General features: G+C 37.9%; 4 protein-coding genes across 7 annotated transcripts; 1 reads left to right on the plus strand and 3 right to left on the minus strand.

Moving 5' to 3' along the window:
• Positions 1 to 10,834: 10,834 nt before the first annotated feature.
• LOC139114320 (organic cation transporter protein-like) lies at positions 10,835 to 26,168 on the minus strand. Its single transcript, XM_070675967.1, has 10 exons — positions 25,730 to 26,168; positions 24,335 to 24,438; positions 15,553 to 15,707; positions 14,651 to 14,819; positions 14,308 to 14,467; positions 14,045 to 14,139; positions 13,267 to 13,487; positions 12,507 to 12,621; positions 11,538 to 11,747; positions 10,835 to 11,353 (listed from the first exon to the last, which is right to left on the minus strand). The coding sequence occupies exons 1-10, from the start codon at positions 26,165 to 26,167 to the stop codon at positions 11,254 to 11,256; spliced, it is 1,767 nt and encodes a 588-aa protein (XP_070532068.1). The 5' UTR covers position 26,168; the 3' UTR covers positions 10,835 to 11,253.
• A 4,468-nt stretch (positions 26,169 to 30,636) lies between these two features.
• LOC139114321 (organic cation transporter protein-like) lies at positions 30,637 to 71,789 on the minus strand. 4 transcript variants are annotated; one of them, XR_011547844.1, is made up of 20 exons: positions 71,640 to 71,770; positions 68,282 to 68,725; positions 65,885 to 65,988; positions 64,096 to 64,250; positions 61,772 to 61,940; positions 61,434 to 61,587; positions 60,922 to 61,016; positions 60,395 to 60,615; positions 60,088 to 60,202; positions 57,341 to 57,550; positions 52,990 to 53,433; positions 37,087 to 37,190; positions 36,436 to 36,590; positions 35,404 to 35,572; positions 34,968 to 35,127; positions 34,488 to 34,582; positions 33,862 to 34,082; positions 33,555 to 33,669; positions 31,503 to 31,712; positions 30,637 to 31,101 (listed from the first exon to the last, which is right to left on the minus strand). XR_011547844.1 is itself a non-coding variant. In XM_070675968.1 (12 exons), exons 2-12 carry the CDS (start codon positions 57,431 to 57,433, stop codon positions 31,002 to 31,004), a joined length of 1,866 nt encoding a protein of 621 aa, XP_070532069.1. In that variant the 5' UTR covers positions 57,434 to 57,550; positions 60,088 to 60,202; the 3' UTR covers positions 30,637 to 31,001. The 4 variants fall into 4 exon arrangements, 3 of the variants coding, with proteins under 3 accessions (XP_070532069.1, XP_070532071.1, XP_070532070.1); XM_070675968.1 differs by lacking the exons at positions 60,395 to 60,615; positions 60,922 to 61,016; positions 61,434 to 61,587; ... (3 more) ...; positions 68,282 to 68,725; positions 71,640 to 71,770; XM_070675969.1 differs by lacking the exons at positions 30,637 to 31,101; positions 31,503 to 31,712; positions 33,555 to 33,669; ... (5 more) ...; positions 37,087 to 37,190; positions 52,990 to 53,433 and adding an exon at positions 55,551 to 56,022 and having other exon boundaries at positions 71,640 to 71,789.
• Positions 71,790 to 81,779: 9,990 nt separating this feature from the next.
• LOC139152852 (organic cation transporter protein-like) lies at positions 81,780 to 91,124 on the plus strand. The gene is made up of 7 exons (XM_070726204.1): positions 81,780 to 82,220; positions 84,501 to 84,604; positions 88,056 to 88,093; positions 88,713 to 88,761; positions 89,642 to 89,801; positions 90,372 to 90,496; positions 90,836 to 91,124. Exons 1-7 carry the CDS (start codon positions 81,780 to 81,782, stop codon positions 91,122 to 91,124), a joined length of 1,206 nt encoding a protein of 401 aa, XP_070582305.1.
• A 16,801-nt stretch (positions 91,125 to 107,925) lies between these two features.
• Positions 107,926 to 142,287, minus strand: LOC139114325 (organic cation transporter protein-like). Its single transcript, XM_070675974.1, has 11 exons — positions 142,078 to 142,287; positions 136,795 to 137,238; positions 133,727 to 133,830; positions 131,749 to 131,903; positions 130,973 to 131,140; positions 130,191 to 130,350; positions 128,366 to 128,460; positions 127,613 to 127,833; positions 127,292 to 127,406; positions 110,761 to 110,970; positions 107,926 to 110,384 (listed from the first exon to the last, which is right to left on the minus strand). The coding sequence occupies exons 5-11, from the start codon at positions 131,098 to 131,100 to the stop codon at positions 110,312 to 110,314; spliced, it is 1,002 nt and encodes a 333-aa protein (XP_070532075.1). The 5' UTR covers positions 131,101 to 131,140; positions 131,749 to 131,903; positions 133,727 to 133,830; positions 136,795 to 137,238; positions 142,078 to 142,287; the 3' UTR covers positions 107,926 to 110,311.
• Between the last annotated feature and the right edge of the window lie 1,892 nt (positions 142,288 to 144,179).

Genomic DNA, 144,179 nt, shown 5'->3' on the forward strand with positions numbered 1-144,179 from the left:
TGAAATAGCAATACAACTACATTCAGTCCATGCACAAAGGTATATACCTTGTAAATACAGCAGAACAATGAATCCTAAAGCTATTAATCTTATTATAGCTATTAAACTGAAGTTACCAAGGGCATCAATGATTATCCATCATCAAAACTTGTGGGACACCTGTAGTTGTTTAAACTGCTGAATGACCGTACCTTTACTTTGTCTCTTTAGTTCTATCTTGAAGGGTGTAGCATTCTAGCAGAGTGCGCTTACCCATTCCGGACACCTTGTACCACCACTGGACTAGTGGTTCGAGATTGCACTATTGATTTCGTCAGTGTTTTTCTTTGTATTATATTGTTTGTTTTGGCCTCGTTATTTACCTGCTTTGAATGATAAAGACTGCCGGAATTGATTTGATGTCATATTGTTTAAATTGCCGTCGCAAAAACACTTTATTAGTTTTTGTTATCTATGATCAACATGACTGATTCACCATGTTGATCATAGATAGCCTATAGATATAAAAACATAATTACCCATCTCTCAGGAAATGAGAGGATACATTGGCTTAATGGCTGTCGCCTCCATGGCAAGATAATTATCCTATTTAACGTATTTTTCCATAACCGCTATAAATGCCCGGTCCTGTTTTGGTTTCTTGTAATAAGGCGTATGACATGCGTGACAGGTTCATGACTTATTCATCATTTATCTGAAGAAATTTGTAACGTTTTACTGTAAATTCAAAATGTTTTCAGCTCAATTTACACATTTTTTGTTCTACACGCGTGTAAATGCTACTGAAGGAGAGACATAAAGAAGTACGATTCATGAGAGGTACACAGGTACAATTTTAATAGTACGAATTGGGACAGTCGTTATATTCTAGTGTTTGGATCATGGCTATTTCTACAAACTGACGAAGCGTGACAGCTATGACTTGGGTTTGCCTTTTAAATCGCTCGGTCACAAGTTTGAATTTAGAAAATTGCGACGATGAGTTTACTAACGTAATGCATCTCCTGTACGAGTCATAACGGAACAAAGACCATCAACATTGCTGCCTAGAAAAGATAAAGTTAAAGAAAGCACGCACCTAGAAATTTAACCATTCCCTTTCGAAATGAAAAAACAAGGGCAAGTTGGGACTGGAGAAACACTTTCTAATATTTCCCGACACTCGAAATTCAAAATGGCTGCCGCCCCTGTGTTATCGCTTTGAGGAAAGCTAAAATAGAATAGAAAATGACTCCTGATTCTTTTGCCTTTTTCTCCAGATAGATATTCTTTGTATATTCAATTGCAGACAGTTTTTGCTGTGAGCAGAGTCTAGATTTATCAGTCATGATCATCAGTCTGGTTTCGTTGATCTGTAGGTTAGTTCGTGTCTATAGTTTTTTAAATCTTGTCGTCATCATGAGTTAAACTCATTTCATAATATTACACGAGTTGTATAGTAATAATGACAGTACTCCTGTTAGAGCTACTTAAATCAATAGGTAAGTTGTTGTGTGTAAGCAAAAATTTTAAGTGCTGCAACTGTTGTAGTATTAAAGTTTGCTCTATTGAATGGTTAGTCGACCATGGACATATGGTGAAGCCGACTTCAAAATTATGTTCGTCAAATGTTTTCCCGTACACAGCAAAAACAATTTTACTTCTTTGCCAGGCCCTGTACAGACCCTGAGCAAAAAAATCCCATTGCTGTGACTGTAGCTGATATGCAGGTCTATCCAGGGAAGTGAGGACCGGACTGTGTACAATGTTGTGGACACACACCCGTGACAGGGTGTGAAATTTGAGCCTATCTCAGCACTATATTTACAGGACTGTACACAGCAATATGAATACAAATCTGTAAAATAATTTCTTAATGTGCACACAATTATGCATGTATTCATTTCTGTCATCAAAATTAGCCCATTCTCTGAAAATATACACCCCTGAAATCTGACAAATTTTCAGAGTCTGTTAAACAGGCCCTGTAAATTCGACACTGATACACCCTTGTTTGCACACCAGTATTTCACTTATGTGGTCACAGCACTAGCACTGGGACACTCAGAAATTACATCACTGTTTACATTCCTGATACAGACCTGTTCATACATCCCTGGTATTGACCAATTTTACAGGTCCTGTTACAGAAGTTCTTTCTTAGGGACTGTTACAGGTACTGATTGGATCCTGTTACAGGCATGTACTGAAATCAGCCGGTAGTTTACTTGCTGTGTATGTAATTTTGGAGGACGAATGACCGAAACCAGCGAGGTAGGAATTATAAAAGTGATCCTCGTGGTTGCCAAAATGCTTCTGTAAAGCATGTCACGTTGAAGAGGGAAAGAGGGGACAAGTTATTTTTGTCTCATTTTTAAAATGTCAATGATGATTCTCAGCTATCTGTTATCCAACAACTACTTTTATTTTAGGAGGAAGCAAGGAAAATACCAAAAAACCAGCTCTTAAATTGTGAGAAATACATAATGCATCGGATTAGTCGGAAACGATATTGATAAATATCAGGCCAGAGTTTAGCCAGGCATAAATCTGATGTTTTATTACTTTAAAGTAAACAGGAATAAAATACATCATCACGGGTATCTTTAGTTTGAAATTGGATGTTTATTGATTACAAAGGAGTACGATTACAGTTTAAGTCCTTGTAAAAAGACACATACCATTGAGATACCGAAATACAATCTTTAAAATCACCAAAAAATACATATTTTGCGTTAGCTATGAAACTTTCCAGAAGTTAATACGCTAGTGAACATTTTCCATGAACCTTTAGGAAGTTCTATCGCAGAACAGTCACAATTGTTTAAATCACTTGCCCACCACTGCATCCAACACATTTAGTTTTTTGTGATTTATGATCAACTTTGCCGATTCACCATGATCAACACTTATCCATATGGCGAAAGGAGGAGGAACGAATTAAATTTGACAAAAATATTCAGTTTATGACCATCTCCTCCATGAGAAGACAATTTTCCTCGTCCGCTTTACTTATTTTTCCATAACCGCTGTAAACGTCAGATCCCTTTTTCGGTTTCCTGTGAGAAGACACGAATAAATTGACAAAGTTTCATTGGCTATTTATAATCCTCCTTATGAAGATTGTAGGGATTAGTACAAATGTCTTAATGTTGGTAGTTTATTTTACACAGTTGATATTCTGTATGCATGTATATATTGTTATATTAGAGGCGAAACTAAGACGCGCGATTCATGATGATAGATGGAGGTTAATTGTATGCAGAAAAGAATATCAGAAACTAAACTGTGGTTTCATATTCGCTGTGTATCGTATGACAGAATATATGAAAAGAGTGACAGATGTTAAATGTAGACAAAACCTTAGCGGTTTCTAAAAGTACATAGTCAGAATGAGTAGATCATTTGGTCAATAAATGTCACGGTGTAGGCATTCATAGTTGTGAGTATATATCTAAGATAAACAAGCAACAAAGCCTACTTTCCGAATCTCTTGCCTTCCTTCAAAGTTTCTGGTAACTTCTTGCCTCTTGTCTCTGGTAGAGGTTTTATCAATATTGCAGAGAGTATGCATGAGACTCCGTAGACAACAGCAGGGACTTTTGCCTAGATCTTGGACATCAGCAACAGCTGTGGCGCCAAGATTCCGCCAACACGGGCACACTTGAACACATGCCAACACCAGTTGACCTAAGGTACAAGCACAGTAGAAATGGCATTTGCGTTAGCTGTGTTTTCGTTACGCAAGTATGGAGTTACCTATGATAAGTAAACGGTATGCCGGATATTGATTTTGTCCACAAAGTGAAACGCAGCTGTTTACTGGGAAGCTTGATATCCTGCGCGGTGGATCAGATCTTATAAAAAAGCTATTGCAAGTTTGCGATTGAAACGGGTGTGTGCTGCGGCATTTTGTAATACTGACGTGTTTTGTAATAACTTACGCAAAATGTAATAGGGGGTGTCAGCATTTTGTAATAACATCTGCAGTATTTTGTAATAAACCAGTCTACGCGTTTTGTAACAAGGGTATCAGCATTTTGTAATAATTCGCACTTTGTAATAACAGTTAACGCTTTTTGTAATAATTTTAAAAACTTTTCCCAGTTTTAAAGCATTAACAGACATTTCATTGACTTTGGAATGGTATTACAAAGTGTGTGTTTGCTCGTTAATTAAGTACAACAATTGATCGCTCCCTGACTTCCATTTCAAGTTAGAAAGACTTAATTTTAGATAGCTGTCAATCAATATTTTTATTAACTGATCATCTGAGGCAGGTAACTACTAGATTTCTACTGGCTTATTATCATATATTTATAAGAATCATTGGTATACACACTCAGTTGATTTATTAAATAGATGATAACGACACAGTTTCTGATGTATTGCAGACAACCAGCAATCAACATAAAATAAATTATTATACATCTGCCTTCGCAAACAATAGAATCGAGCTTCCGTAAAAACGGGCACGTAACGGGCATGCGATAACCCCTTTACTTTCATATTTGATGATAAACATTCCGTCATTGAATGGCTGACATGGAGGAAACCCCTAGCGCGACGTCTGTCACCGGCAGGCACCTCCATGTTGTGAGCGAAACTCCGTACTGTACTTTGAAAATAACTTCTGATAAAAGAAACAGAAGTAGATGTATTACGACTGTTTGAAGGTGAAAAATATTATGAGGTAATAACAAAAGCGTTCACCAAGAAGGTACTGTACAAATATGGCACGACATCGCTGCTCGGCTCGTGAATCGAATGTTGGATGAGCGCGCGGTGTAAACAAAGATGGCACTTACCCTTAACCCGCTCGCAGTTAAGAAAGCGATGCAGAATATGCCTCTAAAGTGTATGGAATAATGCATCGGAAATGACGGGTGCATATATTCTTGATAAAAAAGGAGATGTATAGTAATAATTATTACGAAAATACCGCAAAGTAAGCACTCAGACATTAGTGCAACGCATCGCCCGACGCGCTAAACGCACGCTAATGACTACATGTATGTTTCTTTATACATTCTTTGCGTTATTTTCATAATAACCTTAACTATACTGAAGTAATCTAAAGTAAACTAAACTAACCTAAACTAAAATAGTCAGAATAATCTGATGTTTTAGTGATTTTACTTGTTTAGCTACTAAAGCGGAAGAATGTCTGACCTGTTGAGTATGTATGTATGTATGTATGTATGTATGTATGTATGTAGGTAGGTAGGTAGGTAGGTAGGTAGGTAGGTAGGTAGGTAGGTAGGTAGGTAGGTAGGTAGGTAGGTAGGTAGGTGGTGGTAGTAGGTAGGTAGGTAGGTAGGTAGGTAGGTAGGTAGGTAGGTAGGTAGGTATGTATTTATGTATGTATGTAGGTAGGTAGGTAGGTAGGTAGGTAGGTAGGTAGGTAGGTAGGTAGGTAGGTAGGTAGGTAGGTATGTATGTATGTATGTATGTATGTATGTATGTATGTATGTATGTATGTATATATGTATGTAGGCCTATGTATGTAGCTATGTATGTATCTCTGCATCTATGTGGGTAGGGATGGAGGGAGGGAGGAAGGAAAGAGTGCCTGAGTATGCCTGTCTATCTATCTATGTCTGCCTGCCTGTCTGTCTGTCTATCTGTCTGTCTGTCTGTCTATCTTTCTATGGCTGTTATCATTTAATGATAATGGTAGATATTTGGCAGGTATAGCCAGCAGGATAGCGAGTCAAATTTAGCTTAATCATAGTATTGCAGGACAGCTTATCCTAGCTCGTTGGCTGGACAAATTTTACCATTGGGCGATAGCGTAGATTCAAAGGAGGAACACAACTGATCTGAGAAAACAAAACCATGGCTCAGTAGATATGAATTGTCACCTTTTAAATACAAGTAAAAGTGGCAGGTCTGTCGATAGAGCTTTATTTTGTCCTTGTCTATGGGATGATTAAAATAGATTATCATTCAGTATTTTAATTGACTGCTTCACCTCAGTGTTTATTTCAGTATATTTTGATAAATATCAGCTGTCAGCATTGGCATATTAACGTGCCCCTCCCCTCTTATTACCGTAAATTATCGACAATCAACTTTACAGAAACACATATCATACGTATAGAAATGGCTGAGGATACTGCAACCTTTCATACGTTTATTTTCCACTTTAATCGGCCGTTTTATGTCAAATTCACTTTTTCTAACAAAATGTCATGACATCGCGCTTCATGTATGTGAAAATGTTACTGTGAGAGCATGTCTTGAGTTAGCGGTAGTCCGATTATGAAGGGCATGATCAATGAGAAAGCAGTTTCCTGTCACAAAAGTGCATCTCGGCCTCAATTTTGACGTGCAATATAAATTCAAAGAATATACTCGGCTGTGCATGGTAACTTTGTCTAAAATATTCAGTTGCTCTTTATAGAAAATGTGTACGAAACGTCTTGTGATAAACTGCGCAGAGTTAGAATAGTGCTATGAGCAATCACGTATACTTAATCAGTTTTATAAAACATAAATCTGTAGAGAGTTGCCGATCATGATTGACAGCTTATATGGGAAGACAGTTTGACCTTGTTTTCCCATGTAAGCTGATGTCTTGAATGAAATAAAGAGGCTGAAAAAAGTAAATGTGACTGATGTACCTAAATCAATTTGAACGTCATACTGACATATGGATTTATGTGCCAAGAAGCGATCCATTTCTGGTTTACAAGTAAAGATACATATATATATAAATTTCAGCTACACGTATTTGAAAGTAAAAATACACTTAGGGGTGACCTTGTTATCTTGACTGGGCATTATGGGTTGAAAAAATGTTTCAGGGAAAGAACAGAGTCGTTATATTAATGTAGTTTATATGAACACTATCACTGCTTAACATATGATATTGTGTGGTTTAAGGACAAACGGGTGCATTTGAACGATGTTTCGAAATTGCGCTAAAATATCACAGTAATCTCAGGTTTTTGATACTTTTTCCGGTATATTTTTTGTGAGCTACTTGTTTGTCGGACTTTGTACTTTCAGCAGATTTAGCTCGCTGCAGATAATTCAAATGCCAGAATTAGCTTGTTCATCGATAAAAAAGAATTTCTGTGAAGCATGAATTACTTTTCAACAATATACATGCCTAATACATATATTTAAATTGAACATTAAATAGGTTCGCTAAATTGGTATAACAGCTTAGCACCGGAAATTTAGAAATTGTACATAGAAAGCAAATTTACTTGTTTTTATAAATATTTGTATATTTTTGGGAATATTTTTCATGATTTTAATTCACTGGGTCGCTATGAGAAATAATTGCTCTATGAATTCGCTAATCAAGCAAAGTTTCTATTGGGTAGGCGATTACTCATAATGCATATCCATTCCCCGCCCGCAAGGACAGCCAATATAGAATCTGACACGCTTATTAGGGTGTAGTAACACGTTTCGCGTGTTGTGATATTGAGGGTACTCCTGTTAAAAGCTTGCTTATAAATAGGTATGATATTACGTTGTAGCAACACTTTAAGATGTCGAAACTGTTATTAATTCGAAGTTTCGTTGTTTGACGAGTACGTTGATATTGAATATTCGGTAAAGCAAGCTTCAAAAATAGTTTGTCAAATGTTCCCCATTCATTCCAGATTTAATTGTGGAAGAATAATTTTTGAAAGTACATAGATTGGTAGGAAATGTAAAGGCGATCTCCCTTAGTTGCAAAAATGCTAAAGAATCTCTACAACATTAGTCAAGTGGGAATATGATTGGTGGCTTGTTCATAGCGAAGTCATGTTTAGCATTGAAATCAAAACCAAGCGATGATAATCATAGTTGTTAACGTAAAAGGGTCGAGCCATTGTGGGATCGTGAATTCGATTATTTGAGCTAGGAGAAGAAGATTTATTATGTAAATTTCGTCTTCCAAATAATAGTGATGACCCGACATATTAGAAAGTAGTAAGAAATTAAATCATCTGTCATCGTGCAGCTTAGTTAAAATTTTATCAAAGGGACCAAAGACAAAGTTGATGAAATCAAGAAAGGACTCCATTAGTTTTGGACAGTCATTAAAACATTAAGTGGTGCTGTCTCTGTAGAGAGTCAGACCGGTATATCAGCTTCTACTTGGTTTAAGTATTTCAAAAACCAGCTGCATAAAGAGTGTAATATTCAGAAAGACCTTTTATGATTGCACTAACAGAGACTTAGAATCGCATTATCGTGAATGGTTATTGTGCCAGGAAGATGATCCTCGGGATGTGAATAGCGCAATCTCTCTAAATGAAGTTCAGCAACCAATCAAAAGCTTTTCCAACAACATAGTGTCTGGTCTGGATTACTTTGTTGCCGAGTCTTTAAAAAATGCTGTTGATTTCGTGGCCTCACACTTTGCGTCTTGTTTCATGCGATCTTCAGTAGTGGTGTATACCCTGTAGAATGAAGGCAGGGAATCATATACCCTCTACATAAGAAAATTCAACAATCGATTAGAAGAAATGTAACAGGATCTAATTATTGTCTGTGTGTAATATATCTTTGAGAAACTTTCTTTGGTAAAATGGGCATCCGAGAATAGTATCATTACAGAGACACAAGCTGGTTTTCGTTAAGGTTACGTCACTGTTGACCAAATATGTTTTGCAATCGTTCGTTCAGAGATACCTGTTAGTAAAAGGTGGACGCTTGTATGTCATTTTTTTAGAATTTTCAAAGGTGTTCGGCCGGGCTCATCACGATATGTCATGGCATAAATTATTAAATATGGTATTCACTGCAATATTATACAAGTATTACGGTATGTACTCCCAAAGTCAATCATGTATCCTTGTAAGAAAGGTATTGCTAATTTTTTTGCAATTGTGATATTGGCACTCAACACGGAAGTATGCCCAGCTTCCCTTGGTAAACACTTCATTTATGAGCTTACACATCACATGGATAATGATCTGTCTGGTTGTATTTGCATTAACGAGGAATTCCCTTCTGTTGAAATTCTTTTGCATCCTTATGATGTTGCGGCAGCTGACTTGCTAGTTGAAGTGCAAGTTGAATCAACTTGAAAGATTCTGTTATTAGACAGGGGGCAATGGAGGTCAACCTATCAAAATCAAAAACCAATGTATTTCGAAATAGAGGTACTTAAGAAATTGTGAAAAATGGTTCTCTGCAGGGGAAAAATCGAAAGTGTAAAACATTATAATTATGTCGGTATTTTAGTGTCATCTAGAGCTTTCTAGTGTCCAGCCAATAATAAATCCGGCAGCAAAGAGTTCCGAAGGGTTTTTCAATTCAAACAGCTGACAGGAATTTGAGTGGCATTTCTGTTGTAGATGCTCTTAAAATATTGACTCTGTTATTCTATAGGGTTATTCACAAAATACGGCCCGGTATGGACGAGGGCTCAGTGAGTGACGTATTGGACGAGCCGAAGGTGTATAACCCTATTATTATACACCTCCCTCCTTAATCGTCCGTATAAACTAATTCTATGGTAAATAATGAGGGATGCGGCATGCGCGATATCAGTGGAACGCGCGCGATTTACTGCTCCGTATAGTACAAGTCCCTTGCGTTTGCACGAAGCCAATTAATTTTTAGTGCAGTACAAGCAAACTTCGCTGAATGTTTTTAATTTAATTAGTTTTTTTTAAATAAAAATCAATTGCATTTATACTCAGTTTTGTGTTTAGCGTGTTTTAAACCTCATACTACGAATACATTTTGGTGGAAGTTGTTATTATGCCTATAACTCGCCATAAAATAGTTTGTTTACATCCGATAATCGCTAGGTCAAAGGTCAAACAGGCGCGTCGCCCGTCTCCCGTATTCGGGACTCCGCGTACTATACAAAATACGGAAAGTTATTGGACGGTCAAACTCCAATAGGTTACGGCAGTAGGTGTATAATAATGCAAGTTATTTATTACTGTAGCGAAATTCTAGCCTTTCTTCACTCAGAGAGTATAGAAAGAGTTAAATTGAAATTTTGAAGATTTAGAACAGGCATCAATACTTGTGTAAACCATGAAGCTGTACTTTGTAAGTGGGGCAGAATGCCTTTGCGTTGCGTTTACTTTAAACAGTGTACACTTTTTTGGTTGAAGTTACTGCGTATAGAAAAAAGTAGACACTCGAGCGCATGTTATAACATGTTAAAAAGTTTAGATGATGCCGGTAGAGAAACATGGGCAACTGAAATTAAAACATTACTTTATAGATATTGTTATGACATTGCCTCGACTTGACAACAAGTTGAAAATCCAGATATATACAGAGGGTGTACGGATTGTTCCCTCCAAGAATGGCAAAGCATGAAAATTAACACCATATTGTAAATTTAAGTCTCTTCTTCAACCTGAAAGATACTTGAATATTCTGAACCAGAGGTATAAGTTTGTGCCGTATATACTGTATTTTACAGTACCACTGTAATACTCTCTTGTTAAACGGAATAATCTCTATTCTCCATGTGTCGATGTACTTTTTCTCTGCTTGTATTCAGCCTACAAGTTCCCCGACCATCGCTCTCATTTACATTCTCTGAAAATACTGTGTACGGTGAGCTAAGGAGCTGTAATGAGGTAAAATCTATACAATTTATGTTATACCTTTCTTCTAGAATTGCGCTAGGAATCTTTAAGAGATTTGCCTAGGTTAAGTCGTTCAGATGACAAGTTCAATTTTCCTCTTCAACGAACAAACCAAAGGCGACAGTGAACTATCTCTTGCTTCACAACTACTCTTACTTTAGGAGGAAGCAGAAGAACTGCTATGCATTTTCACTTTTGAGAAGCATGTAGTGCAAAGAGTATGTCGAAAATGATAATACCTGTTATTCTACAATTTAACCACAGCGAACAATACAAAGACAAACAAATCGCCGGGTATGATTGAATATTTAATCATTGATTTAAAATGAATACGAATAAAACCCATCTTCCTGGTTATATGAAGTTTAAAATCGGATATGGATAATTAAATGGGATTACGGCAACAGTTTAAATCTATGCACACGGGTATATTATCTAGGAAACACCGCAACATGAATGCTTCAAAGCTGTTAATCTTACTTTAACTGTTATACTGAAGTTGCCATGGCATAAATGATTCCATAAACATGTAGTAAATTAAATCGCAGAACACATTGCACTGCACCCAGTGCACAGAAGTTTTGTCATCTATGATAAATACAGCTGATTCCCTACGTTGAAAACTGTAGCCTATGCTATCAAAACTGATATGTTGAAAAAACAATAAAATATTCCTTCTTCCAGGAAAACGACATTGATGATACATTCAGTTGATGACCGTTGTCTCCATGGCAAGAGGATTATCCTCTTCAACTTTAGTTATTTTTCCATAACCGCTAGAAACGTGTTGCCCCTTTCTTGGCTTCCTGTGAGAAGACATATAAAATGTATTACAAGTTAATTTCCTATTCATCATTTATATGATGAAAATTGTAAAGTTATATTGTAAATTCGCCATGCTTACAGATCTTTTCTTCAGCAAATGTCAGGCGTATAGACATTCGGAATTTAAGGCTATAAAGGAAAGACAGAACATGCAACTTGACCTACTTTCCGAATCGCTCGCCTTCCTCCAAAGTTTCTGGTAACTTCTTGCCCCTTGTCTCGGGCAGAGGTAGAATCAATATTCCAGCGAGTATGCATGCCACTCCAAAGACAACAGCAGGGAGTTTTGCCCAGATCTTGGACATCAGCAACAGCTGGGGAGCCAAGATTCCACCAATACGGGCACACATTGAACACATGCCAATTCCAGTTGTCCTAAAAAAGAGGCACGATAGAAATGGCATGTGCGTCAGCTTTGCTTATTTACAAATTTTGAGTTTTAAATACTGGCTTAATAGTATGCCAGGTGTTGACTTTGCAGGCAGAGAACTCAATTAAAAGTGTTGACTGGACAACTTGATAGCGTATATGGCGGATTAATATTTTAAAGCACGTTAAGGCACGTTTACGAATGTTTACGTGTCAAACCTCAGTTGCAGGTTAGCAATTGAAGGGAGTAAACACTTTTCTTCGTATTCTTTCGCAGTGTATACTACGATGGCAATTTCTCATGCAATTGTTTTTTTCCACGCTGTGGAGTGCATTTTGATAGCAAATTTAAGAATGGCTCAGGTCTCCTGTATTCTCTGCAGTTAATCTTGAGGTATAACATTTTCCTATTGAATGTTTTTATGTGATCTGTCGCATAAGTTTACTGAGACTTTGCTTAATAGCCGACATTTGCGTTGGCGTGTCATGGAAGGTTAATCCCTCATGGAAACATTTAGCAATAACCGACGAGAATGTCCTCGTACATCCTGACAGACAACCGCATGGCAAAATTATTTGCAGGGCAATTGAAACCTTGTAGACCTCGACTAATATGAATAACATTGTCTAGTGACGAAAATCCCTTGTCAGCTAGCTTCTTGTATGTGCACAGCGATGACACGGGAAAATCAAATTCTTCATGCATTGCATTCCCAAAAATATAATCGGTACTATACGACCGCCGATCACTCTGTATACACTCACCTGAGAGGAGTAGGGAAGAGCTCAGCAGAGAACAAGTAAACCATACAAAAAGAACAGGTAACTGAAAATTTGCTTATTGTGGCCAGGGTGATTCCTATCCATAGGGTAGCACCACCTTTCAAAAAGTAAAATAACAAAATTTATTGGTTAAGGCATTGCTATACATTAATGTAGGACGTTTCCAGGGCCGTTGAAAATAGTTTGAATATTTGCTTTTTCGTTTGTTCTTTGTGTGTCCGGTGTTGCAGCCAGGACGCGCTCTTTCGACAATGTCCCCAAAACGGTACACGTTGTCCCGCAGGAGCATTCATGAGTCAACTGTGTTGGTTGTAGTCTGAAAGTTAAATGTGTTACTGAAGATTACCTTTGTTCAGCATGGTTATTTTGAGCCATATATTGATATCATAATTTGCTTGTAGTAGTGTGACTGAGCTCTGTTTGGCGGCAGATGTTGTGTATTGTCATGAAATTCAAGCATAGCGTCGCAATCTACTTTTTGCGTGAAACTAATTTGTTACAAAAGATTTATTGATAACTGCCGCATGTTGTCCCCAAAATGTGCAAAATGTCCCAAAAGATAAATGTTAGTTGGACACGATGTTCTCTGATTTAAAATTCCTGGCTGCAACAGTGTTTGTCTTTTTGTTTGTTTGTCTGTCTGTATTTATCTGTGTATTAGCGTTTCCGAGTAGATGTTATAGGGAGTACACAGTACACAGTGCAGATGATTCTGTACGAATATTGTATGTGATTATCTTACATGATGGTACAAAAGCTGCAGCAACGCATGTAATTCCACCGATGACCATGGTGTAAAACATCGACCAACGGCGGCCCATTCGTTCGATGTTCATGATAAAAAAACTTAAAATGGAGGCTGGAATCTCGACAGCCGCTGCCAGGAAACAGTTGACGTAATCATTACCACCTAGGTTGGACGTGTTGAATGCCAGACCGTAGTAGACGAGAGTAATCACCAGCCTGAAATAAATAGAAATACTTTGAATCAACGGTTGATATTTTACGTTGATTTTATATCGAAGTTAATTTTGTCGATGTTTTTGTGAACTACGTCAGAAAAGATTATATAAACCAGGTATTACAGATGAATACCATCTTGGTATCACAATACAAACTTTCTTTTCCTGCCGCTATCATTGATGTGTGTAACATCATAATAATCATGATCAGCCGGTACTGTTAAATTTTTGTTTTTGTTTTGGTAGATTTTAACTGTATCATTCAAGTAAGTGTGAACAGATACGTTGCTTTCAGCTGGTCGTTGTAAATGTCAACATGTACTTATCCAAAGTAAAACACGTTAATACAACGTATTTGTCATAACGCAAGAGCAGAAAGCGTTTTAACCAGTCATTATTTCTAATTATGATTTGATTTAAATGTCACCACAGAGCGTATACTACAATAACCACTCAGTGGTACAAAAACATACACAGGTGAAATATGTAAACGTTACTAAACTCAGCTGAGAATTTAATCAAATTAATGCTATTTTGTTGTTCCTTTATTATATTTACCAGATGTAGAACAATATGAGTGTCTTCTTTCTCATGTTTGGGAGTCGAAATAAGTCTAGCATAGCTCCTTTCTCCTGAACATCTCTGTTTGCGTCCTATAAGAATACAAGTGATAAATGTTTGTATTAAGAGAACGTGAAACAGCTTGGAAATATATTGAAACGGCTTCAGTTTATTGTTATTAATGTAGTGCATTTGGATATGAACATGACGTCATTTTATGACACGGAAAACACATTGAAAAGATAAAACTAAAAGCATACTATTTTCCTATTTTCGATATTTTCCATAGAATTCCAAGATTCACTGAAGATATCGTCTGGAACAGGCATATTGTTGACACGTCCACACTTCCGTATAATTTTCTCGGCTTCTTCCTTCCTCCCCACGGAAAGTAGCCATCTTGGAGACTCTGGTAACAGCCTGTAAGAACACAGAAACATGTTTAAGTAGGGTAAGCAGTTGCAACGAAAAAGTCTCTGAAACAGAACGCCTGATTGCTGATTGAGCATTCAACTATCATTGAGTAAAGCAAATGTATCACCTAAGGGGAAGTTTAAACAAAATTAATAAGGAAAAGAATGATTCACCGGAATATCAACTCACCACCAGTAGGACAGAAAGAAAACCGTCGGGACTGAGATCACCAACTGTAAAGTTTTCCAATCTCGAATTAAATAGCCATACAGCGCCAACATCATGTATCCAACTCCAAAGAACACCATAAACATAGTCCCGGCAACGGTGCGTTTTGATGGACCAGTAATTTCTGTCGCTGAAAGTACACGACTCGGAAAAAGTGAAAGAGGACTAACTGTTGGGGCTTTTTTGTGTGAAGCTGGAATGAATCAACAAACTGATAATGCAAACGTTTGTAATGTGTAAAAATACTAATTACACATGTATCACAGTTTTTGGGGGAGAAGAGAGAGAGAGGGAGAGAGAGCGACAGACGCATAGAGAGACAGGAAAGGATTGAGAGAGGGAGAGAGAGTGCGACAGACAGACAGACAGACAGACAGACAGACAGACACATAGAGAGACAGGAAAGGATTGAGAGAGGGAGAGAGAGAAACAGAGAGTTGTCATAGCAGGGAATCATAAGTGCTGGAGTACCTTACACATGAATGTCGATTTGTTTGCTTAGTGACATGGTACAATTTGACTTCGCGTCAATTTATTTCTAGTTTTTAATGTTTTTCATTGCCAGAGACATACCAAGGTCGTGCCTGAAATATTTTATTCAACTCAGACATAAATCTTACTTAAAAGTTGACTTCAGATAATCAACTATTTTCCCTTAACTGGGCGACAGTTATGTGCTACTTATTTTTGCCGTATTTTGTTTTCTTTTAACTCTAAAACCCTGAGCATGTATGCATATAAGAACACCATCCCCTATACTTTCAATGCTTTAAAATGACGTTTAGAAGTCACAGAGTTACTTCTCGTGATACTTAAACCTAAAGAATATATCACTAAATTGTTGTTGGATTGCGTTACCTTACCATATACAAATGCTCCTAAAAAAGCCCCATACGAAGTGATTCCCAAGAAGAGCCGACAAACTGCGAACATCCAGAAGCTTGAAGAGAAGGCGGTGACTACTCCAAATATGGTCATACCAGCGACAGCTATCAGGAAACCCTTTTTACGACCTAATCTGTGGTAGATATCATAATGAACGTCATTCGTTGTGAAGATACTTTAACTTATTAAATAAATTTATAGCAGTCGGCGACATATGACAACATATCACTGCCTTGTACATTATCCTTTTTCTCTTTTTAGATATGCACATGTATAAAGGTTTTCCTTCACAGTGGCGACCATCAAATCCTACGAAAAAGATGATCACAATGATGGCATGCATTTCTTATCTCTCACTAATATGTGACTTTCAGAGGCCACAGTGAGTGAATTGTTATGTTTTTTAAGAATTATTAACACGCTTCATCATTTAAATTGATATCTGTTCAAGGCTGCTGCATGTTAAGTGCCAAGCTTGTACACATTTTATTTCATTGGCCCTCTGCTCCAATGACCAAAAAGCGATATTGAATGCTTAAACCTCCGCCATTTTGATTTATTGTTATTTTTTACTTGCGAATAGCCAAATGGTAGTCGAATACAGTCCCTGCCCATCATAAATAATTAATGGTTGTCGTTTTGCATGTGAATGGTAAATAAAGTTACAGGCGTATCTTATCGCATACTTTCAAGCTTTGAAAGCTGTTTTTATAGGCGTACGTTGAGACAATTTTACCATCGATCATCCACTAAGAAGAGAGGATGAGTACGTCTTTCAAGTAAAAAATGTAAGTTTGTTTTCTCTGATTTTCATACTTCTTTATACTTTGAACCACGGTCAGTGACCGTATCTGGAACGAGCTGAAAAATGTGCATCTTCTTGCAGTATTTTGTTTGCTTGTGCCTAGTGTTATGAAACCAGTTGAAGCATATTTATGCAAAGGCTTAGTATTATACTATTTTATAATGAAATGGATGCCTGCGGCCATACTACTTGTGATATAACCGAGGTCACGTTTGTATTGTCGGTTATGTGGTAGCGTGACAGGGCTGGCAAGGCTGGTATTTCAATGATAAAGGGATGTAAAGACGACTGGAAACAGCGAGTACTATATAATCTAAGATGCTACTTTATTACACTAAGCTCTAAGCTACGTACATAGAGTGATGCTAAGCTGGAGACTGGCTTGAGTACACGTGGGCTAAGAGAGATATACATACCCTCATGAATAGTAATGACAGCTCATGAATAACAATCACATGACACTACTTCACATTCCTTCCTCCTTATTTTGATGGAGACAGGGAGTCTACATCACTAGTACGGCAAAATAATTCAGAAAATCAGCAAAAATCAAAATGAAATAATACAATGCTAATACTACTGAATCTAAGGAAAGCACATGACAAATAAAAACTACTGACTAAGTCGGGTACAGCAACCTGGGCAAACACCATTACTACAAAGGTTGAAAATTCAACATGCATTTTCCAAAACAGTGTATATCAGGTCACTACAGCCCTTTCACTACATCATTCATGCACCTTCACACACTACCGTACATCCGAGCTCCACATTCGCGACAATGCATCTGCATTTGTATTTTCGCTGCCCTTCTTGTACTCAATCTTAAATTGATGCTCTTGCAGTATTAAACTCCATTGCAACAACCTACGATTTTTACTACACATTTTGTCTAACCAAACCAACGGATTGTGATCTGTTTGAACTGTAAACTCTCTCCCGTACAAGTAAGGATTCAAAGCTTCCACAGCCCAAACAATGGCTAAACACTCTCTTTCTATAGTTGGGTAATTTTTCTCCCTGGGGGGGGGGGGAGTTTTCGGCTAATATACTAAACCGGATGTTCCTCTCCCTTGTCATCATATTGACACAAAACCACACCAATACCATGGTCAGACGCGTCTGTCTGCACCACAAACGGCTTATTATAATTTGGAACCGCCAGAACTGGTGATGATGCTAAAGCATCTTTCAGCTTCTGGAAAGCATCCACACAGCTCTGAGTCCATTGAACATTGGCGTGGCTATTTTTACATGTCAGCTCAGTCAATGGGGTTGCAATGTCAGAGAAATTTGGGATAAACTTCCTGTAGTATCCTGCTAATTCTAAAAATGATCTGACATCACGCTTTCTCACTGGTGTTGGATAATTGACAACAGCATTAACCTTATCTGCCATAGGTTTTATTTTTCCACTTCCAGCACCGTAACCAATGAAAGAAACCTCACTGCCACCAAGATAGCATTTAGTTGGTCTAGCAGTTAGTTTACAACTACGCAACCTCTCAAATATGCTACACAGGTGTTTAACATGATCTTCCCATGAATGATCATGTGGACCCAAGTCATCCATATATGCTTTTTCTCTGGGCTGATTAAATGTCTTATCCATTAGCCTCTGAAAAGTGGCTGGCGCATTTTTCATCCCAAATGGCATAACAGTAAACTCATACAGTCCAAAAGGAGTGATAAAGGCGGACTCTTCTCCCGAGCACGTTTGCTCAAGGGAATTTGCCAATATCCCTTTGTGAGATCGATCGTCGATATATAATTCGATCCGCCGATTTCCTCAATCAAATCATCTGGTCTAGGCATAGGATATGTGTCAGATACCGTAACCTGATTCAGTCTTCTATAGTCTATGCAGAATCGAGTTCCGCCCTGTTTTTTTCTTAACTTAAACGAGAGGCGAGGCATAGGGACTCTTTGATTCAGTAATAATTCCAGTTTTCAGCATTTTCTGCAGTTAATCTTTAACTGTCTGTTTAGTTGCCTGCGGTAGACAATATGGCTCATGACAAATTGGTGTTTTATCAGTAGTTATCACATCGTGTTCTACCTGATCAGTACAACCGGGTACATCAGTTAAAACATCACTGTACTCTTGCAGTAAGCGTAACAGTTCCGCACGCTGATCTGCAGTTACCGAATCTGCAATTACTACATCTCTCCAAGTCTCTGTGCTCTGATCCTCCAGTGTGTAGTACATAGAGTTTTCTATGTCCTTGTTGCACACAACATCAACAGTGTCAACAAAATACACTGGTTTATTTCTCTCTTTCCATGCTCTTAGCATGTTGATATGATAAACCCGCTTCGGTTTTCTACGGCCACCTCGCTCAATTTCGTAATCAATGTTTGAGACTTTCCTCACCACAGTGAATGGTCCTTGCCACTGAGCACTCAACTTATGCGTGGAGGAAGGTAAGAGTACAAGTACTTTATCACCGTTCTTAAAAGAACGTTTCCTTGCTCCCCTATCGTACCACCGTTTTTGTCGTGCTTGTGCTTTTTCCATGCTCTTTTTGACAATTTTTCTCATGTCGGCATGTTCTCGCATCGTTATTAAGTATTGCGCCAAGTTTTCCTCCTGTGAACTTTTCTCAGTCCACTGATCCTTGATCACAGCGAGTGGTCCTCTTATACTTTGACCATACATTAGCTCGAAAGGTGAGAAACCGGTACTCGCTTGCGGTACTTCTCTGTACGCAAAAAGAAGGTACGGCAAATATCAGTCCCACTCCTTCGGGTCTTCCGCTACGAAACGTTGTAACATGGCCCTGAGCGTTTCATTAAAACATTCAGTTAATCTGTTGCCTTGTGCATGATATGGTGACGTTCGAATTTTTGAGATCTCCAACTTCGCATACATATCAGTCATAAGGCGTGACATGAATTTGTACCCTGGTCTGTCAAAATTTCCCCAGGTAGTCCCATCCAACTAAAAACTTCGATCAATGCTTTCACAACAGTCTCGGCTTCCTGATCCGGCATAGCCAAAGCCTCTGGATACCGAGTTGCATAATCCACAATGACTAAAATAAATTTATTTCCGCATCGAGTTTTTATCAAGGGACCCACAATATCCATTGCGATCAAATCAAACGGTATATTTATAATAGGCATCGAAACAAGAGGTGCTTTCACAGATGCTCTCCGTCTTGCAGATTTTTGACATTGACTGCAAGTCCTGCAGTATTCTGCAACGTCCTTGAAAATACCGGGCCAATAATAGTACTGCAGTAACCTTTGTTTAGTCTTTTCAATGCCAAGCTGTCCTGACAGAGGTATGTCATGTGACACTCTTAGTAATGCATTGCAACATTCCGCCGGTACTACTATTTGTCTCACTTCATGCACCTTATGTCAGGAAATCCACTTATGATACAATAATTTCTCATGCCAGAAAAATCCAGTTTGATTTTCCGACGATTGATTTGCATCTGCATGCTCTCGCACCTTTGCAAGAGTAGGATCGGCCGATTGAAGTTCTCTTAACTTATCCCGATCTAATCTTAATATTTCAGCATATTCCTGCTGACATTTTAATCCAGTGGAAATATTCTTGGACACTTTAGAAGTGACATCATCACTTTCCTCGTCATCACTGATGTCACTCAGATCTGATGAAGTCTCATCAAACGGCTTGTCAAGGGCTGATGCATCATGGGAGGTATCATTACACTTACTCCCACTGTTTACATCATCCGCTTTCCAATCATTTAAATTGTCCTCATCAAACAATCTAGAGATACCCAGTGAATCATCGTGTTCGTCACATGACCCATTTACCTCTTGGATTTCATTGACCTTGTCAATGTGTTCTGAAGCACTGTTACTTTCATCAGATGATTCTACTTCCTCATCGAAGTCATCATCACTTTCTTCCGCTTCACTGAGAGTCGGCAATTCCTCAACAGGTATTGCTCTCACGCCAGACGCCATTTCATTTCGCTTAACTATAGCCTGGCGCTCGTCCTGCGCTTTCTTTTGACGTCTTGTGACCACTAACGCACGGCGATCCTGCAAGGCAAGCGCGTCCTCACCTAGCAGAACGTCCTTGGGTATACCTTTCCATACCCCCATACACAAAGGTCCAGTGAAAATTTCACTTTCGATGTGGGCTTTGACAACAGGCGCCTCGTGCACTGTTTCGTCTGCAAAACTAATATTGCAAGTCTCTCCAGGCAAATAGTTAGACTGTTGTACGACCTCTGGCTTTACCAAGGTTTGACAAAATGTATACTCACTGGTTTACCGTCTAAACACCCAACGTAAGTATTCTCCCAAGTAGATAATCATTAACAAATTCAGCCCAAATATCATAGCCTTTGTCATCCTGACTTCTGACATGGCCAACAACCTTTGTCTTTGCTGAACCTGCATTTTTATCAGACTTTTGTTCGGGACAATTTCTTGCCAAATGACCAGTTTTCCCACAAGTATAACATGCAGCTGAGGGCTTTGACTTCTCACCGCTCTGGGATGAGTTATCAGACTTCTTTCCCTCACCCTTTTGCTGCTTATTTTTATTGTTAAAACTTTTGAAACCCTGCTTCCGCTCAGTCTGATCGCTAGCAGCGCCAGAATGTGCAGATTTATATGTCTCACCAAGTTTTACCAACTCCTTATAGTTTTCAGGATCCCTTTCCTTCAACCATGTTTGCATTTGTTTGGGCACGCCTTCAACTAATTGCTCCATTATGAATAGTTCACGTACCCATTCATATTTTCTTCACCACTTAAGGACGGAACCCCTCTTGTTTCCATTCAGCGGACAAAAGTATCGGCAACAATATCACGCCACATACAGAATGTCTCCTCATCTGTATGTTTGCAAGCTCTGAATTTAACTCTGTATGACTCTCTGGTGAGCTCATACTTTCTAAGTATAGCAACTTTGACCTTATCATAATCCAGGGCATCGTCTTCTTTCAACCTAGAATACGCCTCCTGGGCCTTACCAACAAGAGTTGGAGCTAATTTCTTTGGCCAAATCCGCTTAGGCCAACTGTACGTTCGAGCTAGCCTCTCGAATGTACGCAAATGTGTGTCAACATTGTCACCTTCTTTGAACTGAGGGAGTTTAGCAGTCCAATCATTGAACTCACGATCCGTATCATGCGAATTTGCTTTTGCTTTTACCTCTAGTTCTTTCATTTTAAAATCGTGTTCGCGCTGTTCTCTTTCTGCCTTTAGTTCAAGTTTACGGAATTCTTTTTCTTGCTCATGTTTTTGTTTTTCTGCATTTATACGCATGCGTTCTCTCTCTATATGCTGCGCGTGATTTGCCTGCTCTTGTTTATACAGATTTAATTTGAGCTGAAGAATTTCTTTTTGACGCAACAGGTTTTCAGCTAATTCTTTTCCACTTAAACCACTTGTTGCGCCATAATCATCAATAGGCTCTTTTTTAATTGTTGGGCCTTGGCTTTCTGTCATACTGGGAAAGCTTACTTCACCCTCCGTATCGGACATACTCATTCACTCACTAGCACACGGCTGTAGTAAGAGATATGCACTTACCTGGTCACCCCTAGAATGCAATGGTATCAACCACCTGGTGTGTTGACCCCATCCAGTCAGTGTAAATTTCTTAATTGAATGCAACTGAATGATAGTATTTCCCACGGCTTCTTATCTTTGTTTTTCACCGCTAATGAAAAGATACACAAGTGCACAATCACAGAAATGCAAATTTCCTGTCGTACGATTTGCACAGGTACTTAGTTAAGGGGCGTTCACCCCAGAAAAACAACCTATCTTTAGATCGTTAAGACTTTGTTTCAATAAGTGTTTATATTAGTACTTACAGTCTTTTGCGTCAACAGGGTGTGTCTTCCCGCGTATACTGAAAGATTAATTAAACACTGAAACAAAAAGATTGTGAAAATTCTCTGCACACAGAAATTTTCAAGAAATTTAAAAGTCTTAAAAATAAGCAAGTCCGGTTGCTTCTAAGACAGTGTCCAAGGCAGAGTTCAATTAAGTTCACTTCACACAAAAGTTCTTTTGTCTTCTTAGACCAAGAAAATTCAAATAGCCTGCACGACTTCCAGTGAATGTAAACGCATCACAAAACGCTGGAAATATAACTCCTACGCAGTCAATCTTTCTGCAAGATTAATGCACTTCAATTATTTCGTCAAATCACATTACCGTACTAACAGATAATAATAAGCTACCTAGATATTGTTGTAAGAGTATAGTTTATATTAGAAATGTTTAAGTATGCAACTATTTGAATAAACGGGTTTTAGAGTAACATTGCAACCAAAAAATGTAGTCATGGAATCCTCAGGGTTCTCCAATTGTCATCCGTCCTCTGTGAACTTGCTTCTACTGGCTTATGGTTGATTTCTCCGCAAGGTTGACAGTGCTCACAAAATCCAACTTCCCGTCTCTGGTTTATCAGCTACGTCCACACGGCAACGTCTGAACCAGTATTAAGTTGATCAGCAAATTCAGTCCTGCTGGGCTATCTCAGGTACCGGAGATTCTGCTATGCATTACCATGCTAATGCATACATAAAATGACGACAGTCTCCCCCTGCAGATAACTTTCCAAAGTTCCGGCAGATATTTAACTTGCTGCTTGTAGCAAAGTCAGGTTACAACAACCATAGAAGCGTTCGTTCTGAGTCTCTCAGCTTTTAGTAGCACACAGTTATTTGTCAAAGTTCCGAGTGTGTCTTACACACGGCTTATAAGTACTCACAGGTTAAGCTTTGTTACCACCAGGTTTCCTCCAAGTCCGTCTTGAGAATGTGAGTTAGAATCCCACAAGCTGGCTCCAATGTGATATAACCAAGGTTGTCGGTTATGTGGTAGCATGTCGGGGCCGGCAAGGCTGGTATTCCATGATGAAGGGATGTAAAGACGACTGGAAACAGCGAGTACTATATAATCTAAGATGCTACTTTATTACACTAAGCTCTAAGCTACGTACATAGAGTGATGCTAAGCTGGAGACTGGCTTGAGTACACGTGGGCTAAGAGAGATATACATACCCTCATGAATAGTAATGACAGCTCATGAATGACAATCACATGACACTACTTCACACTACTACAAAACTGACTGACGTACACCTGTACATTGGTACATATTCTTTCTTTGCAAAATTGTAATGAAATATGTTTGGCATGACGATAGATTGTGTCTTAATGGGAAAAAAACAGGGAAAATCGGGAAGTTGACAGACATTAGCTAGTATAATGTGTGCAAGAGCACAGTGACCTTATAATAACAATCGATTTAATTTTTGCATTATTAAGGGAACAAATCAGCGCACAAATAGTTGGAGTTTTAGCTTAGCCAAGTTTGAACTCAATTAAACCATGCATGTTTGTATAGGCTACAAGTACGAAGTAAATTAAATTGTCAACAATCTTGTTTTGTTTGTACTTCCTGACCGAAGGAGCATTGATAATGCTTTGACACATACTGGCCATTGCGTGGTCACATTGATTCGTATTTTGAAACAAACTAATTTTCACATGTACAGGAAAGTACATGTCATCATGCCTACATTAAATAAAATCGAACCAAGAGTACCTGACAAATGAGTGAACATGTATGTATGCTGAGATGTGCGCATTGGCGCACTGTCGTAATGGGCATAGGCCAAACCTGCAAGCCTCAATCTCCCACCACATCCCCCATCCCCGATGGACTGATACACGACGTGTGAAGCAGACGATTTAAGCGACGTCACATAAAGGCTAATGATACTAAATCGACTGACCATGCTCTTAGACGATGTATGCAAGTTCACACAAAGTTGAAGAGACACACTGGACATGCAGTTATTAAAACAGCAAAATTAGTTCCACATCTTGGTGTTATATCACCTTTGGTAATTAGCCCTACAATGTTCAGAGTACGAAAGGATTTTACCATATAGTTTCATGAATTGAATCGTGTAATACAAAATAAATAAGCTTTGTCTTACTTGTCCAATATGCATCCAAAGGTGATCGAGCCGATCAACATTCCGACCATGAAGAAGGATGTCGCCAATGCATTTAGATACTCACGGTCACAAACGAGATCAAACTGTCAACATCGAAGAAAATATTGATCTACTGTACTGTTGAAATTAGGAACGCAGCGTTAAAAGTTTGTATGTTTGCTAATGAATAAGGTCATGCAAAAAATAGTTCTCTTATACTGAATTCTGTTACATCCATAAACTTCTATGAGTCAATTATTCTACCACAACTACTTCATATTGCAATTCAAAAGTACTGGGTTACATGGTATGTGATCTACTTACCGTGTATATAATTTTACCTGGTTTCAGAATCAGGTTATTGTACGAAATTTATAATAACAGCACCTCAAATAATGCATGCTACAGATTTCGATTGAGTGTAACATTGCGAGCAGATAAGAACAACGTCGTTGGGTGTAACTTTAATCTCGATAATAAAAAACTTAGATTGCAGAACCACTAAAGTAATTATTAATAAAGTGATTGTTTATGTTCCTGATCAGTGCCTATTAGCCAGCTATCATCAAATTTCAAGTAACCGGAAACAAGTCAGTTTTGCTAACAAAATTGCACTGCGTTCCGGAACGCAAGTGTTGAGATGAGTCATTATTTTACGTACACTATGTATCGCAAACAAACACGTGTGAACCAAAGTTAGCAAGAGTGGATCTCGGAGTTCTCTTTTATTTCATTGATGTCATTAAGTCAGCTGTTCGCCTTGCCACTTAATTGATAATAAATGTGTCAAAGCTCAACAATTGAACCGAGTAATCATCAACATACCTAACGTATACTGGAAATACGATCAAATTCAATGCAGGTATTTGATATATTGTGTTATAATGGATTTAGTTGAATAAATAATTACATTATTCATTAACAAAAGGCTATGAAAACATATTTTTTTTGGTACAAATTAATGTAGCTATAAAGTATGCACATATAAGTCTGATTTCTTGCAGTAACACGTGAGATGATATCCGTCAGCCTAAATCAGGAATTCTTCAAAGTCGCCTTGACTGTGCATGGCGTTACTTCGGTGTAATGATTTATCAGAGGTAGACCCTTAAGTATGCTTGCGTTGTGCCGTGATACATCAAGTTTGGCTGAAATTGATTTTCGTTATTATGAATAAGGAAGCTCAATCATGGACAAGAAGACGCATTCATTCGAACTCACAAACAAAAAAACCCGACAAACTATATTTGGATACATTGCTTCTGCACGTAAATAAATGGACGAAAGGATTGCCGATAGTTTACAGCGATCGTTCCTTTACTTTACCTAATCCTAGGGATCGTCACAATGACTTAATATACAGTACTAATGCAATGGTTCTATGTTCTAGCTTACCTGTTGGGGCACCGTGGATTTGTACTGCGATGTGTCGTACTCCCATCCATGGTCACATTTGATCTTTGTGTAATTTGTGTATGACGTTGTACGCTTTTCAATGGAGTAGAGAATTTCTTGATATGTCACATTATACCGATAGCAGTGGTTAAAAGTTAACTCAGTACCACATCCAACATCTGTATACTCGCTTGGAATGGTAAGGTTTTTCACCATCTCGGCACAGTTGCCTGTGAAGTTGGTGAGACAGATTTGTGCGCTGACTTCGGCTGCATCGGGTACTTTGCACCAGGAGTTGGTGCTGGCGACAAGGAACACAGCACCAATAGAATGGCATGCGAAAGGAATGGATATCAGACCCACCAGAGTGTACATGAGCTTTTGGTATTTGCCAAATTCTCCGAGGATTTGCTTCAAAACGTCGTCGAATTGCAGCATTTTAACTAAGGAAACATAAAAATACACTGTATAATACACTTCGAAACGACATGTGATTGCATAGGAAACTGCACTAGAGTTTCGAAAAGAAATTCAGAGCTAAGATAAAAAAGCCGGCACTTTCTTTTTTTTCAATGTAGTAGTAAAATACATTGACCGATTCAATGATCTCTGTAGAACCAAATACCAGAGAATTTTCAGACCGATTGTTGCTACGATACGAGAAAAAATATGTCTACCTGCTTTCCAAGATAACGCATACAAAAACTCTGTGCACAAACAACCGTATGAACCGTTTATCCTACATAGGCTATTTTCATGATCCAACAATACATTTTTAATGTAGTAAGCAATATGTTAACATCAGATTTTGGGTTCTCACAACGCCAACACAAGTGGCGGCCAAATGATAGCATCATAGAAACATTTAGGTTATATTCTTATCCTTATTTCAAAAAACAATTGAATAAACTGATTTATCTGTACTCGGACTTTGACTATACCATGCGCACTCGTTTACGAAGCTCTATATTGTAATTCAAGCAAATGGATATAAGTTTGGAGCTCGGATAATACTAAAAATAAACCTTTTAAGATTTCCCTTATGCTCATATGTCTTATGGCCAATATATGACAACACCCTTAATAGTCACGCCAGCAGCTTACTGACCACCCATGCGCAGATTCATAATGTACTATGCGAGTAACCGGAAGTGTGCCCGATTTAATTCATGGGCGCCGCCATGTTATTTTGAGTGCTCGTAAATAAACAAATACGAAACGTGCAAAGTATTACTTTATAATTCGCAATTAATAAAATATATCTCTTATATAAGCCAGTAAGTAATATGATCAACCCTGTTACCGAGCAAAATATCGTTTCTATCAAGCCTAAAAATAGATAAAGAGAGAAAACTGTTGTGCATATGAACGAGGACATACGCAAAGAATGCTGGGATTTAATTTTAGAAAAGCGCACTCTGTGTCAATAACCAAATGCAAAAATTGCCAGTTTTTAGACGAGACGCTAGTTCTCAGCTTGCAAGTGGAAGTTGGGCAGTGCAGTTACTATTGCAAGGATAATGATGGCAAAATAAGCCCTTGTTAAACACAATAGGTAGTTATCGTGGAAAAAATTGCCAATTTTTGTCCAACATTTTTACACATTACAGAAAATCTATTCCTGCAGGGTCTAACATCGTGTGTGTCAACTGTTGTCATCAGAGGATAAACTGGGGAAAGTTGTCGTGCAAACGTATATAGCAAGTAACAATTAATTCTATTTAATCCTTTACTATTGCTAATCATGAATCAATACAAATAATCTTTCTAATCTTAACCTCTAACGCGACACAAAGGGCTGAGCCCTATATAATTTTTTGGGGGGATTGTGTGGCTTTAATGACATAAACTTAGCGCTGAAACATTGCATTAATCTAAAGTTTTAATATTATTCTGATACATTCGTTGTGAGTTATTCATTTGTTGGTCTTTGTACGTTTCAATAGATTTAGCTCCCTGCAGATGATTTCAAATGCCGGAATTGGCTTTGTCATCGATACAAAAAGAATTCCTGCGAAAACGTGAATCGTATTTCAACAATATAAATGCACATTACACGTCTATCAAAATAAATATTAAATAGGTTCACCAGTGAAGAATAATAGCTTACGAACGTTTGTGGTCCTAACCACATGTGAAATATATCAATAAGTAATTTTTAAGAGAGCCCGGCTTAGGAATGAATATATTTTATCCAAGGCAGTTATTTTAACTCAAAAATGCTTGAGGCATTTACTTATTATAGTGTTTGGACCATTACTATTGTAAAAGGACAAGGAGCGTATGTTAGGACTAATACCTGGCGTTCAATTTCTCTGTCATAATTAAACAAACTTTAAAAATTGCTAATATGAGTTTGCACTAGATGCATGTGTACACTATACATTTTAGTCTCCAGCTGGGGTCATAATGTAACACAAATCACCCGCGATTGCTACCAGAAACACAGCCTGCAGATGATAGAGCGTGCACAGAAACCATTAGCAATAAATTAATGCCGTGCGCGACATAGTTTTCCCTAGAAAGAAAACTGGTGTGTTTTTGTATGTATACAGAAAAGCAAATTTAGAATATCGTATATAGAAAGCAAATTTCTATGTGTATTTTTGTAGTATTTGTATATTATTTGTATGGTATACATAGTTTTAATTCACTGAGTCGCCAAGAGAAATCATTGCTGTATGAAGTTGTCGATCAGATATTGATAAGAAAGAGATTTTTATATATTACCTTGGTCTTCCGATTTCCCTACCTTGTTTACGAAAATGTCGATTATGCGGTCGAAGCACTTCCGATCAGCAAGTGTATTTCAGTGTAACGCAGTCTGCTATTTGAGAATTAGCGCTGCCAATTGATGATTACCTGCCCTCTTTTGGTCTTTCGTGTTGACCAAGCAGGGATAATGTAACCGTGAAAGCGTTTCAACGCTTGAAAGTCGAATCAACGGAGAACTATACACATGTTTGGGTGGAACTTTTTGAACATTTTAGTATGCAAGATAAGTTGTGCAGCTACCCTAACTTACTATGTGGTTGACAGTTTATTGAGCGACAGACTCGGACGCTAATTTTCAGGCTCAGCATTCAAACACGTTTTATGTCAAAACATGTGAAACAAGGGAACCGACATCATGATTTATAATCAATATAATTGTAAAATATCCATCAACCTGCATACAAAATTAACTGTGAAGTGGGAAATAATTGTTGACAAAAAATTAAATTAATTAGGGCAAATGTTTTCCAGACTGAATCAGGTTCTAGTTATCAAACTTACATGTTTATTGTCTTAAAGGGGAAGTTCACCAAGGATGATTTTTACATATGTGCTAGCATTGTGGTCACTTACCTGTTTTCGCCATTTATAACTCGCGCGATTTTTTACAAAAACCGATAAAAAAAGGACAGGAAGTTGCCCATGTAATTTGAATCATAGGAAAAATGCTCCAGGCTTGGAGCCTGCATCATGTGATATGGAAGGGACCATCTTCGGACGGGTATGGCCCCGCATTGTCCACTTACGGCAACACAGTAGTAAACAGTCGGACAAAATCTGACAGTTGAGTTTATTACAAGTGATTCATCGTTTATGCAAGGATACTCAGTATTAACAAAAGTTATGTACATCCGAACAGCCTGGTTTGAGCGTGGGTGAGTGGATAATGCCATACCCACGGGAAGATGGTCCCTTCCATATCACATGATGCAAGCTCCAAGCCTGGAGCTTTTTTAAAATAATAATTAATAGTAATATTGAAAGTATACTCCTGTTGAAGCTGCTGAAATCAATAGATAAGTTTTTGTGTGTTAGCAAGAATTTAAAGTGCTGCAACTGTTGTAATATTAAAGTTTGCTTTTTTGAAAGTTTAGTCGACCATGGACATATGGTGAAGCCGGCTTCCAAATTATGTTCGCCAAATGTTTTCCCATACACAGCAGTAACAATTTTACTTCTTTAAAAAGCCCTGCGCAGACGCTGAGAATAGACGTCTCATTGCTGTGACAGGGGCTAAAGTGCAGGTCTGTGTCTAGCGCTGTGGAGACTGGACTGCGTACAATGTTGTGGACACAGACCTATGACAGGGTCTGGAATTTCTTCCTGTCTCAGCACTATATTTTCAGGACTGTACACAGCAATATGAACACAGATCTGCAACAGGGTCAATAATCTTTTAATGTCCTCACAATTATTCCTGTATTATTTTTTTTATCAAAATTAGCCCATTCTCTGAAAATATACACTCCTGAAACCTGACACATTTTCAGACCCTGTAACAGGCCCTGTAAATTCAACACTGTCACACCACTGTTTGTACACCAGTATTTTAGTCATGTGGTCACAGCACTGGGTACATTCAGAAATTACATAATTGTATACATTCCTGTAATACCGGGCCAGATACAGACTTTTCATACACCCCTGATATCTGACCAATTTTACAGGTCCTGTAACAGAAGTTATTTCTTAGGGAATGTTAGAGGTACTGATCGGACCCTGTTACTGGCATGTACTGAACTCTGCCTGTAGTTTACTTGCTGTGTGTGTAAGTTTGGAGGAAGAATGGCCGACATCAGAGTGGTAGGAAATACAAAAGTGATCCTCGTGGTTGCCAAAATGCTTCTGTAAAGCATGTCACGTTGAAGAGGGGAAGAGGGGACAAGTCATTTTTGCCTCATTTTGATAATGTTAATGATGATTCTCAGCTATCTGATGTCCAACAACTACTCTTATTTTAGGAGAAAGCAAGGCAAATGCCATATAACAAGTTCTAAAACTGTGAGAAACATATACTGTATCGCATGCGTGGGAAACGATATTGATGAATATCAGGCCAGAGGATTGCACAAATCTGATGTTGTATTAATTTAAAGTGAACAGGAATACAATACAACTTCCCGGGTATCTTTAGTTTGATTTTGGATATTTATTGATTAAAAAGGATTACGATTACAGTTTCAGTCCGTGTAAAAACGACACATACCATGAAGATACCGAAAACAATTTTAAAATCCCAAAAAATACATATTTTACGTTAGCTATGAAACTTCACAGCATTTAATACGGCCATTAATTAACATTTTCGATAAATCTTTTAGGACGTTGCACCTCAGAACACTAACAATTGTTTAAATCGCTTTCGCACTAAATACCATTGACTTGCATCCAACACTTTTAGTTTTAATGATTTATGATCAGCTTTGCCGATTCACCATGATAAAAACTTAACCATATAGCGAAAAGAGGAGAAACGAATGGAATTTGACAAAAATATTCAGCTTATGACCATCGCCTCCATAGGAAGGGAACTTTCTTCTTCCACTTTAGTTATTTTTCCATAACCGCTATAAACGTCAGGTCCCTTTTTCGGTTTTCTGTGAGAAGACATGAAAAAATGACAAAGTTCCATTAGCTATTTATAATTGCCCTTATGAAGATTGTAAGGACAAGTAAAATTATTTTACAGAGTTGATACTCCGCATGCATGTATATATTGCTATTTTAGAGGCGGAAATGAGACGCACAATTCATGATTATAGACAGAGGTACTGTGTATGCAGAAATGAATATCAGAAATTAAAATGTAGTTACATATTCGTTGTGTGTCGTAAGACAGATTTTATGAAAAGAGTTAAAATGTTAAAAGTACATAAACCTTAGCGTTTTCTTGAAGTACAGAGTCAGAATGAGTAGATCATTTGGTCTATAAATGTCATGGTATAGGCATTCATACTTGTAGACTATATATGAAAGATTAACAAGCAACATAGCTTACTTTCCGAATCTCTCGCCTTCCTCCAAAGTTTCTGGTAACTTCTTGCCTCTTGTCTCTGGCAGAGGTAGAATCAATATTCCAGCGAGTATACATGCGACTCCGAAGACTACAGCAGGGAGTTTTGCCCAGATCTTGGACATAAGTAACAGCTGGGGCGCCAAAATTCCCCCAATACGGGCACACATTGAACACATGCCAACACCAGTTGACCTAAGACAGGGGCACAGTAGAAAGGGCATTATGCACGAAATGTAGTTACATGTAACAATGAAACGGTATGTCGGATATTGATTTTGCCCACAGAGAAGCAAATAAGCAGTTGTTTACGGGATAGCTTGATATCCTACACGATGGATTAGCATCTTGTAAAAACGTTATTGCAAGTTTGCGATTGAAACGGGTGTAAACACGCTTCTTGGTTTATTTTGATTGTGTATTTGTGTAAAAGTTTTCATGGAGCCGTGCTAAAGTCAAGTCTTAGATCAGTGGCAATTAAGACTGATTCACTGCTCAATTCAAACTGCAAGTAAACGATAGACCCTCGTTTAGCGATCGCTAAGGTTAATGAGTGTTCAAATCATGAAAGCAAGAGTTAAAGATCACTCGTCAATAACTGAGTTGACTATCTTCGAATAGCCCTACAATATAGATCACATGCGCTCAGTCAGTCTTCTCAGCTAAACTGAGAGCCCTAACAATCCGATACTAGTGTTTTATACTTCTACCTCCTCGATGAAAACTTTGACTTTAATATAACGAAGTGTAAATGTAGCAATGGATCCTAGAATGAACATGTATTTACATTGGATTTAAACTAATATTCAGTTACATGTGACACTAGCATCGGTAAAGATAGATAAATCATACGCAAATGTGGTCCCCAGACACAAATACGGTGTATTCAACTCCAATTTGTAATGATCTGCGATTAAAAATAACTGCTGTAAACGTAAACTGAGTTTTTAGTTGAATAATCCGGCGTTCCTCTTTATGACATCAAATTACCAGTTTACTATCAAAGCTGCATTCGTATACGTGCACTCAGAAGCGTATTTTAAACTGTCATTATTAGAATATCATAAAACGCCCTTGCTTAGGTAGTGTTTAAGTTTGCTTGTTTCTTGTGTACGCTCTCTTTTCCGTTTTCGGCTTTCTGAAAGTGCTTTAGTTAAAAAAGGGTAAAAACTGCAAAATGTGAATAATTTTCTTGTGAGTTTTGGCTGTTGACAACCAATCAAAGATCCCATGGCCAATTCTGGATCCCAAGCAGAATTATAATACAAATATTGGCTGACCCAGAAAGTACATAAAGCAGTACAATTTCGATCGGACTCGAACTCACAACTTACAATACCGAGTCACCTAGCAAAGACACCACAGTCAAAACCGCTCGGCCATATCACAACCCATAAAAAAGAGCGGTTTAATAACCGAACGATACAATTATTCCGACTGCGACCCCCACCCATGCGCTGAAGAGTAGTAGTTCTTGAAGTAGCACATAAGTTTAGCAATTTCAAATCAAAAAGGGATCCAACTCTATGTCCAAATTGTTCAAAAGGGACAAACTGGTGATCAGGTGGATCAAAATAATAAAATGAGAATTCACACTACTACTGAAACAAAAACTTATATTTAAACTATATGCAAAATGCCGTTTTACACTCAAGCCAAAGTACTCATTTGAGCGAATGGAATTGGACAGTGTTAACCGATTGCCAGGAATACGATACACATTACCCTTACAAAGGCGGCACTATTTTCTTAATATTTAATTTAAAAGAATCGCTAAACTCTAAATATCCGACCGTTTTACAAAACCTGTGAAATATGTGTCATCAATTCGAAGCTGGCCAACAGAGCACGTGGCAATATTATTTGCAGGGCAATGAGTATCTGGCGGACTTTGACGAGACTAAGTTATGTTTGCAAGGACGAAATATTTCGTCTCCGCTTCGTTTCCTGCATTTTATACTGCGAATTGCTGGACAGGTGCCGTTCAAAAGATATATTTTCCTCACTTTACGACTGTAGATGACAGCGTACACTCACCTTAGAGGAGTCGGGAAAAGTTCGGCAGAAAACACATAAATCATACCAAAAGAACAAGTTACTGAAAATTTGCTTATTGTAGCCAGGGTGATTCCTATCCATAGGGTAATGCCACCTTTTGAAGATAAAAATGACAAACATTTATGGCATTTCTATACATCAATGTAAGACTTTTCTATGATCGAGAAACGATTCCATGTTTGTTTGTCTTTATCTCTCTATCAGCGCCTCTAAGCATGGTATTGTCTGATTAACATCGCATGTTTTTCTACGTGAATACATATGTCAATTATTTGACGGTACTTACATGGTGGTACAAAAGTTGCACCAACGCATGTGATTCCACCGATGACCATGGTGTAAAACATCGACCAACGGCGGCCCATTCTCTTGGTGTCCATGATGAACAAACCTAGAACGTAGGCTGGAATCTCGACAGCCCCGGCCAGGAAACAGTTGAAGTAATCACTGCCACCGAGATTGGACGTGTTGAATGCCAGACCGTAGTAGACAAGTGTATTGACCGACCTGCAATGAACAGAAGTTGTTTTTGATTCTACTGCGCATTGCTGCTGACTTTCTTCTCTACGAACACAAGTTATGCGCACGCTTTAAGATCATCGTAAATCTACGGGTAATGTGAACTCTTTCTACACCGTTTCGCCGCAGGAAACATTGCCAGGTTCTTATCTAAAGGAAAACGTCTCATAAATATCATAAAGAAAGAAAATAATAATTGATCATGTAAATGATTATTAATCAATTATAATTTTTGAACTAGTGTTACACTACCAAAATCAGACGGTATTAACTACAAGGACACTCAGATATACAAAGACATAGTGGACATGTCGACAGATGTGACTTGTGATAAGATCTGCTCGATAACTTTTAAGATTAACGGCAGGTTGTCGTCTTTTTAAAAATATTTACCAGTTGTAGAACAGTATGAGTGTCTTCTTTCTCATGTTAGGCAGTCGAAATAAGTCTAGCATAGTTCCTTTCTCCTCATTGGTTTTGTTCGTGTCCTAAACCAATCAGAGTGATAAATGTTAGTATTGAAAGAAATTGGACATTATGCGGAGGGATTCTTAAGAATCAAAACGAAAATATTTCAGTATATTTGAAAGACATCGGCCAGAAAAGTGCCTTTCATTACCTTATCTGTGGAAGGAATAAAGCGGCATCTAAGATCAATAGTACTCGCCACTTCCAGTCTTCCTTACACACTTTCAACATCGTTATACCAGCCTTACACGACGCGACACTTTACCAAGTGATCAACTATGCCAACATAACCCTGATCATGTCACATTAGATTGTCATTAACACATTCAAATTGAATGTCAATATGAGGTTGTGAAGTATGACAGTATTTAGTCCCCTAATGTCAACAGTAGTACTCAAGCATACCTTAGATGTAGTTTCGCCCATTTTCGTTTGGTTCCAAGATTCACTGAAGATGTCGTCTGGAACGGGTACATTGTTGACACGTCCACATTTCCGTATAATTTTCTCTGCCTCTTTCTTCCTTCCAACCGCAATTAGCCATCTTGGAGACTCGGGTATCAGCCTTTAAAAACAAAGAAATATGGTTTAAGAAAGTAATTGCGCAACCGAGGGGTTGGCAGTTGTAACGTTAAAGTATTTGAAACGTAATACCGGTCTACCATAAAAAATGTCAGACACAGACACAGACACAGACACAGACGACAGACACAGATATATATATATATATATATATATATATATATATATATATATATATATATATATATATATATATATATAAGAGAAGGAAGTTTAAACAAACATATTGGTTAATACAAAATGCAAATTTATAACTCACCACCAGTAAGACAGAAAGAGTATCGTAGGAACTGAGATCACCAACTGTAAAGTTTTCCACTCTCGAATCAAATAGCCATACAGCGCCAACATCATGTATCCCACTCCAAAGAACACCATGTAAACCATCCCAGCAAGGGGGCGTTTTGATGGACCAGTAATTTCTGTAGCTGAAAGTAAATTTTTCCAAATTATATCTGACCGTTTGTCACGGAAAGCTCAGTCCTGTTTTGGTTTGAATCAAAGGAGTTAAATACGAAAAAGGGAAGAAAAGATCATTCTCAATGACTTTGTCCCCGCAAAATATAAATTTGTGAATATGCAACAGCAAAAACGTACAAATGTGATTGTAGATGCTGCTTCCAAGTGTAGAAGTGACATATAGGCAAAAGAAAGTTTCCTTTTTCTCTACGAATAGAAGTAAGTTGTGACATATCCTGAAAGTTCCTTCTGTACAATTAAACAAATGGCATCAGAACATGGAAATACACAGATGACTGTTAAGGGCGCTATCAAATGATATCTTAACTTATCGAAAAAAGTTAAAAGCATTAAATAAAGCTTAGACTGGAAGAAGAATCAATGAAACTAACCAGAATGTAATCAATTTAAAAAAATGCAATGTCAGTAAGTCATTGTCAAGAAAAGGAGAAAGAGAGAGAGAGAGAGAGAGAGAGAGAAGAGAGAGACAGAGAGAGATAGAGAGAGGAGAGACAGACAGACAGACAGACAGACAGACAGAGATTTTACACATCCTCAGAACCAAAGTAACAAAGACACTGTGTGACGGCGATATTCAGGTATCTTTCACCCGGAAGAAATTCCGAATTGAGAGAAAATCTAACAAAGAAGGCTGCCAAAATAATTTTGCACGCATGCTGTTTTCACCTTAAGAACTATGGTACGAATTCATTGAGCAGGAATAGGTCGTATTAGATCGAACTGCAAGAGACATAGCAAGGCAATCTTGTCACTGTTTCTCCTCTTACCTACAGACATCTAATTTCTAAATCACAGAAATGCGGTATCTTACCGAACACAAATGCCGCTAAATAAGCTCCATACGAGGTCATTCCTACTAGGAGTCGAGCAATCGCGAACATCCAGAAGTCATTCGAGAAGGCCGTGATCACTCCGAAAACAGTCATGCCAGCAACACCTATCAAAAATCCCCTTTTACGACCTAGCCTGCAGAAGAAATAATAATAATAATAATAATAATAATAATAATAATAATAATAATAATTTATAACACAAGGAACATTTTCAAAATACTGACAGACAATAATACACACACAAAAACACACACACACATATATATATATATATATATATATATATATATATATATATATATATTTATATATGTGTGTGTGTGTGTGTGTGTGTGTGTGTGTGTGTGTGTGTGTGGTTTGTATTTATTTATTTATTTATTTATTTTTGTTTTCACACGTCACCTAATAGGAAAGACGATGTCACCAAATGTCACCATATTCGCTGAGAATATCAGTGGACTACGCCCCGAATTTCGACACATTCCTTCATAATTTATAGCAGGAATAATGGTGTCAGCTATTGGTGTCATACGACCGGATCAGGAGGGTGACAATTCCCCGAACGTTCGAACTGAATTGGAACACTTTTCAAAAAGTGAATTACTTTGAATAAATACGCTTTGTCTTACCTATCCAATATGTATCCAAAGACAAGCGATCCGATGAAGAATCCAACCATGTAGAAGGACGTTGCCAACGCATTTAGAAACTCACGGTCACACACAAGATCAAACTGTCAAATTTAAAGAAAAAACTGGTCGTCTGTACTTTTATTATAAGATGTTAGGAAAAAATGTGTGCTTCGGTTAACAAGCCCTGCGTAAATAGCATAAGTCAGTCGGGGTCCTGTTTGCCTTTAGGGAGCCTTCAAAAATTAGAGGGAGGGGTAGGCCGGGGGAATTCGGGGGAGGGTCACTTTTTAGAAAACAGTTCAAGGGGGAGGATCACTTTTTATAAAACTTTCTTGGGGGAGGGTCACTTTTGACAGAAGCTGATTTTATGGTCAAAACTTTGATTGTCCGTGTGATATTTCCTGAATAGGGAATCACCAACAAAATGCATACACATTATCCACAATTTTCACAAGCAAAAAAGATGCAGTGGTATCCTACATTAAACACCTTGAACAGTTAAAACTGATAAAAGACAAGAGACAATAACACAATGCAACAGGTGTAAAAGTGTATGTCAATTATTAAATGTACACAAATGCAAGATATTGTCAGTTTTATATTGGGAAAAATTGTGCATAGTTCTCTCATAGACTATCATGTTCAGTAAATCAACTTTTAAGTGAAATTCCAAAATCAAATTTCTTGCACCACCATGGACTTGTAACCACTCTAGTCTAATTAAGAACAATAATGTAAATAATCAAGCATACATAAATGCACAGATTTATCTAATTTGTACTGAAAAAAAATTATTCATAGTTTTATCATAGACCGCCGTGCATAGTGAATCAACATTTCAGTGAAATTCCAAAATCTATTTTTTTTGCACCACCATGGACTTGTAACCACTCTAGTCTAATCAAGAACAATAATGTAAGCAATCAATCAAGTATACATAAATGCAAAGATTTACCTATTTTTGTATTAAAAATTCATAGTTTCATCATAGACATCATGAATAGTGAACCAACTTTTTAGATGAAATTCAGAAATTAATTTCTTGTACACAAATGCAGATTCTAATTCCCAATTGAAGCGAAGTACATTTAAATACATTATCAACATATATATTATACAGATATAGCATGTTTAGTGGGGGGAAATTCTCAATTATTTGCCTGATAGACTCCATGTATTATGATTTGATATTTTTTGGATGAAGGACTAAATCAGTCATATCTTGGCTTCTTATAGTTGAACAAAATATGGTGACCCTCCCTCAAATTTATGAAATACCATATCTCTTCAAAAACTCTTGCGTGATAAATTGCGACAACCCTCCCCTTTGTAATTTGTCCCAAACATAACAACTGAACCCATTGTTATGTAAATTAGCTTATATTGTTTCAGCTATTTCTGGGGAGAATACCACAGTGGTTGGAGGAGGGTCAAATTTTAGAATATTGGACAAGGGGGAGGGTTACATTTTAGGCAGCATGATAGGGGGAGGGTCACATTTTACGGTACAGGTGTGCGCGAAAGTCCCCCGGCCCACCCCTCTGTAATTACTGGAGGCTCCCTTACATGTATTTTCATTTCATTTCATGTAACCTATCAAAATTTGCAAAAATCATGCGTGATTTATGAGAACGAGGGGAAAAGGTTAGGTTTAGAGGGTTTGAAGTAGGCAAGGTTTTGTTACCAGAAACACACCTATTTTTTATTAGGCCAAATGTAACCTTTTCAAAAAAATTCTAATGCCTCATAGTATGCTTCAAGTAATGTTTTATTGAATCCTACCACAGGCTCGTCCATAAATATGAATCAAACCTGCTATTACAGCATTTATCACATGAAGTGGCCCTTTTCTCCACCTGTATGACGTAAACCTGCACAGATAAGAAATCCATATTACCCCTGTTGTACGTCATCAACAAGAACTTTTTTCTTGCATGGTACCGTTTGTTCATACCTGCACGTCGCGACGGACGCATACCACTGCAAACATCATGAATCAAAGTCCGTCAGACGAAAACATTGCCGACAGAGATCGGGATCCGAGTTGACACCGGCGGAGACCGGTGACGGCACCGTTGTGGCCAAAAAACAAACATGCCATATGGCCTACTATTTGTGTCATCGAAATGATCTTTCGCGCTCGCCACGGTCGAAACTTGTGTGATATTTTCAAAAACCAAGGCATCCCAAAAAATGGGAATTACAGTTTCGATCGTGTCGTTGCATTTTACTTCATAAATCTATTCGTAAATATTCTAAATAACTATGGCTATCCGTCGCTAACGCGATGAAAGCTATGTCCGCCGATGACCGACTTGGCATCAACAGCGCGAGACAATGATTGTCACGTTCACGTGACCGAAGCCGTATGTCTGATTGGTAGAGAATCCGTCCGATGTATCAAAATTTCAACTTAATGGAATTTCTGAATGAAAGTATCTCCTGGGTGATGGGTCGCTTTACCCGTGAAATGAAAGTAATCCGCGTAAATAAAACACAAATCGCGACAAAATACATGCAATTTGTTACAATAATCATGTAATAAATATATAATCCCATGGAATTTTTCTCTGTTTGACGTCATCGTACACTCGTGTTATTCGCGGAGCCGCTCAACTTCTCGCCTTCGGCTCGGCGAGCGATTGTGCGGCTCCGCGAAAAACACTCTTATACGATAAGGTCAAACAGAGAAAAATACCATGGGATTATATATAATTATCAAATACATAGACCCAGCTATCCCTATTGCATTACATCACACTAGAGATATATGACGAGGATGAATCCATACGACCCTGACTACTTTTAAACGTAAAGGAAAAAAATCAGCTGTTCGGAACTTATTTCGAATTCCTGAAACACAAAAGTGGCAGGGTAATGAAGCGTAAGGAAATATTGGGTATATATGAGTAAAATAAAAAATATCATGAAAACTATAATTTTTATGAATTTGAGGGTTTTTTTCGTCGTTGACTTTCGATGAATTGTTTGATTTCTTCACCACTGACATTTTTGTACGATAACACAGGACAAGTACCAATCACCCCTGCAGCAGTAAGAATAATCGCAATCATACCAAGCCATAATCCAATGACAGTAGGTCAGAATTCGTAAGACAATAGTTGTAAACATAGACAAAAATAGCGTCAATGACACTGTAGCTCCCATCCTGGACTATTTAGTGTTTGTTCTCTGGTCAGATATTTGAACATGTGTGAAAGGGATAAAGTGCATGAAGTGAAAATACTTAATGTAATGTACTGGAGACAGTGAAATATGTTTAATGTATTTATTCAGAATATAAAATGGAAAAAATACAGAATTAGAAATATCGTATACTGTGATACAACCATTAACTAAACAAGTCATTGAAAATGACAGTCCCCACTTGTAATAGGAGTATTAATCTTGATGGGTCAGGGAAATGTGGTCATTAAGAAGTATCACTGGAGTGTATATGTTGAGATCTATGGGCAAATAGGTCTATGTCGTTGTTCCAATTTGAAACACATGAGGCATGTCTAAGTTATGGTTCTAAATCGGGAAAAAAGATCAGACCTCTAGCAGTATTGGCCAGCCAAGAAATACATATGCGCATAATAAATGAGGTACAAGATGTGACATCTTAAGGTCTAATATCCTATCAAAATTGGAGGGTATAGAACTTGTGGTTACTGAGATATGCATATATATGTATAATCAAGGTCAAAGGTCATTGAGGTTACATGACATTTTGAAAAAAAATTATATTGCTAATTAATCCCTATATGCCAAAAAATCAGACCTCTAGCTCTATTCACTTGCCCAGAATTAGATGTGTGCAAAATTAATGAGGTAAAGCATGTGTTGTCATAAGGTCTCCCATCCTACTAAATACAAAGGACATAGCACTTGTAGTTACTTATTTATTGACATAAACATATATTTTAGGTAAAAGGTCATCAAGGTCACATGACATTTGGTCAAAAATTTCTCTCCTATAGTTATCCCTACATACCAAAAATCAGACATCCAGCTCTATTGGCTTGTTCAGAATGAGATATGTGCATAATTAATGAGCTACAATATGTGGCATCATAAGGTGTCCAATCATACCAGATATGAAGGGTGTAGCACTTGTGGTTACTGAGTTATGGACAAATATGTATATTTGAGGTCAAAGGTCACCGAGGTCACATTACATTTGTCAAAAAAAATTCTCTCCTATAGTTATCCCTATATATCAAAAATCAGACCTCTGGCTCTATTGGCTTGCTCAAAATTAGATATGCACATAATTAATGAGGTACAATATGTGGCATCATAAGGTGTCCCATCATACTATACATGAAGGGTGTAGCACTTGTGGTTACTGAGTTATGTACAAATATGTATATTTGAGGACAAAGGTCACCGAAGTCATGTCACATTTTGTCAAAAAAATTGTATTGCTAGGTTATCCCTATATACCAAATATAGTTATCAAAACAAACCACCAATTGTATGAAACATGGGCCTAAATACAGACAGACTGACATTCACAGACTGGCACAGAGTGATGACATTGACCCCAAGTGTGCCTTGGCCCATGGAGAGTGATAAAGATATAACAAAAAGCTGAATGTAATGATAAAATAGTTAAGTATAGGCCTACAGACACTGAGGGTGAATATGTTACAGCAATTTGATTAGTTTCTTTTCATTTTCTACTTCTGTGATAATTTTAAGACAATCAAACTGCAAGGCAGTTTTAATATGTAATTGACATAATTTAATTTAATATTTAATATTTAATTATTTTATATAATTTAATTGACATACATGTTATCTTTTACAAGCACACAGCAAACTGTTCTTGATTTTTCATTTACAATATTTGACATAGACTGAAATACATAACATGCAACCAATATTTACATTTTGCCCATGCACCAGATACATGGAGAGATTTCAACATGCAATCATTAACTCAGAAACCCTATAGGGAAAAGTAAACATTGTTTTCTTCCAGAACAGCTGGTATATCCACATCTGGAGCAACTTACAAATTTAACGAATTACACAAGGATGATGACACAAGAGATAAAGTTAAACTGTGGTGAACTTAACTATTCCTTTCAAATCCTTACCTAACTTGATTGACATCTTAAACTAAAATACACTGCATGTTTAATGGCACACAAAAATACATCAGGGGTGTACCATTTTATAAAAGGGGTTGTCTGGAAGATTGATGAGGAACATCTTTTTTATCCGATACACTGTACATTCTTTTTTTCCCACTATCCCACCTTTCCTTTTTGACAAACCTTCTGTGGCTGATATTTTTATTGACATTTGTTTGGATTTTTTTCAAAATCTGCCAAGACCCCCCCCCCCCTCTCCATCACTCTTTAACATTGAAAAAAACTTTGAATATATTTGTTGGAAACCAAACCTGCTGAAATCACCTCAGCTATGTTTTCTCATTATTTTTTACCGCATTTCAACACCAAATACAGTTTACCATTTCAAATGCTTACTGAATCACAACATTATCTTAAACATAGGGCCAATGTCCCTGAAGCTACTATATAGACATGGATACAAAATTAAGTATTTCCTGACTGTATGAAATCATCTCACTAAGGTCATCCTAGGGACCTGTGAACCAAATATTAAGCTGTCTGACCAGCGGTTTTGAAAAAAACAAGCGACCCAATAGTCGACAGAGCTCTGCTGTGTTATGTAGAGAGCAACTTTTTGTGACATATGTATTGATGAAGATGGTTGAGATCTTTGATAGCTCATTTCAGGATGGCCTGACCTAAAATGGCAACATTAGCTGCAAAAATACAAAATGATGATTTCATCATAATTATGTATAAAAATGTATACAATGTATACAAAATATCAAAGCTATCACATGAGTAACTTTTGAGAAACAAATATTTTGACCAAAAATGGCAAAAATTGACCCAAAATACAAAAATTGAAGATTTCATCAAATTTCACTATATCACACTAGGAGAACCCCCAGGAACCTGTATACCAAATATCAAAGGCATCAGACAAGTACTTTTTGAGAAACACATTTTTGACCAAAAATGTCAAAAATTGCACCAAAAATACAAAATTGCAGATTTCATCATATATTCTATATATCATATTTAGTTTATCTGTAGAAACTGTATACCAAATATTAAAATGTCAGACGAGCGGTTTTGATGAAATAAATTTTTGACCAAAAATGACAAAAAAATTCCTTAAAAATACAGATTTGCATATTTCATCACAATTTGAACAAATCCAAATTGGGTTATCCCTAGGGACCTGTATACCAAATATCAAAGCTGTCAGACGAGCGGTTTTGATGAAATAAATTTTTGACCAAAAATGACAAAAAAATTCCTTAAAAATACAGATTTGCATATTTCATCACAATTTGAACAAATCCAATTTGGGTTATCCCTAGGGACCTGTATACCAAATATCAAAGCTGTCTGACCAGCGGTTCATGAAGAAGAAGATTTTTTACCAAAAACGCCTTTTTGGCACTAATTTGTATATTTTCAACAATATCGAAAAATAAAAAAAAACAATTATTTCAGGTCAGCGCAAAGTACTTACATGCTAATTTTTCATGTAATCTACTCAGTGGTTATTGAGATTTTCAATTTTGACTGTTTTACATTTTTTCACTTAATTTGCATATTTTTGGCAATGACAACTTCATTTGAATCTCATCTACAGCCCATCATCCATGTACACACCAAATATCAAGATGAAATGTACAGCGGTTTTGGAGTTTTTGATGTTGACATACAGACATACAGACATACATACATACATACATACATACATACATACATACATACATACAGACATTTCCCTAGCCTATAAGAATAGCTTCCATTGCCATATATACATATGGCTATGGGAGCTAAAAAACAGCACAGAACAGACAGTAAATAGGCGGTACACAAACAAAGTCATATTCATGAAAGAAAGATATATGGACCTCTGGCCAGAAGATCAAGAAGTGATGTCAGGTGTTTCGAAAATAGTAAGCGCATCCTGCCCCACATGTGGCACCCGCCATATATCAATCTATAAGTCAGATAGGTAGTGGTCACTAACTAAGGCCAAATGTCATCGATGCCATCAGTGATCATTTGTCGAAGAGAATGTTTTCTAAAGCAACATTAAAGGGTTTCAAGTTCAACATAACGATGTATGCTGCAGCGGCATTCAACGAGTCGAGTTAAGGAAACGAAGGGCGTTCATCATTTCTGACAACAATGACGATACTCCGGACTTGAGATATATCAGAAGAATGCCATTTTATTAGCTCACGTGTTCACTCACGTGAGCTTAGGTCGTAGCGATGTCTGTCCGTCTATCCGTGTGTGTGTATGTCTGTCTGTCTGGACTTCTGTCTGCTTACACGGGAACTCAAGAACGCCTGAACCGATTCAAGTCAGATTTGGAAGACAGGTACCATACGGTAATAGCAAGAACGAATTAGATTTCGGTTAGTGTCGTTTGCATATAAATGAAGTCATGAAATATCATTTTCGTTTGCATTAATAGTTTCCAATGAAGACAGTAATGACAGTGTTGACATATGTCAAGAAATACTGCACGATATTTCAAGAAACTTTTCACACATGACAATCTCACAACATTATGATGAAATTGTGAGTATCATGTCAATTATCTCTCATTTGCATATTTAATGCACTTTTGTGATTGGTGATATATTTCCAAAATTCCTGCAACAAAGTTGATGACACATGCTACAAATATTGATCTCATAGATACCTAATTGTACTGACAAACATTGGGCAGTGTAAAGTTAACAAATACCTCATTTGAATTTTTGTAATTAGTCATATAACTCCGAAATAACCTCACCAAATTTTGATGAAATCTGCTGAAGATACTGATCCGACATATATCTGACTATGTCGAGAAGCGTTTAATAGTGTGAAGTTAATTAAGGGTTTATTTGCATATTTAATGACCTCTGTAATTAGTGATATAACTGTGAAAATATGCACCAAATTGGTGAAACCTGCTACAGACATTGATCTGATAAATATCTATTTCCGCTTGATTCGCACAGAAAAAAAGCTCTACGAGGGATGCTACAAGAGATGCATCTTTGGCGTGTTCACAGTTATTCTCGGCCTTGATATGGCAAGTACAGCTGAGCGCAGTAACATCAGCTGTGACCTGGGCACGACCGTATAACACAAGAGCATGTATTTTTGTAAAATAGTCCCTGCCGTTCTTTCCCAGTAATTTGCGTTAAATATCATTTCTGAAAGGTTTATGTAGTTTATTCAAGGAAAACTGGGTCTTGATAAATATACAATCCCCTCGTATTCCTCACTCGTTTGTTCGCGTTGCAGACGCGTGATTCCCTGTGTAGCGGCCCTACCCCCTCGCCTACGGCTCGGAGAGATACGGCCGCTACACGAGGAATCATAGTCAGCGACTCAGCCACACTCGTTCGGAATACTGGGAGATTATGTATACTTATTGTTCGTAAACTCAGTTCAAATAGATAAATTTGAACGGATATTAATTTGAAAAAGATGTTAGATTATTGAGCCTATGAGGTTACAGGCCTTTCCGGATAGCATTGCAGAATGATGAGTTTGTTATTTCTCGCACAGTGACGGTGTATTGCAAACAGTTATGTATAACCCGAAGTTTTCAAGAATGTGTCTCGGAGTACTATATCTTTCCATGATTGGCGTTGGCTCATTTTTCCCTTTAGTGAGTAGCGAATTCTTTGTCAAAGAGTCGAGCGCTACAAAGGATCATAATTGAACCAAGTCATGAACCCTTGAAGTTTGATAAAACTCAGTGATGACAATCGATGTATGGCAGAGCTCTTATAGTGCATTTAATATGCAATTGATTTACGAATAGCATGTCCTGCCTACCTAATTATTATCACAGTTCAGTCTCGCTTGAAGCTGTGTACAACTCATACTTATCGAAATCACACTAGTAAGTCTCGATATTTTGCCGCGTACAATAATCGGCCAAAAACATTCACTTCATAATCAGCATACCATGTGTATCAAATTTTCAGCAGCTACATGTCAAGATGACAAACGTTTGTGTTAACATGTACAGCTTATAGACAGTCAGTTTTTCCTTTAACGAATGGGAAACAGATGTTACAGAACAATAAGCTTATAAGTTTACGAATTGTAGAGTATTTTTAGAGTCCATTGTTTCATGCAAACGATTGCAAATGACTCGAAGTACTCAAGAATGTGTCTCGGAGTTTTATTTCATAGATGGCATTCGGTAATTAAGTTACTCGATGGGTCATGTTTAGGTCAATAAATCTTGCTATAATGTACTGTACATATCAGCAGTCCTAGCATAGTCACGATAGTTGGTCTCGATATGCGACCACTTACAATGCTTGAATGAAATTATTTAGTTCATAATCAATTTGCCATGTGCATGAAACGGCCAGTGTCTATATCCTTAGACGAAAAACTTGTATTCAAACCCTGATAAAACTCATTACAAACACAGGATGATCAAGACTATAGACAATCGCTTTGTACATGTGAGCAAATGATCATGACAAGTGTACACACCCTACACATATCATGGCATGATCTAAGGGAGCTTTCGTTTTTTACAGGGAGGGGGTCGGTGGAAATCGGGGGGGTTGACTTTTACAAAACTGTTTTTAGGGGGGTCAAATTTTACAATCAATGATTAAAGGGGGGTCAAATTTTACAAAAGTTTGTATTGAGTTATGGAAAAAAAATTGACTTTGGAATTTCACCGAAATGTTGCTTGTGTAACCAATGTTTCGAGACGACAGAATAATAACCGACCAAAGCTCAGCCTAATTTATTTCTCTAGCAGGGCCAGCTAGTCTGATACTAGCGTTAACCTCTCTACAGCAGCAACAGAGTATGTAGCCCTGAGTACAGGTCTGTGTGTTCCCAACGTTATACGGCCTCCATCACAGCCCTGCAACGGTCTGTGGAGATAACTGGGGTCTCTACAGCGAGATTCAAAATGGGGATCTCCATGGGTAAACAACTTGTCGAGTACGTTATGTTTCAGAAAATGAGCGGTTTTGGACGTTAGGAGAAGTTAATCGCATCTTTTCTGGGATTGGTTAGGAGGTAAAGGTAGGCAGGGAAAGGATTTTGCCCCAATAGAGCAGAATTTCGGCCAAAAAGTCCGTTTTTTCATCATTGCGGTCCAGATCCATGCCGCAGAGACCTCAGTTCTCTTCATAGACCGTTGCAGGGCTGTGGTAGAGGCCATATAATGCAGGGAACACACGTGCACAGACCTGTACGCAGAGCTACAGAGCATGGGGCATGAAATGAGGAACTATTACACACAGTTATATAATGTAACAAACAACTTCTATATTGTGTCAAATATCGGGGTCTACATATAAAATAGTAAAACGTACTTGAAAACTATAAATATTACCCCATGGTAACAATACCCATACTGATCGACCTCCCGACGGCAGGAGTCGAACACACTTTCAGAACAAAAACTGTGTTCAAACCCTTTCTAAATGCTTAACAATTTCTATGGAAAACTTAACGTTACCGCAGAGGTACCTCAGACTTGACCACGCGGCTCGGAAACACAAATAGTTCACACGCGACTTTAACTAATGTTCGATGATGAGCACAATTGTAAGTCCGGTGTAATGTCCGCACATGAAAGTCGGCGACAACACACGCAATTCACTGCTAAGCAGCGTCCAGTTCAGCTACCACGGGCGCAGCCATCTTAGATCTTTGTTTACTTCCGGTCGGCTCTTCGGGGACACTCGTTCTGCCGCACTAACCTGAAGTCTTCCCCTGCAAACTCCGCGCATCAACAAAAGTTCAGTGGAACAATCACAAATAATGTTCTCATGACAATCTCAGACATCTGACTGAACTCATAAACGGAATAAAGTTCGCAGTTACAGACAATTTGCTGCAGAAAGATCAGCTTTCAACTTGTTACTACTATATAGTAAAAAGAATTCAGGTTGACCTATTTACGCCCGGATCTTTTTTTCACCTCGTTCTCCAAGTACTGATCGTAAAGAGACCCTGTTTTGTGGCCACACGTTCTCTTCTCATTCAGGAACACGGTGGTACAGTAATATGTTGATAAAAATTCATAATTTTGATAAAAAATGCGATTTTTCAAAATCTCTCGCAAAATCCCGTGTACTCTCGCTTACCCTAACAATTGACGGTGCCCCCGCGCGAGAAATTATAATAAAGGCAAATATAAACAAACACAGTCGCATTTAATGAGGTACATTTTGGTAAGTTTCTTGCAGATTATTCTGACATTCACCTGATTTAATTTGTTTGCTTCAATTATCTCCGTGTTTGCGATTAATAATTATAATATCCCGTCTCCGGTGGGGGGCTCGTGACCGACTTTTTGTTTGTAAGTGCGCACGACCGCTATACGTGACCCCCGTCGCTTACCCTATGTTCTAACGGAACAAATTCAGCACAAACGAAAACCGCTAATTTCAAGTATCTTTACGCGTATAATGTCCCGAAACATGTTAATTTACTCCAGCCATACCTTTGTTTACTCGTCCCGTCTTTAAAATTGTGAATGGGTTTGATTTAATGTGAATTAGCGACATCAAACGAACACTCCGGACAAGCCGCGGAGTCGCACCCCCGACCATGTTTTGCCTGTGCAAACAAACATGAACCTATGACCGAAACGGTATACGCTCGTAAAAGAGGCGTAGATTTAAAGATCAATAGATAGAAATATGATGGGAGCCATGAGCTTTTAAAAATTACAACATTCAAACAACATGAACTATTCAAAACTTCCAATTTTTAAAAGATATTTCGATTTCGCGCGCGTCGCCAAGTCGGTCGCGGCCCAGACGTACAATGAGGTCAACGAACTCCTGTGTATGTTACAAGCTGATGAAAGGCGCGCCGTATCTCCTGGCCTGGGAAAAATATATGTGCATATCGCGCAAAGTGAGGAGTTTGTGAAAGGATGTTTGGATATGTCAGAAAGATAAAGTTTTACAATGAGTAGGGATGTGGAGTATTTCTTTTCAACTATTGCTGTCAAATTGCCGTGATTAAACATATCCAGTCCGGCCGGGGCTGACACCGCCGGGATGGAGTGGCGGATGTCGATCATCACATGGAAGGACGTGAAAATGTTCTGATGCGACGTAGTCCGTCCCTTAGTTTATTCTCAGTGCATGGAGCCTTAGCTTATTATTTACGCGTTTGGAAATGTGTGATTTACAAAATATCCGCAAAAAAGTAATGCGAGATAGTAGTAAGAAAACTTTACATGGTATGATCTATCAACGCCAACGCCGGTCTCTGGGTAAATATTGTCGAGGCGGGTGATCGTACTCAAACATCCCCGGGCTCTCGCTTTGTTCAAAGTTGCGACTTTGCATCAATGAATGACTTTCCTATCATTGGATGATATTTAAAAAATAAAGCCCTCCCATATCACTCGGGTTGATTGTCTTCTCTAAAACTTGCGCAATGATTGGTCCTTTCCGAATATTTCTCAATTTTATACCACGTGGGGGGAAGTTCATCAACAACAAGGTCTGTGAGTGGTTCGCAAATTGCAACTTTCGTCTCACAAGATTGTCAATCAAACAGTGTCGCGTCCCACGTTTTGTCTCCGCACTCCAGGGTGAAAAAGAATCACTTTGCGAGCAGACAACGAACATTTTAATGAATTGATCATTTTTCAACATTAAAAGTTATATAAATGACAACTTTAACTCACAAAAAATAACATGATGATGAGACAAAGATTGAATGAGGGAAAGTCCTGACACATTTCTATGAAATCCAGGATAACTATTTGTACTGTTGTTTGTTGATAGTTATAATTTCCAACACGTCTGTATCTTTTCAGGTCATGTAAATACAATGTTACACTTTACTCGTTCCTTTAGCAATGACTCATACTTTAACATCTACATAATTTATTCTTCAACACAAAAGTCACTTTTCTTTGGCTATGGTACGTCCACTCTCTCTCGAAAGAAATTATGACACCTTCATTATCCAGAAAACAGTGTAGCACATAGGATTGTTTATTTCAAATACTACATGAATATGCAGACAAAAATCAATAGATGAAAATTTTGTTCAATGCTATACATGTATATCATTGATATAGGAAATATACCAGTGTATCCAGAAATACCAAGTGTACAAATATAAATTTGGCATCTACTTGAATTTTTAGGGGTGCCCAGAAATAAATATTAAATAAACATTATTTATTGCTTGGTATGCTTTTCACAAAACTGATGAAGAATGAATGAATGAAAGTCAAGGTGACATTTTAGTATGATTACGTTTAGCTGTGAATACCATGTTGTGGACTACAGTTTGAAATAAGATAACCAAGGTGAAAATCAGCAAGCCGTAGATCTATTATTGACCCTATTTGAAACTGTCCCTCAGCTACAACATCATGTATTCACCTGGAGATACAAGAATCTCATCCACCTAAATCTAACGGTACCCTTCAAACCACAAGTTGTCTGAGCTCCGCCAATGACCAAAGAGACACAATGAACAAAAGATGCCGGAGAATCATAATTTTATTTATTTTATCATTTCTTCCCGACCTTCCTTATTTTCATTTTCGGACAAATGATAGTATAATATGGAAGGGATTGAGAAATATCAATCCCCAACTCTTTCTGTATATTACAAAATAACAAATAACTGAAAAAACATGGAGAGGCTTAATCACGTCATGGTCTCCAAACCGATTCTGTAAAATAGTTTACCCTAATTGCCTTTTTGGGAATGTGCAACTTTGTAATCAACTTGCTGTGTGTATTTCAGGCGAGATAAACACTTGCGAGTGTAAAATTGGCGTCATCCTCATACTCACTTCAGCTTCACAGGGCAGGTATGGATTTTGAGTGTGAGATGCTGCGGTGTCATTTCTTCACTAGACTGACGACGGTCAGATCTGACTATTCCCAACAGTACAAGCATCATATCATGCATTTCCAGTTATCTCTTTCACAAACATTCATTCAGTAGGGTTTTGCGAAGCATCTTGTGGTGATACTAAATATTACTATCATCTCAGCGTGCAGTGCGTATTGCATATACGGCACGGCTTTCACTTGTGTGAGCAATGGTCGTTCGATCGACTTAAGTAGAGGATGGCGTAGGGTTTAAATAAACAGTCTGATCCGCATAAAGTTCGATCTCTGCCACTCACCGGTTTCTTTACATATCTGCTTACTTGAGTAAAACTCAAAATACAAAAATATCTGACACGCTGACACGTAGACATTCCAGTGCAGCATGCAACGTAAAACACTCTCTGGAAAGTTCCCGTCTTGGACTCCCTAGGTATACTGTGATAACACACAAGAACTCCCAGGCAAAAAAGAAAATTCTTTTAAATACAAAACTAGCTAAATATGTGTACTTATAGACTCTTGGTTATTGATATTAATGTACTTGATCAGAATAGGGTAGTTACCAGTGCATGTGTGAGCAAGAAATTTGATTTTGGAATTTCATCGAATTGTTAATTCACTATCTTGTCAGAGGAAACTATGAATAATTTTTTTCCAATATAAAACTAGTTAAATCTGTGTATTTATGTACGCTTGATTATTGATATTAATGTACTTGATTAGACTAGGGTGGTTACAAGTGGATGTTTGTGCAAGAAATTTGATTTTGGAATGTCACCGAAATGTTGATTCACTGTCTTGTCTATGAGGAAACTATGAATAATTTTTTTTCCAATACAAAACTATATAAATCTGTGTATTTATGTACTCTTGATTATTGATATTAGTGAACTTGATTAGACTAGAGCGATTACAAATTCATGCGTAAGCAAAAAATTTGATTTTAGAATTTCACCAAAAATGTTGATTCTCTAGTATGTGAGGAAACTTTTTTCAGCCCGGGGCCACAGGGTGCGAAGGGTTAATGAATCAAATCTGATGATTTTTTTTTAGGGGGGGGTCACATTTTACAATTGATGAATTGAGGGGGTCAAATTTTAGAAATTTGATTTGGAGGGGGGTCGCTTTTTACATTTCATTTGTCGCTCAAATTCCACCGACCCCCCCTCCCCGTGAAAAACGAATGCTCCCTAAGTGATTTATATGACTTGACATTTAACGTTATGTATAACTGTTAAAATCTTGCCTGTTAGCCAAATCAGAAGTCCTTACTAATCTAAAGTGTATAGGTTGCTGCTTTGGAGCAAAAAATCACTTAAAAGAATTAGATTCTTGAATACACATGAATTGACCATGTTGCATCAACTCAGAACTATTTTAAGTCTCACGAGAACAAAAGATCAGTCACCGATACAAAAACAATCACAAATACAATTCTAACATACGAACACGAAAGACCAAGGGTATTGCCCACTTGACCACGTCTAGACGTAGGTCGGTAAACCACCGAATATCCAACACTCCTTGGTCCTTCCTCAACCATTTAACAACCCAGGGACGGCTTAGTACACGGTATTAGGGTCGAACGCGCCTCGGGGACAGATAGTCGAACTCTCAAATTTCTACAATTCTTTTCTGATCTGCCACTTGTGGGGGCTCATTTAAAGTTTTTGGAGAAAGGAAAACTTTCACCGTCTCAGTTTTTCGAAAATCCAAACTTATATTTTTTCCCGGAGAGTCAACACAGGATTGGCGGCAATTTGGAGTTTTAAATATTGCAAAATGTTTGGGAATTTGTTTCGCTAGTTCCAAACTTTGGATGGTGACCCTCGATTTCTATTGTTGATTTAGTAAGGGAATAGTTAAAGTTTAATTTAGGAAAGTTTTAGCAAAAGTTTAAGTCTTTACTTTCGAGGCACATACTTCCTAAATACAGTGGTCCTACGTTCAAGTCTTACCTGCTGGGGCACCGTAGATTTGTACTGCGATTTGTCGTACTCCCATCCATGGTCGCACTTGATCTTCGTGTAGTTGGCATTTGACTTTTTTCCATTCTCAATGGAGTATATGATTTCTTTATAGGTAATATTATATCGATAACACTGTTCGAAAGATAATTCCTTGCCACATCCAACATCTGTGTGCTTGCTTGGAATGGTAAGGTTTTTCACCATCTCGGCACAATTGCCTGTGAAGTTGGCGAGACAGATTTGTGCGCTCACCTCCGCTGCATCGGGAACTTTGCACCAGGATTTAGTGCTGGCGGCGAGAAACACAGGGCAAATAGAATGGTATGCGCAAGGAATGGCTATTAGACCCATCAGAACGTATACCAACTTCTGGTATTTGCCAAACTCACCAAGGATGTGCTTCAAAACGTCATCGAATTGCAGCATTTTTGACTGAAGAAAAATCAAAAGTACAGTACATTGTATGTTACACTCTGAAACTGCAAAAAGATCCGTAGGAAAGCGGGGTAAAGTTTCCACAGTATATCGTGTATTTCAGAAGAAAACCTCATTGCTCTGATGACCTCTACACACCGCAAACAGTCATGTAAGGTCACTGCCTGGGTTGCCATCTAACCTTTTTTCGGTCTTGCAGTATGGCGCATATGTTACTCTTTAAAAAGTTTTTAAAAAATTCGCACATACTTTGCTGACGGAATTTCAATGAACGTTTTTAGGGGGAAAGTAAAATTTCAGACTCAGTAGTTAAAAAAAATAAAATAGGAAAGCTGTTTATTTTTTATTTTTGTTTAGTTTAAGTGATTTTACGATATTCTCCGCCATTTAAAGGTGCAACGTTGAAGCATCCAGTTACATGTGTCCGAAGTGAAATTTCGATTTAATATTAGTTATTAAAGTTGTACTTATCTGAGTTCATATCTCTTTATTTCCTCTCAACATTTGCGTTGGGTCTGGAATAACCCATTAACATATCGAATAAGAATTGTCAATGTTTCTGCCACAGCAACAGCGCGGTCGCCGTTTACTACAGTAACTGTATATTATTGGATGGATCATCTTTTCCTACTGTCTATCGACGTTGATAGTCTACACGGACTCGATTTGTCTCCGTTTTCTTAGGCGATTTCGGAGGCAACCAGGTGTTTGTCATTGAATGTGCAAAATCGGACGGCACAATCGGCTGAAACGTTGAGTGCAGTTGCTCATTCAATTGGGGCTCCAAAGGGGTTTCGAACGAGCGGGTGAATCATAGACAACACACTTTAGCTACATTTAACGTAGCGTCGCGCTCGTAGCTAGGGACATACGAGTTGAGATACAAGCCTGGATCGTTATGCTTTCAGTAACTGAAGCTGACACACCAAGATGTTGATTGCAGCACCAGTTAAAATCTTTATTACCAGATGGCAACGTGACACTCCATGTCTGAAATTCTACGTCGTCAGTGTACATTCTCTACAAAGTTATGTACTTTTTTACACTTACGTAACTAAAAAATTATCATCATTACACAATGGTCATCAAATGGCATTTTCCCGCCAGTCTTTGGTTGTTTCTTAAGAGTAAACAAGGTCACACTATGGAACATCCCGTTCTCGAGACTTTTAACTAATAATTTATCATATGTATGACGCTATCTCATAGGGGCTGATGAGCAGGAATGTGTCCAGGGCTGTGGACACAGACCTGTGTCCAGGGCTGTGGACACAGACCTGTGACAGGGTCTGAAATTTCTGCCTGTCTCAGCACTATATTTACAGGACTGTACACAGCAATATGAACACAGATCTGCAACAAGGTCAATAATTTCGTAATGTGTACACAATTATGCCTGTATTCATTTTTGTCATCAAAATAAGCCCATTCTCTGAAAATATACACCGCTGAAATCTGACACATTTTCAGACCCTGAAACAGGCCGTGCAAATTACACACTGACATACCACTGTTTGTACACCAGTATTTCAGTCATGTGGTCACAGCACTAGGTACACTCAGAAATTACATCACTGTATACATTTCTGTAATACCTGGCCTGATACAGACCTTTTCATACACCCCTTATATCTGACCAATTTTACAGGTCCTGTAACAGAAGTTATTTCTTAGGGACTGTTACAGGTACGTACTGATCGGACACTGTTACAGGCATGTACTGAAATCTTCCTGTAGTTTATTTGCTGTGTATGTAATTTTGGAGGTAGAATGGCCGAAATCAGAGTGGTAGGAAATATAAAAGTGATCCTCGTGGTTGCCAAAATGCTTCTGTAAAGCATGTCACGTTGAAGACGGGAAGAGGGGGCAAATTATTTTCCTTCATTTTGAAAATGTCAATGATGATTCTCAGCTATCTGCTGTCAAACAACTACTCTTATTTTAGAAGGAAGCAAGGCAAATACCAAATAACGAGCTCTGAAATTGTGAGAAATATACACTGCATCACATGCGTCGGATAAGATATTGATGAGTATCAGGCCAGAGGATTAAACAAATCTGATGTTTTGTTAATTCTAAGTGAACAGGAATAAAAAAATATCTTTCCGGGTATCTTTAGTTTGAAATTGGATGTTTATTGATTAAAAAGGAGGACGATTACAGTTTAATTCCATGCAAAAACAGACATACCATGAAGATACCGAAAAACAATTTTTTAAACCCCCCAAAATACATATTTTACGTTAGCTATGAAACTTTACAGCAGTTAATACGGTAATTAATTAACATATTCGATAAATCTTTTAGGAAGTTGCATCGTAGAACACTTACAATTTTTTTAAATCGCTTTCGCACCAAATACCGTTGGATTGCATCCGACACATTTAGTTTTAATAATTTATGAGATCAACTTTGTCTATTCACCATGATAAAAACTTAACCATATAGCGAAAAGAGGAGAGACGAATGGAATTTGACAAAAATATTCAGCTTATGACCATCTCCTCCATAGGAAGGGAATTTTCCTCCTCCACTTTACTTATTTTTCCATAACCGCTATAAACGTCAGGTCTTTTTTTCGGTTTCCTGTGAGAAGATACGTACAAAATGTGACAATTCCATTAGCTATTTATGATTTGCCTCAAGAAGATTGTAAGGATAAGTAAAGATCTATTAAGGTTGATAGCTTTTTTTAAAGAGTTGATATACTGCATACATGTATATATCGCTATATTAGAGGCGAAACGGAGACGCACAATTCATGATGACAGACGGAGTTATAGTGTATGAAAAAAAGAATATCAGAAATTAAATTGTGGTTTCATATTTTTTGTGTGTCGTAAGACAGAATATATGAAAAGAGTGACAGATGTTAAATGTAGACAAAACCTTAGTCTCGCATGCCAGACCTCGAAACCTGCGTGCGGCGCGAGCGGCGAAGCCGCGACCAGCGAGTAACCGCAGGTTACGACGTCTGGCTAGAACCGACAAGCTATATATATTGTCCAATAGAATGCTTCGAAAATCGGCTTGATGAAAGAGTACATCTTTTGTTTATTCATGAATGTAGGTGGAGCGTCTAAAAATAGCCTTTTGAATTTGACTGAATGATTGTGTCATTCATCCAGAAATGTTTCATTCGAAGTAAACTGCCTTACGTTGACCTCAGACAGTAGTACGGCTTCATGAAATCACGGTTACGCTATCCCCAGTAACCATGATGAAAAAATCTGCAAAAATGATCTATGCCGTTGAAGAAAGCGGTGATGGACAGCCTGAAACCGAAGCAGGAGGTAGCCATGACAGAAGGAAGGAGACGACGTTTCCGTGAATTTGCCGACAAGATATGGCCAATCTCTAATTTTAAGATTGCTCCGGCCTTGCTTCAATGCTTGCGATTGCATTTTGTTGATCGTCGACATCCTCTATGGAGTTTGCTTATTTATTTTGCTCCGTTCAAACGAAGCTCAGAGTTTGGGCCCCATTCAACTGCCGTTGAGCTGGTGGTAAATGGCTTCACAAATAAATTCTCGCCGTAGATTTTTGCTTGAGTGTTTTTTCGGCACAGATATGTGAAACGTGGTGGACAAGTACAGTGAAAATTCGTTATGACCGTCTGTACGCGGTGGTCCAAAGTTATTCTTATTAGCGTAGGAAAGACAGCCCACTTTTGACGTCATCACATTCCTGAGCAGTTGGTTCTTGCCTGACCTCGTAACCTGCGGTTACTCGCTGCTCGCGTCGCATGCAGGTTCGAGGTCTGGCATGCGAGACTAACAAAACCTTAGCGTTTTCTTTAAGTACAGAGTCAGAATGAGTAGATCATTTGGTCAATAAATGTCACGGTGTAGGCATTCATACTAATAGACTATATATGTAAGATAAAACAAGCAACAAAGCTTACTTTCCGAATCTCTCGCCTTCCTCCAAAGTTTCTGGTAACTTCTTGCCCCTTGTTTCGGGCAGAGGTAGAATCAATATTCCAGCGAGTATGCATGAGACTCCGAAAACTACAGCAGGGAGTTTTGCCCAGATCTTTGACATCAGCAACAGCTGGGGCGCTAAGATTCCTCCAATGCGGGCACACATTGAACACATGCCAACACCAGTTGACCTAAGGCAGAGGCACAGTAGAACAGGCATTTGCGTTAGCTGTGTTTTCATTATGCAAGAATCAAGTTACATATAATAAGTAAACGGTATGCCGGATATTGGTTTTGTCCACAAATAAGTGAAAAGCAGCTGTTTACTGGACAGCTTGATATCCTACACGGTGGATTAGCATCCTATAAAAACGCTATTGCAAGTTTGCTATTGAAACGGGTGTAAATACGCTTCTTTGAGTTTTTTAATTGTGTATACTATGATACCAATGCAATTGTATAACGATAGTTATAACCACTCTCTGTTGTCTATTTTGATCAATACAAAATCAAAGTTCATGCACTGAAATAGCTGCATAAGAATACTCAGCATTGAACTGAGCATTTGGCGACTATTAGGTGTTATAGAGCCTGGCTTAAGTCAAGTCTTGGTTCTGCGGCAGTGAAGAATGATCAACTTTCCCTGTCAATGATCATTCAAACAGTAAAGTAGAAAATAGACCATCGCTTATAGCAATCTCTAGGGTAAATGAGTGTCCAATTCATGAAAGCATGCGATGGCATTCACTCGCCAATAACTGAGTTTGGTATGTTCGAATAGCTGTGCAAGATAGACAACATGCGCACAAAGTCAGTTAGCTCAGCTCAGATGAGTGTAAGCCCTAACAATCCGATACCAGTGTTTAATATCAACTTCCTTGATGAAAACCTCGACTGTATAATATAACGAAGTGTAAATGTAGTGGTGGAGCCTATTATAAACATGTATTTACACTGGATGCATTCAGGATTTAAACTAGCCACATCCAATTACACTAGCATCGGTGAAGATTATATATTATTGCCTGAATACATGGGTTTATGTGCCCGAGAGCAGGTGACAATTTACCCGACGCCAGGAGGGCAAATTGGCTCCTTCTACAAGGGCACATAAAACCATGTATTCAGGCAATAATATTTTTACTATTTGCCTCTTCAAAGCTAATGCTATACATGCAGGGCACTTTCAAACAATTGTACCATTATCGACCAGTATCAAACAGATTTTAACGAAAGTCAAAATAGCAGTGCGCGTATGGATATTTTACATGTAGGGTTAAGCATCTACTTTGACGTAGAAAACGTCGAAGGGCTTCACTTGACCGGGTAAACATGGAAACTGGTCAGTACATCGTTCACCGGCCCGCTAACTCCCCGGATGTTCCTATTCAAATCACTGCACTGATTTGCACTCACATCGAGGCATGTAATAAATATATATATATATATATATATATATATATATATATATATATATATATATATATATATATATATATATATATATATATATATATATATATATATATATATATATATCATTCCCAGATCTGGTCTCGACACAAATGTCGTATATTCAACTTGACATTGTAATGATCCACTATTAAAAAAAATCACTGCTCTAAACGTTGACTTAGTTCTTTAGTGAAAAAATTAATGCATAAAATCACCAGTTCACTAGCTTTCGTACACCTGCATTTAGAAGCGTATTATTAACTGTCGAGGTAGAATGTCATAAAAAGCGGTTGCTAAGTAAGTATTTCTGGTTTTTTTGTTTTTTTATTTTTCTAAAGTACGCTTTCCTTTCCGTTTTCGGCTTTCTAAAAGTGCTTTAGCTAAATAGTCGTAAAAACTGAAAAATGTGATTTGGTTTCTCACTAGTGAGTTTTGGCTGTTGACAAACAATCAAAGGTCCCATGGCAAATTCTGGATCCCAAGCAGAACTATGATACAAACGTTGGCTGACCCAGAAAGTACATAATTCAGTACAATTTCGATCGGACTTGGCACCCAGTCATCTAGCGAAGACATCACAGTCAAAACCGCTCGGCCATACCCCAACCCTTAAAAATGAGCGGTCTAATAATCGAACTAAGTTGATACAATTATTCTGTCTGCGACCCCTCCATGCGCTGTAGATTACTAGTTCATGAAGTCGCACATGAGCAATTTCAAATCACAGAGAGATCGAATTCTATGTCCTACAAAATGTTCGAAAGGGACAAATTGGTACATAATCAGATGGATCAAAAATCTAGTGTACTAATTACGAGAATTTATACCGCTACAGAAACAAACATTTATATTTAGACTATGCCCAATATGCAATTTTGCACTCTAACCAAAGTACTCATTTGACTGAATAGGATTAGTAGGTGTAAACAGGTTGTCAATACGCATTACCTTTATAAAGAAGGCACTTTCCTCTTCACAATGAACTTTAAAAAATGCCAAATTTTCGGCAAAAAAGTAAATGTCCGACCTTTATACAAAACCTGTGAAACATATATCATCAATTCAAAGATGGCCAACAGGACACCTGGCAATATTATTTGCAGGGCAATGGGAACTTGATGGACTTTGATGGGACAAAGTCATATTTTGCTAGCAGGAAAAATTCGTCGCCTGTTAGTTTCTTGCATTTTGCACTGCAAATTGCTGGACAGGTGCCGTTCAAAAGACACATTTTCGTCACTATACGACTGTAGATGACACTGTGTACACTCACCTGAGAGGAGTTGGGAAAAGTTCAGCAGAGAAGGTGTAAACCATACCAAAAGAACAAGTTACTGAAAATTTGCTGATTGTAGCCAGGGTGATTCCTATCCATAGGGTAGCACCACCTTTTAAGATAAAAATGACAAACATTTATGGCATTTATATACATCAATCTAAGCTGTTTCTCTGATCGACAACCGATTCCATATTTTGTTGCTTATCTCTGTATCAGCGTCTCCAAGTTCATGTTATTGTCTGATTCACGATGCACATTTTTCTATATGAATATATAGTGTTAATTATCTGACGGTACTTGCAAGGTGGTACAAAAGCTGCAGCAACGCATGTAATTCCACCGATGACCATAGTGTAAAACATCGACCAACGACGGCCCATTCTCTTGGTGTCCATGATGAACAAACCAAAAGCGTAGGCTGGAATCTCGACAGCCCCGGCCAGGAAACAGTTGAAGTAATCACTGCCACCGAGATTCGACGTGTTGAAAGCCAGACCGTAGTAGATAAGTGTATTGACCAACCTGGAATGAACAGAAATTCTTCTTTGATTCCAGTGTGCATTGCTGTTGACATTGCCAGGTTCTTATCTAAAGTAAAATGTCTCATAAATATCATACAGAAAGACCATAACAACTCACCATGTAAACGATTGTCAATCAATTCTAATTTTTGAACTAGTGTTACACTACCTGGATCAGACGCTACAAGGACACTCAGAGATACAAAAACATACACAGGGGACATGTCGACAGATGTGACTTGTGATAAGATCAGCTCGATAACTTTTAAGATTAACGGCAGGTTGTCGTCTTTTTAAAAATATTTACCAGTTGTAGAACAGTATGAGTGTCTTCTTTCTCATGTTAGGCAGTCGAAATAAGTCTAGCATAGTTCCTTTCTCCTCATTGGTTTTGTTCGTGTCCTAAACCAATCAGAGTGATAAATGTTAGTATTGAAAGAAATTGGACAATCTGCGGAGAGATTCCTAGGAATCAAATTGAAAATATTTCAGTATACTTGAAAGAAGTCGGCAAAAAATATTTCAGTGTGCCTTGCATTATCTGTTTGCTGTTCTATTCTACTGTGCGATCTGTAGTAGGAATAAAGTGGCATTAAGGTCAATAGTTCTTGAAACTTCCAGTCTTCCTTACACACTTTCAACATCGTTACACCAGCCTTACAGGACGCGACACGTTACCAAGTGATCAACTATGCCAACATAACCCTGAACATGTCTCATTAGATTGTCATTAACAAATTCAAATAAAATGTCAAATTAAGTTTGTCGAGTACGACGGTATTTAGTCCCCTTAATGTCAACAGTACTACTCCAGCATACCTTAGTTCCGCCCATTTTCGTATGGTTCCAAGATTCACTGAATATATCGTCTGGAACGATTACATTGTTGATACGTCCACATTTCCGTATAATTTTCTCAGCCTCTTCGTTCCTTCCAACGGCAATTAGCCATCTTGGAGACTCGGGTATCAGCCTTTAAGAACAAGTAAATATCTTTAAGACAGCATATATATATATATATATATATATATATATATATGTATATGTATATATATATATATATATATATATATATGTATATATATCATATATATATCATAAAAGGAAGTTTAAACAAACACATTGGTAAATAACATTTTTGCAAGGTTATAACTCACCACCAGTATGACAGGAAAAGTATCGTCGGAATTGACATCACCAACTGTAAAGTTTTCCACTCTCGAATCAAGTAGCCATACAGCGCCAACATCATGTATCCAGCTCCAAAGAATATCATAAACACCATGCCAGCAAAGGTGCGTTTTGACGGACCAGTAATTTCTGTGGCTGAAAGTAATTAATTTTTTTGAAAACTATGACGGACCGTTTGTTACGGAAAGCTCTGTCTTGTTTTAGTGTTATCAAAGGAATGTAGTGCGAAAATAGGAAGAAAGTTGACGTTATCTTCGATGACAGATAGACCTAGTACAATATAAATTTGTCAAAATGCAACGGTAGAAGTGTATAAATGTGATTGTAGATATATTTCCAAGTCTAGAAGTGACATATGGGCAAAAGAATGTTTCCTTTTCTGTTTGAATAGAATTTGTGACATGACCTGAATGTGCCTTGTATTCATGTAAACAAATGGGATGAGAACATGGAAAAAGCACAGATGAATGTAAAAGCCGCTATCACATAATATGTTATCTCGGTTATTGAACCTCAACTTTTCAAGGGTGGGGCTGTGCGGTTTTGACTGTGAGTTCTTCGTTAGGTGGTTGGGTGCTGCGCCCTCTGTGGCCGTTCTACAGAATTTCATGTTTACTTGATTATGTTCAAAGTGTACTGAATGGAGTTGACTGGGAAAAAATGACAAGAAAATGGCAGTCTGGTGGCCATATTGGATCATACCATGAAGATATTTGACATGAGCATGTAAGTCATAGAGTGTTGTCCTTGTGCCAACGTTAAATCAAAACAATTGTCGAGGCACATCTTAGTAAGGGCTCTGGTATTTGAGAAATCGCAATTAAATTGCTGCCTGGCGGCAATATTGTATCATATCATAAATATCATAAATACTTATGCTTTCAATTTGGTTCGAACCCACAACATACGGCATCAGTCGCCTAGCGGAGAGGCAGCAGACAGAACCGTTAGGCTAAATCCCCACTCTCAAAAAGAATGGTTCAATAGCCGGCTAAGTTGTCACATTTTGCTGACTGCGACCGCTCCACACGTTGTAGAGTTCGTGAAGCACTCACGCACGTACACTCACTATCACACATCGCACACACAAACTTTATCGAAGCGAAGTAATGAATACAACGCTATAACTGGGCGAACGACTAGTCTCGGGCACAATTCTGTCCATCAGCAGAACTATCAACCCAGGGTAGAAAATACGGCTAGTCTTCAATCGGTTTCGAACCCACAACATACGGCATCAGCCGCCTAGCGGAGAGGCAGCAGACAGAGCCGCTAGGCTAAATTCCCACTCTCAAAAAGAGTGGTTCAATAGCCGGCTAAGTTGTTACATTTTTCTTACTGCGACCGTAGGAAGATGGCCGCCAAGCGCAATATTGGATCGTGTCACAAATTAACACAATTTTTCATATGTATGCTTTAGTGTATTATCTTTGTACCAAGTTTAAAAGATATTTGTAAAGGCTCCTCCCAGTAACGGCTCTCGACGTCAAAACATCGCAAAAAATAGCCGCCAGGCGGCAATTTTAGATCATATAACAAAAGAAATCGGCGTGCATATGCATGATATAGTGTATTAGCTTTAATTTGTGCAAAGCTTGAGAAGAAATTGGGCCAGGCATGTCCAAGAAGTGCGCCGACGGACAGACGGACGGACGGAGCCCAATCATAAGTCCCAGGGACTTTGCGCGCGGGGACTGAAAAGCAGCAAGCAATATTTTTCATAACTATTAAATATTTCAACGACAAGAGGGTGGCGTTAAGCAAGCTGCACTTGGATAATCATAAAATAACTTTATTTTTCATTTTCAGAGAGACTGGAAGAAGAATCAATCAAACTATCGAGAATGTAAACAATTTAAAGGATACAATCTGTACAATGTTAGGAAGTCATTGTCTAATTGAAAATGAGAGAGAGAGAGAGAGAGAGAGAGAGAGAGAGAGAGAGAGAGAGAGAGAGATTGTGTATATCCTCAGAATTAAAAAACAGTCTATTTTAAGGTGAAATTCAGCTTTCTTTGACCTGGAACAAATCCAGATTTGTAAGAAAATGTAACGATGTAGGCCGCCACCCGAAATGTGCTTGCATGCTAAAACAGGAGGCATATGTCTTAACGATGAGAACACAGCGCAATCATTTAGCTGCTTCTAATTACCAACAAGCTGTATATTTGCCTGACATAGGTCATAAGAAATTGTATTGCAAGAAGCATAACCAAGCATGCTTGACACTGTGTTTCTCCTCTTACTTGCAGATGATTAATCTCAAACTGACAGGAATGCGGTATCTTACCAAACACAAATGCCCCTAAATAAGCTCCGTACGCAGTTATTGCAACAAGGAGTCGAGCAAACGCGAACATCCAGAAGTCAGTCGAGAAGGCGGTGATCACTCCGAAAAGAGTCATACCAGCAACACCTATCAAGAAACCCTTTTTACGACCTATCCTGCGATAGAAATAATAATAATAATTATTATTATAATAATAATTATATTTATATATATATATATATATATATATATATATATATATATATATATATATATATATATATATCATGTACAGATGTCCTCGTGGGAAATTACAGTACTCAGACAGAAGTGAAAGGATATATATATATATATATATATATATATATATATATATATATATATATATATATATATATATATATATATATAAGTATACATATACATTAAAGTGCTTGATGCTGAGGGCAGAGCGTTATAAATAATAACACATTTTACTTCAAGTACAAAGTAATAGTATCTGTTGCTTAAATTTCATGCATCCTGCAATCTTCAGACAGAAGTGAAAGGATTCTTAGCAACACTTTAATTTGTATTTTTAGGACGTACCATTCTATTTGAAGGTAGTGTTAAATTTTGATATAGAATATTTGTTTTGGTGACAACATTTTGAAACCAACTCAGTGTGTTTGTTTAACAGCGTAGATTTCAGTTGAATTTCTTCAACTTGTTGATCAATAGGAACACTAGTGAGCTATAGCTGTATGAAGAATATAACAAGTATAATCAAATCGCATAATAAGAGGATAATCACCGGAGATCAGCGTAAGGATCAACCACCTGATTGTAATTGCCGGGGTCAAGTCTGCATGCCCAAGGAAATGTAACTGTCAAGTCAAAGGTGTAGTGTACAAGGTCAAAGTATCAGCGGAGGACAACAAGAAGAAGGTTTACATCGATCTCACTGGCAACACTCTCAAAACGCGCTCCACCAACCACACGAAATCGTTCCGTAACGAGAAATACAACAACAGTAAAGAGTTTTCAAAGTATGTATGGATCTTTAAAAATAAGGACCAAGTCTTTGGCATTTCGTGGTCAATGATTGACAAAGCATCGACCTACTCTAACATAAGCAAGCGATGTTATCTTTGTATATCAGTAAAGCTGCACATTATCAATGCTGACAAATCTACGCTGTTAAACAAACGCTGAGTTGGTTTCAAAATGTCGCCACCAAAACAAATATTTTTCATCAAATTTTAGCACCACCTACAAATAGAATGGTATGTCATATTGCTAAGAATCCTTTCACTTCTGTCTGAAGATTGCATTGCAGGATGCAGGAAACTTAAATAACAGAAATTATTACTTGAAGTAATTTGTGATATATATTTATATATATATAGTCTCAACAAAGTTTCTACAGTGACAACCTTTCGCCATGATCATAAGGCAAGAGCTTAAATACAACCAACGGAAAAGTACATCTGTGGGAAAAGACAATAGTGTGCAGGCAGAGTATAGTGTCATGAGCAGATGACAAGAACAATGGTAAATGAGTTGGAACCACCGGGAATGACGGAACTTGGTCATACAGTGTCATGAGCATCGAAGGTCTACACATTCTTTCATAAATTATATCATACAAAATTGTGTTAGCTATTGTTGTCATAGAGATGGATAACAATGTATGAATATGCCCAATGCTCTAATGTATGTAGGGTGACAATTCCTCATAGGTTCTTAAGGAATTGGGGCACTTTTCAAAACTGAATTAGCTTTGTGTAAATACGCTTTATTAGCTTTGTTTAAATACGCTTTGTCTTACCTATCCAATATGTATCCAAAGACGAACGAGCCGATCAAGAATCCTACCATGTACATGGACGTCGCCAGTGCATTAAGATATTCACGGTCACACACAAGATCAAACTGTCAAATTTGAAGAAGAAAACGGCCCTCTGTACTTTGATAATTAGACATCTGAAAAATTTATGTATTTCCGTTAACAAGTCCTCGGGAAATAGCATACGTCAGTCGGGGACCTCTTTGCTTTATTGTCATTTCGGCGTAACCTATCAAAATTCGCAAAAATCATGCGTGATATAAGGTCAGGGTTGGAGGGTTTTAAATAGGCTAAGTTTGATTACCAGAAACGCATCTATTTTTTTGGCCTCCAGTTAGCATTTTTAAAGTTTACATAATATCTCATATTATGCGTCAAGCAATGTGTTATTTAATCGTACTACATATTATCATCAAATAATGATCAAACCTGCTATTACATTTATCGTTCGGAACAGTGGCCATCATCGAGGACTAGGTTAATTCGAACGGATATTGGGAAAAGATATGAGATTGTTTAGTCTATCAGGTGGCACTGCATTCGGGAACGTATTACAGAGTACTATTTAGTTTACTGTTTCACGCACTGTGACGGTGTATTGCAAACAATTATGTACGATCCTAAGGCTTCGAGAATGTGTCTCGGAGTACAATATTATTTCATGATTGGTGTTAGGTCATTTTTTCCTGTAATGACAAGCGAATCCATTGTCAAAGCGTCGAACTTAACAAAGGATCACAACTGAACTAATTTATGTATCATCGAAGTACGATCGAGCTCAGTGATGACAATTGATTTATGGCAAAGCTCCTATTATGCATTTGATATGCAAATGATTCACGGACAGCGTGTCCTGCCCGCCTAATTATTAGCACAGCTGCATCGCGCTTGGAATTGTGTACATCTGATACCTATTGAAATCAAAATAATAAATCTCGATATTTTGCCACTGACAATAATCGGTCAAACACATTCAGTTCATGATCAGCATACTATGTTCATCAAACTTTCAGCAGCTACATGACAAGATGACAAACTTTTGTATGAACCCTGATAAACTCCCCAGCAATCAAATGCTTTTATGTACAGCTTATAGATTTTCAATTTTTCCCTGAACGAATAGGAAACAGATGTTACATTAGAGTGAGCTTATACGGTTAGGTATTGTAGAGTAATTTAGGAGTCCTTTTTCTCATGCACAGTGTGTATTGCAAACGATTGCATATAACCCGAAGTACTCAAGAATGTGTCTCGGAATACTGTATTATTTTATAGATAGTATTCAATCATAAAGTCACTCGGAGGGTAATATTTAGCTCAGCTAAATCTTGCTATGGAAGTACTGTGTACATCTGCAGTCCTATCAAATCACAATAGTCAGTCTCGATATACGGCTGATTACTTGAATCCATTCCGTTCATAATCAGATTGCCATGTGCATCAAACTGACGGCACCTATATCTTTAGACAAAAACTTGTGTTTGAACTCCAATAAAAATAATAGCAATTAAAGGATAAACGGACTATAGACAGTCACTTTGTACATGTGAGCAAATGATCATAACAAGTCTACAAACCCTACAAATACCATAGCACGATTTAAATACTTTATAAGACTAATTTTCATGTAGCAACTGTTGAGATATTGCCACTGAGCCAAATCAGAAGTTCTAATCAGTCTAATGGTATACAGGTGGCTGCTTTGGAGCAAACAAACTTTCAAAGAATTAGACTCTTGAATACACATTAATTGACCATGATGCATCAAGAATGACTCATAACTATTATGCCTCGCGGGAACGAAAGTTCAGTCACCGATACAAAAACAATTACACATACAATTCAAATACACGAACACGAAAGACGTAGGGTATTGCCCACTTGACTACATCTAGACGTAGGTCAATAAATCACAGAATATTCAATACTATACCTAGGCCCCCCCCCCTCCACTATTTAAAAACCAAGGGACGACTTATTATACGGTATTAAGGTAGAATGCGACTGGGGATAGTCGCAGTCTCAAATTTCTACAATTCTTTTCTGATCAACCACTTATTGGGGCTCATTTTAGAGCTCTTGGAGAAAGAAAAACAATCACCGTCTGTGTTTTTTTGAAAACAAAAAATTGTGTATTCCCCGATAGAGTTAACACAGGAATGGCGGCCATTTTGAATTTCAAATATCAAAAAAAAAGTACAAAAGTTGGTTAATTTGTTTCGCCAGTTCCAAACTTTGAACAGCGACCCCCAATTTTTATTGTTGCTTTAGTAAAAGAGTGGTTGAAAGTTATATTTACGAAAGTTTGGGAACAAGTTCAAGTCTTTCACTTTCGAGGAGCATACTACCTTAATGAAATGGTTCTATATTCCAGCTTACCTGTTGGGGCACCGTAGATTTGTACTGCGATGTGTCGTACTCCCATCCACGGTCGCATTTGATCTTCGTGTAGTTTGCATGTGACGTTTTTCCATTCTCAATGGAGTATATGATTTCTTTATAGGTAATATTATATCGATAACACTGGTCGAAATATAACTCCGTACCGCATCCAACATCTGTGTGTTTGCTTGGAATAGTGAGGATTTTCACCATCTCGGCACAGTCGTCTGTGAAGTTGGCGAGACAGATCTGTGCACTGACTTCGGCTGCATCGGGTACTTTGCACCAGGAGTTGGTGCTGGCGGCGAGGAACACAGGGCCAATAGAATTGTATGCGCAAGGAATGGATATCAGACTTATCAGAACGTATACCACCTTTTGGTACTTGCCAAACTCGCCGAGGATATGCTTCAAAACGTCATCGAATTGCAGCATTTTTGACTGAGGAAAAATTAAGCATATAATATATGATAAACTGTGTAACTACAAAAGGATCCGTAGGGAAGTAAGCGATCGCGCAGTATGAACCAACTAGTTTTTGTTGATTTGGCGTGAGATGGAAAACTCCAGAAAAGAAAGATACCTCTCTGATTGAGAATAATTTTTACGTGTATTCATGTGGATTTGGATTTAATTAAACAATTAACTCCGCAAGATTTTTCCCCCGTGTTAGTCTCAACTTTCTGTATGCTATTTATTAGCGGAAATGTTAGTTTGTCGATCAGTTATTGCTTTCTAAAATAATCATCAACTAACTAATTTCGTCAGTGTCAGTGGTGATTGTATTTGCAAAGTCGCCATTGCTTTCACATCGAATTAAAGCTGCAGCGAATTTGAATTATGAAACACAGTTGCGAACGCGTAAGCCCTGTATTGCAGTGTTGGGGTTCTTGACGCCTGCGGAAACATCAAGTCAACTAATCTGATGATATTTCATCGTAAGGCTGAACAGAATAAGCTTATATGAATTTACGGTGTCTCGACGACATATGTTGTGTCTGGATCAGCAACAATCGACTGACCGAGTTTTTAAATTTCAGGTTAGATAGATATTGTGCATAATCAATATATTCAAGTTATAATGGGACTTCACAAACAGTAACATAGAGCCCGAATGTGAAATTTATCAATGAAGTGTAGTCGAATAAAATAACGGATTTTTTGGCTATTTTGATGATTGGTTTTCATACTTTCTCATTTTTTTGTCCCTGCAAATTCGTTGATCAGCAATCTCCACATAATGAGAGCTGTTTGAAATCATGCATTTGTTGTCATTGTTGGATTGTTAGATATTGCGAATCAGACACTCATCATGCAAAAAGATGTAATAAAAAGATCATTTTTAATGTTTTACCCAATGCAAAATAAATTAATTCACCTCTCTACTAAATAGCCCTCTCGTGCTCGTCCTCTCGCGCATTCTCCCCTGTACTCACTCTCTCTTGTTAGATGTTCTCGTAGAAAAAACCTGAAAACGTGATGCACACAGCAGCAAATTGCACTTTGGAGATTTTTTGTTCAAGATGTCACTATTGTTATCGTCATGTTCTATTTGTTTCTCGGACCCTGTCAATTATTTATCACTCTTTAATTTTACCCGGGTCCGAAATATGGATACATGAATGATGAGAATATGAATAAAGGCAAACTGAATTCCGCTATTTTGATAATCTATATTTCAAGGAGAAATATCAAGGAGCGTCATGTCCATAATCTCTTGATCAAGATATTTACAATCTTTGTATTTCAAAACAGGAAAAAAGCACCAATTACAATGCGTATACATTGTCAAAATAAAAATAATACAGTACATGTTCTGATAGTTACCGGAACATGTTGAGTCGTGTGATTAATTTGGTCCTCTTGGACAGATGTTTGAACTCTAAAACTTTAGAAATATTCCTTTGGCCTATGTTCATAGGACTCATTTTGAAGAATTATTTTTCAACGGCTTACTTTTGTGATAATCGAGATTACACAGGGATGGGGGCCATTTTGAATTTTAAATATCTATAAATATTATGTAATTTGTATCTTGAGGACCAAAATTTGCACGGTCGACCCTAACTTTATTGATTTTGGAGGAAAAGGACGAAGCTAACATGAGGAGAGTTTGAACAAAAGCTTTCATTTGCGAGGTGCAAGCTACCTAAAACAGATAAAATTTACATTTATAGTTTATTTCAAACCAAAACCAACTGGCTGACGTAATGCATGCGGCCGCTTATTATTCCGGATGAAGAATTCTGGTTAATTGCCACACTCTTTAGTATACCCACAGGTGCCTGGGTTGCCGGTGTACATGCATAGAGAGAGATGGGAAGGTTTGACACGATTTTGCCCTCCGGAATCCTGTAGACAATAAAAATCCACGTATATCAACGCATGCAGTCAAAAAACTACCTTCCTCTGACAGATAAATACCTTTGACCTTTAATGTCCAACCCTGAGACGTGTTAATTGTTATTTAGTCTCTCTTTTGGCCCTAAATTCCTGGTTACGTGCATCCTCAGGGTGTTACGTACGTCAGCCATTTTGAACTGGACAAATTACCCATGGTTCAGCGCGCATAAGTGATGAACTCGTGACCTTTGCATGATCAAAACAAACGTAACAATGGTAAACTTTCCCATTACTTGAGTTTGTGCAAAACTCAAGGCTGGACGTTGTGTGCACCAATACTTGTAGCCTGTCTGATAGTGGATTTAAATTTAGCAGTTGCGGGTCACGGGTTCATGTGGAATGCAAATGAACCCGCACTGCACTATGGGAAAGAATGTAGTTATCAGAATGGCTGCCGTACGTAACAGCCTGATGAACAGGGTTACCAGAGAGTTTTGGGCCGATATTAAGACTAAATGCTAGTTTGCCCTCTTGAAACTTAAGCTTTAAAGGCAAGAGGTATTTCGATATCGGTGTAGACTTTATTTTTAACTGTAAACCCCGTATTTTATTGGATTTTCATTCCGGAGGGCAAAATCGTGTCAAACCTTCCCATCTCTCTCTATGCATGTACACCGGCAACCCAGGCACCTGTGAGTATACCTAGCCTAAAATTAATAGTCCGTCAAATTTCAGGGTCAATACTGCATGAGTCAAACAAGGAAGTCCGGCAAGGGATGAAGAACAGAACGACCTTAAAGAGTTCCTCTTTTGATAAACTATTTTGTGTAACTCTGCCATTGAGCATGTTCTGAGAAGCTGACATGATAACGCTAAACCTGACACGCACAGTGTGCATGTTGGCAAAAAAACTATTTCGACTCCTGTCTAATAAATTTGAAACATACGATATAAATGAATAAATTTGTTTAAAATTGGAAAAAAAATTAGCAGACAGATATCAATAAATTACCTCTGTCTCCTGTTTTCAATGTGTTTCCAATTGCAATGAGAAAACGTCGGTAACTCGGTGTGAGTATCCGGACAGATTTGCTTCACAGTGGCGTCTAGTCGACTGCTGGAGACGAACCACTATCAATTGATGATCATCTACCCATTTCCGCTCTTTTTATAAAGCAATCAGCGATATAAATATGATAACGAAACGTGTCATGGCTTGAATTCCGAATTTCGTGATCAAAGACTGTGCCTTCCGTGTGTTGATTGGCCCTTCAAAATACAACAGATAGAACCTTTATCATCATTTCTGAGTGTCACGTTTTACAGACACTCCAGCTTGCCTTTTCGTTGGCAGTTTATCGTCTTATGACATATCATCATACTTGTTGTTTCTTTACTTTAATTGTGGTATATTTTACGTCAGCTTATCCATTTGCTCGTTGTGTAGTGTATCGCGGAAGACTGACTTTGTATTGGTGATTTGCTCCAGTTTCGGTCACTAAATGCTATTTAGATCCTCTTTACAGTTTGCGTTGGATAAATCTTAAAAACAATACTCACTACCAGCTGCCTGTCGTTTGAATTGTTGATTAAGTCTATTGGATTCTAATGGATGTTAAAAATATAAATTCAATTAACTGCAAAAAATAGCATTATTTTGTTCTTTATTTGACAAGCAGTCAAAGCCTTTTAGTCACTTATTTTATTTATTCCTTTATATATTTTTTTATTTATTTATTTATTTATTTATTTATTTATTTATTTAAAAATTAGTATATTTAATGTTTTTATTAAATTATTATTACCAAAAGCAAAACTTTACTTATGTGTTGATAAAGTACGATTTACTCTAAAGCTTTAATAAATGTCTAAAACGCTGTCTTGCGAAGAACATGACAACGTTGAATGCATTTCACTAACAAATTAAATAAAACAAAGATTTCTCTACAATTAAAAACAATTAGTTTCACTATTTCAAAAGTCATGTAGCCAATATATTATATCATATATATATATATATATATATATATATATATATATATATATATATATATATATATATATATATATATATATATATATATATATATAATGTTTTTGCTTGACTGCAAGAAAATCATGGACAATCTTATCTTGTGCAAAACAATGAACATAGTCTGCTATCATTGCTAGCAAAGTTGTAATGGCTTAATAAATTGAAAGAAAGTCATTGAATTGAAAAATTCAGGCCATGCTGTTTAACGTAAACCAACTGTTTGGCTTAAGTATCACCTGGGATTTGGCTCTCGTAGTATTGAAATATTTATTAAACCTGCAACCTCAAGTACGCAAAGAAGTTAAGTCGGATGAAACATACTCTTTCTTTCGTTGTATTGCTACTCATTCATGTCATTTTAAATGGTAACAATAGGTTTCCGTATCCACTCTTTTAGAATATGAATCATAAATACACAAAAATAACCGTCGCTAGCTTCAAAGGGACCATTAGTGAGCTGGATAATGTCATCGATTATCAAACGTGGAAAATAATTTAAGCACATCATCGACAATTTTAGCGAATCACTAAATGTTAATCGTCAAGCATTAACATAGTGTCATCGGTGTCACATTGCCGACCATTAATATTCTACTCCACAAATGGTGCGTTTAAGCTGATGAGCATGTGTTAATATGAGAAAACCAGCCGTTAGAATTTGTTCGGTCTTTAGCCGTGTACGCAGTAACTGTTTATTTCAATTTTAAACGGTCTAGAGCCTTGTTCTGAAAGAAGTAATGCTCAATTACGTACGGTATATTACCCGATAGTCCCTCAGAGTGTAATCTTAAAGTAACGAAGGCTAAGCGATGTGCCTTTTAAACTTCCCTTTTTGTACGTGTCATATGCATTTTAATTGTCACTGATAACTTCATAACCAAACAAGAATCCGTTTTTTATCGATGCTGGAACTTACTTTATTTTATTTTAATCGATAAATGTTATTGTAACAGTTTTTGCTACTGAAGTAAACTGATGCACTTTTATCATTTACCAAATATCACAAGTTCTCTGTGATCAAACAGTTTCATGTTTTAAGGATGGTCACGGCACAAGAATGTTTTCCTGACAATTGTCGCATGTAATTTGGTCATTGAAAGATAAATATAGTGCCAAGAAAGCGGAGTCAAAGCAAGACGTGGGTCATCTGACTTGTTTTCTGCTTAAAACTTGTTGAAGCGTTGAGATTTTTGTCCGAATTTTGTAAATTATTTTGGTTGACTAAATGGGTCTCATTTTAACAAAATAGGAGACAATTCAACCATCATCGTTTTCCCATTATATGAATCTATTACATGTATTTCACCATACATAATTATAACCGATCATTGTCTATCTTTTATGCCAAAGGGGACAAAAATTGAAATACCCCAATAAATTAAGCGCTTTGATCTCACAAAACCTTAAGCTCATTTTGTACACAAATTTTCGAAATGTTAAATTAATATTTACCAACCATCACATTTCCCAGCAAACGATTTTTTGAAGACTATAATCCTTATTGATGTTAAAGGAAGCTTCCAGATAGTATAGCCATGAGATGTCCTGCACAGTCTTTTTTAAAATCGGTAAAAAGTATAGAAATCCCCATCCTGCTCTCACTAAAAATAACATCCATTAGAAGATTATGGCGATGATGAACGTCCATGGTACGCTATCGTTGCCACTCCAATATATTTGTGATTTGTATTAAAAGCTACGGTAATTGCATTTTGCGACATTTTTCAGAATTCATTCCGTACGTCAACGACAGTTTACTGGTTTTACTTCGAAAGCACTTTATTTGAAATATTCATGTTTTTCGTCGACAATGAGGTTTACGTGACTTGTTATTGTAAAAAATTCAATTCAAGTAGAGACCTGAATTACTTTATCGGCAATAACAATGCAAAACACATATGTTGAGTATAAGTTCTAGATATATCAACACGATGTTTGGCGGCATCTCTCTCTCTCTCTCTCTCTCTCTCTCTCTCTCTCTCTCTCTCTCTCTCTCTCTCTCTCTCTCTCGTTCGTTCGTTCTGTTACGGTATAATTCCATAACTCCTGCTGAGATCGTCGATGAACTAGGTATGTGTGCTAAAATGTGCGCCACCAACATTCACGTACACCACTCGGTCACAACAGCTACTAGTTTTTCCCGACTGTTTCACATTTTTCACAATAAAAACCGTTTGAAATACTATCATTAAGTAATATCAAGGTAAGCCCGGCTCTAGCCTACAGAGAAAAGAGGAGACACGAATGAAATTTGACAAATTTATTCAGTTTTAGACCATCTGCTCATCGATTACATTTTTCCATAACGTTGCAAACGTCATATGCCTTTTTCGGTTTCCCGTGAGAAGACACGTGGCAATTCCATTAGCTATGCATAACTTCTCTGAAGAAGATTGTTGGGATAATTAAAAATTAGCATTCATTTGTGAGGAGTTGATTACACACAGAAAGAAGTTGCACGATTTATAAAGACAGAGGTAGAGCGTATGCAGATAAGAATATCAGAAAATAACATGTGGTTTTCATATTCGGTGTGTATCATAAGATCTAGCATCTATGAAAAGAGTGACAAAATAAGACATGCAGAAGAACCTAAGTGTTTTCGTAAACTAAAGAGTCAGAACATGTTGACCATTTGATCAATAAATATCAGTGTAGGCATTCATGCTTGCAGACAATATCTGAAAGATGATACATGCAACATGACTTACTGTCCGAATTTCTCGCTTTCCTCCAAACTTTCTGGTAACTTCTTGCCCCTTGTCTCGGGCAGAGGTAGAATCAATATTCCAGCGAGCATGCATGAGACTCCGAAGACAACAGCAGGGAGTTTTGTCCAGATCTTGGACATCAGCAACAGCTGGGCGCCAATATTCCCCCAATACGGGCACACATGCAAGCACCAGTTGACCTAAGAGCATAGCACGATTGAAACGCCTTCGCGTGTGCTGTATGTAATACATGCACAGAATGGAATTGCACATACCACCTTAACGGTATGCCTTAAATTTAATTAAATTGAATTAAATTATTTAACTAATTAATTAAATTGAATTAATTAAATTGATGCGCTTACTATTTTCGAAACACCCGACATCACTTCTTGGTCTTCTGGCCAGAGGTCCATATATCTTTCTTTCATGAATATGACTCTGTTTGTGTACCGTCTTTTTGCTGTCTGTTCTGTGCTGTTTTGTGTCTATGTTTACAACTATTGTCTTACGAATTCTGACCTACTGTCATTGGATTATGGATTGGTATGATTGCAATTGTTTTTTTAAGGATATTTAATGGTATAGAACAATATGAGTATTTTCTTTCTATATGTTAGGAAGTCGAAATAAAACTAGCATAGCTTCCTTCTCATTATATTTGTTTGTGTGCTATAACAAATCAAAATAATAAATGTTAGTTAGTATTGGAAGAAATTGGACACTGCGCGAAGAGATTACCGAGAAAGATTTCAGTATATTTGGAAGAAGTCGCCCAGATACATTTTAAATATGCCTTGCCTTGTCTATTCTATTTCCATTGCTATTTCTAGTCTGCTGTGTAATCTGTAGTAGGAATAAAGTGGCATCTCAGATCAACAGTACTCGCTACCTCAAGTCTTCCTTACACTCTTTCAGCATCCGAATACCCGCCTTGGCAGGCCCGAGAAGTTACCAAGCGATCAAATATGCCAATATAACCCTTATCATGTCACATTGGATTGCCATTAACAAAGTGAAATTGAATGTCAATATAGCGTTGTCGAGTATGACAGTATTTTTCCTAAAAAATTAATGGTAATAAAATAATAGTTCATAAAAATTAACTACTGAAAGCCTACCATCTTCTTAGTTTCGCCCATTTTCATTGGGTTCCAAGAGTCACTGAAGATATCGTATTTAATTTTTGTATATCGTATGGAACGGGTACATTGTTGATACGGGCACATTTCCATATAATTCTTTCGGTCTCTTCCTTCCAACGGAAAGTAGCCATCTTGAAGACTCTGGTATCAGACTTAGAGAAAACAGTAATATGTTTTAAGACATCACTTGCACATCGAAGGCATGGTAGTTACAACGTGAAAGTCTCTAAATAGCTGTGCCTGTCTACCAGAAAATCTATACATGACAGGATTTGAATTAGTTTGGGGGAATGGGATATTGTAGTCATGTTTGTTTTATCAGCACATTTAAGCGTACCCACTTTTCGTTTTTTGCAATCCACTTGTTTGAATGGATAATTTGTATTATTGAAACGTTAGGGCACCTAACACGTTTGATTAATTTGAACATTATTCTTCGAAATTAGTTCCAACCGTGTTCGTTTATGTATCAAAAATGTATTTTAAACAAACATATTTCTCAATAAAGAATACGAATTTGTAACACACTAACCATAAGACAGGAAGAGTATCACCAACTGCAATTTTTTTAATACAACTGGTAACCTTAATCTTTAATTTTATATCTAACTTGAATTATTGAACAGCAGTTATAGCTATGACTTCAAATTTGTACTTATCAACTGACAAGCATCCCTCTATAGGCATGTTTGGGAAAACACAATCCATAACCAAGCTTTGATTTTATGCTGCTTGAAGTGTTCAATATCAGCAAATACTCAAAATCGTCCCTATGTGTTGTAGATATATTCTTGAAAAACACTAGCCCTAGACCTTGTTCATTTTGTTCAAGGCAGTAGTCGTGTATTTTTACATCAAACCCAGAGTATTAAATAAAAGCAATCAGAATACCTTCAAAACATTGATATTCCTTCAAACCTTTCCGTCAATTTTATGATAGGTATATGTTTTTTAAAACACCAGCCCTCCCCTTAACAACTCTATAGAGCCCTTATGTTGTATTTTATTTCTAACTTGAAGAATTTAATACCACTAACTAGTATGACTTCAAAACTGTGCATGACTTCAATAGCATCTCTTTCTAGGGTAGTTATATTTATAACAAGCCAAAAGGAAAGCCAGTTAAGCTGGAGTAATTGGGTTAAGGGAAACACACGGAGATACAAAATGATTTTAACTGATCTGAATCACATTATGTATCGCCAAAAAAGAAGGGGAAGCAATTAATTGATTCACCGGCTCGTTGGAAGCCCCTAGGGAGCCCCAATTAAATGAGCAACTGCCCTCTATTTATCAGCCGATTGTGCAATCCGATTTTTGCTAAATCAGTAAAAACCAACAGGTTACCTCGGAAATTGTCTGAGAAAACGGAGACCGAATGGAGGCTATTTAATTACGATCGATTTCCACTCTATAATGTACAGTAGTAGTTGGTGACTGCGCTGTAGCTGTGGTAGAAACATTCGAAATTCTTGTCCGATACGTGAATTGGTCATTTCACTACCCAAACGGACGTTTTGGGTAGAAATACTGAGAAATGAACACCGTATTACTTAAACAAGAAATATCAAATCGAAAGTCAACCTCCGAGATAGATGCTTTGATTGTAATGTATAGCCAGAAAGGAAGAGAAGCAATAAAGCAAAGGTTATGTGTAAAGACCTTTTCGAAATTTTGATATGTTACTGCAATATGTAAAATATTATAAATAATAATACGTTCAAGTAACCCCTGGCAACCCCGTATTTGCAAAAACGCAAAAATCTAATGTAAACCTTGCTAAAGAGTGTTCTTAAGGTAGATAAATACCAAATCGTTCATTTTTCTGTCAAATTTTCAAAATTCTCTGAGAATACGCCTTGAAGTAAGACCCAGAATTGATATGTGTCGCCAGTTCAAGATAAGGAATGGTTTCCGTGTAATTCACGATTTTTAAAAATCAAAAATGCACGTGCTTATCCCGGTTAAATCGGGGAGCTTTTGTAAATATTGTGGACACATTTGCATTGCTATTTGCATAATCCCCCTTGAGTGACACAATGGTGCGTGACACTAGCTAAATTACATAGTGACATGCTGTGACTTCTCCAAACACCCAGGATTACTTCCGTCTGTAAACAATAAACCGTAATTAAATGTTTGTCGAAGCCTAGTCCAATAAACAAGTATTCGTACAGTTCCAGACATAGTCTACACCAGACAGCAAGTCATTTTCCTTAGTGTGGTCACGACATCGTGTCGACGACGATTTCTCAGCAGTGCGACGTTTTATCACTCTTTGTTTTGGGTTGATCGGAGCCTGCACACGCCGCCTTACGGTGTTTGACGTCTTTTTCGCAATGTTAGATAAACAATTACAGAGTGTTCATTCTAGGATTTAAAAACAACGGGCCACTGTTGGCCCCAACTACTGTCCCAAGGGGCCATTTTAGAAAATCGGGGCCATCATCATCACACATGTAAAACCTTGAATTTTCTGCAGAAAATACTATAGTCTATCAAGTCAAGAAAGGGAGAATATTGGATATCGCCCCCCCCGTAACCAACCAGGCCTACTGCAAAGTTGTCCCTTGAACGTACACAACAGGCCAAACAATGGCAACAGCAAATCGTTTGGTTTGATTCAATTGTTTACGTAACTTATGTGATGAATTATTGATATGTTGAACTTGAACAACTGTACAAATTGCTAAGGACTGTGATTTTGACTGTGGAAACGATCATGATCAAAGATTAGCGTACCGGTAGGATTTCTCCGAGAGTGGCCCTCGATTTGCACGCATCGACAATTAGGCTACTCATACACTGATATAGCACGAGAGTGTAACCCGTAGGACCTAAATAAAGTGATCGGTACATCAACTTTTAAACATAACTCATATGTATTAGCAAATTTACTATCACTGGTTCTGGCCAAAGGGTTTTACACAGCGGTGTTGTTCTATGCAAAGACCTGGCTACTCTGGAAAACAAGATGTGTCCGACCTAAAATGTGTTGTTCTTCAAAACGATCATGGATGTTTTCCTTGCACAGTTGCAGTGTTCAACGTTTCGTTTGTATGGACGGTTGACGTTGCAAACGCTTCAATTTAAGGGACTGCCCGATCATCCTGGGTTCATCAACTATACCGGCGTTAAAAATCCGAGTGTCGACTAGCTTTCCACCATTACGCAGCGGCCAGTGCGGTTGTTTTATATTCATCGGCCATGCCACATGCGTACGGCTCCAATAAACCGTTGCCCCATACACCACACTCCTTTCTACCCAGCTTCCTATGTACCACCATATATGCTGTAGTGGGTATTTAATTGCAAAGGTTAATAGGTAACTGAATCGTTTTACATGTCACACTATGACAGAGGTAATGACCTTCGGGGAGCTACGCGAATGTATGAACTACGTAAACTCTGCGTGATCGACCCATTCATATAATGTCGCGCCCTTAGTGGCGCATCAAATGTAGAAATGAGGGCCATTCGATATTTTTTTGCGCAATGGCGCGTCCTAGAATTAACTTTGCAATTAGCGCGATAGTACACTATCAAGTCTACGGTTCTGCAATGTCTGTATAGCGTGTGAGGGGAATGTGATCTGGGGAACGCAAACAAGCTATCTACATATGAATTTAGGACACGCCCGCTATCGGTAATGACTGCTGACGTCATGTTTTTTCCCACTGAAGCCATTCGCTGTGGCGATGTTTCGACACGCAAGGCTCCGAAAATTGGTAGTTTTCCGCGATTTATTTTATTTTCCTGGGACTTTTTCTCTGAACAACTGTCATTCCCGGCCGACATCATCACTAGGTAACAAAGTATGCCCATGTTGAGGCTCGTGCACGTTTAATTATCGAATGCCGTAGCGTAGAAGTATCAAAACTTGTTTTTTTGCGTTTTTCTCGAATTCAATGTGTGAATGAAGTACCCTTTTTTGGCACCTCGTCAATTCGCGCTCACAAACACTAGCTACTTGAAATTCACACCGTCCATTGGAAACATAATGAACTCAAACTCAGTGTCTGGGATTTCCTTTATATGCCTTTGTTTTTTTTAATGCGCTCTTAAAGGTGTTGGATGAAGATGCTTTTCAAGAATTTTAATTATCACGCCATATAATTTGAATGGAGCCTCCGAGAAAAAAATCGCAAACACAATTTTGAAGGATATTGTCAAGGCTGTCAATGAAGAAATTCCAACCGGGAATCTTGCAGCGTTTTTGCATAAGGCGGGAAAAACCGGTTTTTGGAAGGTTCAGCAAAACGCCTGTCACGTGACTCTTATGCAGATAATGACCATGTACTGTGCTTGGTCATATAGCTCTATATCAGGGCTTTCAGAAAATGTATATTTTATTGGGGTTTGGGACGTGTTCAATTGAGAAAAAAATAAAAATTTGAAAGTGTCTAAAAGGTATTTATCATCCAGTTCGACAGATTCCCCTAGGGAGCCCCATTGAATGAACAACTAACTGCCCTCTACTTTTCAGCCGATTGTACGATCCGGTTTTCATGATCAGTAACAATCATAAGGTCACCTCGAAGATTGCCAGGAAAATGGAAGCGAATCGAGACTATTATGGCTTTTAACGTCGATTAACGAACGAAAGATGATCAATGTAAATTCATTCAATAATGTACAGGAGTAAATGGCGACCGCGCTGTAACTATGGCAGAATCATTGACTGCTTTTAAGCGGTATGTAAACAGATCATTTCAAGATCCTACGAAAGAGTGCAACAAATATCAAATCGAAATCCAACCTCGAAGACGAATACTTTGACAGTCAGAATCTTAAAATACCTCCCCGTTGCAAGCACAAACAGAGTATTGTTTAATTTTGAAGAAAACAGTTCATTCTTTGGCCAGCGAGCTATTTTCTTAACACTGGAAACATTGAATTGCAATCACGCCTGATTTAATATTTTTCAACTAATGAGTCTTAAACTTTATTTTTTGCCCCCAAAAACATACCTTGAAAAATCCTTCAGCAAAGTATGAGCGAATGTTCAAACTTTTCTTACAGGGTAACCTACGCCAGATTGAAAAACAAACATGTTCGATGACGACCTGTGCAGTGACCTTAGATGACCATGTAAAACACGACAGTGTTACATATAAGGTTACATGGAGGTCATCAGAGCAAAAATAGGTTTTCATCTGAGATTACACGATACACTGTGGAAACTGTACTTCAGTTTCCTATTGTTACTTTGTAGTTTCAAAGTGTACCACACAGAGTATTCTTATTTTTCCTTAGTCAAAATGCTGCAATTCGATGACGTTTTGAAGCATATCCTCGGCAAGTTTGGCAAGTACCAGAAGGTGTTGTACGTTCTAATGGGTCTGATATCCATTCCTTTCTCAAACCATTCTATTGGTCCTGTGTTCCTAGTCGCCAGTACTGACGTCTGGGGCAAAGTACCCGATGCCGCTGAAGTCAGCGCACAGATCTGTCTAGCAAACTTCACAGACAACTGTGCCCAGATGGTGAAAAACCTCACTATTCCAAGCAAGCACAATGTTGGATGTGGTACGGAGTTATATTTCGACCAGTGTTATCGATATAATATTAGCTATAAAGAAATCATATACTCCATTGAGAATGGAAAACCGTCACTGTCCACATGTAAACTACACGAAGATAAAGTGCGACCATGGATGGAGTACGACACATCGCAGTACAAATCTACGGTGTCCCAGCAGGTTGGCTGGCTGTATATTAAGTCGCAATGGTGGTTTCGTGGTAGTTAAATAGTGTGGAAGGACTAAGATATAATTCTTAATATTCAGTGGTTTTGCTGACCCACGTCTGGACGTAGCCCAGTGGGCAAGACCAGTGGTCTGTTGTGATATTTGTGAATGGTGTGTGTAGATGTTTTTGTGTCGGTGACTGAATTTTCGATCCTATGAGAAGTAAATAAGTTCTTAGCCAATCTGGTTGCAATATGATCAATGATTATGTGTATTCAAAAGTCTAATTCTATTTAGAGTTTTTCCCCAAAGTAGCGACCTGCATACTTTAGATTAATTTGAATTTGAAAATTTAAATGCCGTGGAAAGTGCTTGGATCATACCGTGGTACATGTATTCTTTGTATACTTGTCATGATCATTTGCTCACATGCAAATAATATTTTTCTATAGTCCGTTCATCCTTTGATTCAAGTTATTTTTATCAGGATCCGAATACAGGTTTTTCGTCTAAAGGTAAAGGTGCTGACAGTTTGATGCACATGGCAATCTGATTATGAACGGAATGAATTCAACTGATTGGCAATCATATATCGAGACTGACTATTGTGATTTGATAGGACTGCTGATGTACACAGTACCCTCAAAGCAAGATTTAGCTGAGCTAAAAATTACCCATTGAGGGACCACCAAACTGAATGCCACCAATGAAATTATAAAATAGTCCAAGACACATTCCTGAAAACATCTGGTCATATGTAAATATTTGCAGTACAAACTGTGCGTGACACGATGGACTCCAAATTACCCTACAATACGTTAGCTTCTAGACTTACTCTAATATAACAAAAGTTTGTCATCTTGTAACATAGCTGCTTAAAGTTTGATTAATTAGTACGACATATATTACGAAATGAATGTGTTCGACCGATTATTGTAAGTGGCCCTGTACCGATACAGACCATTGCTTCAGATGTACACAACTACGAGCGAGGTTGAGCTGTTAAAGAATTTGGTAGGCCCTGCAGGCTGTCCTTGAATCGTTTGCATATTCCATATATTATACGAGTTTGGCCATACACCGAATGCTTTCACTGAGTTGGATCGTACTTCAGGGCTACACGAATGGACTCAGTTATGCTCCTTGGTTGAGCTCGTTACATTGACAATAAAATTCAGCCATTACCTGAGCAAATGACCTGACGCTAATCATGATAATGAATGATTATACAGTACTGCGAGACACATTCTTGAAAACGTCAGATCATATTACTTGTTTGCAATGCACAGTGCATGAAACAATGAAATAAAAATACTCTACAATACGTACCGGAATGCAGTGTATACATGTAACCTTATAGGCTAAATCAAACATCTGTTTCCAATATTCGTTCAAATTTGCCTAGAGCTGGATGATGATCACTCTTCCGAATGACAAATGCGTTCTCTCATTTCCTGTGCTGTTACTATCAATTTTGTAAAAAAACTAGTCTGAAAAGAAGTTAAAAGACGATGAGCAGGGCACATTACTAAATAAGTCGCAGAATACGAAACTTACGAAATTCAGTTGCTATTATAGTTGGCTTGATTCATACATGTGGATGATCTTGTGGTAAGAATAAAGAACACATTGCTTGAAATATGTTTTTAACTTAAAAATCCACACTTAAGGTAGTGTGCGCCTCGCAAGTGAACGACTTTAACTTTTGATCAAACTTTCCTGAATGAAACGTTCGACCTTTCTCCTACCAAATCAACAATAAAAATCGGGGGTCACCATGCAAAGTTTGGAACTAGCGAAACAAGTTACCTAGCATTTCGCGATATTTGAAAATTCTAAATGGAAGCCATTCCTGTGATAACTCTTTGGGGGAAAAATAAATATTGGATTTTCGAAAAACTAAGACAGGGAAAGTTTTTCTTTCTCCAAGAGCTTTAAAATAAGCCCCCACAAGTGGTAGATCAGAAAAGAATTGAAGAAATTGGAGAGTCCGACTATCTGTCACCTTGGCGCGTTCTACCTTAAGACCAGAAGAAAAAATATGTGTGTTTTCGGGTACCAAACCTGTTATCCTATTTAAATATGTCCGACCCTAAATTTCTCCTCATTTCCAAAAGTGAAGCATGATTTTGCCGAATTTTGATATTTTTTTGGATTCGTCACGCTGAAATAAAAAAAGGCCCTGACTGGCTTACTGTATTTCCCTAGGGCTTGTCGACGGAAATACACATTTTTATCCTTTTCTCCTAATTATAAAAGTACAGAGGACCATTTTTTCTTCGATTCTGACAGTTTGATCTTGTGTGCGACCGTGAGTTTCTAAATGCAATGGCGACGTCCTTCTCCATGGCTGGATTATTGATCGGCTCGTTCGTCTATGGATACCTATTGGACAAGTAAGACAAAGTGTATATATACAAAGCTAATTATTTTTTTTAAAAAGTATCCCACTGCATTAACGTGATTTGAAACATGGGAAATTGTCGCCCTCCGAACATTAGGCCAATTACACATGGTTGCCCGGTCAAATGACATCTGTAGCTAAAACTAATATAAGATAGAGCTCGGCCCTAGGTGTCGCGCCAAAGCTCATAATTAGGAACTTTAATTCCGTCTGATGATACACAGTCCACGCTTATATAGTCAATAAAAGTATTGAATCACGAAAAGAAAGAATAAAATAGAAATAATTGTTACTTGCTATGTACATTGGAAAACACGCAGTTTATTTTGTCACCCACTGATGCGCACAGTTCACACACACACTTCAAGTTGTCAGACCAGGGCAAGTTAGATTTGTCAAAAAGTTGGAAATAAATAAGTTTCTTTTGTACATAACAGTTTGTATTTAACATGATAACTACCTTTGTGTTCTGAAAGGGGTTTATTACGCCGTCATTAACGTAACCGTAGCAACTTTACCGCCAGTATTACAAGTTGAAAACCTTTCTGTCTTAAAACTGGCAATTTGCATAAATATTGACACAGAGCGCGCTTTTCAAAATATGATTTACATCCAAGCATTCTTGACGTGAGTCCTTGTTCATATGTAGGGCAGTTTTCTCCCTCTTTCTATTGTAAAGCGTGATGATAACGGTATTTTGTATCAATTACGAGATGGGAAATAATATTTATCGGGTGATGGAAGCAGTATATTTTATAAATGGGTAGATAAAATAAAGCTTTGCTTGTTTCGTATTCGTTTCTTTACAAGCACTCGTAAAACAAGGCGGCGCTCATGAATTTACGCGAGTACACTTACGGTTATATTGAACCGGTTCGTGCGTAGTCAGTTAGCCTCCGCGCGCGACTATTATTCCTCCTATAATTTACTAATACAAACGTGGTGCATATGAGTGTCTTTTCCACCATGCGTCGACTTCCGTGCATTAGCCTGGTGCCGAAACCCTGAGTTTTTGGTCGAGCCCAAAAAATTCAGGCCCACAATGGTTCTTGGTGGTTATCTTCAAAGCCTACGGAATCAGGATCCGCCTGATGCCACCTTGGCAACCTTGAGAATTTTAATATATTCAAGATGGCCGCCAAGATGGTCACCAAAAAAAAAAACAATAAATAGTAATATGTCAGCTCTATAAAATGCTATGAAAGTGAGTTTGGTGTCATTTGCCAGGTAAACATGGCACAGAAATATATTTCTCTCATTGCCAAACATGTGCAACTCTTAATTTGCATAAAAATCCAAGATGGCTGCCAAAATGACCTCCAAAACAGGTAAAATGTCATATCTCAGCTCAATGAGAAGCTGTTGGAGTCAGTCATTTTGATCTCCTTTGCTAGATAAATTGGGTCAAGCAGTTCATATCTTTCATTGGCTGGCATGTAAAACCCTTAACTTGCATAAAAAATCCAAGATGGCCGCCCTAATGCCTGTTTCAGTATGTAACGAGTCATATCTCAATACACTATGCCACCGATTTTGGTGTTTTTCGGCATGTTTGACGGGTCAAAGAATTGGTATCTTTTGTTATATTTGCTTTAAAAATCAACCATGAAGATCTGAAAATGATACTAACTATTCAAGGTAGCAGCCACGCTGGTTTCCACAACAAATATCGAGGTATATTTTAGCTGAAATTGCATCCTGGAGACTATTACATTACGTGTTCAAGGCTGGAGCATTTTGTTCTTTATGTAAATTGTAAAATAATCCATTGAAGGCCAAAATGGCCACCGAATATCAACTATGGCCACAGGAGAGGAGGCTACAAAAACATTGAGTCGTATCTCAACCGACCTACAAAGCATTCTCGAGACCTATTTTGTTGTGTTTGGTCAATTTTTTTTTTGTAACACAGTTTTCATTTCTTGTTTTCTGAGCTTAGAAAACTTTGTTACAAATAAAACTTGACCAAACACAACGAAATAGGTCTCAAGAATGCTTCGTTGGTTGGTTGAGATACGACTCAATGTTTTTGTGGCATCTACTTTTGTGGCCATCTTTGATAGTGGGAGGCCATTTTTGCTTTCAATGTAATATTTTACATTTTATATAACTATCCTTCAGCCTTGAACGCCTAAAGTATTAGTTTCTAGAATGCAATTTCAGCTAAAATATACCTTGATATTTGTTGTGGAAACCAGCTTGGCAGCAATCTTGGATTGTAAGTATCAATTTCACATTTTCATGGTTGATTTTTATAGCAAATATAGCAAAAGATACCAATTCTTTGATCCGTCAAACCTGCCGAAAGATACCAAAATCAGTGGCATAGTGTATTGAGATATGACCCCATTATATACTGAAACAGGCATTAGGGCGGCCATCTTGGATTTTTTATGCAAATTAAGGGTTGTATATGCCAGCCAATGAAAGATATGAACTGCTTGACCCAATTTATCTGGTAAAGGAGACCAAAATGACTGACTCCAACAGCTTCTCTTTGAGCTTGGATAAGACATTTTACCTGTTTTGGAGGTCATTTTGGCAGCCATCTTGGATTTTTAAGCAAATTAAGAGTTGCACATGTTGGGCAATGAGAGAAATGAGTTCCTTGGCCCTGTTTTCCCGGCAAATGACACCAAAATCTCTTTCATAGCATCTCATGGAGCTGAGATATTACAATTTGCATGTTTTGGCGGCCACCTTGGCGGCCATCTTGAATATATTAAAATGCCCAAGGGTGCCAGAGTGGCATCAAGCGGATCCTGATTCAGTAAGCTTTGAAGATACAGAAGCCACCAAGAACCACTGTGGGGCCGAAAATTTTCGGTTTTGTGCTTCGGCTACATCGTTCACCAATATGCTCAGCGTATATGGTGAAACCAGACTTTAGGTGGCGTCGAGTAAAATCGTCATCGTCAACTTGGCTACCAAGAAAGGTTTGCTGTGACCCTTTCTAGAAATACGTGTTCTAAACGTGTAGCGCCTTAATATGTTGATTCGCCGGGCCTATTATTTGCCATCTTGAAATTGGGCAAATGTTCACCTGCCGTAGGGCCGATAAAATACATTTCTCACACAGTAATGATTTTTCAATGTATATGAGAAGCAAAAGATTTTCTTAAACAACCTTATGATAATGATCTAAATTATTGCCAGAGCATCGGGTAATACTAACATAAGTAAACAATATTATGTTTGTCTGTCAGAAACACACACACACACACACACACACACACACATATATATATATATATATATATATATATATATATATATATATATATATATATATATATATATATATATATATAGATACATATACATGTGTGTATATGTGTGTATGTGTGTGTAGGTGTGTGTGTGTGTGTGTGTGTGTGTTTCTAACAGTTTATGTATCTTATGTTCCTGTCATTGAATAACACTCATTATGATTTCTATTGCAGGATAGGTCGTAAAAAGGGTTTCTTGATAGGTGTTGCTGGTATGACTGTTTTCGGAGTGATCACCGCCTTCTCGACTGGCTTCTGGATGCTCGACTCCTCGTTGGAATGACCTCGTATGGAGCTTATTTAGGGGCATTTGTATTTGGTAAGATACCGCATTCCTGTAATTTAGAGATTCATCTTTTGTTAACAAGAGAAGAAAGACTGTGACAAATGTGCTCGGTTTTGTTTCTTACAGCCTTCTTTCTTACAATGTTCTCATAATTCAGGATTTCTTCCACCTGAAAAAACCTGAATATCACTATAGCATCTTACCCCTGTTACTTTGGTTCTGAGGATGTGCACAATCGCACTTTCTCTCTCTCTCTCTCTCTCTCTCTCTCTCTCTCTCTCTCTCTCTGTATTTTAATTGTTTATAATCTGAAGTTTTATTGATTCTTCTTCCATTGTCTAAAAATCTAAACAAAATCGGTCTTTTATCATTATTGCAGTAGCGCTTGTTTCATGCCACCCAACTGTTGTTGAAATATTTCAACAGACATGAAGAATAATTTTGCCAGCTTTCCTTGCTGTTTTCGACTTTAACTTTTAATATTAAACTAAAAAGGGCTGATTTAAGTGACAACATCTGAGCACTATTGATTTTTTTTCCAACAGAACACCTGATAAAGTCCAACTTCTCAGACGAAACGTTGGCCTTCATCAGGTATTCTGTTGAAAAAAAATCAATTACAGTTTAGATGTGTAAAACGTACATGTCTTTTTGAAAACAGAAAATTACAGAGCAGTTAAGAGCATTTTTAGTAATTTGGCTTACCTAGTGTGTTGGCGCGGGATGGTAAATCTCACACAAATGGTTACAGGCAGGGCTATTTATGGATGATATGTGAGGGCGCCTTATTATGCATAATTACTGAGAACGGCGGTGTATTTAAGTTGCAAGAATGTTGAAGCCTTGAGCTGTTGATGTGCTTAGTTTTGCTATCGATTGCGATTCTAGATTTATGCGGTTGGTGTCATTGGAGTTCCTGACCTTAATTATGCCAATTATGTCAACATCTTGGATTGTGTGGTTTAGTTGGTTGCAATGCAGAGCTACTGTGGTGTTCAAATTTTGCCTGATTGATGATAGGTGATTATTGAAGCGTAGTCTGAACTCTGTTTTGGTTTCTCCGACGTTTTGCTTTTCACACCGGGTGTATGTTATTAAATATATTATGTTCTTTTTTTGCATGTGATATTTTTTATTATTTTGTGTGAAGTTTTGCATGTGGTGCTTTTGAATTCTGTTTCATTGTGTGAGTATTTGCAGATGTTGCAGCCTCTGGTAGAATTGCATTTAAGAAACCTGCTGTTTTTGTAGTGCTGGAAACTTTACTGTGTACCAGCAGATCACGTAGGTTTATATATATAAATATTATATATATATATATATATATATATATATATATATATATATATATATATATATATATATATATATATATATATATATATATATATATATTTCTTTTAAAAGGTTTTTGCGTTGTGCCAACCCTTCAAATGTGCAATGCTGTCTTAAACATGTTTCTGTGTTCTCAAAGGCTGATACCAGAGTCTCCAAGATGGCTATTTTCCGTTGGAAGGAAGGAAGAGGCGGAGAGAATCATAAGGAAATGTGCCCGTATCAACAATGTTCCCGTTCCAGACGATATCTTCGGTGACTCTTGGAACCAAATGAAAATGGGTGAAACTAAGAAGATGGTATGGTTTCAGTAGTACTATTAAAATTTTAGGGGGGATTAATACTGTTACACTTTGTAACGTCGTCGCAGTCAGAAATTGTAACAACCTTAGCTCGGTTATGGAACCAATCTTTTTGTGATTGGAGATTAGGCCGAGCGGTTTTGTCTGTGGATTCTCTGCTAGGTGACTGGGTACCGTACGTTGTGATTTCGAACCCTGTTGAAACCACCATATATTGACATTCAATTTCACTTTGTTTATGACAGTCTAATGTGACATGATCGGGGCTATAGTAGCACAGTTGATTACATAGTTACGTGTCGGGTCTTGCAAGGCTTGAATTCCGAAGTTTACTCGGTGTGAGGAAGATTGGCTTTAGCGAATACTATTGTTCTTAGGTGCTACTTCATTCCTACTAAAGATTACACAGTAGACTAGAAAGGCAAAAAGCAATGCAGGGTATATTTAAAATGTATCTTGGGGACCTATCAAATGTACAGAAATCTTTTCATTTCAATCCTCAGGAATCTCTAGGCTCAGTGTCCAATCTCTTACAATACTAAAATTTATTACTCTGATCGGTTATAGGACACAATCAAAAATAAGAAGGAGGAGGAGACTATGCTGGACCTATTTCAACTTCCTAAAATCGAGAAAGAAGACACTCATATTGTTCTACAACTGGTAAATATTTTAAAAGATGACAACCTTACGTATATTTAATCAGAGTCCCGAGTAGATCTTATTAAAGGTCACATCAATCTGTCGACATGTCTCCTTTGTATGTTTGTGTATATATAAGTGTCTTTATAGGGTATACTTTCGATTTGGGTTGTGTGACATAAGTTTAAAATCATACTTGGTTACAATTGTTTACGCGCGCATTACTGGTTTAGGTATAGAGGAAGGGTCGTAATTTGAAATTAGGTTGGAGCCAATGCTGGATGCTGATTTGTGCAATCTTAGTCACACAAAGAGCGACAGCACTATCATCAATATAAAATCAACGGTATTCTACATTGAAACCGAAGAAGTGTTTCTGTTCATTCCAGGTTGGTCAATACACTTGTCTACTTTGGTCTTGCATTCAACACGTCCAACCTGGGTGGTAATGATTACTTCAACTGTTTCCTGGCCGGGGCTGTCGAGATTCCTGCCTACGCTCTTGGTTTGTTCATCATGGACAACAAGAGAATGGGCCGTCGTTGGTCGATGTTTTACACCATGGTCATCGGTGGAATTACATGCATTGCTGCAGCTTTTGTACCGCCATGTGAGTGCCTTCAGCCAAGTAAAACATATATTCATATAGAAAAATGTGCACCGTTAATCAGAAAATAACATGGACTTAGAGACGTTGATACAGAGATACAGACAAACAGACAGCCAAACATAGAATCATACCTCGATCATGGAAACATCTTACATTGATGTATAGAAATGCCATAAAAATTTAATTTTAATCTTTTAAAGGTGGTGCTACCCTATGGATAGGAATCACCCTGGCTACAATCAGCAAATTTTCGGTAACTTGTTCTTTTGGTATGGTCTACGTGTTCTCTGCTGAACTTTTCCCCACTCCTCTCAGGTGAGTGTACACAGTTTCATCTTTACAAATGCAAGATATTGCCGGCAAAGAATTTTCTGTGCTAGCAAACATAATTTGTTTTCGTCAAAAGTCCGCCAGGTTCCAATTCGCTTCAAATAATGCCGCTAGGTGGTATGTTGTTCGGGAATGGGTTGTGCATACATATGTCACAGGTTTGTAAAACTGTCAGAGATTTACGGTTTTGCCGAATATTTTGCGATTCTATCAAGTTCACTTCAAAGAGAATAGTGCCGCTTTTATAAAGGTAATGCACAGTCCAATCCTATACGGTCAGATGAATTCTTGGCTTGAGTGCAAAATTGCATTTTGGGCACAGTTATAAACATAGACACAAAACAGCACAGAACAGATAGTAAAGCACCGGTACACACAACAAAGTCAAATTCATGAAAGAAAGATATATTGACCTCTGGGCAAAAGGCCAAGAAGTGCTCCTGCCCCACATGTGTCACCCGCCATATATCAATCTGTAACCTGAGTCAAATAGGTAGTGGTCGCCAACTAGGGTCCAATGTCACTGATGCCATCAGCGATCATTTGTCGAAGAGAGATGCTGTATTTATCTACCAGCTTGCGATACCTGCCAAAAAAGCGTTTGAAAGTAGAGACAAGTCTTTCTCTGATGTAACCTTGATTTAACAGTTTGTGTGAGAGATGGCTGTCTCTCTACAAAATCACCATATGAACTGCATGCTCTTGCATATCGAATAAGCTGGGAAATGTATACCGCATAAGCTGGTGAGAGCTGAATATTACTGATGAGGTGTGAGAAATTGATAATACTAAAGTTGAAATCATCTCGCTTGTAAATGCATTTTTGATAACGAAGTTGTGCAGTTACCCATCAACAAATATAATAGGCTCCACCACTATATGTATACGAGATTTTGACCAGTTCACAATAAAAATGCGCGAGCGATAGCGAGTGCGTATATGAAGTGAACTGGTCAAAATCGAGTTGCATACCATAGCTGGATGTAATTTATTGCTACTGTATCATAACAGTATAATGAAATTCTGGCATGGAACGTCGGAAAGGATTTTTGCTCTTTTTGAGAGTTCGCGCGTGTTCCAACCGTGGTATATCGCGAATATACCACGGTTCTTTTCACGTCGCAACCAATCAGATCCATGCATTTGCGCCATCAGTACACTGGTATATGATATAATTCACAATATTACAGTCGAAGTTTGCCTCAGGGAAGTTAATATAAAACCCCTTATCGGACTGTTCTGGGGCGTACACTCAAGTCGGCTGAGCTGACAGACTTTGTGAGCATGTGATCTAGAGTGTAGGGCTATTCGAAGTTACTAAACTCAGTTATTGGTGCGTGAACTCCATCGTATGCTTTAATGAGTTGAACACTCATTTACCGTAGAGATTGCTAAACGAGGGTATTTCTCTTACTTTTCCATTTTAATTGATCAACAACAACACGGGAGAGTTGAACACTCTTCATTGCCACTGCACTAAGACTTGACTTTAGCACGGCTCTATGAGCACTAAATAGTCGCCAATGAACCACATCGATGCAGAGAATTTTTTCTTATATAGCTACTTCAATGCTTCTACTTAGATTTGTATCGATCAAAATTGGCAACAGAGGGTGGTAACAACTATCGTTATACAATAGCACAAGAAACTACCATCATAGTACACACACTTAAAGAACAATATGCAGAGTGTTTACACCTGTTTCAATGGCAAACTTGCAATTGAGATTTTATAAGAGGATAACCCACCTAAAGGGATATCAAGGTGTCTAGTAAACACCTGCATATGTACGTCTCTAAGGAAAAACTTAATATCCGGCATATCGTTAAGTTGATTTGTGTAACTCCATTTCATGCATAAATTAAGTACAGCTGACGCAATTGCCCTTTCTATCTTGCTTTTCTCTTAGGTCGACTGGTGTTGGCATGTGTTCAATGTGTGCCCGTATTGGGGGAATCTTGGCGCCCCAGCTGTTGTTGATGTCCAAGATCTGGGCAAAACTCCCTGCTGTAGTCTTCGGAGTCGCATGCATACTCGCTGGAATATTGATTCTACCTCTGCCCGAGACAAGGGGCAAGAAGTTACCAGAAACTTTGGATGAAGGCGAGCGATTCGGAAAGTAAGCCGCGTTGCATGTATCATATTCCATATATTATCTGCTAGCATGAATACCTGCACTTTGATATTTATTGACCAAATGATCAACATGCTCTTACTCAGTAGTTTACGAAAACACTTAGATTCTTCTAATTTAACATTTTGTCACTCTTTTCATAGATGCTAGATTTGAAAATCACATGTTATTTTCTGATCTTATCTGCATTCATGGTACCTTTATCTATTGTAATTAATTGTGCATCTTCTTTCTGGCTCTAATTTACTCTTAAAAATAAAGTGCACAGATCTTGACGTTTTTAATTAACCTTACAATCTTCTTCAGGTACGTTATGAACAGCTAATGAAATGGTCACATATTTCTATGTCTTCTCACAGGAAGCCGAAGAAGGGACCTGGCGTTTATGGAAAAATACGTAAAGTCGAAAACGAAACTTCCCTTCCTATGGAAGCAATGGTCATAAACTGAATACTTCTGTCACGTTCCATTCGTGGCTTAAATCGGGCTTACTCCAGAATTACTTCGTGATAATATTTTCAATTAAAATATTATCTACCTTGCTTGTGTATAAGTTAGAGCCTAGTTAAGAGTAAGCATTGTTGCAATCCGAATACAGAAGGGTCAGTTTAATCATTGCCACAAGTTATTCTCCTTTTTTAAATAAGGGTATGAATATAACATAAATATTTGCATGAAGCTGTCTTTATCAACCAGATTTTTGGGGGTCACATTTTAAATATGATTGTAGTATAATTTAGCGTTCTGAATAAATTTATTCTTGAACCGTATATATATACGGGGTAGGTCTTTATACGCCGGCTTTTGGTAGGCAGACGGACAAATTTTCTTATGTAAACAAGCAAAGAGAAAGAGTGTGACAAAGCATCATAAGGTAGGATATATTTTTTCTGTGCTCATTTAGTATCTTGGAGGTAAGTCCACCGACTAGGCATTAAGAAGGAAGTCATCATCTCGGGCAACCACGGAGGGCATCGAAATATTTTGGTATTCGGTTATGTAGAAATCATGTAGTAATCAGTTGAATTCACTGCAATGAATAAAGAAGACAGTAGAAAAAGATTGTTGGAATTATTACAACATACTGTAAATGACAAATTGCGTAAAGTCTTATAAAATTGTTCTGTTGAGAGTGATTGCACTTTTGAAAGATTTTATCTGACCTTCAAAATTCATTATCCAAAATGCAGATCAATTTCGTATGTATTCGTGTGTATTTTCGAACTATATCATAAACTTAGGTTCTATTTTTCCATAGTCAAAATACTACAATTCGTTGACGTTTTGAAGTGTAACCTAGGAGGCTTTATGCATCACTTTTGCGTAGCATTCAATCGGACCTCTATTGCTTGCCGCCATCACAAACTCCTGGTGCAAAGTGCCTTAGGCTACCGAAGTCAGTGCACAAATGTGGCTCGCCAACTTCACAGGAAACTGTGCTGAGAAAATCTTACCACACATGCCAGCAGACAAGTGTTGGATATGGTAGTGAGTGAACCATAAGAAAGTATTATCGATATATTGTTACCTATAAAGAAGTAATATTATTTTCGGAAATTGTAGAATGTTATATGGAAGTTCAAAGTCTACTTCTGATTTACTTTAACTTTGAGGCAGCGACCTCCCCATTTAAAACGTTTTGGATGAATTCTTAATTTTGGGCTGGTTTATATTCAGGGTGTGAAAAATAGTCGACAAGCCCCATCTGCTACTATACAATAGATGTTTATTCTTCCTAACGTTTCGGACGTACACGGAAGACCTTCATCAGAGGCTATACATAGGCTATTCATTTTTTGTTTGTTCCTTCTTTACAGTAGTCACATTTCAACTATAGACTTTACATTCTACCAAATCGTATCTGCATTGCCTAATATACGCTAAATATCTGCGTATTTGTTCTCATATTCATTGATGGAGTACAACAAAATGTAATTTTCGTCCCCTTTTTTCCATTGTGTCTGTATAGCCTCTGATGAAGATCGTCCGTGTACATCCGAAACGTTAGGAAGAATAAACATCTATTGTATAGTAGCAGATGGATCTTGTCAACTGTTTTTCACACCTCATGTAGCAATTATCTACAAGTACCCGCTGCAAATTTCACATATGGACTGTGGTTGGACTGACCCATTTTATATGCACCATTATATTTTGATTGACCTTAAAAGCACATCTAATGCAACTTACTAAAAGCATTTGACTCATATAATGTACAGCTTTTTTATGAGTTTAGTGAGACTTTCATTCAGTTGGTATCTGTAAATGGATTATCCTTTAATGTGAATAATAAATAGATAAATAATGCCATATTCGATGTTTTCAATCGGGTTTGAACTCTCAACCAACGGTATCTAGTCACCTAGCGGACGAATTTGTTACATTTTTCTGACTGCAACATCTCCACACGTTTTAGAGTTAAGAAGCACTCATGCTCATACACTCACTATCGCACATCGCACACAAACTGAATCGAAGCAATGGATATATCGTTTACACTTGGCGAAAGACAGCCTTGAGGACAATTCCGTTCACCAGCAGAGATATCAACCAAGTTTATGGTCATGATCATTAGCTGATAGTTAAAAATGTGTGTCTATATATGATGAATATCAAAGGAGAATTTTATCAGAGTTTACATGAAAGTAAGTAATGGTCAGATGAAACTGTTGGAAATTTGGTGCACTTGGCACACTGATTATGAACTGACTATTTATGGAGAGTAACAGCTTTATTACCTCGCGTGCGCATGCGCGCAGCGAGGTTATGGTTTAGGCGTTTCTGTGTGTGTGTGTGTGTGTGTGTGTCTGTCTGTCTGTCTGTTAGCACGATATCTCAAAAACGGCTTGGCAGATTCCGATCACATTTCGCACACAATTTGTTCTTCAAATTTGCAAGAACTGATTAGTTTTTGGTGGTTGTGCTTTGCGAATTTATCAAGTTATGAGTAAAAGAAAATTTGTGGCCTGTATAAGTCTATGGGAGGCTAAATAAGTATGTTTGAGGGCGCTATACTAAAACATTTTACACAAAGTGATTTCTGAATTCAGTCACTCGGCCGCGCTGATCGCTAATCTTGAGTTTTGACTGTTGATGTCGTCGTGTCGACGTTTGACTTTAAGAATCGTGTGGGTTACTCTGGACATAGCGAACCAAAAGCTAGATTATCGAAGGTAAGCGTCATAATATTTGATCAATGCATTTTTCTCTGAGAATGAGATGTAGAGTGACACTTTTCAATCTTTTGTGTGTGTCAGCGAATTTATATTCCGGCATGGTTCCGCTGAGATCAGCATAATATTATGGCGACGTATTGACAGTCTGTGTCTTTTAAGTTGCTTTTCAAGATTGTATTAGCTACAGAACCAACAATGACAAATTTTTCATGAGATTTCCATGTTGGCATTGATGTTAAATCAGCAGCAGAAGGCTAGCTCCTGCGTACAATAGGTCTGCGTTTCCCGGCGGTACGGTGGTAGGCCGACGGCTTGTACCGCACTGTCCACAGGACAGCACGTGGTAGAGGCCGTGTGCACAACCTGTACGCAGAGCTTCGAATACACTAGACAGAGTTCGTGTTTCCGTAAATTAGGCATTGAACTTGACAATATAGGCAATAACCAGAATCATCGACCATCGCCTGACAAGTGCACCATAGTCAGCTGTACATGAGTTGCGTGGCGTGGTGAGCAGGTTCCCATGGGTATTTATTTTTGAAACGCGTACTTCAAAGGTCACGAACTCATTTTGCTGCTACACGGCGCGGCACAGATGATTGTATCGTTTTTGGGCGCATTGAGATACTGTGAAGTAGGTCAACTCGTTCTACATGGCAATTTTATGTGAAATATGCAGAATTTATACGCAAACGCGACCTCTGCCAGTCAAGAGCCTGCTCAGCCATTTGCACTTGCATCGACAGATATTGTTGGATCATAATTTTTCAAATGGTTTCTTTCTTTTTTTTCATTGCGTAATACAGTGGGGATAATGTCAAATTTAGATAGATTGGATTAATTTCGGGAATAAAAACAATGTAATGTCATAAAAGCCAATACCCCAAGAAGTACTTTACAAAATGTGCACGCGAGGCCATTCAGTTCATATCTGGTTTTATATTGACTTTAGATGTGCATAATACATACCTGTAGCTTTGTTGAAACATTTTATAGGCATAAAATGCTATTTGTGCAAAATTTCCATATATCATATATTAAAGAGATTATGCAATATGTCATGAACCTGCACTGAATTTTATCGCACGTTAGATATACGTAAATCAGAGTGACGATTAGTTATGTTCGTTTATGGAGCTTAGGCACTGATTACCAAACTATTCGTCTTTAGGCAAACAAATGTCTTTTATGAAATAAAACTGCGTCATATGTAATTGTTTGCAGTACATAGTGAACTTGAAATAATGGCTTCACCTAAAAACATTACTCTACTTTCCGCGAGGCAGTTTGATGTCCGTGATGCGATAAAAGGACTTATTCAAATACTGTTTACTCTGATGTAACATTTGTTGCCGATTAGTTAACATCACTTTACGTTCTATCGACCCGCTCTCGTCAAATTTTATTTGACGAGAGCGGGTCGATAGGCACCGGTCAGCAAAATAAACATTTCTACCAATATCGTAAACAACCTGGTTCTGTACTCAATGCAAGAGGAATATAAGCATAGCACATAGCATAAAATCCTTTTGAAATTAATAAGCTATGATAGTAAGCCTGTTGTGTATGGATATCATAAAATTACGAAGTGCAATAAATCTATTTTTTCTTCGATTTCGACAGTTCGATATTGTTTGTGACCAAAACTATGTATATGCCCGTGCAACGTCCATCTACATGGTCGGATTCTTGATAGGCTAGCTCAATACTATTGACATGGCTTATTTATCAGTCATTGCATGCTTCGATTGCTTAAATTGAATGGCAACAATGGGAACATTCTCGTACCCAGAACATTTTAGTTCCAACTACTCATGGTTATATATTCATATGATACCAATGACTGGAACTAATCTTCATGTTTTATTTCCGAAGCATGTCCAGTTTTTCTCTTCACCTTTACGTCAACTTGTATATATCGTCCAAAAACCCGATCAGCGGATTGAGTGTCATTTTACGTCATGTAAAATGGTCAGCTTCACCGTGATGTATTTGTCGGTCGCGTCGGGTGAGGGGTTTGTAGCTTTATGCCTATGTCCATTGCAAGCGTGCATCAGTGCGCTCATCTATGCTTACGTCCACACTCATTTTTAGACGTACTTGGTTCAATTTTACTTAATGTAGGCACAACGAAATGTACTCTCGAGTACATGTGCAAATTTCTTTCAAAATACAAATCAATGTGATCGCTTGAGGCTAGTTTGTTAATGTTCATGCCCCATAGTTCGTGAGATATCCCATGACTCATTATGATTTGCACCCATGAAGATTCCTCAGCGAAGTCTAGAAAGCCCCACAAAAGTGACCAAAATGAAATATATGTAACCTTGACACTTCTAAAAGAAGCAATAGCTCTACTCTGAATAAGAAAAAAAGTAAGCATATCGTCATTATGATCAATCCTTCGCAAGATTTGGTTGTCCGTTACTGAGGAAAAACTCCCTTTACCTGCTTACTTGAAAAAGTTAGGTAGCGCAAGTTTACAAAGAAGTGATAGTGTTTTTTACATGTCAAAGGCCTCTGAAGGTTGAATGTATATTTCTGTGAGCATTATATATCTTTATAACAAACGATGTTCATGATCATTTCTGCTGCAGGAAATGTTGTAAACGCGTTTTCTGACAGGTGTTACTGGTAGCCATAAACTTTATACCGACCTCTACAGTAAGCCCACTGCATCTCGCCAGAAAATGCCAAGACATTTTGACCGGTTGACCTCGCTGTTAATTTTATGCAGGAAATTACAATAACAATGCTTGGTCGAATGACGCAGTGCCTTGAGGGTGGGATCGCCAGTGGTATAGGGGGAGGAGTACCTTCCCGATGGTGATAAGTGGTGCAGATTACCGTCGCCTAGGTGACTGGCGTATACGCGTGCCAAAAGACACCTATGGTCGATTTCCTGTTGACCAGTCGGATGGCAGAGTTGCAAATACCTGGACTGAACCATTTGGTTTTTTGTGGGTGTCGGTGGTACTTTGACAATAAAAGTAAAGATGCACATATATTGAGTTTATTGTCTTGTTTATGAGCGGCCAGTATTTCCAACAGCATAAATTATGTGCATTTGCCCTTGAAGAAATAAATAATTTTCGAATAAAACATCGCGAATGTAACTACATTCCTTAAGCTCGACGTACACTTAAGTGCCCCAAAGAACCATGAAATCGCCCGACTTTCGATTGAAGAGATGAGTTTTGCCAAACCGCGTATACAGAAAAAGTGGCAGATGACTTTATTTTTAGAATCATAGACAGTATAGCGAGATGTAAAAAATGTGAAACAGGCTCCCCACCTAATATCCTAAATGTTTTTGTGTCGAGTTTGTGTTTGATTCGTTTCGAAAATGTGTTCCTACATTCTTATCCGATTGTTTGTGTTAATGAAATGTTTGTTTCGCTTTGGATATTTGTAAAAGTTTGGATTAGTGTGTAAGGTAATGTTTTGTTTGTGTGGGGAAAGCTTATGGCGAGACGCAGCCGGACCTATGTGGTTACAAAAGTTGATAGAGTCGCCCTTTGACGCTTGCGTTTCGAAACCCGAGTGTGGTTTCTCATCAGTCGCAGTGTAGATTCTTTCCTTAGTTTGTGTTTGTGAAAATTTATTTTAATGCATGTGGTCTTGCTTTCCGATTAGCGAGGCAAGTATATTAATTTGGTCACGTTGTGAGTCCGTTTGGTGGTTCGGTTTGTTTGTTCTATATTTCTTTACTTCGGTAAATTTTGTTTTGACTGGTGTATCTTTTAGATTTTTGCGGAGGTTTGTGAATTTTTAGGCAATAAGTACCACTGCGGGGTACGGATTTTATGTTTATTGGATCAAGATACTTATCCTGGTTGATGTGCTTGTTCTCGTACATTTTAATTAAGTTCGTTACTTTGTTTACTGTTTGTTCTGGCTTGTTGTGTATAATACTGAGTGTTACGTAATTGCCTTTCGCATTCGAGTACGTAATCGTTTGTGTTGACAATAACGAAAAACCGACCCTTGTCGAAGGGTTATTTTCCCCAAATTTGTCCATTGTTTGCAAGCTGGTTTATCACGATTCTTTTGGCACGCGACATGTTTTGTTTCCTTGTTTGAAAGGGTATCTCTAGAAGTGCGAGTTAAGCTTCAGATAGCTTTCAAGTTTTTGTTTTTTTGTTGTTCGTGGAGTCCAATTTGACTTTCTTTGAATTGGTGTTGCGATTGTTTGTGTCTCACGATGTAGCGTAGTCACATTATACGACTTATTTGTTGAAATCCTGAGGTGGTTTTATTCTGTTTGGTTTTGTTGGTGTCCGAATGAATTTTAAGGCTTTTGCCTAGTACTATTTTTCGGAGTTTCATAGTTTGAGCGATGATAGGTTGTTGTTGAATTTCATGTTGTTGTCGGCTTTTCTTGGGAAATAGCTGATTTATTTCCACGGCCATGTTTTCTGTTACGTTACTGTGATTGTTTATTTTTATTTAATGTTGTGTTTCAGTTGTTTGTTATGTGTGCGATTTTTGTTATTTCTTTTAAGTGTTTTGTGTGTTCTATGTCATTTTATCGTATTTTTGGTTGTTCTCTTTTTTGGAGTATTGGTGGCCCTGAAAAGGGCTGCTTGGTATGGGTTTTTGTTAGCGCTTGGCGCGTTTGTTTTGGCGATGAGCCTAGTTTTTTTATGCTTCTTTTCGCCGATTCGATGTGCTTGGTGAGTAGGTGTTTGCCGCCTTCTTGTCACTGTGTGTGCGTACATGGACAGTCTGCATAGCCCTTGAATGTGGTCTCGATTTTGATCAAACTTACAATTTAGGAGTATATATCAAAACTGATAAATGATTTATGTGATTACTGTAGCTATAGATAGGCTACATTCAGGACGGGCAGCGACGGGCAGTAATTAGAAGGCAAAACAGGTGGTTTTCACCGTGGGCAGAACTCGGTGCAATGATACTGAACATTAATAGTAAGCCTGTCACCTTGAAGGTAATGCTGTAGGTGAAACAAGGACTTCAAACGCACGATGGTACAAACAACACCACAAGTGAAACGTACACATAGAAATACACGCGTTCCTACGTTGTGCCACGGTCCTTTTGTGGAGGGACCGTGGTTGTGCCCACCCGGGCCACGCGATTAAAATATGACTGATACTGCTGGATAGTGTTAATTGGGTCGGTAAACAGTCAATAAATAGTTTAATGACTACCTGGGTGATTGGCAGGTCGAGTCCAACGACGCATATGCAAAGCAGGCCAAAAGACAACAGCCCCCAAGTTATTGACAGCTGGCCAGGGGTCACCATGAATACGTAATGAAGCTTCACTACGCAGAAACTGCGTAGTCAAGCCCTTCTTAACCGGTCAAAACGTCTTGGCATTTTCCCTCATGTGCATCTCACCGAGACCTAAAATCTACAAGCTGCCACCTGCGCCATGTTTTCAGATTGATTGCATACTCAAGTGCACTGAGGATACAGCGCATATACAGTAAACCAGAGTGATGTGAAACACGACAATCTGGGTATTCGACAAAAAATTTCAATCCACAGATCGCCCGTTCATCAGCCCTATCCCCTAATGGTCTACTTCAATAAAAGCAGAAACAGACTTCACAGCGAGTACCCTGCATCTCTACACATGACCTCCACCATGCCGATTCAAGTTGTCTAAAGAAAGGCCCTGTAGAAATGGAATGTGAGTTAACCTTGTTTGAAACCGACCCAAGTATGCCAGGTGTTGATTTTGCCCGCAGAGACTTCATTAAACAAGTGTTTACTGGACAACTTGATAGCGTATGTGGCGGATAAATATATTTTGAAACCACATTTATGATTATGTAAATATTCCACTTTGAAACTTGTCAAATCCCCATTGAAGGGGAGCAAAGACTTTTCTTTGTATTCTTTCACCCTTTTACACAACTGTGGCTATTACTACGCTTTGATTTGCATTTTGATAGTAAATTTAAGAATTGCTCAGAAGTGTACAGACAGCTTCTCCTTTATTCTCTGTAGTTCATCTTAAGACATAATATTTTCCCATCGTCATTATGTGATCTGTCACATCAGATTCACAGAGGCTTTGCAACACAGTCGATACTCGCATTGGTTTGTGAAGAATTGACGAGAATATTGGGTACATTCACAGATGTCACATACTCTTAAAGCATTATGTGTATCAAACGAGATACGAACTTTATTTTAATCTCTAGCTGTCGTTTGAATCAAGGAGGGTCAGTTATTAAATATCAGATGGGCAGAACACGCCATCATTGTTACAGGAACAAATTGCATTTCGATATTCCACGTCTATCGTGCAACACTGAAGACGGTTGCAGGTTTCTAGTTTGTAAATGATGTAAAATTTGGAAGATTAATCTTAGTTGCAATAAATGCAGCTTTATTTCTTTTCAAACTCTATCTATAAGCTGTACACGCAGTTAAGGGGCCGTCATTATTTACGGGCCGAGGAATCGGAGGAATGCAAGAGGGTCACTCAAAAAATTTAAAAGCTACAAGGGGCATTGCTCAAAATGCGGAAAAAAAGATGGGGCGCAGTCAATTTTTGGTGCAAAATGAAAACACCTCTAAAATTGCACCATTTCACACATCAATTTCTCAAACTATTCGATGCCAGAGGGGAACACCCCCTTCTCGCGCTCCCCTGAGATGTTCTAACAGTTTTACTAGCAAAAATAATTGAAAACACCTCTCATATTGCACCAGACTGCACCATTGCACACATCAATTTTCCATTTTTCAAAGCAAGAAAGGGTACAACCTCCTCTGATACTTCCCCTCAGCCCCTTGTGTGTTTTTACCCTTGTACTTTCAATTTATGCCCGTCAGATATCTTAGTAAAAACTTTGCCATGATACCCATTCAAAGTAAACAATAATATATTGCTGGATACTGGTTATAGCGTAAGCTTTTATATCTACATTTTATTGTGACTTTGAATTTCGTTTTCTTGGCTTCACCTTTTCAACGGTCGTGAGATAACCTGTGGTAATGAAGCAGGGTACACCAGAATATGACAGGTCTTTACAATTGCAGTATTTTTCTAAATTTTACAAATACATGTCTTGATATTTTATTTTTCTGAAACTTTTCCCCTCTGACACTTTCCCCTCAAGTCAGTCAAAATTTCTGTGTTAGGGAGGGGGTTACTTAAAGGGAGTTACTCGAAATTTCAGAGTATCCGATGAAATTCCTCCGACCCTAAGGCCTTAAATTATGACGGCTCCCTAATCGCAAGCGTTTGCTTTCAACGATTGTGATTTATCTTTAATCAGTTATCTAAGTGTTGCATTTCATAATGACTAGATCATTAAAATATCAAGATTAAAGTCACTTTCATTATTGACTTTACAGATACAATTGCCACAAGTTTTTTTGTATCTCTTTTGTGAGAAGCATTCTGGAGTATGGTGCTGTGGTGAGGTCTGCACATCACAAATCTCACTTGACAACTTGAACGTGTTCAAATGACTTTTACAGTTGTGTTTTAAAGAAGGACTAGAGTTCCAAATTACTGTGCCAACCTCTGCGTATTCTCCTTTATATCAGGGGTGATGTCTCGTTTTCATAGAATTAACTATTTTCATGTCATCTTGTTATTAGGAGTTGCCTGTTTGGACGTTACTATACAAACCTTAATAAGTAACACTGGTAGTAGGACTCATCAAGGGAACAACTTACCTATATAAAACGAAATTTCTCATTGTCCTTCGCTGCATTCATTTCTATATGGAGCCAATGTTGGGCATATGGTAAATGTGGTACTTCTATTACGTTTCAGGCACAGTTTTTCTTATAACATTTTACTGAATGAAAAGGAAATTACATTTTCAAGTTGGCAATTACCTAATAATTAATGTTCAATATCTGTTATTGCAATCGCAACTTCGAGACACCAGTATCAACTTCATTGAAAATTGTCACAGTGATTCTGTATTAATGTCTCTTAACGTTTAAGCTCACAAATTTTGCAAATAAGTTAAAATATTTCTCAAAGAGTCTCTCCTGCAAAACACATCTCTGATCTCTCTTATGAGTTTCATTATAATCGGTAAAGTACATTCTCCCTGTAAGTTGTTAATCGCAAAAAGTAATTTGAAAATACAAAAAAGGTTGATAATACATAGGCCTTTGCTAACCTTATCCCACTGCAATCTGATCTTTTTGAAATTAACATTTTTGAAACTTTTCATCAAAAAAGGTACAGTGATACTTTTTGTCGTCTTTAGCAAAACGATACGACTACAATAAGGTTACAAGTTTCTGTCGAGGTAATTTTCGATGTTGGCTACTATCAAAGAGCCAATTGTCAGCCCCAAGCAGTGCTACGGTGCAGAGCGTTGGCTTACTTAGAAATTACATAATTTTAGAAATTTTAAACCATACATTGGTCCGAATCGACGCACCACAAAGTCCAAAGGCAACGAACTGGTACATGCATAATCAGTCGGATCAATCATCCCAACAAATGTGAAATTTTAAACTACTACAGAAACAAACACTTCTAATTTAACTTTGTCTGAAGTGCAATTTAAAGTCGGCACAACGCCCCCAATCATTTAAGCCAAGTAATAATAATTTCACTGGATTTGATGTGACAGCGTAAACGAATCGTCAGACCCATGATACACATTGCCTTAACAAGGTTGCACTGTTCTCTTTATAGTTCATTCAAAAGGATGCCAAATTGCCAACATTTGTATAAATTCTGCGTGTATAAACAGTTCATACCTGACAAATCATCAAATGGCAAAATTATTTGCCTGACAATTAGAACTTGATGGACCGCCACAAAAATTGATTAAATTTTCGAGTAAGGAAGATTCGCTGGGAGCAAGCTTCTTGTATGCCCATAGCAAATATATGGAGGTTAAAAATTTTCGTTGGCAGTAATATGACAGTATCGCATATGACCGTCCCCAAGGACTTAGTTTCCTCACCTGAGATGTGCAGAGAAAGGTTGAGGAGAGAACTCATAAATTATGGCAAAGGACGGGTAGCTTAAAATTTGTTGATTGTATCTAGGGCTATTATTATACTTACGGTCGCGCAACCTGTCAAGAATCAAAATTGATACATAATTCCTAGACGTGTCGACGATAAAGAAAAGGTTTAATTGTTTTTTCGGGTTTTTTTGTTTTGTTTTTTATTTGTTGGTTGGTTGGTTGGTTGGTTTATTGGTCGGTTGGTTGGTTGGTTGGTTGAGCAGTCAGTCTATGCCACATCCGCGATGCACATATTTCTGTGTAAATATGTATTCTTCAGCTTAAGGAATTGGTGGCTCAAAAACCTTGAGCAACACATGTAATTCCACCGATGACCATGTAAAACATCGACCAGCGACGGCCCATTCGCTTGGGGCACATGATGAGAAAACTAAGAACGTAGGCTGGAATCTCGACAGCCCCGGCCAGGAAACAGTTGAAATAATCATTGCAACCTAAGATGAATGTTTTGAAGGCAAGACCAAAGCAGACGAGCAGACGAGCACAATCACTCGTCAGCTGGGAAATTGGAATAAATTAAAGGAAAGTTACGGTCTTTTTAAAAAATATTTTCCAGTAGAAGAGCAGTACAGGTTTCTTCGCGTAGCTCTTTCTCCTTGAGTATCTTTCTTTGTGTCCTATTACTAGTCTGGGTAATATATGTTAGCATTGGAAGAAATGTGAACCAGAGTGGATAGAGTCCTAAGAATCTGAATTGAAATGGTTTCCGTTTATTGGAAATCTGTCGACAACGGACATTTTAAGTATGTCTTGCAATGTCACGAACGCCGCGCATTAAGTTTGAATATGAATATGACTCATTTTGATGAGACAGACTGATTTCACTTACAATATAACAGTACTACAAAAAAGAATGCAACTGTTATCGTTTTTCCCATTTTCGTTGGGGTCCAAACTTCATTGAAGATACTGTTTTGAATGGGTACATTTGATTCGTTCACATTTTCGTATGGACCTCTCGTACTCTTCGATCTTTCCAACAGAAATTAGTCAATTGAGACTCTTGTATCAGCCTTTGCGAACACAGAATAAGGTTTTAAGAACTCAGTTATCAGTTTGAATGGTTGGCAGTCATTATGGGAAATTCCCTAAAACTGACGCCTGATTGTGAATCGGACCTCCACCTTTTATTATCAAATGCATTTTCACAGGCAAGTTTTAAAACAATTCTCGACGAAAAGATTAACGTGATCACACAATCAGTAAATAGTAAGAATATTGTGGGGACTGAAATCATCAACTGTAAAGTTTTCCACTCTAAAATCAAAAAGCAATACAACGCCAACATCATGGATCCAACTGCAAAGAACATCATAAAAACCATCCCAGAAATAGTGGTTTTGATGGAGTAGTAATTAATGTATCTGAAGGTTAATATTTGATATGCAAAATAGGTTGTTGGACCATTTTAAACTGAGTAATCATGAATCAAATAAGTGAGTATGTTAATGAGAGACAGAGAGAACAGGCACAAAGATGGCTGTATAACCAGAGACTCAGATTTATGCTCAGTTATATGATTCAATATAACGCCATGATCGCATTTGTTACTTCTTTTTGAAGTGTCAAGGTTTATAGATTTAAATATCATTTTGGTCACTTTTGTGGGGCTTTCTAGACTTCGCTGAGGAATCTTCAAGCGTACAAATACTGATGAATCATAGGATATCTCTAGAACTACAGGGCATGAATATTCCCCTTGTTAACATTCAATTTCATTCATTACTATTCAATTGAAGCATGTAATAAGCTTTGTCAATGCTATCTAGCCGATCAAGAATCCGACAATGTAGATGTATGTTGCCAGAGCATTCAGATACTCATGGTCACAAATGATATCGAACTGTCAAAGTCGAAGAAAATAATTGATATACTGTACTTTTGTAAATTTTTTTTAAATCCATACACAACAGCCATACAGTCATAGCTTCTGAATTTCGAAAGATTTATGTTGTGCTCAACTTCTATGCCTCTAACGTTGAGTACTGAACCAGATTGTTAACGATATAAATGGTAATGGCGAAGCAAATAAGATCAATGTTTAGTTTTTTTACGAGTGCCTGTGACCCGCTCTCGTCAAATTTCAACTAATTGGCAACATGCATTAAGTCAGAGTAAACAGTGTTTGTATCAGTCCTTTTCTACCACCATGAACATTAAACTGCATCTCGGAACGTATAGTGATGTTTTAAGGGGAAGTCATTATTTCAAGTAAACAATTACATATGACGCAGAGTATCGAAGAATGGATGCAGTTTTATTTCATAAAAAGACATTTGTTTCCATAACGACAAATGGTTCGATAATCATGTGTCTAAGCTCCATAAGCGAACATAACTAAATGTCACTATGGTTTTGTATATCTCATGTACGATAAAATTCAGTGCAGGTTATTTGACATTTTGCATAATCCCTATAATAAATGAAATATGCATTTTTGCATTAACAGCATGTCAAGCCTATAAAATGTTTTAGCAAAGCTGTAGGTATGAACTCTGCACATCTAAAGTCCCATCAAAATCAAAGTCGTTACTCTCGATATATATTCAGTTCATAACCAGTGTGCCAAGTGCACCAAACTTCTAGCAGCTTCATTGACCATCATAAACTTTCATGTAAAACCTGATAAAAGTCTCTTTTGATATGCGGCCTATGTAGACACATATTTTTTAAAGGCCCATTATTTGTAACTTTTGACCATTTTTTACCTTGGAAAATTCCATGTTAAAGGCTCATAGTTGTTGCAAAATGTTGTTTGACGAAGAAACAAACATGATTAGTGATGTTATAGCCACATAAAACTGCTAATTTTTGTTCAAACGTGTTGCCCTCCCGAGCTTGTCTGTTGACGTCTGGCACGCTCAGCGTGCTGTGGAGAACGAAGATAATGTTGACGCCGCGATCACGCGAGATGTACAAGTTCACGTTTATTGCGGGATCAAAACAACATCACGTCGTGAATAGCCAGACACGCTACGCAACGTGCTCAGATAATGGACTACGAAGTAAGTACCGGGCATAAGTAATGAATATTTATTTTGAAATTGCTGTAAATGGCTCGCGCAGGTGCAGAAGAATGCCTACGTTGCAATCCGCGTGTCAACAGAGTTTGTATTTCTGTCTGGACAACAATTGAAATTTTCGTTGTAAAAACACATGTTATTTAGTTGTAGGGCACGGAATGTTTCCGATGAATATGCGATTCTCTGTTATTTGACATGCTATTCAACATAAGCAAGTGATCATTTCAATCAAAACTAACGAAAAATTCGCCAGAAGATACAGCAAACGGAAATTTAAATGTGAGCTAATGATCATGACTAGTACACCTTACCGTAAGCATGCTGAAGTACCCTTGGAATGTTCATATAACATTTTGACTGAGGTAACATGTATCGATAATACTTCCTAAGGGTTAACTCACTATCACATCCAACGCTGGTGTGTTGGCGTTTGTGGTAACATTTTTAATCGTCTCAGCACACCTACCGTTAAAGTTGGCGAGCCACATTTGTGCGCTGACTTCGGTAGTATAAGGCGCTTTGCACCAGGAATTTGTGGTGGCGGCAAGAAATACATGTCCGATTGTACGGTATGCAAAATAATGGATAAAGTCCCCGAGGTTATGCTTCAAAACGTCAACGCATTGCAGCATTAAACAAAATCTACAGTCTATGATATACTTCGAAAATGCAAACGTATACATACGAAATTGAACTGCAGTTTCGACAATGAATTTTGAAGGTCAGATTAAAAGCTGTCCAAACATATTCCGCCTTATAATGCTGGGTCACACTCTATCTCCTTACTTGCTAAATGAGAAAAATTGTCCGCTCGCCTACTGAGAACCTGCATATAAAGACCTACCCGTTTAAGTTTTATGATTCAAGAAGAAATATATTCAGAAAGTTAAATGTATCATGTTCAGTTTGTAACCCAAAAGAATCTAGCTGACGAAGACAGCTTCATACAAATTGTATTCATACCCATATTTTAAAAAAAGAGAATAACTTGAATAAACTGATACTTCTGTATTCGGGCTGCAACAATGCTTACTGTTCACTAGGCTCTAACGTCTACAAGAGTATGGTCGATGTTAGGTTTTAGTTTAGAAAATATTACAATTTACTCCTTCCGATTTCCTTGGTGCCTAAGGGAACTTAGAGCCAAGGGTTGAAAACCGGCGAAGTTTAACATTTGAAATCGTGTAATTAGGAGGACATTATGCTACATTTGGATTGTGTTTCGCCAATAATATCACAGATAGATTCACGCTTCAACTATCTTCCCTGCACTTTTCCAACATGTTTAGTTCCCAAAATACGGCTTAAAATATTGGCGGTATATAAAAAGAAGCTTTGTCATCAATACAAAGATAAATTCTGAGAAAACGTAAATTGAATTCTTTTCCCGAAATCAAAATGCTTATTAGACGTACATCAAAGTGAAAATTCAATAAGTACACCACTTATGCATAATACTTGTGCTGATACCTTTTCCCGACAGTTCATATTTTCAAATAAAAAAAACGTTTGAAATAGTATCATGAAGTAATTGTGAAGTAAGCCTGACTTTATCTTATGGCGAAAAGAGGAGATACGAATTAAACATGACAGAAATATTCAGTTTACGACGATCGCCTCCATGGGGTTAGTAGTTGCCTCTTCGACTTTTTCAGGTCCCTTTTCCGGTTTCCTGTGAGAAGACATATTATTGTGTGACAATTCCATGAGCTATTCATAACGTGCCTAAAGAAATTGTAAGGTCAATTCAAAATGTTTGCAGTTTATTTTTACAGAGTTGATTTAAGACAGAAGATGCACAATGCATGACAATGGACGGAGGTACAGTGCATGCATATAAGAATTTCAGAAAGTAACTTGTGGTTTCCATTTTCGGTATGTATCATAAGATCTGGCATCTATGAAAAGAGTCACAAACTGTTAAATGTTAAGTGTTTTCGTAAACTACAGAGTCTGAGCATGTTGATCATTTGGTCAATAAATATCATAGTGTAGGCATTCACGCTAGCAGACTATATATGGAAGATGATACATGCAACGCGGCTTACTTTCCGAATCGCTCGCCTTCCTCCAAAGTTTCTGGTAACTTCTTGCCCCTAGTCTCTGGCAGAGGTAGAATAAATATTCCAGCGAGTATACATGCGACTCCGAAGACAACAGCAGGGAGTTTGGCCCAGATCTTTGACATCAGCAACAGCTGTGGCGCCAAGATTCCGCCAATACGGGCACACATTGAACACATACCAACACCAGTCGACCTAACAGAGAAGCACGGCTGTACTTAGTTTATGCACGAAATGGAGTTACACATATTAACTTAAAGGGACAAAGTCAGCCATTTTTTATGAATTTTATTTGATGCAAGATACTTCTTATATTGTTTGACATGTTGAAAGATACTATACAAATGGTTGACCATGCATATATTCGACCCCAGCTTTAGACAAATTAAATGAAACAATCGCGAAAATGAATTGATTGCCATGACTATTATCCATTTTAGCGATGGTTTCATGTACCATGTCTAAAACCGGGTCGAATATATATGCATGGTCACCCATTCATTCAGTATCTTTCAACATGTCAAACAAAATAAGTAGTATCTCATATCAAAAAATCCATGAAAAATAGCCGACTTCGTTCCTTTAACGATATGATTGGTACTGATTTTTTCCTGAGAGAAATAAATCAGCGGCTGCTTACTGGACAGTTTGATATACCATTCGGCGGATTAGCATCTTATCAAAATACAATTCCAAGTTTGCGATTGAAACGGGTGTAAACACTCTTCCTGGCGTTCTTTAAGTGTGTGTACTATGATGGTAGTTTCTAATGCTATTGTGTAACGTTAGTTGTTACCATCCTCTGTTCACGGAAGCTACTGCATAAGAAAAGAATCTCAGCATTGATGTGTTTCATTGGCAACTATTCAGTGCTCATAATAAAATAAAGCCGTGCTAAAGTCGAGTCTTAGTGCAGCGGCAATGACGAATGTTCAACTCTCAATTGTCGTTGATCAGTTAAAACAGAAAAGCAAAAGAAGTGCCCTCGTTTATTAACCTCTAAGGTAAATGAGTGTTTAACTCATGAAAGCGTGCGATAGAGTTAACTCGCCAATAACTGAGTTTAGTATCTTCGAATAGCCCTACAAGAGAGATCACATGCACACAAGGCCAGTCAGCTCAGCTGAGTTGCGTGTAAGGCCTAACGATCCAATACTAGTATTTTATATCAACTTCGTTGATGCAACCTTCGACTGTAATATTATTAACTGTAAATATAGTGGTGTATATATATATATATATATATATATATATATATATATATATATATATATATATATATATATATATATTGGAACCTAACAACCAGGTGTGGTAGTGTGTCAACCCAAGTTTCTTCTATCTTCACCTCACTCCACGCTCCACTGGGAATCACCTGAATTCCTACAGTTTCTTATATATAATGCCAGTAAGTGTTTTTCCTAAAGTAAGCTCTCTTTTACGTTTCGGCCTTCTGAAAGTGCTTTAGCAAAACAAAGGTAAAAACTGCGAAATTTGAACAAGTTTCTCTCCCGTGCGTTTGACCACCAATCAAACATCCAATGACAAATTCCGGATCCCAAGTACAGCTATGATACAAAACGTTGACTGACGCGGAAAGTACACAAGTTGAGCAATTTCAAATCACGAATATATCAAACTCTATTCATACACCAATTCAAACGGGACAAATTGATGCATGATCAGTTGGATAAAAAATATATACTTATGCAAAAATTCGAACTACTACTGAAACAAAAACATATTTAAAGTATATGTAAAATTCCATTTTACACTCAAGCCAAAGTACTAACAGATTATCGGAATTACGATACGCATTACCTTAAGCGGCACTACTCTCTTCACAGTAAACTTGAAAGAATCACCAAATTTTCGCAAAAAAAACGTAAATCTCTGACTTATTTACAAAACCTGTGAAATATATATGCACAATCCAATCCTGACGAACAGACTCCATTGCGATATTTCTGTAAGGCAACTGGAACCTGGCGGACTTTGACGAAAATAAATTATATTTGCTAGCACGGAAACTTCGTTGCCGGCTATATACCTTACATTTGTAAAGCGCATTGCTGGACAGGTCATGGTCTTTAATGGCCATTCACTATATATTTTCGTCAGTGTACGACTACGGCGCGCCAAATGTTTCAAAAATATTTATCGATTCAGTGCAAAAATAAACTGTCTTTTCAATTGATATAAAAATTCGGTCTCATTAGGAAGGAATAAGTAAGAAAAGTATAATTAAAAAACAAAAGACAGAAATGTCATTTAATACTTCATTTTAACTTGAGAAAAAATCTTTAAAGCGTAATTAGGAAATAAACAATTTTCAACGATTTGAAAAAGTCATACATCCATACTTATCGACATATATACACGTATAATAGTTCGCGTAAAAGGTGCAATGAGTGCTGATTTTACAAAAAAAAAGAAAAATATGTTATACAGTGGTACGTCCACAAATTTACAAGAAAATCACTAAAAATCACTACGACCACTCGGAAAAAATAGTACAAAAAATAAAAATGTGAACCACATACAGAAAATCATTATAAAAGAATCAGACAAAAAAAAGTCGTGCATACATAAAATTATTTATGTACTTAAGAAAATTAAAAAGCACTACGTCTCATAATAAACCGTATTATAGATAATCAAAAATAATATGAATCACCAGCAGCTTTGACAGTAAAGAGAGAAAATCGGAAAAATTCGGCAGTGATGGCTCTAGACAAAAGTGGATCTCATCTACAAAAAAATAAAATAAAATAAAATAAAAACGAAAAAAATAAAAAAAAGACGCAATGAACAGAGATACAAAATAAATGCGTGGGCCTGTGGAAAGAAAAAAACAAGTAGTCGGGTCGGAAGGTAGGGTTCCCATGCACCCCATGGATGTATTTTTTTAACATACATTTTTGTAATCCTTAGGGTCTATATTTAATGAATTTTGATGTTCCCAAAATCAAATCGTGTCCCATGGGGTTCATTTGGCGCCATCTTTGCCGCCATCTTGGCCGCCATCTTGGATTTCAACGATGGGGTAGGGGTCACGTATCTACCGCTCGACGGAAACAGAAACAATAAAATACTATAAACGTTACATTTTTAGAAAGCCAAGATCATGGCCTTTTCATTGATATATAACTTAATAGGGATTAATTAATATTCGAACGTCGATTAGACTTTATATCGGCCATTGGCCGTAAATCGTAAAATTTGCTAAATTTCACACCCAATAATTAAGTTCCCGTTCCTCAAAACAATTTTCATAAGGTATTTACATATTTTTTGGAAGAACTCAGTGCAATAAACAAGAAAAACAAGATTAAAAGTATGTGTCTTGAGATTTAGTGGGTGCATGAGCTTGTTTTCTTATTACGCGGTATGCCACATATCCGTGTGTAACATAAGGGGTAGGGGTAATGTTTCCCTTTCTGTTTCGAATCATGAATGATGAAACCATAAAAATGTTACATTTTTTGAAAGTGCTGCATCAGACCTTTCTAAAATATATAGATTTATGGGGAAAAATTGCATATTCAAAAGTTACAAAGCTTAAACCTTTCGGTTTGTGTCGATTTTAAGTGATTTTTTAAGAACGAAATTACAACATATGGGGTAGGGGTAATGTTTCCCTTTCTTCCTCGAACCATAAATTACGAAACCATATAAATGTTATACTGTAAAAGCTCTGAAATAGGCCTTACCAAACATGTATAGTTTTATTGGGAAAAGTCCATATTTTAAACTTACAAAGCTTATGCCTTTCAGTTTGTGTCAATTTTAAGTGATTTTTTAAGGACGAAATTACAACATATGGGGTAGGGGTAATGTTTCCCTTTCTGCCTCGAACCATGAATTACGAAACCATATAAATGTTATACTGTTTGAAAGCTCTGAAATAGGCCTTTCCAAACATGTATAGTTTTATTGGAAAAAGTCCATATTTAAAAGTTACAAAGCTTAAACCTTTCAGTTTGTGTCAATTTTAAGTGATTTTTTTCAACAAAATTTTAATATAAGGGGTAGGGGTAATGTTTCCCGTTCTGCCTTGAACCATGAATTATGAAACCATATAAATGTTATACCGTTTGAAAGCTCTGAAATGGGCCTTTCCAAACATGTATAGTTTTATTGGGAAAAGTCCATATTTGAAAGTTACAAAGCTTATGCCTTTCAGTTTGTGTCAATTTTAAGTGATTTTTTAAACAAAATTATAATATAAGGGGTACGGGTAATGTTTCCCGTTCTGCCTTGAACCATGAATTATGAAACCATATAAATGTTATACTGTTTGAAAGCTCTGAAATGGGCCTTTCCAAACATGTATAGTTTTATTGGCGAAAGTTGCATATTTGAAAGTTACAAAGCTTAAGCCTTTCAGTTTGTGTCAATTTTAAGTGATTTTTTGAACAATATGCACAAAACAGTTAGTCCGTTGGCCAGGTATCGAAATCATCCCCTCTAAGGCATTTTACCCACTATGATTCTAGTATTCTCAGCTGTCATGATGGTGTGTGAGAGTGTAACGACTTGTTTGTGAAGGGCTGTCACGCCCTCGGTAGTAAAATAGGAATGGGCTAGGGGTAACATATTTACCGCTAGTCGGAAACAAAAACAAAAAAGTACCATAAACAATACATTCTTAGAAAGCCCAGATATAAGCTTTTTACTTTTTTGATAATTATTCGACTTTAGATGGCGCCAATATTCCGTACGTACGTGGCGGTCAGCAGCTGAATCATTCACATAACGAACGTTGATATGGCCTGAAACTTCGGTAAATTCATTCAAGCAAACTCTTGTTTGATTAAGTTGATAGTTTTCCTTTCTTTTTTATTTCGAGTATTTACCATGGCATGACTGAAACGAACCTTGAAACGAAGGCTGTACGTATCTATATTAGTCCGAGCCTGAGCGTGATCTGAGAGCAAACAGATCCGCAGATAATGCGAACGATCGCAACCGTTACCAACAGACTCATTATGCAGAGCCATGCCCCAAAACGCCCAACCAAACTTGGCACTAATCATGATCCCAGTCCATTTCGAGCCGGGCTTTAAGGAAAGTGCGGTGGCCTTTGAAAGACCCTTTGGTTTGGTTTTGTACCGTAGTATAGGAAGAAAACCCGACCTGTCGTCGTTGCTGTGAATGTTGTGTTGTTTTAGCCTCTTTTTTGCCTATTTGAAGAATCGTCTTTGCAGCCTTCCATCCTGCGTTCTGTGTAGCGAGTGTCTTCGATCGCTCTCTTAAGTTTGTGATGTACAACTGTCTTGAGTCCCGGTGCTTTATTGGGTGTAGAGGTAAATATTTAGAGATCAGGGTGATATATTGGTTGCCGCAGTGTCTTTCCAGGTGTTGCCACTTTTAAAGGAATTCAACACTCGGTATTATGGCCTGGTAAGTATTCTTTAAGGTGTACCTGTAGGCTACGTGGTACTGAATAGGGGCCACTTAGGTTTCAACAAATTCGATACTCTTGGCTTTCGCTTATACCCCGTTGTATGAGTAACTGGGATCGGAATGGGAAAGGCTTAGTTAATATCCATCTTTGCTAATATTAATTCTCGTTTGGCTTACAGATTGCCACCTCTACTTGTTTCGGTGAAAATTTGACTTTCAATTGGACAAAACATTGAGTATGACTTTCTTCTGTGTGTTATTTAGGCCTATGAAAAATATGAAAATTGCATACATATTGTTGTCAAATATCTCAAATCTTAGATTGTAAGAGATAGGCTTAGGCTTCCCTGTAATCATACAAATGAGTTAAATGGGAATTTATTGGAGTAGATTACAGTAATCGAAGAGAATGGTTCACACTATAGAAAGACTTATCTCGGATTGCGGGGACCTAACTATAAAAGAACAGCACGGAATACTTGCCGGATGTATTGACTGTTCATGTACAGTACAGGCTAGTACAACATGGAATGTAAAACATACAAATCAAAGAAGTGGCAAAGTTTATATTACATCATTACTATCAGGATTAGGATTTTCCCAATCTATAAATAAGCTATTACTTGATTACACCTTGATTCAGCGTGACTAACATTTTGCATTTGCCACGCAACCAGCCATGCCCGTCCCTGGGATCGCGAACAATGCCTTTAACGAAGCTTTTGAACGCTTTTTGTGAATTGTGTAAGAATGTCCTCTTTGTGGTGTATAATGTGTGAAGCCGTTGTCTAGCTCGCTTGACTCTGATGATTATGTTGACTTATTTTTTCTCAGCTGCTGGTGGCTGATCTAGCTCGAAAGTTAGATCAATCTAGCTTCTCTGATTCGATCATGCTGGTGGGAGTGGTATCTTCAAGCATTGACCCTAAAACGTCCGTTTGTAGGGTCTTTGCTTCAAAGACGTCAGGGTCTAACATTGGGTAAATGTCATCCATGATAAGAAACTAATGATAGATTCACTCACAAGGCATTTTAAACATTGAGGTGTCAATGGGAATATAAGCCTTTTAGTCATTTTCTGAGGTTTGTCTCGCCTTCTTATTGCTTGGTGTAGAGAGTGTTTGTTCGCCTTCTGTTTACTATTTAGTTGCGTAATTTGAATGCGTTCTGTGACATTTGGCTTTTCGGGTTTTAGTTCCAGAATTATTTTGCTATTGAATTTTAGTACCCAGTCGAAAATGTAATCCTCATTGGGAGTATATAGTGTTCTGCGTTGTAAAATAATTTCGACAAATTGGTTATGATCTCTTGTTTTCTGGTAAGGAAGGTAAAGTTTTGTCGATCCATATTATCTTATTATGGAGAAGCTATATTGTGGATTAATGGTGATTGGTTTTCAGCGATAAAAGATTCTCTCGTGTTCCCGTGTGGTATTAAAAGTAACACTATTAATAGTGAGCTCTGATTTGCCCAGACGGTCACGTGACTGTGCATGTATTTACGATATACAGTAAGTTTGCCATTCCTATCTCCAAAGTGGGTTTCTTTCACATTGTTTGTATTTTCATCACAAGTTTCAATATACTGATATAATATAGCGATAAACAACCGCTATAAGTTGGGTACACCACTCGAGCTCGGTTTTGACCATTTCACTCCTTATACACACGAGTGAAGTTCGTGCGTATATGTTGTTTACCGGTCGAAACCGTGTGCTATCCTTTCAAAGTGGTGCTTTATTGCTTAATATATATCTCTGCGATACAATTAAAGAAAAGGGATTAGTTGTTGCTGCTGTCATATCAACTTTGCGTGACGACTATGACATCCAATTTAGTGTTTGTGGGTTTGGAATATATATATTTTGACATATTATAGCTGTTAACTTTCTTTCCCTAATTTGAGTTATTGAAATGAGTAAAACGTCTTTTATTAACCACCATTTTAGCTTTTTATTGCTATTTAATGCTATAGAGTATTTTTCTGTGTTCCTTTTAACAAGTAAATGTCAGTAAAGTAACACAAACTTTTGAGTTTAGGCATTGTCACTGCATCATTTTTGAGTTTACCCCATCAAGCCATATCTTGTTGGAAAAACAGCTGCGTTAGTGTTTCAGAGATATGATATTTATGTGGCTTCCTTATTCGCTGCGTTTTGTAAGAGAGGAAACATTATCCATACCCCTATCCCTTAAATGTATATTATAGAGGGATGTACGGCATACCATATATTAGGTAAACAATCGACGCATCCCATAAGTCTCAAGAAGATACACTCCTTTAATGTTTTTTACTTCTCTATTGCATTAAGTTCTTTCAAACTGATATATAAATACCTTGTAAAAATTGTTTGGAGGAACATGAACTTAATTATTGGGTTTGAAATTAAGCAAATTTTACAATTTACATTTCATGTCCGATATAAAATCTAATCGATGTTTGAATATCGATTTATCCCCATTTAGTTGTATACCAATGGTAAGGGGATTATCTGGGCTTTCTAAGAATGTATTGTTTATGGGTTTTTTTTTGTTTTTGTTTCCGACTAGCGGTAAATATGTTACCCCTAACCCATTCCTATTTTACTACTGAGGGCGTGACAGCCCTTCACAAACAAGTCGTTACACTCTCACACACCATCAGTTAAATGGAAAATAAGCAGATTATGACAGCTGAGAATACTAGCTAACAGAAAATCATAGTGGGTAAAATGCCTTAGAGGGGAAGATTTCGATACCTGGCCAACGGACTAACTGTTTTGTGCATATTGTTCAAAAAATCACTTAAAATTGACACAAACTGAAAAGCTTAAGCTTTGTAACTTTCAAATATGAACTATCCCAAATGAAACTATACATGTTTGGAAAGGCCCATTTCAGAGCTTTCAAACAGTATAACATTTATATGGTTTCATAATTCATGGTACAAGGCAGAACGGGAAACATTACCCCTACCCCTATATTATAATTTTGTTCAAAAAATCACTTAAAATTGACACAAACTGAAAGGCTTAAGCTTTGTAACTTTCAAATATGCAAATTTCCCAAATGAAACTATACATGTTTGGAAAGGCCCATTTCAGAGCTTTCAAACGGTATAACATTTATATGGTTTCATAATTCGTGGTACAAGGCAGAACGGGAAACATTACCCCTACCCTTATATTATAATTTTGTTTAAAAAATCACTTAAAATTGACACAAACTGAAAGGCATAAGCTTTGTAACTTTAAAATATGGACTTTTCCCAATAAGACTATACATGTTTGGGAATGCCCATTTCAGAGCTTTCAAACAGTATAACATTTATATGGTTTCATAATTCATAATTCGAGGCAGAAAGAAAAACAGTACCCCTACCCCATATGTTGTAATTTCGTTCTTAAAAATGACTTAAAATTGACACAAACTGAAAGGTTAAAGCTTTGTAACTTTCAAATATGGACTTTTTCCAATAAAACTATACATGTTTGGAAAGGCCCATTTCAGAGCTTTCAAACAGTATAACATTTATATGGTTTCATAATTCATGGTTTGAGGCAGAAAGGGAAACATTACCCCTACCCCATATGTTGTAATTTCGTCCTTAAAAAAATCACTTAAAATTGACACAAACTGAAAGGCTTAAGCTTTGTAACTTTCAAATATGCAACTTTCGCCAATAAAACTATACATGTTTGGAAAGGCCCATTTCAGAGCTTTCAAACAGTATAACATTTATATGGTTTCATAATTATGGTTCGAGGCAGAACGGGAAACATTACCCGTACCCCTTATATTATAATTTTGTTTAAAAAATCACTTAAAATTGACACAAACTGAAAAGCTTAAGCTTTGTAACTTTCAAATATGGACTTTTCCCAATAAAACTATACATGTTTGGGAAGGCCCATTTCAGAGCTTTCAAACGGTATAACATTTATATGGTTTCATAATTCATGGTTCAAGGCAGAACGGGAAACATTACCCCTACCCCTTATATTAAAATTTTGTTGAAAAAAAATCACTTAAAATTGACACAAACTGAAAGGTTTAAGCTTTGTAACTTTCAAATATGGATTTTTCCCAATAAAACTATACATGTTTGGAAAGGCCCATTTCAGAGCTTTCAAACGGTATAACATTTATATGGTTTCGTAATTCATGGTTCGAGGCAGAAAGGGAAACATTACCCCTACCCCATATGTTGTAATTTCGTCCTTAAAAAAATCACTTAAAATTTACACAAACTGAAAGGCATAAGCTTTGTAAGTTTAAAATATGGACTTTTCCCAATAAAACTATACATGTTTGGAAAGGCCCATTTCAGAGCTTTTAAACAGTATAACATTTATATGGTTTCGTAATTCATGGTTCGAGGAAGAAAGGGAAACATTACCCCTACCCCATATGTTGTAATTTCGTTCTTAAAAAATCACTTAAAATCGACACAAACCGAAAGGTTTAAGCTTTGTAACTTTCGAATATGCAATTTTTCCCCATAAATCTATATATTTTTAGAAAGGTCTGATGCAGCACTTTCAAAAAATGTAACATTTTTATGGTTTCATCATTCATGATTCGAAACAGAAAGGGAAACATTACCCCTACCCCTTATGTTACACACGGATATGTGGCATACCGCGTAATTAGAAAACAAGCTCATGCACCCACTAAATCTCAAGACACATACTTTTAATGTTGTTTTTCTTGTTTATTGCACTGAGTTCTTCCAAAAAATATATAAATACCTTATGAAAAATTGTTTTGAGGAACGGGAACTTAATTATTGGGTGTGAAATTTAGCAAATTTTACGATTTACGGCCAATGGCCGATATAAAGTCTAATCGACGTTCGAATATTAATTAATCCCTATTAAGTTATATATCAATGAAAAGGCCATGATCTTGGCTTTCAAAAAATGTAACGTTTATAGTATTTTATTGTTTCTGTTTCCGTCGAGCGGTAGATACGTGACCCCTACCCCATTGTTGAAATCCAAGATGGCGGCCAAGATGGCGGCAAAGATGGCACCAAATGAACCCCATGGGACCGATTTGATTTTGGGAACATCAAAATTCATTAAATATAGACCCTAAGGATTACAAAAATGTAAGTTAAAAAATACATCCATGGGGTGCATGGGAACCCTACCTTCCGACTAGACTAAAGTGAGGACTCGAGCTTGCCACAGCAAAAAAAAAAAAAAAAAAAGAAAAAAAAGAAAAAAAACGAGCACTCGCCACAGAAAAAAAAAAACCAAAAAGCCCGAAATTACAATTATTTTATTCAAAAAACTCATGGTTCACGTTTCCTTCGATCGATGAATCCCAACAGCGGGGAATCCGATCACCACATACTCCAATGTTTGACGAACGTGATAAACCTAGCTCAATTTGGCTGGGCCCTGCTCTACTTGAAACCATACTTGATGAAATGAAGTGGGCAATATCACCTAAAGAACGTCCAAGTTAACAGTGATAGTTCCAGAGAGTCAAGTTAACTGAGCCAATTTCAGGCAGTCCACAGGTCGGATCACGAGCGAGACGTACAACCCATGACCCTTCATAGCAACACTGCGAACATATCGATGCCATAGGCGCGGTATAGCAGGGAGCCCACTGCAGGCCTTCCACCGAGCCGCACTGTCATCGCCGTTTGACCCACATGATTTCTACACAGTTTTATACGTGTGGTTCGATACATCGCGTTCAAAAGCCATGATAATAAACCGCCTCGTTGTTTGGTAATTCCTCGTCTATCCTCAAAGATCACCCAAATCATGATAAAATGAATAGTTTTGAAGAAATCTGCCTTGTGTTGAGAGAACGTCCATCGTTTTCCGTGTTCGACAAGACGAGCAACGCAACTGTACAAGCCTTACGACTACTAGTATGGCGCGAGTGTCCGGCCTTCGCAACGTCAGACACTCTCACTATACTCGCAGGGCTAGACCGGCACATACACGACATGTCGATCCCCATTGCAGAAATCTTTATATCCACACAGTCCAATATATGGAGCTACAATATTTGTGCAGTAGCCTATACATAGCTCTGGGTGGCAGGGCTGTGAGTTACCGGCGTTATACGGCCTGGCCGTATAACGCCGGTAACTCACAGCCTAGCCCTGCCACCCAGAGCTAAATTTAAACGGAGTGTTTCAGCCCGAGTATTTTTGCCTTTGCCACACTCCGTTTAGAGGCTAAACCCACAGGATACGTGTGTGGTTCGATACATAGCGGCCGCTGTTAGCTCTGCATAGCAGCCGGCAGGGCTATGTGTTACCGGCGTTATACGGGAGGCCGTGTCACGCCGGTAACACACAGCCCTGCCATGCAGAACGAGGCCGCTGCGCGCTGCCTGGTATGCAATTTTACTATGCATACCCACACGGCGGCCGCTGTGTATCGAACCACACGTAACCGTGGGCTAGCGGCTAGCCATCGTTTTGTTGGGGTTTGGGCACAGACTGTCTATGGTTTGGGAGAGGCGGCCCTACACTTTACAGCGAGGGGATCGCTGGTTGCCGGCGTGTAGGCCTACTGTACTAGGGCTGTACTAGTGACGGGACCGCCGGCCGCTGGCTTACCATCTCGAGTGTACATTGGAGCGAGGGGACCGCTGGCAGCCGACGAACCACCACGAGTGTTTTGTCCACTTTTAACCAAAACTGGTAACTGTTTAATATAGAATGGGACGTGTCGGTAACTTGGACGTCCATGAGATGATATTGAAGACTAGAAGATGAGAGTTATCGCTGAAATACCCCAAATATCTTGTCCACAACATCCGAGTGTGATAATCGAAAACCCTCTGGCATTAAACTGTAACAATCATGACATTGACAATTCAATTTTCATGTTGGGCTTTTTCTGCGGGATGTCCCACTCTGTTTTCTTTTCTCGAACGGGCCTCTTTTTTTTCTACTGAGTTGTTTTTTTTTTTGTTTTTTTTGTTGGTTTTTTTTTGTAATCTCTTTTTTTTTTCTTATTTGGTAACCTCGCTTTGGTTTTTTTTCCAAGCTGACCTCGTTTTGGTTTCTTTACAGCCTCAACGCCGGCGCGATCTCGGTCGACTTTTCAATTATGATTCTCTTTCTTTTTTTAGGTGAGACCTGATGGTGATTCGTTTTGTTTTTTGGTAGTAGTGCAAGTACTATATACGGCTAGTTTTCAATCGGATTCGAACCCACAACATACGGCATCAGTCGCCTAGCTGAGAGGCCACAGTACTATTTGTGGTTTTGTTTTTAATCATTTCAATATTTTGTGTGTGTGTGCTTCATTTTTTTTTCGTTTTATCCTTATAATCAGCATTCATTGCACCTTTATTTCAAATACACGTGTATGTGTACGTCAATAAGTATGGGAGTGTGGTATTTCCAAATTTTTGAAAAGTTTATCTTCTCATTACGGTATCTTCTCATTACAGTTTAAAGAATAGTTTACAATTTAGCATTACATAATATTCTGTACAGACACATTCAAATATTTAATGACACGTATTTTCAAATGAATGCTATTTTTATGAAAAGGTACATCAATAAAATGCAATGATATGGACGAAAGAACTTTTTTCTTTATTATTCATAAACGTTTAAGACTTTTTTTAGAAAGAAATTTGACAGTTTATTTTTACTCTATGACGATAAATATTTTTGAAACATTTGGCGCGCCGTACAGTGCTTGGCCGCGACTAAGTTAAACATGCTGTTCAAGCTTACTACGGCGCGCCAAATGTTTCAAAAATATTTATCGTCATAGAGTAAAAATAAACTGTCAAATTTTCTTTCTAAAAGAAGTCTTAAAAGTGTATGAATAAAGAAAAAAGTTCTTTCGTCCATATCATTGCATTTTATTAATGTACCTTTTCATAAAAATAGCACTCATTTGAAGATATGTGTCATTAAATATTTGAATGTGTCTTACAGATAAAGATGACGTGCAACCGTCTTTCTCGATTAAAATAAAAATTCGATGGCATTACGGAAGAAAATAAACGAGAAAAATATTACTGCAAAAAGAGCAGAATGTTATGCAATGCTTAATTGTAAAATATTCTTTAAACCGTAATGATAAGATAAACTGTTTGCAAAAATTTGGAAATACCACACTCCCATACTTATTGACGTACACATACACGTGTATTTGATATAAAGGTGCAATGAATGCTGATTATAAGGGAAAAAAGAAAAAAAAAATCAAGCACACACACAAAAAATATTGAAATGATTAAAAACAAAACCACAAATAGTACTTGCACTACTACCAAAAAACAAAATGAATCACCATCAGGTCTGACTAAAAAAAGAAAGAGAATCACAATTGAAAAGTCGACCGAGATCGCGCCGGCGTTGAGGCTGAAAAGAAACCAAAACGAGGTCAGCTTGGAAAAAAACCAAAACGAGGTTACCAAAAAAAACCAAAACGAGGTTACCAAAAAAAAAAAAAACTCAGTAGAAAAAAAAGAGGCCCGTTCGAGAAAAGAAAACAGAGTGGGACATCCCGCAGAAAAAGCCCAACATGAAAATTGAATAATTGTCAACGTCATGATTGTTACAGTTTAATGCCAGAGGGTTTTGGATCATCACACTCGTATGTTGGACAAGATATTTGGGGTATTTCAGCGATAACTCTCAGCTTCTAGTCTTCAATATCATCTCATGGACGTCCAAGTTACCGACACGTCCCATTATATATTAAACAGTTACAAGTGGACAAAACACTCGTGGTGGTTCGTCGGCTGCTAGCGGCCCCCTCGCTCATGGCGTGCCTCAATATACACTCGAGGTGGTAAGCCAGCGGCCGGCGGTCCCGTCGCTAGTACAGTACACGCCGGCAACCAGCGATCCCCTCGCTGTACAGTGTAGGGCCGCCTCTCCCAAACCATAGACAGTCTAGGCCCAAACCATGGAGTCCTACCCCAACAAAACGATGGCTAGCCACTAGCCCACGGTTACGTGTGGTTCGATACATAGCGGCCGCCGTGTGGGTATGCATAGTAAAATTGCATACCACGCAGCGGCCGCTATGCATCGAACCACACGTAACCGCGGGTTTAGCCTCTAAACGGAGTGTGGCAAAGGCAAAAATACTCGGGCTAAACACTCCGTTCAGATTCGAGGCAACGTTTTCACTCGTGCATGCTTGACAAACACTGGTCAAGCAGCCGCTATTTCTCTGTATAATGTAGTCTCGGTTACCCAGACTCCTCTGCGCTTCTCTTCTCGCCGGTAGCGCAGAGGAGTCTGGGTAACCGAGACTATGTATAATGTAGCTCTAGGTGGCAGGGCTGTGAGTTAGTATAACGCCGGTGGCGCACTACCTAGTCCTGCGTACAGGTCTGTGTGTTCCCGGCGTTATACGACCTCCACTACTGTGGTAGAGGCCGTTATAACGCCGGGAACACAGACCTGTACGCAGGGCTACTCACAGCCCTGCTACCCGGAGGCTACTGCAAAAATACCGTAGCTCCATATATTGGACTGTGTGAATATAAAGCTTTCAGCAATGGGGATCGACATGTCTTGTATGTGCCGGTCGAGCCCTGCGAGTACAGTGAGAGTGTCTGGGGTTGCGAAGGCCGGACACTCTCGCCATACTCGTAAGGCTTGGGTGCCGATCCTGAGGGATCGCGGTTGCATTGCGCGCGTCGCTCGTCATGTCGCGACCATGGAAAACGATGGACATTCTCTCTACACGCGGCAGATTTCTTCAAAATTATTCATTTTATCATGATTTGGGTGATCTTTGAGGATAGACGAGGAATTATACCAAACAACGTGGTTTATTATCATGGCATTTGAACGCGATATCGAACCACACGTAACTACTAACTCTGTAGAAATCATGTAACGGCGATGACAGAGCGGCTCGGTGGAAGGCCTGCATAGCTGCAGCGGGTCCCCTGCCGTACCGCGCCTAAGGCATCCACATGTTCGCAGTGTTGCTATGAAGGGTCATGGGTTATACGTCTCGCTCGTGATCTTAACTAGGGACTGCCTGAAATTGCCTCAGTTAACTTGACTCTCTGGAGCTATTCACTGTTAACCTGGACGTTCTGTAGGTGATATTGCCCACTTCACTTCATCAAGTACGGTTTCAAGTAGCTCTGCTTGGCAGGGCCCAGCCAAACAGAGCTAGGTTTCAAGATGTCAAAGTTATCACTGAAATGCTCAATTAATATTTCGTCAAACATTGTAGTATGTGGTGATCGGATTCCCCGCTGTTGGGGATTCATCGATCGAAGGAAACGTGAACTATGAGTTTTTTGAATAAATTAATTGTAATTTCGCTCGTTTTGTTTTTTTTTCTGTGGCGAGTGCTCGTTTTTTTTTTTTTTTTCTTTTTTTTTTTTTTTTTGCTGTGGCGAGTGCTCATTTGTTTTTTCTTTCCACAGGCCCCCGCGTTTTTTGTTTTTGTTGTGTTTATGGCATTTTTATTTTTTTTTTATTTTTATTTTATTTTTTTTTATTTTTGGTTGATTATGTCCACTTTTGTCTTGAGCCATCACTGCCGAATTTTTTCTCTGATTTTCTATCTTTACTGTCAAAGCGGCTGGTGGTTCATATTATATTTTTGATTATCTATAATACGTTTTTTATGAGACGTACTGCTTTTTAATTTTCTTAAGTACATAAATAATTTTATGTATGCATGGCTTTTTTTTGTCTGATTCTTTTATAATGATTTCTGTATGTGGTTCACATTTTAATTTTTTGTAATATTTTTTTCGAGTGATAGTAGTGGTTTTAGTGATTTTCTTGTGATTTTTGTGTACGTACCACTGTATAACATATTTTCTTTTTTTTTTGTTTTGTAAAATCAGCACTCATTGTACCTTTTACGCGAACTATTATACGTGTATATGTGTTGATAAGTATGGATTTATGACTTTTTCAAATCATTGAAAATTGTTTATTTCCTAGTTACGCTTTAAAGAATATTTTCAAGTTAAAATGAAGTATTAAATGAAATTTCTGTCTTTCGATTTTTAATTATACTTTTCTTATTTATTTCCTTCCTAATGACACCGAATTTTTATTTCAATAGAGAAAACAGTTTATTTTTGCACTGAATCGATAAATATTTTTGAAACATTTGGCGCGCCGTACTGTGTACACTCACCTGAGAGGAGTGGGGAAAAGTTCAGCAGAGAACACGTAAACCATACCAAACGAACAGGTTACCGAAAATTTGCTGATTGTAGCCAGGATGATTCCTATCCATAGGGTACCTCCACCTTTCAAAGAAAAAAAAATTAAAAATATTTATGGAATGTCCTTACATGAATGCAAGATGTTCCTATGGTCGAGAAAAAGGTTTCAATATTTGGCTGTCTGTTTAACTGTATCTCTGTATCAATGTCTCTAGGTCCATGTTATTTTTTGATTAACGGTGCACATTTTTGTAAATGAATATATGTTTTACTTGGCTGAAGATACTCACATGGTGGTACAAAAGCTGCAGCAACGCATGTAATTCCACCGATGACCATGGTGTAAAACATCGACCAACGGCGGCCCATTCTCTCGGTGCCCATGATGAACAAACCAAGAGCGTAGGCTGGAATCTCGACAGCCCCGGCCAGGAAACAGTTGAAGTAATCACTGCCACCCAGGTTGGACGTGTTGAATGCAAGACCGTAGTAGATAAGTGTATTGACGAACCTTGAATTAACAGAAATTTATACTCCTTTGATTTCAGTGTAGATTGCCGTAGGCTTTATATTGATGATATTGCTGTCGCTCTTTGTGTGATCATGTCATGTTAACTAAAACAGGAAAGATCGCACAAGCCAGCATTCAACAGTGGCTCTCATCCTGTTTCAATGTACTATCGTTCTTCTTTACATAAAACAATAATGCACGCGCTTTAAGATCATCGTACATCTGCAGGTAATGTGAATTTTTTACTGTAATCATTTCGTCCCTGTAAACATTGCCAGGTTCTTATCTAAAATAAAACTTTTTTCATAAATATCATAAGGAAAGACAAACACAAATAATCATATATACAACTGTAATCGTTTCTGGTTTTAACTTATGTCACACGACCCGATTCAGAAGGTATACACTACAAAGACACTCAGAGATACAAAAACATACACACGAGACAAGTCGACACATGTGACATGTAATAAGGTCAGCTCGGGACTATATTAAGTAAACGGTGGGTTGTCGTCTTTTAAAAAATATTTACCAATTGTAGAACAATATGAGTGTCTTCTTTCTCATGTTAGGCAGTCGAAATAAGTCAAGCATAGTCCCCTTCTCCTCATTGTGTTTGATTTTGTCCTATAACCAATCAGAGTAGCAAATGTTAGTATTGGAAGAAGTTGGACACTGCGCGGAAGAGAGATTCCTGGTAATCAAAACGAAAAGATTTCAGTATATTTAAGATAATTTCCCAAGATACATTTTAAGTATGTCCTGCATCGTCTGTTTGCCTTTCTAGTCTACTTTGTAATCTGTAGTAGGAATAAAGTGGCATCTAAGATCAATAGTATTCGCTAAATCCAATCTTCCTCACACCCAGTCAACATCAGAATATCAGCCTTGGCGGACCGGACACGTTACTAAGTGATCAACTGTGCTGGCCCAATATATTCCTGATCAGGTCACATTAGACTGGCATACACAAAGTGAAATTGAATTTCAATATGACGTTCGGGTCTGACAAATGTGAGGGGGGTCACTCAAAAAAATTAAAAGCTACCAGGGGGTTGCTCAAAATGTGGAGAGAAAGAAGGTGGGTTACTCAATATTTGGTGCGAAGCAAATTGAAACACCTTTCAGACTGCACCATTGCACACATTAATTTCTCAAAATTTTCGATGCGAGAGGGGGGACATCCCCGTCTTGAGTTCTCCCGTTAGGGTGTTCTAACGGTTTTACTAGTTGAAAAAATTAAAAACATCTCTCAGATTAACCGGAGTGCACCATTGCACACATCAATTTCTCAAATTTTTCACATGATCTAGTACAAAACTGAACTATTGTGAATCCATCCTTTATAATCACAGAAACATAAATTTCAATTGACTTCAGTTCAATAATCATTTTGATATATGACCATACCGTGTCCAGGCTGTTTGTTATAAGCTGGCAGCTGGAGAAATTGGACGGTTGACGAGGTTGCAAACAAATAACGAATGAATTTAAACACTACCGACTCTGACTGACGGAAAACTGACAACTGTTTCTTACAAAACGCATTATCATTGTTTAGTTGTTGAATATTGTGTTCAAACACTGATCATGCGAAAAATGTAATTAAAATATCAGTTCAATGTCATTTTCAAACAGTTTTACAGTTTTACCGAGTGCAAAATAAATTGAAACACCTCTCAGATTGCACCATTACACATATCAATTTCTCAATTTTTTTATCGAGAGTGGAACCCCTCTCATGCACTCCCCCTTGGGGTGTTCTAACTGTTTTACTTGGTGAAAAAAGAAATTAAAAACACCTCACATATTGCACCAGATTGCATCATTGCACACATAGTTTCTAAATATTTTCCATGCAAGATAGCAGACACCTCCTCTGCCACTTTCCCCTCTGCCCCTGGCGTGTTCTACTTTCCAATTCTGCCTAGTCAGATATCCTGTCGAAAACCCTGTCATGATGCCCATTCAAATTAAACAAAACTATAAGCTCATGGTTGGATACTTGTTATTCCATAACCTGAACTCTATATTTTGTTGTGACTTTGAATTTTATTTCGTTGGTTTCACCTTTTTCAACTGTCATGAGATAATCGATGATAATCTGGCAAGGTACATCAGGATTTGAAAGGTCTTTGCTATTGCTGTATTTTTTTAAATTTTACAAATAACTGGATATATTTAACTTTTCTAGATTGATCAGTCAACATGTCTGTGTTAGAGAGGGGGTTACTCAAATTAATCAGGGTAGACAGGAGTGTTACTCGAAATTTCGGAATTTTCGATGAAATTCCTCCGACCCCACGCCGTAAATTATGACGGTTCCCTAGATTTTATCAGTACTACTAAAAGCATACCATCTTCTTAGTTTTGCCCATTTTCATTGGGTTCCAAGATTCACTGAAGATATCGTCTGGAACGGGTACATTGTTGACATATCCGTATTCCCGTATAATTCTTTCGGCCTCTTCCTTCCTTCCAACGGCAAGTAGCCATCTTGGAGACTCTGGTATCAGCCTTTAAGAATAAAGAAATATGTATTAAGACAGCATTGCGCATCTGAAGGATTGGCAGTTACAACGTTAAAGCATTTGTAAATAAATGCCAGTCAACCAGAAATGAATGAATTGTCGCGCTCGTATTTAGGGGAATTATGAGTTGAGGTACCAGTCTGGATCGTAACGCTTTCAGTAACTGAAGCTGGCACACCAAGATGTAGATTGTAACACAAGCTTGTACTTTATTGCAAGATGGCGACCGTGTCGTTCACCGTTACAGCTCTGACCTGAAGTGTCTGTAGTCTAAGCTCTCTACAAAGTTAAATACTTCTCCAAACTTACATAATTACAAAAGTTATCACGTGGTAATTTTCCCGCCAGTCTTTGATGTATTCTTAAGATTAAATAAGATCACACCATGGAATATCCCGTTCTCGATTATTCTCAACTGAAATCTTAACCAATAAATAATTAAACTATCACACTATCTCTTATCTGCTTCCCGTACGATCTGAGTCAATAAACTTCACACGCCTTGGCCACGGGATATATATATATATATATATATATATATATATATATATATATATATATATATATATATATGTACAAATTTCCCAATAAAAAATTCGATTACTCACCACCAGTAAGACAGGAAAAGTATCGTCGGAACTGAAATGACTAACTGTAAAGTTCTCCACTCTCGAATCAAATAGCCATACAGCGCCAACATCATGTATCCAACTCCAAAGAACATCATAAAAACCATCCAGCAATTGTTCGTTTTGATGGACCAGTAATTTCCGTTGCTGAAAGTAAAGTAAATTTTTGACAATTGTGCCGGACCGTTAGTGCTCAAGAGTTGTCACTGAAAGCTAAGCCCTGTTTTAGTATAATCAAATGAGTTAAATTCGAAAACAGAAAGAAAAACCAGCCACAAATATTTTTCAGGTCTATTGAAATATTTCAACAACAACAGGGCTTCACTAAACAATCCGTACTGAAATGATAATAAAATAACTATTTTTTAATTTGTAGGGAGAATGGAAGAAGAATAAATCGAACTATTGAGAATGTTAACAATTTTAAGAATGAATAATGTAAGGGAGTCATTGTCTGAGGAAGGAGAGGGGGTTATGTATATCGTCAGAACCAAAGTAATAGAACTACTGTGCTAAAGTGATGTTACGGTTTCTTTCAGGTGTAACAAAACGGCCACGAATGGGAAAGGATATTTCGCCACCATGACAAGTCGGCGACGAAATCATTTTTTTGAATATTAACTGTCTGGAGATTTTCAGGGCAGAGGTCATATCAAATTGTACTGCAAGAAACATAACCGAACATATGTCACAGTGTTTCGTCTCTGACTTAATTGAAACATGAATCTCTACATTACAGGAATGCGGTATCTTACTAAAGACAAATGCCCCTAAATAAGCTCCATACGAGTTCATTCCTGTGAGGAGTCGAAAAATCGCGAACATCCAGAAGCCAGTCGAGAAGGCGGTGACCAATCCGAACACAGTCATAAGAGCAACACCCATCAAGAACCCTGTTTTACGACCTACCCTGAAATAATAATGATGAGTGTTATTCAATGTTAGAAAAACATAACACACACACACACCTGCCCAGTTCTATACAAAAGTTATTAGAGCAGAATATTATGTTTATCAGGCCTAAAGGAATTGATCCTGTGCTTTCCTGGAGTACACAAATAAAAAAAAAAAACACGTGAGATGCCGGGCTGACCCCGGTCGCTTGGTTTTTTTTTTTCTCGGCGCGCAGCGCAAGTTACAGCTGGCCAAGGCCATCGCGTTGACACCCCACCCCTTCCGATTGACACATGAGCCTACCAGAGGACATTGCTTCAATGTCACGTCACGACAAACGTGGAAATCGATCGATTTTATTCAAATTCCTTCAATTTATCCTGCTTTGATATTTATATGCCCACACACTTGGGGCTTGGTCTAGTCTGACATCGACAAACGGAAATATTCGGAGACAATATGACCGCCAATCTACGTTTTGATTATCGCCGATAAATTGGCTAATCCCATCGTTGACATTTTTTATGGAAGAGGACATTTTAGAGTATGATTTGGACATGGGACGTTTTTTTCTTGTATACCTAAGCATACGAACTGAAGTGGCTTCCAACCCTGAAACTGACAGGATGCAGTAAATCGGAAGATTGATTGAACATTGCCGGTTGTCCAGTCTGGACCCTGCTGCATGCCTCACTCTGGACCTTGCAAAATGGTTAACTCGTCCTTACTTGGTTCTGTATACTTAATTTACTACAGTTATGTATTTAATGATACGAATAGCAGATTCAAACGACTGTATATAGAGCCTGGGAAAAAATGCAAAATTAACACAATGCAACTTATTAACTGAGGCGGCGAGCCTGATATTCGAATCCTTTCAATACGTATCACTAGCACTTCTAATGTTCTGGTACAGTCCCTATAGACTCCCACGTCCAGCATCAGTGCGATGGATGAACAGATTTACAGCTGTAGTGTTTTAGGCGTTATAACGTAGTGCAGTTTATCAAGTAGTACAGTTTAGGGAGCTACTAATTGTGAAAGGCTTGAGTCTCATTCATGGAATATCCTGGATGGGTCTGCTCCATGTCCAGGCATACTATTCCTGTACAGTACACAGCGGTTGACTCGGCGTGGGGTCGGCTGCTTGCTATCACACTGGCACTCAACACACAACTCTGCCATGCTCTCATGGAAATATTCCTAGGTCAATACGAAATTGACGGCATATTTGTAGACTAAAACCAGCCAGGTTTGTGTTTTTGTAGCCAAAACCGCGCATCTATTCATCATAGAGAACTACCTGAGAGCTTCTCGAAGTAGGTACCCATTATGTTGACCATAGGGGATTGCTCTCAAATATTAGCCACTTCTGACGTCATGCCAAGTGACCAATACGCGGCGAATATGAACTCGGGCCTTTCCTGACAGAGTGAATGTTTCACAACACTTAACAGTGAGATACACTACTTTAGAAATAGTTGCCACCACAACGTTATTGATTTTTTGACATAATGAATATTGTTTTATGCCATTCGATTAGTGATTAAGTTCAGACATACAAAAAATAGGTGAGATATACACTTTAGGGCCGATGTCGTCATATAAACTTGGTAAATTGGTTGACGATGCTCAGAAGTCAACGCATGGTCGAAAAGAAACACAGGAACACCACATTGTTTTCGTATATTATATCAGGAATAATAGTGTTAGCTATAGGTGTCATTTGACTGGATAACAATGGGTGATGGGCCTACAATGTCTAGAAGGCGACAATTTCCCATATGTTACAAATCACATTTATTAATAAGGGCACTTTTTATATACGCTTTATCTTACTTGTCCAACATGTATCCATAGACGAACGAGCCGATCAATAATCCACCCATGAAGAAGGACGTCGCCATTGCATTAAGAAATTCACGGTCACACACAAGATCAAACTGTCAAAATCAAAGAAAAAAATTAGTCCTCTGTACTTTTATTGTTAGGGTCAACAAAACGAATTGTGTATTTCCGTTAACAAGACCTTGGAAAATAGGATAGGTCGGGCGGGAACTTTTTTATTTTATTTTTTGTAGTTAGCATGACCCACCCGAAAGAATAGTAAAACTACGAAATCATGAGTGACTTTTGGAAATAAGGAAAAGAGTTTAGGTTTGGAGGGATTTAAATAGGGTAGGCCTTAAGTATGCATTTTTAAAGTTTAATAGTGGCGCCGCGCCATCGGCTTACTGACTACACATTCGTAGGTTCATAATATACTTTACGAGTAACTGGAAGTGTTCCCGACTAAATTCCGGGGCGCCGCCATGTTGGGTTTTTTTGAGTGCTCATAAATAAACAAATACGAAACGTGAAAAGTACTTTTTTATAACATGTCATTAGTAAAATAAATCTCTTTGATTAACCAGTGTAAGTATTATCATCCATCTTGTCACTGATGCAAAATATCGTTATTATCACGCCTAAAATAGAGTAAATGAGAAAAAAACTGCCGTGCATATGAACGAGGACATACGCAAAGAATGCTGGCTTTGAATTTTAGAAAGCGCCCTCTGTGTCAATAACTTGAAGCAAGTTTTTAGACGGAATGATAGTTTTCAGGTTGCAATTGGAAGTTAAGCAGTGCAGCTACTATTGCAAAGACAATGGTGGCACAATATGTCCCTTGTAAAACACAATAGGTTGTTATCAGTGATAAAATTGCCAATTTATTTCCAACATTTTTACGCATTAAACAGAAAATCTATACCTGCAGGTCTGACATCGTGTACGTGTGTAAGCTGTTTTCATCATAGGGTAAACTAGGCATAGTGGTCGTGAAAACGTATATAACAAGTGACAATTAATTCTATTTTATCGTTTACTATTACTAATCATGAATAAATATAGATAAAATTTCTAATCTTTACTCCTGGCCCGACACCAAGGGCTGAGCCCTATATGATATTATACTTCAAGCACTGTGTTATTTAATCGTACCACAAGATCATCCATATGCATGGATCAAGCCTATTATTATAGCTATAGAATTTCGAAAGTTTCGAATTCTTTGGGTTATTTAGTAATGTACCCTGCTCATCGTCTTTTAACCTCTTTTTTAAACCAGGTCATTTTACAAAATTTTGTCATAACAGCACAAGGAAATAAGAGCACGCATTTATCGTTCGGAACAATGTCCGGTCATCATCCCACTCTAGGCAAATTTGGACGAATATTGACAAAAGATGTTAGATTAAACATATAGGTTTAAACTTCATTCCAGAAAGTATGGAAAAGTGATTTCGAGTTCACTGTTTTACTCACGGTGTATTCCAGACGTATTCATATTACGCGAGGTTTTCAAGAATGTGTTTCGGTGCACTTTATTACCATAATTGGCGTTAGGTCATTTGCTCCCATAATGGCTAGTGAATTTATTATCGATCTGTCGAGCTCAACCAAGGAGCATAACTGAACCCATTCGTGTACCCCTGAAGTACGATCAAACTCAGTGAAAGCAATCGATGTATGGCAAAACTTTTATAATACATGGAATATGCAAACGATTCATGGACAGCCTGTATCGCCTACCAAATTCTTAGCGCAGCTCAATCTCGCCCATCGAAATCAAAATAGTCAGTTTCCGTACATGGCCACTTACAATAATCGGCTAAACACATTCAGATGTACTATATAAATCAAACTTTCAGCAGCTACATAACAAGATGACAAACATTTGTGTGAACCCTGGTAAATTCACTGCAATCAAAGGCTTTGATGTACAGCTTACAGACTTTCAGTCTTTCCTTGAACGAATTATATTAGAGTAAGTCTACAAGCTAACGTATTGTAGAGTAATTTAGAGTCTGTTATGTCAAGCACAGTGTGTATTGCAAACAATTACATATGACCCGATGTTTTCAAGTATGTGTCTTGGAGTATTGTACAATTTCATTGACCGCATTCGGTTATTGGTCCCTCAATTGGCAACTTTTAGCTTGGCTAAATCTTGCTATGAAGTACTATGTACATCTGCTTTCTATAACAATTGCAGCAGTTAGTCTCGGTATATGGCTAGTCAGTTGAATACATTCATAATCAGATTGCTGTGTGTATCAAACTATTAGCACCTTTAGACGGAAAAATTGTATTCGAACTCCAATAAAATATTTGCAATCAAAGAATGAACGGACTATAGAGAAATATTCTTTGCATGTGAGCAAATGATCATGACAATTAACACACATTATATTACCATGCCCTGCCCGTCGCATTTTGATTGGTCGAGCTGAACCACGTGACTGACCACAAATACACAGTAATGGTTTGTTTACATGCCCGTGAATATGAATAATAAGATTAACAACTCAAAGTATCGTAACTTTACACCTCAAACGTAAATCATAATCAATCACAAAATAAAATGGAGCACTTGTAGGTAAAGTTGAGATACTTTCTTTCTGAAAACATCTCCGGATTTGCCAATTTTTTACAGCGCGCGTGACAGTGCGTCGCGTATTGCTCAGTTTCTGGGGCCCAGTTGTCGTTTGCTCCTGAAATTTTCGGAAATTTTGACGGTTTTCTTGGGTTCGCTGATAATATAATGGAAATAACAGACTCCGCTCTGACCATTAACGTTTATTTGTGGGCGCGGGCTCGAGGAAAGCCAAATTAACGGGCTCGGCAAGCCTCGCCCGTTAATTTTTGGCTTTCCTCTCGCCCTTGCCAACAAATAAACGTTAATGGTCAGCGCGTCGCCCGTTATTTCTATAATACATGTACCACTGTATGATCCAAACACTTTCTAAGGCACTTAAATTTTCCTGTAGTAACTCTTAACATATTGCAAGTTAGCCGAAATCAGAAATTCAAATTTGTCTGAAATATGCATATTGCTACTTTGATTCTATGTGCCAGCTCACCTGCTGGGACACCGTAGATTTGTACTGCGATGTGTCGTACTCCCATCCATGGTCGCACTTGATCTTCGTGTAGTTTGCATGTGACGTTTTTCCATTCTCAATGGAGTCTATGATTTCTTTATAAGGTAATCTTATATCGATAACACTGGTCGAAAGATAACTCCGTGCCACATCCAACATCTGTGTGCTCGCTTGGAATAGTGAGGTTTTTCACCATCTGGGCACAGTTGTCTGTGAAGTTGGTGAGACAGATTTGTGCGCTGACTTCAGCGGCATAGGGTACTTTGCACCAGGAGTTAGTGCTGGCGACGAGGAACACAGGGCTAATAGCATAGTATGCGCCAGGAATGGATATCAGACCTATAAGAACGCATAGCACCTTCTGGTATTTCCCAAATTCGCCGAGGATATGCCTCAAAACATCATCGAATTCCACCATTTTGACTAAGGAAAAATAAGAATACTTTGAAATTATAAAATGAACCATTGGAAACTGAGGTATAGTTTCCACAATGTCTTGTGTATTTTAGATAAAAACCTATACGGTTAGTTGCTATGGTTACCTTTATATAACCTTATATGTACTAATGTTATGCTGAACATGGTCATCTAAGGTCACTGCGCGGGTCGTCATCTAACCCTTTTACAGTCTGGCTGGAGGGCGCGTATGTTAGCTTGTAAGAAAAGTTTGAACAATAATTGCTGAGGAATTTTTCGATGTATGATTTTTCTCTGGGAAAAATAAAGATTCAGACTCACTGATTTAAAAATATTAAAGGTGTACTGTCACCAGTTCCAATTTTGCCACAGGAACCATGGAAGAGAAAATCTAACCAATCACAGATTTCAAGCGGGAGGCCGCTTTTTTAAAAACAGCGCCCTCACAAGGGCATTTTGAATACCAAGGAACGCACCTTTGACCATATATGGGCATATTTAGATTACATATGACTGTATACCTTTAAACCAGCAAAGCAATAAAGCAATTAAATGTTCTACTAATGAAGGAAATAGCTCGTGAGTGAGTGAATGTGCTGATTTCTCCCAAATGAAACAATACTCTGTTTATGCTTGCAACGCGAAGACATTGTAAGATTCTGATGGTCAAAATATCGGTCTCAGAGGAGGAATTTCGGTTTGATATTTGTTGATTAAGTAATACTATGTTCATTACTCAGGAATTCTACTCAACACTTTCGTTGAAATGACCTGTTCATATATTGCATCAGAATTTCCAATGTTTCTGCCACAGCTACACAAGATGCAATTGTGCATTACCTTTGCCCAAGCATTGACGGTACTCTAAGCTTGCCATAAGGTTTGTAAATGCTCTTCGGCCAAACTTATCGCGATAAAGATTAATCAAATCTTTCTTGCTAATCTTGAGATAAGGTTTGTGTCCAAGCTTGGAGCAGGAGTTTGCCAAGTCTTAAATCAAGCGTACGTGGGATTGAGCTTCAGTGAAGCTTGGCATTTACACTTCACCTAACGGCAAAAAACAAAGCTTTGCAAAATGCAGACACGAAGTTTGGTCGATTTCGCGTTGTATTCAAGTGATGTGTCCAAAATGCGGATACATCATGTGTAATAACTCCTTTATCATACATTGCTTATGATCATTTTCTTGGTGACGTTCCGATATTTGATACGAAATCGACAGAAATGGACCCTTGCTTATTCGCTGTTGGGCGCTGTACTCGAAAGAAAGTTGGTTGCAAAGGAGTGATGGCAACCGTTTCACTTGTTGATATTACTCCGCTATTGGGCCATTCCACTTCACTGGGCAGTTGTGGTACAATTTCAGATCGAACAATTTAATTATTAAGATGTCAATACGGGTTTTCATAATTTGATGTTTATATTTATGTAAAGTACTGCGTTAAATGTAAAATATAGGCTGGAGTGTGTAAAGTGAGTAATTTTTCGTACTCTGAAAAATACCCACAGCCCTTCATGAAAGTTACGAGGCCTACCAAAAATCAGTTCAAAACCGACCTCTCTACCTTGCTACATATATCTGCGGCCTCTACTTACGACTGCAATGTGGATGTACGGATTATAGTAGTTGTGCCAGTCAGTTCATCTTCAAGAAATATCCACGTTCTTACACGTCCTGTATGCCGAATTTATCATATTTGAAAGGAATTTGTGAGCGGATTAGGGAAAACTTGAAGTGAGTACAGCTTCGTAACTAGTTCATGTTGTGTGTACATTGATCACAAACTTTCTTGGTCACACTACGAATCGTAAAGTGTGGTGTGTGCACTTCCTCTGTCGTGTATTTTCAGTAGTCGGATTTTTGTTGCTCATTTATGGCTATACCCGATATGGTTCAGTACATCGGTATTAAATGTTGTCAACAAGAAACTTGTCGTAAGGCGGTTATCCATAGAAGTCATCGATGCAATCGAACAAGCCGTACTCTTCAGCAGCGCAAACGACATGAAAGCACCGTGAAAAAGGGTGTCCGTGTCGCGATGACGGTCGCTACGCAAACAAGTTTTCAACGTGTTCTTATGTTTATTTTTTCCAAAGCCTGATTACTGGTATATATTTTTACTTACATGTGAACTTTCAAACCAATAATTTGCCCAGACTCGGCAGCAAAATCGGCTCCCTTAAATGAGCAAAACATACTAGTAATCCTTAGGTCAAATGCTGGGTCAAGGGACTCCAAATCTAGTAGAAACAAGGATGATTAAAAGCTTATCCGTAAAGTTCGGACCAAGGTTACTGCACAAGCTTGTAACAAAATTTGGAAGTTTAAGCTTTTATGAAGGTTAGTTAGCCTAAAGTTCAAGAAATGTATGCAAGGGATAAGCTTCAGCGAATCTAGGGCGAACCAGTCTTAAATTAAGGTCGGCACGCTCACCATTGTACTGAGCTTCGGCGCTGAGCATCATATAACCTTTGACTAAGCTTGGACTAAGGTATGCATAATTGCGTGTGTACAGCGCGGTCGCCATTTACTGCTGTGCATTACTGAGCGAAATTAGATCAATCATCTTTTGTTCACGTTGATCAACTTTAAAGGCATTAGTAGCCTCTCGATTCGTCTCCGTTTTCCTTGACAGTTTCCGAGGTGACCCGGTGTTTGTTATTGATTATGAAAAATCGGATCGGCTGAAAAGTAGACGGCAGTTGCTCATTCAATTGGAGTTCCCCAGATGTTTCTGATGAACTGGAAAATCATTGAACAACACTCATTAGGCTGCGTTCACCAATAACGATTAGGGAGGGGCTGGAGGAATCGCGATTGAAATCTTATTTTTTGTTCAATTTCCCCTCTCAATACCCTAAACAAAATTCAAATCCCTCCCCTCTACATGATCAAAATTTTTCTAGTCCCCCCAAACAATCACAAGCCCGTATATCAGTAAAGGATGTGCGCGCAGAAAAAATAAACACGTATCGCGCCGTTCCACTCGTAGGTGTTCAACACTACCTGTTATTCGCAGTTTGTAAAGTCAGATTCCTAAGGCAAGGTCTGAGATTGATTATTTTTAAACGCATCAGTGATTTTTTTTTATTTATCAGTCTGAGCTAACTTGATGAGTTAATCCAACTCTGGCTAGGTCAATTGCTCCTGCCGGAGAGCACACAAAATGACGATCATGAGAGAGTGGGCAAATCGTGAATTCTGGCTAATTGTTATGTTATAGAAAAACTGAGCACAGTGACCGACCAAAAATTTGTTTCATAAGTACAAGACGTATATGAATTAGATGCTACTCAAAATTGACAATACTGGAAGGTTAACATATTCCATCAAATAAATGTTTTCATCTCTAGGTGCAATAATGGCAAATTTGGTTAAAAAATAAGTAGTTCGATTTAGTCACACATTTTTTCATTTAGTCTCAACTGTTCAAAGCTTTGCTTTAGTATTATTTTATGAAGAGAATATGAACATTTAGAAAATCAAGCATGGTGACCTTATCTTTTTTCTTTAATATTTGATTATTCTCATATGCCTGAATTCAAAAATCCCCGATAACTTATACAGTAAAGTCTCCTGGTCTTCCATTTGTTGCTCTCTGGCCTAATCTTGAGTACAAGTATGTTTCACTGTCATGAGCATTTGACCAAAACTCTTCTTCAAATACCATGTACATCAGAGAGAGCTATCTCTATCACTGCTCAGGTATGCAGTGACGGTGACACTGCAGTAGCAGGGAGGTACCTGATAGTGACACTGGCCATAGAAAGTAGCTGTATTAACTTTTTTATAATTTTGACAATATTTTTGTTCAGTGTATACAACTGTGTTCCTGTTCTACTCCCAGCAGCATGTTTAATTGTCCAGTATTCAGCTTGCTAACACAGCCTGTGTATGTGTACTATGCATTTGTATCACTGACAACTGACTGTCAGTCTGGACTCTAATTAAATTATCACCTAATACACATTTGTATATACAGTCTTTGTCGACAAACTGTATATTGTGTTGCAGCTTCTGCCCTGTTACTTGGCTCAAGTCGGTTTTTATACGAAAAATCATATGTGTTAATTTTTTTCCAAGATAAAAGTCTTAAAATGTGACAAAATGGTTCTAGATGTTGTTAAAAAGCAATTGGATGACATAAAAATGGTATTCATTTTTCATTAATCACCTACAAAAACTTGGAATTGGAAAATGTAAAACAAAAGGGAACCAAAAAATTTTCAAGCCCCCCCCCCCAACAGGCAGAGCAAAATTTTCAAGTACCCCCTCCCCTCTACTACGGTAACCCAAAAAATTCCCCCCTGAATTCCTCCAGGCCCCCAACCATTTTTTGTGAACGCAGCCTTAGGTAGGTTTACCTTAGATGTTTGCGGTTTTGCAAACATGGGATTGTCAGGGGTGACTTGAACGTATTATTGTGTTTAATATTTTACATATTGCAGTAAATATTAAAATTTCCAACAGGTCGTTTACCCAAAACCTTTGCTTTACCGCTTCACTTCCTTTTTGGGCTTTGCATTTACAGGGCTTAGATCAGTTCAAATCATTTTATCTCTGTGTTTTCTCTTGGCCCGAATACTCTAACTTTTCTGGTTTTTCTTTTGGCTTGAAAGTGTGTCGTTATTTAGGCTAGAACAAGCCCTGCGGCAGCTCGTGAAAAATTTGCGTCAACATGAGCTCCAAGCAATAGCGTTTATGTCGAAAGTGTTCAGCTCTGTGTAAAGGTAAGCCGAAGGACAATGAAAGGCTGTGAAACGAAACCCAAGGTGTGATTATGGCTCAGACACATAAAGTGGGGCAGCGGCTGTATGCGAAAACAATGATTGAAAGTTCCTTACCCCCTTGTGCTTCCTACCAAATTGTGGCCTTGACGATTCAACTCCGGCAGTAGCGAACTGTCACACACTGACGTGTGTTCTCTAGAGAATCAACATAGAAAAGGGAGCAGTATTTTATGCGATATTAAGGTAGCTGACGCTCATAAAACTTGTAAGAAGCTATGAGACGCTGACAGCACAAAATTAGAACGAATGTGCGCGCATTCAACTGTCTCTCAAGTTCTCGCCAATGACCCGAAGCGGGAACAAAGACATTTGTCTGACCTTAGTTTGAATTTCTGCCTTTTTACAGGCTTGTTTTGCGATACATACGCCATGGCCCTACCACCTCTGTGTGGCAGGGCTGTGTGTTACAGGAGTTATACGGCCTCCATCTCACGGCCCCCACCACAGCCCTTCGAGTATGGCGAGAGTTGCCGGCTTTGGCTACATACTACGGTGGCCCAAAACTACGTGTTCTTCGTATGTAGTAATTTCTCCCCGACTTAGAATTTCTCCCCGACTTATGTGTCAGCATTCAATTTTAGCGTCGCATTCAATTGTTTCTCGCCGACATATGTGTTCGCATTCAATGTCTGCGTCACTGTCAATTTTTTCTCTCTGACATATGTGTTCGCATTTAATTGTTTCTCTCCGAAATATGTGTCAGCATTCAATGTTTGCTTCATATTCGATTGTTTCTCTCCGACATATATGTACCAGGCGCCAAATGTAAAAAAATTAATTTACACAATTAAGCTTTTTTTAGAGATAGAAAAGATGGAAAATGTATACATAGAGAGGAATTATATACATATATATATACATATATGTGTATGTATATATATATATATATATATATATATATATATATATATATATATATATATATATATATATATATATATATATATATATGTGTGTGTGTGCGTGTGTATACACACAGATACATTGCCCCACGCATATGTTTGTGTAAGCATACATATACATACATATAGAAAAAAATACGCGCACGCATATAGCGTATTCATTCATACATGTAGAATACATACATACATACACACATACACACATACACACATACATACATACATACATACATACATACATACATACATACATACATACATACATACATACATACATACATACATACATACATGCATACATACATACATACATACATACGTACGTACGTACGTACGTACGTACATCGGACTTTGATACAGCTTGAAGATTTTACATTAGGGAGCATTCGTTATGGGAGGGGGGGCCGGTGGAAATCAGGGGGGTTGACTTTTACAAAACCGCTTTTTAGGGGGTGGTCAAATTTTACAATCAATGATGAAATGGGGGGGTCAAATTGTACAAAGGTTTGTATTGAGTTATGGAAAACAAAATTGACTTTGGAATTTCACCGAAATGTTGCTTGTGTAACCGATGTTTCGAGACGGCAGAATAATAACCGACCGAAGCTCAGCCAAATTTATTTCTCTAGCAGGGCCAACAAGTCTGAGCCTGGCGTTAACCTCTCTAGAGCAGCAACAGAGCATGTAGCCCTGAGTACAGGTCTGTGTGTTCCTGGCGTTATACGGCCTCCACCACAGCCCTGCAACGGTCTGTGCAGATAACTGGGGTCTCTGCAGCGAGATTCAAAATGGGGATCTCCATGGGTAAACAACTTGTTGAGTATGTTATGTTTCAGAAAATGAGCGGTTTTGGACGTTAGGAGAAGTCAATCGCATCTTTTCTGGGATTGGTTAGGAGGTAAAGGTAGGCAGGGAAAGGATTTTGCCCCAATAGAGCAGAATTTCGGCCAAAAAGACCGTTTAGTCTTCATTGCGGTCCAGATCCAGGACGCAGAGACCTCAAGTCTCTTCAAAGACCATTGCAGGGCTGTGGTAGAGGCCATATAATGCTGGGAACACACGTTCAACATACCTGTACGCAGGGCTACACAGCATGGGGCATGAAATGAGGAACCAACACACAGTCATATAATGTAACAAACATCTGTATATTACTATATTGTGTCAAATATCAGGGTCTACATATAAAATAGTAAAACCGTACTTCAAAACTATAAATATTACTCCATGGTAACAATAACCGTACTGATCGAC

This window comes from Ptychodera flava, chromosome 16 (assembly GCF_041260155.1).
Source record: "Ptychodera flava strain L36383 chromosome 16, AS_Pfla_20210202, whole genome shotgun sequence".
Taxonomy (NCBI): domain Eukaryota; kingdom Metazoa; phylum Hemichordata; class Enteropneusta; family Ptychoderidae; genus Ptychodera; species Ptychodera flava.

Excerpts from the sequence above, each read along its gene's own strand:
- LOC139114320 (XM_070675967.1), bottom strand. The coding sequence starts at position 26,167 with ATGCTGCAATTCGACGACGTTTTGAAGCAAATCCTCGGAGAATTTGGC. Across the intron at positions 24,439-25,729 it reads AATCCACGGTGCCCCAACAG|TTTGATCTCGTTTGTGACCG; the intron begins GTAAGCTAGAAC and ends CGATGTTGACAG. Across the intron at positions 11,748-12,506 it reads CTCTTCCCTACTCCTCTCAG|GACAACTGGAATTGGCATGT; the intron begins GTGAGTGTATAC and ends CCTCTTTTTTAG.
- LOC139114321 (XM_070675968.1), bottom strand. The coding sequence starts at position 57,433 with ATGCATACTCGCTGGAATATTGATTCTACCTCTGCCCGAAACAAGGGG. Across the intron at positions 31,713-33,554 it reads CTTTTCCCGACTCCTCTAAG|GTCAACTGGTGTTGGCATGT; the intron begins GTGAGTGTACGC and ends CCCCTGTCTTAG. Across the intron at positions 31,102-31,502 it reads GAAGGCGAGAGATTCGGAAA|AAAACCGAAAAAGGGACCTG; the intron begins GTAAGCTATGTT and ends GTCTTCTCACAG.
- LOC139152852 (XM_070726204.1), top strand. The coding sequence starts at position 81,780 with ATGCTGCAATTCGATGACGTTTTGAAGCATATCCTCGGCAAGTTTGGC. Across the intron at positions 82,221-84,500 it reads AATCTACGGTGTCCCAGCAG|TTTGATCTTGTGTGCGACCG; the intron begins GTTGGCTGGCTG and ends CGATTCTGACAG. Across the intron at positions 90,497-90,835 it reads TTAAAAGATGACAACCTTAC|GTTGGTCAATACACTTGTCT; the intron begins GTATATTTAATC and ends TGTTCATTCCAG.
- LOC139114325 (XM_070675974.1), bottom strand. The coding sequence starts at position 131,100 with ATGGTTTTTATGATGTTCTTTGGAGTTGGATACATGATGTTGGCGCTG. Across the intron at positions 130,351-130,972 it reads CTTTTCCTGTCTTACTGGTG|GCTGATACCAGAGTCTCCAA; the intron begins GTGAGTAATCGA and ends TTATTCTTAAAG. Across the intron at positions 110,385-110,760 it reads GAAGGCGAGCGATTCGGAAA|GAAACCGGAAAAGGGACCTG; the intron begins GTAAGCCGCGTT and ends GTCTTCTCACAG.